The sequence below is a fragment of the Anastrepha obliqua genome, chromosome 1, assembly GCF_027943255.1.
Source record: "Anastrepha obliqua isolate idAnaObli1 chromosome 1, idAnaObli1_1.0, whole genome shotgun sequence".
Classification (NCBI taxonomy): domain Eukaryota; kingdom Metazoa; phylum Arthropoda; class Insecta; order Diptera; family Tephritidae; genus Anastrepha; species Anastrepha obliqua.
Window position 1 is genome coordinate 132,628,211 of NC_072892.1, and position 144,179 is coordinate 132,772,389.

The following is a 144,179-nucleotide window of genomic DNA, read 5'->3' on the forward strand; positions in this document are numbered from 1 at the left end:
TCGTCGAATAGCTCTTTATGGATATTCTGTACATCTGCCCCACACATCCAATACCGATTTTGACACTGGCCACTCAGGCGTGTCTAGATTTTCATCCTCATCGGAACTGGCTTCACTTTCAGGTCCTGAAGGTAAATCTTCATACAAACATTCTTCAATTTTCCTTTCCGTCAATGATCGTTGCATTATTGAAATAATTGCCTAAAATATTGTAAATACCAAAGAAAGTCCCACTCATAGTGACCGTATAAAAAAGCATATTCGTAAAATAATCGAAATTTAAGCAAGAAAGCACCCACTGTGTATCAAACACACCACTAGAACTAAATTTGCACAAAAATCAAACCATAAATTGCGTTATTGAATTTATTATGAATTTTTACTTCTAGCTTTCACAAAAACGCGCGGCCACGGATTTTTAATTTAAATTTTCTCAACACGTGGTGGGTGTATTTCTAGCTATTAGCGCCCTCTTCACTTAAAAGGAAGCAAGAATCAATATTCGTGCAAAATTAAAAACATATATGTCGCCAACCGTCGCAAAAAAAAATAAAAAATAGGTGGTTAGCAACGCTAACCACCGAGACGGAAAGAGTTAAAATACAACGGACGTTTTTCTCTATTCAGAAGCAACTTTCAATGGCGCATAGACCCCTGCCAAGTCTTTACTGCATATGGTAATAAAGCAACCCGTGGGGGAACTTGCAAAACTCCTTCTGAAAAAAAAAATCATGTTCAATAAGTGCCTGTAAGTAGACATAAAACTAGACGTACTCCTCCAAGCCGAAATCCTCACCCGCCTCCTAATGCGTCGCATGGGGTTTCGGCAACTAAAAATCATTTTTGTTGAAATTTTCTTCTAATATAATAAATAAAAGGTTTTTTTTGATACGTCAACCATACATTTTTTTTATATCCCTGTTCACTCGCTCGACAGCATAAGACCTCGATAAGACTCTTCCATCGTACACCTTTCTGGGCTGTTATTTTTGAGCCGTGCCATGTGATGTCGATATCTGCTAGCTCGCACACCATCGACCTACTCCAAGTGAACTTTGGCTTACCGCGATCTCTGCTGCCCTGCCGGTTCCAGTCCAGTGCCATTCTCATGATGCCTTCTGGTGGTTATCTAAGCATGTGTCCTATCCATTCCTATTTTCTGCGTTTGATTTACCATAGCATGGATCCTGTATCGTTGATCTCCACAGCGCATCGTTGCTGATCGTTTTTGGCCAGAATATTCTACAGGCATTTGTTGTCGAAAGATTGTAGCCTTTGTCGGTGTTAGGTTTGCCTTGAGATTTGTGAACTCGCCTTTCCCGTATGCATTCGCCCGCACGCCACCCGTGCTTTGTTTAGTCTGCAGTTGACATCTGCATCTGCTCCGCCGTCTGTCGTGGCAGTGCAGCCGAGGTAGCAGAAGATTTTGACAAATTTCACCGGGTATCAACCATTCTATGTCTTGGCTTATTGTGGTTGAATCTCATAGCCTTCCTCTGGGCAATGTTGACCTCCAATCTGAACAGTGCGTGCCAGCCTGACTAGTCTATCCACCTTCGCTTGCATGTCACTGAGAGAGGAGGTAGATGTCATCGGTCCAGTGAAGGCCAGACCCTCAAGGTGTTTGTGATACTCCATACGATGCATCTTTTGCGCATGGTCAATTTCCTCATAACCTCGTCTAGGACGCTGGTGAAGAGAAGGGGCGACAGGGGATAACCTTGATTTACGCCTGCGTTGGTGGTGGAGATCTCGATGAAACACCAAAATTAAAGAAAAACATTTTTGTAATAGCCTTCGCCCCTCGGCAGGCAATGGAAAACCTCCGAGTGTATTTCTGCCATGAAGAAGCTCCTGATAAAAAAAAATCTGCCGTTCGGAGTCGGCTTAAAACTGTAGTATATATATGGTGGATTGGATTGGATTGGATTGAATTGCCGTTGTGTATCACTGCCAGTTCGGTGTTCTCGTAGAGAGCTCTGATAAGGCGGATTATCTTAACTTGAACTTCCTTTCTACTTAACGCCAGCCACATCGAGTCTCGTTTGATTGTGTGGAATGCGTTCTCAAAGTCAACGCACAGCATGTAAAGCGGGAAGCGCCACTCAACTGATGTTCTACTACGAGGCAAAGAGTGTGGGCTTGGTCAACACAGATTCGGTGAGGGAGAAATCCGACTTGCTCGTTCCTTAAGGCGGGTTCGACACATTGGAGTCTGCTTTGTATGATCGTGGCTACAATTTTGTAGATGGGATTGAGCAGGGTTATTCCTCGCTAGTTGCCGTAGTCATGTAAATCACCTTCCCAAGGCAGTTGCACGAGGATGCCTTTTGTCTAGGACGCAGGCAGCTTTTCATTGTCCAATCGACTATATATATTTCGCAAATATTTTGCGAAATATGCAAATTTTGAAAGCTCAACCACTATGACTTCATTAAGTGTAACCTCAGAGAATAAATTTGATTTGGCATATCCAGAATAGCCCATAAACGATTTATTTGAAAATAAATAATCAAACTGCTTTAAGTGGTGCACAGATGATGCCAAAAATTATATTTGCTTGGAAGCACTTAATAAGTATTAGTAAACCCGCATTCATATAGGGCAACTTTTATTAGCTCAACTCGTTAATTATGCTGCTTGCACCTTGTCAACTTCCTTAGGTTAGGTTAGCCAAGTTGCTTGTCTAAGATAAGATACTCCGTGGTCCTTAGGCCCATTTTGAGGAGATTTCCATCTCCTGTGTTAGTTGCTTAAGCCACTAGGATTTTTTTAAGAAGGTAACTAGTCCCTCCTGTCTCTCTAAATTTTCCAAGTCTTCAAAGAAATAATCGCCAAGATATTTGGCAGGGCTTTTTGGAAGTGCAGGACATTCACAGAGGAGGTTTTGTACCGACCAGTTTCTTCTTCATCTTCACAACTCTTGCGGAAGTCATTGTGAGCTACATCCATTCTACTGGCTAGGCGACCAATAGTGCAGTGATCTTCGGAATCCTGCAGTTAGTTATCACCGATGATTATGCTCAATTCAACCGCAGTATATAATTTGTTCAGAGGAATGCTTGTGTCCTCTACCACTCGCTGACGGTCCAGTTCAGAGGCTTTCCTTGCACACTCATCCGCTATTTCATTTCCCTCCATTTGGCCGGTGGCCCAAGAAAGCTCAACTTCCTTTGTGCTCTCGTTATTCTCAATGTTGTTGTTGACTTTAGCCTAAAAACTAAAGCATTTGCAAGCGCTGGAGTCGCCGTGTGTGAACGCTTCTCGCAATACCAAAAACAATTCGCAAAGTTAATGCAACAAAAGTGGCACTATAAGAGCTCATTCTAAAGAAACTTACATAATAACAGAAATGAGAGTTAGTAGCAATGAAGACGATGAGTTGTACCAGTTTAATGAGGTAACTTTACTTTTGTTCTCATTTTTTCGTAAAGCACGCAAATCCCAATTGTAGCGAGCAGAAAGTGGTAAATCAAATACGCCTATAATAATTAGCTTGTGTTTGAAATAAAAACAACAATTCTAGGCATTTTTGTGTGCGAAAAGGTACTATTTTTCGTATAATTTGCACTGAAAGTTAGTTGTCATAGGTGAAATGGTTGAAGTGCCCGTCTGGCACTCCTCAAGTAGCATTAAAGTGTCGTTTTGATAAAACTTAAAAAAACATAAAACAACTAAAAAAATTATACTCAAGAACCGAATTTGCTCATAATAAAAAGCATCTTCTGCGTTCTTTTCTACCCCTCTTGTTTTCTCTTTATGGGATCGCAATGGACGATTCCGATTCTTTATCCAAGTGGGCGCTTACATGGCGAGCCCACCTAATCTATGATTTCACTAGTTTTATATCACAAAATTATTTTGCCGTTTTTATCTTTTTTCAAGCTTTTTTAAACAAATTTTCGAGTACTTTGCATTTTCAAAATATTAGGTTGAATAAAAACCTTCCAAGTATTTACAAAATTTTCTTCAAGTTTGTGGAAATGAGAAAAATCGTGTTTAGTTTTTCGAAATAAAAAAGTGTATAATACAAATTAATAGTAATTTTATACGAAAATGTTTTTCGATTGCGTCAAGGGATAATCTAGGTTAAGTTAGGTTAGCCTGGTTGACAACAAGTTATGCATATACCTTTTGGTCCCTAGCGATACCAGATGGAGACCGACCTCTACGAATACCAAAAGTAGACATCATGTAGGATGTCAGCGCTTTTGGCGAATCTAAGCAGAGCTCTGATATCGGCTTTTGAAACGTCGTCCAGACCCTCAAACAATGAGGCTCCCAGGCATTTTAAACGCGTTTTTCATAATGCCAGCCAAACGCACAGAATGTGTTCTGAAATTTCCTTAACATCCTCTCTGTATTTCCTGAATTTGTGAGCATGACCGGCCAACATATTATGACCTGTTAGCATACCTATAATAGTTCTGTTGCTGTTTTGCATGTGGTCAGATTAGTCCACCTAGCTTCCACTCGCCTTTTCATGGAGTCGTCCATTTCATTCAGTATTGTATTTAGCGGTTTTGGTATGCCGTTCTCTTGTTCAGATAGTAGTCTAACAGCACTCTTTGCTATCTCATCAACTATTTCATTCCCCATAATGCCTTTGTGACCAAGCACCCAATAGATATGCAGCCTACTGTTTGCGGCTATCCTTTCTATGGCCTCCCTGCTCCATCGAACATTTTTGGACTTAATACAATATGAGCTTATTGCTTTTATTGCTGCTTGACTGTCCACGTATATATTAATTGTTGAGTTCTTTCTTGTTCTATTGTAGGCTAGCTCCGCGGCTTTCCCCACAGCAAAAAGTTCCGCTTGGAAAATACTGCTGTGGTCTGGCAGCTTGATAGGCTGCCTTATCCCTAGTTTTGAGCAGTAAATACCCGCTCTCACTCCGTCTAAGGTTTTAGAGCCGTCTGTATAGATTTGAAAAGTTCTATGACCAGGCTTCATGCCTTTGTGCCATCCCTCCTCTTCAATTGTAGTGCGAAACCTTCTCTCTCAACTAAAGTAGGGAGCCATGTAGTCTGTGCTCCACTTTCCTATTGAGCTGTAACCGCAGATTCTGTAGGTGAATACTCCAGTAGCTAATAAATAAATAAATAATAAAGGTCAATAGGTGGCATGCTGAGTATCATTTCCAGCGCCGCCGTTAGAGTGGTTTTCATCGCTCCTGTTATGCACAGAGCAGCGAATCGTTGAATTCTTTCTAGTGGCATTAAGTATGTCAGTTTTCTTGTCGCAGTCCACCATACTAAGGCCCCATACAGCAGTATCGGTCTCACTACCGCCGTGTAGCACCAATGCATCAGAGAGGGTGATAGACCCCAAGTAACGCCCAGCCTTCTTTTACTTGCGTACAACGCATTACTGGCCTTTTTCATCCTTTCCTCAACATTGGGCTTCCACAGCAATTTACTTTCTAGTATTACTCCGAGGTATCTGATCTTTGAGAAGTAGTTCGTTGATGCCTGGCTTTGGGAGGTTCTACGACGGGACCTTTCACTTCCTGGTAAAAAGAACCATGTCTGTTAATCTAAATAATTTAAAATTTATCGGCGGAGCAAAAGTCTTCTGTCTCCGCATTTTTCTTTTTTACTCCCGTGAAGAAAAAACTCTGATGAATACTGCTACATTGGCATAGCGGCAAGTCTCACAACTGCACTTGCGTACTAGATACCTCTCCACTAAACACCTCCCAACTAATAACCACTGCTCCAGCAGATTTACCAAGAAGGTATTATTTTATTACTCAGTGTTGCCAACGCCAAAAAATCTGAGTTGCTAGGGCAAATATCAAAAGTCGCTAGAAAGTCGCTAACTCCATCAGGGGCGGATCCCAAATTTCATTCTGAGAGGTGCACACGAGGCCAGCTGCGGACTTAAAATTTTTAGATGAACAATAATTAAACCAGTAATACCAACTCTACTGAAATTTGAGATCAACGGAAGTTAGATTCAATCTCCTGAAATACTGTTTTTTTATTATGATTCGATAAATCTACTACATTTTTTTAACGCTTTGTTAATTTGTGTCTGAAAAACATTTGTATCTTTAAAATGTCATTGGAAAGCATGAGTGATTCAAGAAATGTTGAAAAAGTTATTTACGAAGTTGATCCAGTACTGGATTCAAATGGAAATTTGAAAATTCATAAAATTAATAATATTAACTATTACGCTTTTATAATAAAACCAGGCAAATCATGCAACAATAATATAGGATTGTTAATTGAAATCTTGAAATGGATTTATAAAATATATTTAAGCATAGTAAAGAAAAAGTGGCATAAAAAAGCTACGCTTTAAGGGGAAACACCACTGTGACAGCCAAAGAAAAAAGTGATTTTTTTTGGGGGAAAATGAAGGAATTTGTGAATCGTTTTTTTTTTTTATTTTATTAAGTGTCCATTAAAGACTGTCATCCTAAATTTTTATGGAAAAATATTAATTTATAAAAAAAGTTATAAACAATCTCGTGGAGCATTTCCTCCTCCGTGGTCGCATCGATTACTCAAAAACGGATCATTTGGAATTAAAAATTGAAATTGCTTGTTAATTTGTATAAATATAGTTATCGTTGTACGTACGGAATTTCGAAAATTTTCATTTGAAGAAAACGGCGACGGATTGAAAGGTAAAGGGCCCTCACGGGCAATCAAGTTGACAGAAAAGTATCTATTGCCTAAAACGGTTTTGATTTGCTCTCCAAAAGTCGCCAGATAAGTTGTTAAATCATTTTTGTCGTCAAAACTTTTTTTTTGTCGTCAAAACTCAAGCAAAAGTCGTCAATTCTTGCGACAAAGTCGATAAATTGGCAACACTGGTATTACTTCCCGGGTTGTCTGGCTCATTAGCGGCTCATGGTAATTTTTGGCGACTGGCATACCCCTATTCTTTTCCAATTGTCAACCGTCTGAAACATTTAACCCATAATGGGTAATTCGCTGGATCTGGAATCGTAGGGCTTCCAATTTATTTACTGCCGGCGCCAGCTGTTGGGAGCTATGTATACCGATTCTATTTAGGTATTGCCCAAGTAAATATTAAGAGTTAATAGTAGTGGTAAAGATTTTTACATTTCACATTTTTCAGTCGCATCAATGTGGGTAATCCGCTGCAAATTAATGTGACAATTCGAATTACTGGAATTAAAGTATGTTGGGGGTGCGAATTCTCATTAAAATTAAATATATTTAATTAGTTCATTTACAATATGACCCGTCTGTTTAGTGTAAAATATATCTACCCCTAAATGTACTCTTTACCCCTACACAAACTACTGATTTTACTCGATTTGCAAATGCAGCTACATTAGGGTGCCTCATCAAATAAAAAAGTGTCGGATTTTCCGGTGGAATAATAAATTATATTTATTACATTTTTTAGTTAATTTTAGTTTCTGGTATAGATATAAATACCATTCGCCACACAGACAATGCAACAATGATGGCATATAATTTGAGGGATCTCTAAAAAACTATTAACAAATTGGAAAGAGCACAGCAAAGACGTAGAACCCTATATGAATATTGCTAAAATCAAATTTATTATTATGAATAAAAATGGAATAGATTACTCAAATGCGAGACTAACCATAGGAAATAAAATAACAAAAAGGGTAGAAAACTTAAAATACCTAGGAGTACGGCTGAATGACCAATGGGTCCTGGATCATAAAATAAGCGATAGCAGCTGCTCGAGTGGCCTTCGTGAAGATTAATAAACTGTAGCCTCGCTAGGACATATCATTTTTATGATGCGTCGATACTTTTATTTATTTGCGTAGCCTAAACGTTGAAAACTGCAAGCAAACACCAATGAGAAGTCTTTAAAATGCTATAGGATCTCATCACATCCTAGCCAGCTGGACTAACAAAGTATCAAATGACATAGTGCTAAATAGGACGCAAACTTCAAGAAAGATGTTAAGGGGCATAAAAAGAAATAAAATTGCTTATTTTAGACATATTGCAATGGAGGCAACAAAGGCAATGTTTCACAACTGCTGATGGAAGGAAAATTTGCGAAACAAAAAGGAATTGGTAGAAGAAATGACTTGGCTTGACAACATAAGAAAATGGGCAGGTCTCAAAAGAATTGGCGCATGAATAGAGGCAGCGAGAAACAGACACAAATTAAATGAAATCATTAATAATACGACTTGGTAGCCATATGACTAAGCTCGAAATAGCGTTTGTATGTAATCGCGAGCATCCGGCAGGACAAGCGAAAAATTAAACGGGGAAATATTAATACATAAGTGAGGTGACCAATTCTAAATATATATATATCCAATAATCGACATTTTATAAATTAAATATAAAATTTGTTTTTAAGAAACAGTATTTTTTATTCCAAAGAGATTCCATTTGAGATGATTGAAAAGTTGAAACGTTAAACAACTGCATACACTTTTTTTCAGAAGAATTATATTAATATATATTTATGATTTTAATTTTTTTTACAACTCTTTGATTTTGTTTTAGTTTGATTTGTGTTTTTTTTTTAGTTTTTTTTTAATTTTTGTTTGTTATATATTCGTTTTCAAATTGATAAATGAAGAGATTTATATCTCTAATATCTTTTTTTTTTTTTTGTTTTTTTAACATCTTTTGATTTTCTAATTTTATTTGTTTGTTTTAACATCTTTGTGATTTTCGTTTAGTTTTATTTTTTTTTATTTATTTTTACCTTTTTTAACATCTTTTTGATTTTTTAAATTTATTCTTTTAATATATTTTTATTTTATTGTTTTGTATATTCGTTTTCAATTTGTGGCGATTGCGGGGTGGTTGGTGATGGATAGACCTAAATTGCGTCCAATGCTCCGATTTCTTGAATTTTGAGAGAATTTATTTTGCTTTCAAATCTTATTGGCCTGGATTTTCCTTCAACAAAGAACCACTTCAAATTGTTACAAAATGAATTGTTGAACTAAATTCAAGGTATTAACTGGTATTCTTTAAAATAAATAAATAAATACATAAATAAATAAATAAATAAACCACAAAAGGAAGTCCCCGCATAATAAATTTATATATAGTTCGCTGGAAATTCGGTATGGAGAGTGATGCACCCTAATGTGCATATGTATGTATGAGAGCATTCTAACAATATCAGCATTGGTACATTGTGAGTCCGGAACAGCTGTTGTACTGCCTGTATTGGTGAAACATTTTCGGTTTCATTATTAATCAATTAAATTGTTTAACACGTCATTACGTGCTTGAACAATTTGTGGCCAACAAACACAACCACGCAAGGCTGCGCACATACGTACACACACACACGCATCAAATCACCAAAAATTACCAAAGCGGCAAAAAACAATTACCAAAAAGTCTCTAAATAGTAATAAATAACCAAATACGCACACATGCACACCACACACACACACACATACCTGTGAGCGCAGAAGAGTTTGGTAAGTTAGGTGGCATTGGAGTGAAAGTCAAACAATTTACCTACCTGCACTTAAAATTACTGGTGCATTTCCGGTTGTGGCTTTAAAACGATAATCATTTTTGGGTTTGGGCAACAAAAAGAAACAACAAAACAAAAAAAGGATTTCCTGCGTTAGCTGGGTTAAATTTATATACAAACGTACAAAGGCAAGTGGGCTTATGCATGTAGGTGTGCATGTATATGTGTTTGAATGTACGTGAATATATGTGTGTGTGTATGTATGTGTATGCAACGACAAGCCAAAAATTTTACTAACTGCGTAAGTGTGGACGCACATAACTGCATATGCGCATACATACAAATGTATACATAACTGCACATATCTATACAATTGCGGTTGTGCCATTGTTGTTGCGTTGCCTGTCATGTGGAATTGCCAACATTGCCATTGTTGTTGTTCTCATTTTTGTTGCCGCCGGCCGCAAGTGCTTCGTATTAACTTTAGTTGCAGTCTTTATTTTCAATTTTTATTGTCATTACCTATACGAAGTTTTATTTTGTTGCGGTTTCTGTTGTTGCTTTATATACCATATGTATGTGTGTGTATCTCTTGCGTGTCATTAAAAATTTGTTGGTACCCAACTCGAAATTTAACTGACTACCATCAACTACTTTACCATTTTTTTCCTTATTTTAACGTTTTGTAATTGCCTATGGCACTTTTGCTTTGCATTCGTTTTGTTTTTGTTTGTGTTGTTGTAGTTGTTATTGCCGTTAGAGCAATTTTATTTTATAAATGTATATTTACTTTGTCAGTTTGCCAAAAATAGTTTCATGAAAATTTCATTAGCGGTCATACAAGCGACAACTGCCTCAAGCGCAAACTCACACACACACACACACACACACACAGTCACACTCACACACTCACATATATCAGCATACAGTTAAATCCATGCGAGTGCATTTTTGCATCAATAGTCTCTGGCGCATGTGCTTTTATTGAAATAATCGTGCACTCATACCAACACATATGCACGCTGCTCACATACACACATACATAACTTCATAATTCGTGCCATTGCACTCACCAACTCATTGACTTGTGAACTCAAACGACCCTGCAGCGAAAATAAAAATGAATTGCCAGACGAGGATTCACTTAGTGGCGGAAATTACAAAAGAAATATCTGTTTTTTACCAAAAGCGCCGGTTTCTAGTTAGTACGTAAGTTGGGCTGCCTAGGATTGCATGGAGATGCGAGCTGAAATTGGAGATGGGCATGTATAATATTTTATAAGACTAATTTCTAGTTATAATACCCTGGTATGACAGCCTGTTTCACCTAAGCTATATAATATTATATTAGCAAAATAAATAGCCTATAAAATCAGCAGTTGCGGGCATTTTCGGACTGCGGATTTAGTGCCCTGCACTTATATTTAGTTTTATTTTTAATGAATAATAATCTAAGAAATACGGCCGTTTGGTCATGCCTTTATTTTGCATGCTCTGAACAGTCCCAATCAAGAAATGGACTACTCTATTCCTGGACTCGCCTTCGACAGACTCTTCAGCCCTAACATCCCGTTAGGAAGAGACTGGCAAACATCAGGATCACGGAGAAGGGGTGTAATTACATTTCTATGCAGATGGTTCCGAAACTTGAAGAAGGGGTTGGCTGTGGAGTATTTTTGAAGAAATTAGGACTTAAAGTAAGCGTTCGACTACTAGCATGCTGTAGCGTCTACCAGGCAGAAGTTGTAGACATTAAAGAAAAGGCTACGTATCGCCTATACGCATGCCGTAATAAAAACTACTATAAATATCTTCTCGGATAGCCAGGGAGGCATTAAATCAATAAATGCGTCTATACTAAGATCAAAGCTTGCATAGAAATTCTGGACAGCTCTAAGTGATATTAGTGTCGTATTCAAGGTGAGCTTTATTTGGGTTCCCGAGCACATAGACATTGAGATGAATTGTAAAGCCGATCCCGGGCTAGCTGATCTACTACTTTAACTGCTCAATGATGGAAGTACCAGTGGGATACCTTTGGTCACGCACAAACTAATAATCACAAACAACATTATCCATGAGGCCAATAGGTAATAGAGAGACTTAGAGACATGCATAACAGCTGGGCTACTAACGTCGGAAATACATAAGAAAAAGGCAAAGGAACTGCTTAGCCTTTCAAGAGAAAAAATCTCGAAGGTCGTGGCTTGTTTAACCGGTCATTGACTGGCAGGCATTGGCAGGCATTCCTTGGGATTAGGAGTTCTTTTTTCTATGAATATTGCAGTAGTTGTAGAAATGAGAAAGAGTGAGAAACAGTTGATCACTTCTTTTGTAATTGTCCAGCCTTAAGGGGTTACATACGTCCAGCAGCGCCAATAATGCGCTAAAAGTAAATCTCTTTTTAGAAGGGATAATAATAGAAATAAATATAAAAAAATATTACACATTGTTTACTAGTACTTAAATTTTATAAAAAAAATTATTTTAATATTTATTTACAAAAATTAGTATATAAAAAATCACGTGACCTACAGTACAATGAAAAAAAAGTTGCTCCACGGTCTGCGTCATTTCGCCTGGAAATGTTGATGGATATGTAAAAAGTAAAACATTTTTTATAAAATAAAGTTGTAGTTATATGCTGTTGAATTTCGAAAAAAAATTGCAATTTATGACATTTAAAAAAAAGAATGCGTTTTACGTCATAAATGTCACACTTCACTTTTGTTTATAAAATTTTTGTAATTAGTAGTATTTGTAAATTTGTAGTATTAATAAAAATATCAAAAATCAAATCTATAGAGAAAACACTTTGGAATATTAGAAAAACGGCATCAAAAAGTATTAAAAACTGTATGAGTTATCATGCAGGCCGTGAAGGAAAAAGTAGTTTCGCGAAAAAGGAGTTTAAACTTTCAAGTGCATTTTGCTCGAGGTCAAACTCACGCATCAAATTCTCGTCGGGGAGTTACGTTTTCTACCATAACTTTGTATTTACGAGGGGTGCCTTTTATATTTCGGGATTTGGCAACCCTGGTGTTGCAATCTGGCAACTAACAGCTGTATCGCAAAGTTTGACATTTTTTGGCTTTTACGTACTCAGAACGTTTTGAAATACCAGCGCTATTTGTGTTGTTTACAGTAACTTAAAAGATTCATCTCGGTCCAAAAATGGAATTAAATCGTGAACATTTTCGTGCGATTATTTTTTACAACTTTCGACGTAGATTAACTCAGCAACATTGCATGGATGAACTTAATTCATTTTTTGGCGATAAAGCTCCATCAAGGACCAGTGTTTATCGATGGTGTGGTGGATTCAATCGTGGTCGTAGTTCACTCCAAGACGAATTTCGTGAAGGTCGTCCAAAATCAGTTGTTGTTCCGAAAACCATTGATGCTGTGCGCGAACTGATATTGCAAGATCGTCATGTGACCTATCGTGAGATTGACACAATCTTAGGCATTAGTGGGACCAGCATATTGCATAAACATTTGACTGTCAAAAAAATTTGTTCGCGTTGGATCCCACACAATTTGTCAATCGCTCAAAAAAAGGCTCGTGTCGATTGGTCGAAGAAAATGCTCAAAAGCTACTATCGCGGGGCTTCGAAACACGTCTATGACATCGTGACAGGTGATGAATCATGGATGCGTATGAGCCCGAAAGTAAACAGCAGTCGACTGTATGGGTGTTTCAAGATGAGCCAAATCCAACAAAAGTTGTTCGCGCACGAAGCACTTCCAAGCAAATGGTCGCCTGTTTTTTCGGAAAAACTGGACATGTCGCAACCGTACCACTAGAACAACGCAGAACAGTAAATTCTGAGTGGTACACAACCATTTGTTTGCCAGTTGTCTTCCACGAAATTAGGAAAACCAATCGCCAAAGACGGATCCCTCTTCACCAGGACAATGCGAGCTATCACACATCGGCTCAAACAACTGCATTTTTGAGCACCCAAAACATCGAATTAATGGGTCATCCGCCGTATAGTTCTGACTTGGCACCGAATGACTTCTTTTTATTCCCGTACGTAAAAAACAAACTGAGAGGTCAACGTTTTTCGACACCTGAAGAAGCGGTTGCGGCATTCAGAATGTATGTTTTGGAGGTACCTCATTCAGAGTGGCAAAAGTGCTTCGACAATTGGTTCAAACGCATGCAAAAGGGTATATATCTTCATGGAGAATATTTTGAAAAACAATAAAGTGATTTTCGATGATTAAAATTTGTTTTTGTTCTCTAATCCCGACATATAAAAGGCACCCCTCGTATAGGGAAATTTTACAATCGACTTGCACAGAAATACGCCTAAGACTAAAAAAAAATAATAATCTGTAAAAAAAATCGATTTCTTGAAAATTCTGGATGTACGTAACCCTTTAACTGTGGCGTACTGGCTAATTGAGAAAAAGTGGCGCGGCAACAGTATTGGAATTTGTAGTGATAATCAAGCTGCACTGAAAGCCCTTGCTAACCCACGCTGCTCTTCGAAGTTAGTCGGTGAATGTAAGACAAAATTGAACAGTGTTGCAAAAAGACCCTGAACCCTTTCTAGGTGTCAACTCTGCATCGATTCAACTATGGATTGACGGCTTCATGCGGTCTACCCACAGAGGTCGTTGGTCTGAGTTGAACTCGTGCAGAGTAGCCAAGTGCTTTGTGAAAGAACCAAACAGGAAAACAGCGACCTTTCTCCTAAAACTCAGCAGAAAGGACCTGAAAGTACATACTGGTGGGTGCAATCTCAGGGCACAACGTCTGTAGTCAGCATATGGCTACCTGTCCTGCATTTTCAAGAACCAGACTTAGGATATTGGGTTGCGATATACTGAGTATGGATAAAGTTCATACTTTTCCTCTTCCGGATCTCTTAAAATTCATCAATGAATCCAAGAGATTTGTGGAAGAGTGACCTCAAACTAATTTGTCCGTTTTACCATCCACTTTGTATATTTCCTATCTCTATTCTTTCTACTGATATCTATTCGGGTGTAGTACAATGGTCTACTGACTAAGTGTTTGGGCTTGTCCAACCCCCCAGGAATCTAATCTAATCTAATCCAACCCCTTAACTAAAATCAGAGCAAGTTTAAGAAGAAAATACTTTCGAATTCTCTTACGTACTGTCTTGGGACCAATCGAGTGCCTCATACGACGCAAAAAATGGTTTCAAGGAAGAGAAATAAATGAGATTTCCGTGTCGCAAAATCGTATCCCAATGAACCTATAAGGTTTAGAAAATATCGCGTTTAATATCTTCTCTAGAATTCTTCGCCTTTCGGAATTCTTTAAAGCTGCTTTTTCTATAAAGAAATAGTTATAGTGGCAACGCTTGCATATTTAATTAATTAATTGCAACTAATGAGAATTGACAGTTTGACGTAATTCTCAGATTTCAAGCGGCTTAGGCACATTGTCGATGGCAACATTGCCGAAAAGTTAGAGTTAATTTCTATTCTCAATGAAAAACAAATAAACCTTTAAAGAGAAGAACAAGGAAGACTGAAAATAATCATTGCAGTATTAAAATTCGAGACCAATATGATGAGCACAACAGGAGTAACAACAGGAGTACTTTTGCTATATTTTTAAGTCAAAAAGGCATTTGTCCAATTTTAGATGGTAAGCAAAAAAAAAAAAAGTTCCACCTAGTCGGAGAGGGATTTTTCGTTCTCTTTCTTGATATATTATGATTGCAATGGTAGTTTGTGGTAACACCTTCCAAATTACATTAATTGTTTCGATACTTCGGAGCAGTTTGAGAAATTGCAATTGAAGATTTGTTTTTAAATAAATATTTATTTCTCAGTATCAGGCCATATTTGTTGCTTGCGGTCCATTTTTTACTGGCAAAACTATCATCGATATTCTGCCTAACAACCCTGTGGTACACTACAATTTTAATCAGAATTAACCGCCGTCTGTCTAGGCTATTAGTCATCAATGCTTTACATTTTAGTTTCACGCAATAAAGTTCTAGTTAAATATTTGCGAACGTTTTTTTCTGCGCCACATCACTGGTGTTTTATTGTAGCTCATCTATTTCATACATATTTGCCCTAATTTTGAGACTGATCCACACTTAGAGACTTCCAAAGACTTCCTTAACCCATTCAAGCTCGGCAAACGGACCTAGCATCATCACGGCTCTCAAAGGTTTCAACGTACCAGCATCCCTTGCCCGCTTTATCAGCAGTTATCTGAGTGATCGCATTCTGCGATATGAAACTGAAAATGAGCAACAAACGTACAAAGCCTCCGGTGGTGTACCACAAGGTTCAGTGCTGGGACCAACTTTGTGGAACATCATGATCGCAATTCTGAAGGTGAAGCTTCCGAAAAATGCCGAAATCGTGGGATACGCCGATGATATTGGTAGTTGATAGGAAACTTGACTACTTAAAGGAAAAGTGCAACGATACTGCAGCGAGAGTGCAACGATGCCTTAACGAAGCTAAGTTGGATTTAGCCGGTCACAAAACCGAGGCAGTTCTAATAAGTGCTGGAGGGCGAAAGTCCTTTGAGCTGAACATACTATAGGTACTCACCGTATAGTCTCGAATAAGACGATCAAATATCTTGGGGTCAGGATCGACACAAGACTGTTTCAGGCAGCATTTAATAAATGTACGTTCCAAGGCGGCTTCTGTCAATGGTGCACTAACGCGACTTCTCCCTGATATAGGAGGGCCCCAGGAAAGTCGCAGACGACTACTCTCATTGGTTGCTGACTCTATAATTCTTTATGCCGCACCTATCTGGCCGGGGACCAAAAAGTCTAATCGACGGGAAGTCACCCAGGCATACAGGCAAGGCGCGCTGCGTTTAGCTTGTGCGTATAAAACGGTGTCTGATGATGCAATCTGCATAATAGCTAGAAAGGCAAGGAACACGACCTACACTAGTAGAACCAGTAGAAAAAGCAACTGAGCGACTGCTGACAATAGGCCGGTGGCAGCAGCGGTGGCATGAGTCACAAAGCGGACGTTGGACCTACAAACTCATACTACGTGTTGATGAGTGGTTAATGAGAAAACATGGAGATACCGGCTATCGCCTTTCGCTGTTGCTCAGCGGGCATGGCTGCTTTCAGAAATACCTGCACCGTTTTAAGCTGGCAGACTGCACTTTATGTCCAAACTGCCCGAATACTGACGAAAACGCAGAACACGTGATGTTTTGTTACGACCGCTTCAGATAAGAACGAGCTTTCCTGGACCATGCCCTGGACCAACCATCCCCCAGCACCCTCTGACGAGATATGTGCGCAACCAGCGATAAGTGGGAGGCAGAGCAAACGTTCGAAGGTAAGATCATGGTGCAACTTCGCCATATTTATTGGGAACGCAAATCGTTTCAGCAAAAGTTGCACCAATAGAGAAGGCGGACAGTTTCTGACGAGCCGACAACCAGCACACACGTTTGAGTGAAACACTCAATACAGCATCGTACAGAAGGCAAGACGGTAGTGAGTTAAGATAACAGTACTGCAAGTTTTCCGATGCTTCCGTCACTTTGTAACTGCCAATAAACACAGTGGGAGTAATGGGACTATGGACGGTGTATAGCCTTCAAATGTCTACAGTAGAGAAACCTGGACGCAGGTACCTGTTGTGTTTTTGGACATAAACGCAGCTCCACCCAGAAGTTATACTTTTGTGGTCCCAGGATAGAATTAGCCGAGGTGGAGGATTGTTATAGTATTAGTAGGAGCGTGCCCCACTTCTGAAATTTTGATTTCAACCTCCTTCCAAAAAAAAAAAAACCCATTCGAGCCTACTAATATGACATGCATAAAATGATCTCCACAGAACGATAGCAAATTCTAGCTACGAAGACACAAGAGAGGTATAGAAAAGATCTATAGTATAAGGATCAACAAAGTTTCAACTAAAAGTCGTGTAAAGTACAGGATATGACTTTGCAATGGTCCAGTATAAATTTCTTTGAAAAGAGAGTCTAGCGCCAAATACCATCAATAATTTTAGTTGAACTGGATAATTTAGAACCATGTGGTAGGAAGTACGTACATGAGAACGGAACTTAGAATAAAGACATAAAAGCACTTATATATATAGATATATATATGTAAAGGGTGGTTAAATTTCAAGGGCCGATGTTGAATGTGAACCACACCTAAACGTCAACGACACCGTTGGACTTCTTTCTTTGGGGTTATTTGAAAGAAAAGGTGTACGTCGATAAGCCAGCAACAATTCAAGAGCTAAAGGATGAGATAATTTGGCACATTAACGGCATAGAACCTCAATTATGCCTCAGCGTCATCAAAAATTTGGACCATCGGATGGAGATATGCCGCCGAGGCCGCGGCGGCCATTTGGCCGATATATTGTTCCATACGTAATTGAGCCATACCAATATTATCATAATAAAGAGAAATGACAATAATTTCCTAAAAAAATTGTAATATATTTGGTTGAAAATCAACACCGGCGCTAGAAACTTAACCACCCTTTATATATGTAACTGTTAAAGGGACTACCAAATGTTTAGTAAATTGAAGTGGACAAAGGATAAAACTTTTATTTTGGTTTTTGAATCTGCATTATTTTTTAGCTTCTCCACAAAATCACAATTAATTTCAATACAGTTGTTTAATCTATAGATCAAATCTTAAAAACAGTATTAAAAATCACATTTTTGCTGCTTCTTAAGGCCAGGTTACCCTTGATTTGTGTGCTTTTTTAAATAAACTTTATTCATAGTACAAAATATATTTATTAATCAATTTTTTACATGTGAAAAAACAAATATTAAATTGCTTAAAAAAATTTTTTTTTTTTTTTTTCAAATGGTGGCTTTCAAAATGGCTGCTAAATTTTAGCTGATTCGTAGTTGGATGCCATCATATCTCGAAAACGAATTATCTGAAAGTAAAAAATCAAACGGTTTCATCTTCTGTATTGAATTGGTTATGACCGCAAGCAGAATCAAATATTTTTAATAAAAAAAAACAAAATGGCGGACTTTTGAATTTTTTGCCACTATTTTTTCACTTTTAATTGTTTATAACTTTTTTAAATAACAATAAATGTTTGTGATTCTGCTTGCGGCTATAACCAATTCAATACAGAAGATGAAACCGTTTGATTTTTTACTTTCAGATAATTCGTTTTCGAGATATGATGGCATCCAACTACGAATCAGCTAAAATTTAGCAGCCATTTTGAAAGCCACCATTTGAAAAAAAAAAAAAAAAAAATTTTTTTTAAGCAATTTAATATTTGTTTTTTCACATGTAAAAAAATTGATTAATAAATATATTTTGTACTATGAATAAAGTTTATTTAAAAAAGCACACAAATCAAGGGTAACCTGGCCTTAAGTTCAAAATTACCCGCATTTATTATCTCTTTATTGCGACCAAAGACTAATCTTCTCAATTTTTTTTTAATTTTTTGGAAAAAACCAGAAATCGCACGGTGCGAGATCTGAAGAATATGGTGTTCGATGAATTTCTTTTATACCAGAAAACGCAATGAAGATATTTATCATTTCAGGAGTGTGAGCTGGCGCATTTTCGTGGTGTACGCTACGTGGAGTAGCGGCTTAGTTCCTCGCTTTTCTTTTTTCGAGTAATTAACACCTCTGGTAAGCAGTTTTCGGTACACAATTTGGCAGTTACTGTCTGAGAAAAATCAATTGGAATAGCAGCAACAATTTTTGCTTCTCTTGAAGTAAACCGATATCATCACTTTTGTTGCTGGCTTTTGTCGCCTGGCTTTCACAGGTGAATTTGCTCCTTTTGGGCTCCATGCTGCTCTTAGTTTTCCGGGTTGTGCTTAAAAAATCAGGCTTCGTCATCTATTAGGATCATATCAAAGTGGCTAAACTATCCGTTTCCAAATTTTCTAAAAACTATTGAGGAAAATTTCTCTTACTTTCTTTTTAACTTTCGTTCAAAATTCGTACAACCCATCCAGCAAATTGTTCGCTATACTGTCATGCATTTCCTGTATCATTCGTGAGTCTGCCAATTTTTCGCTTCACCAGCGCCATATTTATCTCGTCAGTCGACGACTTTGGCCGTTCTTCTCGAGGCTCGTCCCTAACAGAAAAATGTCTAGTCTGGAATCTGTGAAGCTACTTACAAATTATCTTAAGAGACGGACAGTGCTGTTTTGTATGCAGTTTGGGCTCACTGAAAATGTCCAAAGGCTTGAGTTGACATCGAAAGTTGTAAAGTATTGAGTAATCCTTTATTAGGTATTGGATCGAGCAGGACCCGAACATTCGTGAAAAGAGTTTCCAATATAGTAAATTTTAAGCACTACGATTTTGTCAATAGTTGAATATTACTTCCATATTAACCCCATTTCCTGCAGGGTGCTTTGTAAATCGCGTCACCAAGCAACCGATTATTAAATTTTAATTTTATGTTTATGCTTTTTGTGAAACTGCCAAAAACGCTTAACATGCACTTCTGCACTCTTCCACTAGTGTGCTACTTCATGTATCCCTCTCTGATATAGGCACATATGAGCATAGACACACATAAAAGTAGACCCATGTATGTAAGTGTCTGGAAACTGGTCCATAACAACCTTGGAAAAAGCGGTTATTAGTTTTTGGTTAATTTTTTGGCAATAATTAAACTTTAATACCCAGTAGGTTTCAATTAGTTGCGAGTATGCGAAATATATTTTTGAAGGAGAGATATAAAAAATTATTCTCATATAAAATGCACTTCAACTAGCTGTAACTACGGGTATACGTAACTCTAGAGCTGGGTTCTTTCTATAATGGAATAACGCACATCAGTAGCGTTTTTGAAACTTTGAATTTTTGTAATATTATTTAGTGCTCTGAATTTATTTCAATTGTTTATTTATTTATTAATTTAAAAGGGCTGTAATCGATTCAATGTCGTTCATAGGGATTGTGACACGAATTTCTTGCAAGAAAATCTCGCTCGAAATTCGTTTAAAATAAAGTAGGCGCATAAACTGCAGTTAATTATTTGATTAATAGGCATTTAATATTCTTCAGGTTTCCAGTACTTATTTGTATTTCCGGTTAATGACTTCACCTAGGACCGAAGTATCTCCTACTGGACCGCTATAAATACACAGAAACTCTAAGTCCCTAAGTCAAATATATGTAGGCTTTGAGTGGCTTCCATGTCGGGCCAAATTAGTTGGTCGTACTGGTTTCTTAGAACATATGACCACACACAGGATTACCGCGAAAGTCGGTACTCGATACTTAAATGCATTATGTTATATTTAGGTAGTTTCTGATTCATTTCGTTATATTACTCGATGTCCAAAACATAACCGTTTTCCAAATAATCGGCTTTAAAGATTATTTAAGGGGTTAGGGGTAGTCAGAGTCCCAAAAAAATTATGATTTTCAATAATTCTTTTTTGCTAGTTAATTATTTTATTTTATAAAAAATAAAAACAAAGCATTAATACATCATATAATATTTCGACTTGACTTTAGGAAAATTTCAAAAAAAAAAAATTAATATCTAATTGTAAAAGTTTGTGTGGAGCCCGTTTCTCCAGAAGTCCCTGGCGGCGATCATCACAAGTCCTTGAAAATTCATCTAAAATTAATCGGAAAAGAGAAATTAGTTTTATTAATAGAAAATCTTGTGCAAGATCGAAGCTTTCTTTCAAAGTTAACAATATGGCGGCTTCAGGAACTACTTTTCAGATTTTCGATGAAAAAACCGACAATTAATTATTAAAAAAAACGAAATTTTTGAGGAAAAATGTTTCCCTTAAGCAGTATAAATTTTATTGAAATCTACGAAGCGGTTTTTCAGTTACAGTTATCACCAGTTCAAAAAACACAGTTTTAAGAAAAACGCATTTAAAGTTTTGCTATCGATTCCGGAGCGCCCGAGCGTCCTTGGTTAATTGTTGAATAACTCGCAAAGCATTTCAAAAGAAATCATTTAAGTTTGATTTAAAACTACTCAGGGCTTATACCGGTTTCTGCTACATATATACAATGGAAAAAAGTGTTTTCCCATAGTGGTAGCCCTTCGAGAGCAATGGCAAAGCTCCAAGGGTATTTCTGCCACGAAGAAATTCTTCATAAAAAACCAGAGGAAGCTTGAAATTGTAGGTCCCTCCATTTGTGCAACAACAGCAAGTCACCTAACAGAAATGTACGTGCCAATAATAATTTTACTATGAAAATTTAGCTATCCGAAAGTTATTAGCTTACTAAATTGAAGTGGAAACCCATAGGCGTATTGCGTGCTCAAAGTGGAGAGTAGTTAGGTAGGCACAGTGGTTGTCGGTTGACACACCTAGGCCTGCTGTAGGCCCATTGTGATACCACCGGGGCTGTCCCCTCTCTCACTCTACATTGTCCTCATTGAACCAACATGTGGCTTCGATATATCTAACAAGACTTGTTATGTTTACATTGGCTACTTCTGCCAGGTTATTCAGGGTTATTAAACTTTTTCTATCCAGAGCCAAGCACCCGCATAGCAAGTGTTCTATAGTCTCTTCTTCTTCGATGTCGTTACAGCTTCTGCAATAGTCGTTACAGGACGCTCCCAGTCTGCTGGCATGCCTGCCAATCAGACAATGCCCTGCTTAGTTTCAACACTCGGGTAATCATGAAAGGACACTAACAGACTTTATGCAAAATGCCTTGAACGCAACATGGGAATAGTGTAAAAATGAGGAGCTGTCGATCAACCCTAACAAAACCACAATTATCCCCTTCGCAAGAAAAACAAAGTTGGAATTTCCTATATTGAAAATAAATGAAACAGTAATAGAACTAAAGGAAAAGGTTAAGTATCTAAGTTTAACCTTAGATAAAAAACTCACTTGGGAGTCACATATAAATAATATAACAAACAAAGCCACGAAATCTTTGTGGACAACCAAACAATTACTACGGAGATCCTGGGGCCTCAGGCCTAGTATCGATAACCAAAATAGGAAGAGTACAAGGGCTTGCTTGCCTATGCATCACAGGGGCTATGAGAACTACTACTGTGTGCAAAAAGTAAGGTGAATTTATTTGTCAAACTTCGCGGGATTAAAATTTCGCTCTAGTTATTTTTTTCATGAGTTGGCAGGACTGTTAGTAACATCTGGGCCAACCTTCAAGTGAATGTCATTATCAGTAATATATTTGCGCTTGTGTTTACCAAACGACCAAAAGTGCATTTTTCGATTTTTACAATGTCTGATTTGATTGAGCAGAGAAGTGCCATCAAATTTTGTTTGCGGAATGAAATCTCGGCTGCGGAAACATTAAGCATGTTGCAGAAGGCATTTGGTGATTCAACCATGTCGCAGAAAAATGTTTATAAGTGGCACAAAGACTTCAAAGAGGGTCGAGAACGTGTTGATGACTTGGAGCGCTCCGGACGACCATCGACGTCAACAGATGACCAACACGTCAATAAAGTGAAGGAAAATCGTCGGTTGACTGTTAAAGACCTTACTGATATGATTGGAATATCAGAAGGATCTGTGAAAACCATTTTGAAAGACCATTTGGGCCTACGAAAAGTCAAATCTCGTTTGGTACCGAAAACTCTCAATTTCTTGGAAAAAAGTCGTCGCGTTGATGTGTGTGAAACAATACTTTCAGACTATCAAATGCATCATTACGGGAGATGAGACTTGGATTTATGCTTACGAGCCTGAAACAACCGACCAATCAAGCGAATATCGTGCTAAAGGCGAGGCCAGACCGAAAAGAGCACGTCAAAGTCGTTCAAAAATAGAGGTCATGATGACAGTTTTTTTCGATCTTCGTGGTGTTGTGCACTATGAATTCCTTCCACCTGGCCAAACTGTTAATAAGGAATATTATTTGAGCGTTATGCGTCGTTTGCGTGAAGCAATTCGTCTAAAAAGACCAGAATTATGGGCCAACAACTCTTGGTTTTTACATCACAATAATGCACCGTCTCACACTGCACTCGTTCTTCGTGACCATTTCGCCAAAAATTCCACGTATATCGTTCCGCAACTACCCTGTGACTTCTGGCTATTCCCAAAACTCAAGAGACCACTCCCGGAACGCGTTTCGAGTCGATTGAGGAGATAAAAGCTGAATCGAAGAAGGTGCTGATGGCTATACCGGAAATGGACTATTTGGCATGTTGCGGGGATTGGAAAAATCGTTGGCATAAGTGTATTTCATCGAGAGGGGATTATTTTGAAGGGGATGAAATTGATTTACAAGAATAAATAAAGATTTTTCATTTTACAACCAAATTCACCTTACTACTTTTTGCCACAGTAGTACACCTTATGGTGTAGGAGTAGGAGTAGTAGGGCCCAGTATCCACAAATCATTCACTCTCTCAGGGACACCACCATCTTCCAAGCGGAATTATACGCAATAATGGAAGCAGAAAACATCATGCCACGTAGAAACCACAAGAGAGTAAAGATTAGAACACTCTCGGACAGCCAATCAGTTCTAAAAGCTTTAGATAGCTATACCTTCAACTCAAAAACTCTCTTAGAATGCCACAAGGCATTCAATAACCTGGCATCCAAAAACAATGTCTCATTAATTTGGGTACCAGGACATGAGGGATATGACGGCAACGAAAAGGAAGACTTTCAAGCCAAAAAAGGGGCAGATGTAAATTTCATCGGACCTAGTCCCATGTTTGGATTTAACAAAAATAGCCTAAAACAAAAAGTGAAATACTGGGCCAAACTCTAATAAATCAGCATTGGAATAACATAGAGGGTCTTAGACACTCCAAAAAGTTCTTAAGCATTCGCTTTCTCACAGGCGCCCTCACGGGTCACTTCACCTCCAACAAACACTTACATAAATTACGCATAACTAACATCAGCACCTGCAGACTTTGCTGCGAAGATGAGGAGTCTCGTATGTTCGGGGTTGACGCATAGAAGGAAAAAGTTTTTAAACAAGTTCATGCTTATAGATAAAGACCTACAATCACTCCCTCAAAAGGAGCTGGTACAATTCATAAGCATACTTAACAGTCAATAGACAGCATAGGGTGCACAATAGATCAATATGGTCGCAGTGCTAAAGGCCCATACTTTAACCCTTTACTACCATTAACTATTAACCATAGCAGAGTGTGTTTTACGAATGGATATGGAATGTAAATAAAATAATGTTATACTATATTATTAATAATTTTGTACAGTGTGATGTATTTCAAAACAATTAAGAAGGGTACAAGACGTTTCTTACATTCTCATACAATTTCAATGCGTTTTTTCTATTTCATTGGGGTCTTTGCTTACTTTGTGTAACAGGAATTTTTCTTGGGAAATGTCCCCACTGATTTTCCCGCAAACGCAATGGCGTGTTATCTATACAAGTGCTTCCGCGTAATGAGCCTTCAAGAATTTTAACATATTGTAAAATTTCTTCTGCAATGCGGCTAGCCATTTTCAAAATAAATATTCCTTGGAATTTGGAATTTTGCTTTTCGAAAAAAACAATATGCCTTTTAATAGTTAATTTAGCAGGCCTATATTGCATGTTATTGCCACTTTAGAGCAGATAACAAGTCAACGTGCATTGTACGTCTTTCCAGCGCAAGAGGTTAAGTATCTTGGGTAACCTTCTCGCCTAGGGTGACCCTAACGGACAAACTTTAAAATATAAACTATAAAAAATAGCCAAACACCATTATTGAGTCCGCAGAAAATTAAAATGTTACATACACTTCGCTTTAATTTCGACAAGTGTGAACTGTATTTAGTAGAACACCAGAAAGCTTATTTTTATTACAATAAATAAATACTAAGTTGTTCACGATATACTTGGTTGATCTCCCTTGGCACACATTTATTATTTTCTTGCTAGGAGATAGCAACACCTCACGTCTGCAATTGTCATACTTGATTGTGTTGTTATTTGATGTCACAGATTTAGTACTTTAGCTTATATTTACGTACATAATTTTATTAATTTGTAGCAACGATAGTCTGTTCAAAAAGCTAAGGCTAACATACAACTATTTAGTCTAGCGCGGGCCTTCAGCTAAGTTAGCTGATAAAATTAATTCCTATATCTGCATAGAAACTTTTATATAAATTTGTGCTTATTAATAGTTCATTTTTTTATTACTTAAGAAAGTAAGTGAGGCTGGAAACAAAAAATACATTTATCTTATTCTAAAGGGTCTTACAAAAGGGTCGCCTAGATGTCATTAGTGAATAATTCCTAGGTGGTATCTTTTTTTATAGCATCTACGACATTTGACAATTACGCGATAGAACAGATCGTTAAAGTTATTAAAAAATTATTATGAAAATGATCATTCTTTAAAAAAAATATGTTGCAAAAATGCGTGACATTTTTTTAGTGGGATTAATCGTCCAGTTTAAAGGTAGGTAAAAAAATTTCAAGAAACTGGTTTTGTCGATTGTAGAAAAAGGACTGGTAGACCAAAAACTAGACGATATGTTAAGAATATTAATGGTGTAACGCAAAATGTTGCTAAACTACCTTCAATATCGATATCTCGACGGTGTCAATAGTTAGGCATTCATGAATCGACTGGATTTTTCCTATAGACTTGCTCATGGTGGACACTGAAATGATGTAAGTTTTCACATATCAAATTAGTGAAACCTGATAGAATGCCAATTTTTAACTGGTTTTATACTGTTTTTTACTAATTACTTATTTAAAACAAAAAATCATTTTCCAAAGTATGCTTTCTTTAAATTTTTTATTTTTTTTTTATATTATATAATTTTTTCTTTTAATAATAAATGTTTTTTAAAAAACTATTTTGTTTTCAAAAAAGAGCTTTATTTCAATTATATAATTTTCAAAAACAGATTGTTTTTCTAATAAATGTTTTTTTATATAATTATTATTTTTATTTTTTTATAAAAAAAGAATTTTGTTTCCAAAAAAATTTTTTTTTAACATAATATTCTATATATATTATTTTCTCACAGAATTTATGGCAAGACTAAGTATGATTGTTAAGAGTCGTGTTTGAATAAAAATACTTAAACCGAAAATAATTCAAATTTCTACGTTAGCGTCTTACGAAATACCCTTTAATAAGTGTATCTGATATATAAAATTCCTGATAAACATTAACTAGTTTTAAGGATTAAATGGTTTTGTAATACTTAGTATCAGAAAAACATAACCACTTAGCTGCATATTAACATTAACCAACTAACATTAAAGGTCTAATATTAACATCCTTCACATCTGCCGATATTAGCATTCTGTTATTCATCGCGCAACTAACATGTGTACTCTGATGTAAATAACAGAATAGCAGCAAGTATAATGTAATGGGAAGCATTACTTATTCCAGTAAAACACAACCACTGCACTGCATATTAACATTAACTTACTAGCGCTAACATTTTAATAATAATAACATAACCTAATCACTCACAACTGCCTATAGTAGCATGCTGTTATTCATGCTGCGACCAGAGAAAGCGACTAACCTGTGCACTGTAACGCGAATAACAGAACAACAGCTATCATAATGTAATGGAAGGAAGCTAACATTTACAAATGATTAAAGATGTACATCAAAAACAGGGATGTGATATACTCAACACAAAGCGACAAGAGAGCAATTAACTGTAGGAGACAAATCAGCGAGTTCAAATGCTCTGTTTATGTTTTACACAGAGCTCAAACACGGCGAAAAAATTTGCTCAGAGCGCACCAACATGCAATACATACATATACGCACATTCGCAACAGCGCAGCATCCAATTGCCGGGCAAGAACCCGAATACAGCATCAGCTGAGCTTGAAAAGTTGATAAAAACCTCACAGGCGAGGAATCGCGAATGAATGCATGACATGAAACGAATGCCGAGATAAGACGAAGGCCAACTTCGTTGGCCGCTAACTAAATAGGATGCTCAATCAGGACAGCTGGAGCAGCAACTCAGCACATTTGACACTTCAGTCAGTTCATAAACTTGAAACAGTGTAGTAAATGAAGACGGAGACTGTGTGTGCACGCCAGCAAAAGGGCGAAATAGAAGTGAAATAACAAAAAGGAAAAAAAAAACAAATATGGGAACTGAAATGAAGTAAAAAATTTGCTCGCAAGTGAAAAATCGAATTCTTGTTTCTTTGCACCAATGCGCTGCCATAGAAAAGCAAATAATTAATGAGTCGTGGACAACGTGTAAATAATATACGGAATCGAAGCGTTTTGCCGCTGTGAACGCGAACATGTGCATGTGTGGGTGGGTGCGTGCTTTAAGTCGTAACAGCCAATAAATCATCAAATGTCAAAGGTCAATTAAAGGCGAATAATTTATCGATGTACTATCAGTTGCGGAAAATACAGTTCGCTAGGTAAATAACGGGAATATGAAAAAAGTGAATTATTGTTAGCACTGCAAACGCCTCAAAGTAGGCAATCTAACAGAGATGAACTTAAGCAGGCAAATCGAGTAGTGTTTTTTCGGTGCTTGTGCCAATTTTCTTTACATGCAAATGCTGTGTTGGTGTATGTAAACGCATGCGAAGCCCTTTTTATCACGGAATGTGCGTGATGCTATAAGAAAGGCTGGAGAAGGAGATAGTGCGTAATCTGAATGGTTGATGTACTTATATCTGTATATCTAATACTGCCAAACAATAAATGCTACTCTTATTGTTGTAATTGTGAAAAAGTGTATTTTGATATATTCTAGTTGCAAAAGTAAGTGTAGCCTTGTGTGTTATAGTGCAGCATTTCAGTTTTGCTGCACCATAGACGCTAACCACACTGACGCTGAGAAAATTTACAATAACAAAAAACAAAAAGAATACAATAACAAAAAAACTTAGACAATAACAAAGAGAAATGTCACATTAGCAATAGCACTACAACACTAAGCGCCAACAAAACTATTTGTATATATATTTTTTTTAAGTCATATGACTGCCACAGCGGTGGGTTTTTGCAGCTAATCCCTCAATGTCCAACTATGTATTTTCATGCTAGAGAAAGAGAGAGAATTACGAGTACTAACATTAGTCCAATGAAGAAAAAAGGATAATTAGTTTAAAAGCCTTTTTTTTAGTGAGTGAGCTTGAAACACAAACTGCGAAGTGGAAGTTAGAAAGCATAAAAAAGTGTGTAAAGCAAAGCTTACATAAAGCAGAAATATTTTTTAGCAGTATGCAGAATAGAAATAAGAATAAAGGTATTGTTTGTTTGTTACAGAAAACGAAATGAACATGAAAGAGATTACACATGGGCAGTTACAGAAATAACTTATAAAGGAAGAGCAAATTTAATGTTATAAAACTTACTATTTCGAAATGTATTAGATTGTCAATAGAAAAAAATTGAATTAATATTAATTATTTTTTTCTTTTTCATATTTTTTTCCTTTCCTTTCATAAAAAATTACACCAGCCGTTAGGCAATAAATAATTTAACTTAAAAGAGAATCCAAGTGTAGTACAATGGACTTAATTGTGTCTGAGTGCTGCACTTGCTAGTTGTCTCGCCAAAAAAAAGGGGAAAAAATTGAACTCACAACGAGATGGAATGAGAGGGATATTGTTCATTTAGAATCGAGTAACTAACAAACAATAACAAATACGATTAGTTAGTTTTTTCTTTTATTTTTATAGTAAACTCTATTTTGTATTCCGTCTTTACTTATAATTCCGAAGAGATTTTACAAATATTTGATTACATTGAAAAATGACTTTGATTGTATTGTTACAGGTATATTTCCTGTGACATATCCTTTCTAGTAAAGAAATTCAATATTTCATAGGTAGCTCTTTTACGAGCTGGATCGTTGCTTTTTCTTTTTCAACCTCAAAAAGACACATCATGGCAACTTGAGCGTATAGGCCAGTTTATTTGAGTGCGGTTGAAGTCGATTTCGGTATTCGCTGGTTAAATTTTGTATTTCCTCTTTTATTGAAGAGAAGTTTAAGTTCCGATGATTTGGGACATTTGCCACGTACCATGGAGCGTTGACTAGGACTAGGCTGCAGAACTTCCAAGTTTTAATTTGATGCTCTGCTCCACAGTTGCACTCCATAAGTCCAAACTGATTTTATCACAGATTTGTAAAGGATAAGCCTGTTGTCCATTGAAAGGCTGAATTTACGGTTTGACAGCCAGTACACATTCCGAATTATTAATCCTTGAGCTTTTCTTTTGTCCAAAATATACGTTTTTCACGTAAGCCCTTTATCCAAATAAATTCAAATGTTATTTAGCGGTTTCAAATTCCGGGATCGCGATAGGGTTTAAGTGGGCAAGTGGTTTTTTCTTGTGGGAAAGGTTACGCATAGAGATCTGTTTTCGCTCACTTTCAGTGGCCAGCTCCGTAGCCATTTGAAGGTTGTATTTATGCTTATTTGGAGCGTAGACTAGGTTTCGGCAGGATCCGCTGCTGTTTTCCAAATTGCAGTGTCATCAGCAAAAGTACCGGTTAGTCTGCCATTTGTAGTTGGCAGATCGTATGTAAAATTTAGTTACCGGATTTGCCCTAATAAACTGCTTTGCAAGGCCCCAGCTTGAATTTGTTGGATATTGGAGATTGCATTTTCGTAACTTGCGTAGAACCCTCGTTGGTTTAGATATAATTTGGAGAGCAAAGAGGCATTTATTGGTAGTTTCTTTCTTAATTTAAAGAATAGACCTTGGTGCCACACTTGATCGAAAGCTTTTATATGTCCAGGAAAACTGCGAAACAGATTTATTTGCTTTTCAACAAGTTTATGGCCCCATTCAATTGTCGAATGCTCTTTGTTCAAACCAAATTGATGTTTCGGAATTATTTGTTTGCGTTCCATGAAAACCATTAAATATTTCAGAACGACATTTTCAAAAACTTTTGACAGTTGGTGTGGACGGTACTGATGGGGTGATAAGAATTCACTTCATCTTCCATCTTCCATCTTGAGCACCATTTTAATTTTTGCCACTTTGTACTGTTGTACTGGCAAATGTTTCTGGTCAAGCAAGCATTCAAAAAATGAGTTGACAATTAACTACATAAATTTTGCAAGACCCCTAATTTATTCATTTCTGAGTTTGATAGAAAGTGCTTGAACTAAACCTTTTTACCATGGCGAAAGGCAGAAGTGAATTAAAGAGAGCGTTTATAAAAGTAGAAGAAATAATACGAAATACTGGGCTCAGAATTCATATAGAGAAAAGAAAGCTTACGGCCCGATCCAGCTCTGGTTCAAAGCTGTTGTTGACCTGCTAATCGTAGACCATGTATTTGAGAGTGTACAATAATTTACTTATCTGGGTACTAAAATATCAGTCAAAAAGTGTATCCTTTTTGACAACAAATTACAGAGTGTTAGCAGTCTTACTTTTCTTATTTCAAGCAAGTCTAAATTATTACCTCGTGACCAAAAGTTAAGGATATGTCCTGTGCTTGCCTGTGGTTGCGAACTATGGACGCTACAAATTATTGACTTTAATCAGAGTACAGACAGGACATCAGAGTATTTGAATAAAAAATATTGCGACAAATATATGGACCAATCTTACAGGTTACGTGACAGTACCTATTGAATTAAATATAATCTTGAGCTAGACCTTTAGGAAACAACGAAACTGAGATAAGATTTATTAAACCTCAAGGGATAAGATACCTCGGACACGTGCTTAGAATGCCAAAGGTGAGAACAACTCAAAAGGTAGTTGGATTACGCCCTGTTGGAGGCCAAATAAGAGGACGCCCCAGAAGGAGATGCTTCGAAAACGTGGAAGTTGACCTTAATAAGCTAAACATGCGACGATGGAAGGAGGTAACCTTAGATAGAGGCGGATATCGCAAGGTTGTGAATAAAGCAATGGTTCACCAAGAACTGTGATGTTAAGAAGAAGAAGAAGATTGTTTCTAGAAAGAGTAATTTCCAACCACCTCTGGGTGCATTTCTGTCATGAAAATGCCATCCACAACAACCCATCTACCATGTAGAGGCAGCATATGTCAGTAGGTCCAATAGCGGTCGGCCCTCGGCAGATAATGGCAAGCCTCAATATGTATTTCTGCCATGAAAAATCTACCCGTAAAAACCGTTTGCCGTTCGGAGTATGCTTAGAACTTTGAGTCTCTCCATTAGTGGCACAGAATCAAGACGCACACTACAAATAGGCGGAGAAGCCCGTCCAACCCTTAACAAAAGTGTATGCGCCAATTATAATAATTATTTATTTGTTTGAACGTAGATCGCTTGAAATGGGGAACTAAATCAAAACGCAAGCGAAAAATACGGAGCAAAAGTTCAGAAAAAAAATTTCCAGAAAAAATTATTGAAGCTACACTAACTAAACATTCTATCCTCCTGTATTATTCTTTGGCGATACTGTTATTAAGTGTTTCATCGAAATATGATTTATATATTAAATGTATAAATTTGAAACAGGCCAACAATGTGATATCGTATTCACCGACTTTTGGAAAGTGTTCGATAGAGTTGGCCATAGTATCCCACTTAAAAAGCTGGGTTCAATTGGTCTTGATCTTAGCTTACTTAAGTGGCTTGCATCTAATCTCAAAGGTCAAACTCAATTTGTTCATATAAGCAATATGAAATCCGATGCCCTTAAAGTTACCTCAGGTGTACCTCAAGGCAGTCATCTCGGCCCACTGTTGTTCATAAACTTTATTAATGATATTCCACACGTTTTTGTCACGTCGCGTTGTCTGATGTATGCAGATGACTTGAAGATTCACAGTCGTATAGGGGACGTAAATGACTGCATAAGACTTCAAGAGGATTTAACAAGATTAGAAGCTTGGTGTGGTGATAACTCCTTAGCTCTTAATGCTGGTAAATGACAGCACTTGATTCCAATTGCAAGTTGGGCACTGCCATCATCAGAAAAATGTATTAAAAGAAAGACTTGAGAGTCATAGTTACATCGAGAATGGTTTCTTCTAAATATACAGACTTTATGATTGCTTTTCATAGCTGTGACAACTACAGCCGCCATGTCTGTTGCTAGTTTATAGACGCTTATCAACTTCAATAAAAAATAGGCGCCCATATATAAAAATGTTCAACATATTACTGCCCTCAAAGACAAGATTCATCCGAAGAGCCGCAATATTAAAGCATCTTCTACAGTGGTAGAGCCTTACAGTGGTAGATAGATCGAAAAAATTTCGTATACGCCATGCAGACCGCTGGCCTTTGTGGCTTCAGCTAACCCAATAATTTAAAAGTTGTTGTTACCCATATTAAGTTTTTCTTCTCAATGCCTCACGTCAAATGCGCCCAGCGTACAACACTGCTACTCATTGGTTTTCCTTGTTGAAATGCTACACTTTTGCGCGCTATTAATTTGTTGTTTCGTGTGTAGTGTGGTGCGCTTGTCAACTCTTTTGTCTGCTTACTATGATGTATGTTCATTATTATGTTTATTCGCCTGTATGCTTGTCACTTGCCACATTTATGATGAATATGTCTCTTTCGTATAAATTCATATCCGTGGTGCATAATCACGGGAATCCTTCAAGGAAATGGTTGACGGTTCATGACGGCTTTATCCATACGCGAGCATGGCAGAGTTTGCTAAGGAGCGGAATTATCAATTGCAATTATTTTATTAATTTACCTCGAGTGATATAAAGGGTGGTTAAATTTCAAGGGCCGATGTTGAATGTGAACCACACCTAAACGTCAACGACTTCTTTCTTTGAGGTTATTTGAAAGAAAATGTGTACGTCGATAAGCCGGCAACAATTCAAGAGCTAAAGGATGAGATAATTCGGCCCATTAACGGCATAGAACCGCAATTATGCCTCAGCGTCATCGAAAATTTGGACCATCGGATGGATGTGTGCCGCCAAGGCTGCGGCGGCCACTTGGCCGATATTTTATTTTATGCGTAATTGAGCCATACCAGTATTATCATAATAAAGAGAAATGATAATAATTTCCTTAAAAAATTGCATTTTATTCAAAATCAACACCGGCCCTTGAAACTTAACCACCCTTTACTATTCAATCTGCTTGTGTAGAGGAATACTTTTTATATTATATTTATGCGGCTCACATTGATTAGTGTCGCTCTATTTAATGATCAAAAAACGTATATTGATCGCCTAAAACATCCGCTATCCTTTTCTTGATGCTAGGTGGAGGCCAAATAACGCGAAGACGACGAGAGGTAGTTTTTATTGATGCCAGAATGAATGCACTGAAGTTGTGCGTAAGGCAATTACGATGAGCAAAGTGATAATTGCGAAAACTACAAGTGAGCGATAGGCAAACTATGCGATAAGAAAAAATTTAAGCAATGAACAAGGCAGGGAGGAGCCTCGAACTGATGACGACGATATGAAAGGGAATAGGGTGAGAACCCAGAACGTGGGTTAGTCACCTCTCAGACTAAACCCACACATATTTATTTTTCTATGCTTGCCCTAATGTGCACTTGTGAGACCAGATATTTTTAAAAATATTTTATTCATAGGTAAATTTTTTTCGGTATCCATCCCAGTGAATAGGTTTTACTTTACATACTTGCCGCAACCTCTGTCATTTTTTTTCTTTTTTAATCTTCAAAAGTAGGAAAAACAATTTACCGTGAAGAGGAACGAAATTTTGTAGTAGAAAATGGATTTATTTAGATAATTTTTTTCATATGTACTTTTCCTTGCCGATGTGTGCTTTAGTATTTACTTTTGAAACCAGATATTCTTGACAGAATTTTTTTATAATTTGTATCAATGAACATCTAGTGCTTAGTTTTCACTTAACCTTTTCCATTTTTTTTTTTAAATCTTAGATAAAGATCTTCAAAATCAAATACTTAAAAAAATATATATATGTTTTACTTCCCATACGCATTTAAGACATTGTAATATAGAGGGTGTTTTTTTTAGAGGTTAGGTTTACAAGATGAAATAAAACGTATATAATTTAATGTTATGGCCAAGAATTTAGCTTTATTAGAAAGATAAGGGTTTGCCATTATGTTTTAAAAATGATTTCGGGCAAGTGGCCGCCGCGGCTGGCTCAAATAAATTGCAGCCGAGAGGCCCAATTTTCGACCACTTTTTGCAGCAATTGGGGCCGTATGTCAGCAATAACGCGCCGAATATTCTCTTCCAAGACGTCAATCGTCTCGGGCTTATCTGCGTAGACAAGCGACTTCACATAGCCCCACAAGAAATAGTCCAGCGGTGTTATATCGCACGAGCACGCAGAGCGAAATGTAACCTTGACAACCAGCCTCAACTTTCATTTGTTTTATCTATACTTTACGAGATATCGATCACTACAGTCATCCACCGAGCAAACAAAGGAGTTCTTTTTCCACAAACTAATTTTGTAAATGAATGGGCCTACTTTCAAAAAACAACCAAAAACAGCCAAGCTTAAAAATTAAATCTGTGTATAAAACTGTAAAGTGTAACTAATAAAGATGTTTAAGAATCGAGATAGATATGACGTAAAATCGATATTTGTATATCGTTATCATCTTTAAAATTAAACCTTTATATTTCAAGGCATCAGCGATATACCAAACAAGACATCCCTATCCCATCTTCATTTAAATAAAGCTTTCTCAAATATTCGTATCGGATTATTTTCAAAATTGAGCAACTTCCTAAAAAATGGGTTAAGTTTCCTAATTTGTTCAAGTTCCAAAGAGTACTATTTAAATTTCTGTGCCATCCAAGAAGTACAACGCCACACTTTGCTTTCAAAATTGACATTACGTTATAATATCATTATCATTTAAATAGTTTCTACCGATATGGTCATATAATTCTTACTCGTATGCGTAGATAGGTGGGCAGATGTAATGGTTGAAGTACCAGTCTGGCACTCCCCAAGTAGCACTAAAGCACCGTTTTGATACCATTTTGAGACCACCAGCAGGCGGGACGCATCGAAGAAAATTTTGTTCAGCGATGAAGCTCACTTTTGGTTGAATGGGTATGTCAATAAGCAAAATTGTCGCATTTGGAGTGAACATAATCCACAAGCCATTGCTGAGACGCCGTTACATCCTCAAAAAGTCACTGTTTGGTGTGCTCTATGGGCAGAGGGAATCATTGGTCCATATTTCTTTAAAAATGAAGCCGGCCATAATGAAAGATATCTACAGCCAACCAGAGCTGCTGATGTAATGTAGAAAATTAATGGGACTTAGGTCGGCGCACTGCCCCAGGCTGTTGAAGAAAGGGACACCCAGTTACCTTAATCGCTTAGCTGCCAGACCCGGACATTCGCAGGGAAAGTGCCCAACAGTCTCCTTTGCTGAAAAGTCCCCACAATTTCTGCAATGGAGATTAAATGATAAGCCTAGCTTTTCCGCATGTATGCCGATATTCCAATGACCGGTAAACGCAGCTACGATTATGGAAATTCAATGGTGTGGAGTTTCCAAAACTTTCTGAATCCTCGTTCTATTATACTGCTACCATAGCATTTTCGAAATAACAAACGAGGTTCCATCTTTTATACGCTTTCCTAAGAAATAATTTGTACAGTTCCCCTTTAACAACTGTCAGGGGGATGCCGATGGCCGGGTAGCAGGTCGCTGAGGCCCATTCAGTCTTCAGTCTGGCAAGCTCATCAGCAATTTAATTTCCCTCTATGTTTCTCTGTTCTGCAATACAGATCAAAGAAATGTTACCTGTACACCCTTGCAGGAGCTGACGAGTTTGGATCTGCCCCACGGCGTCATCAGAGCCTTAATCGCGGCTTGTTTTTATTGTTGCTGTTGAAGTTGTTGAGCATTTCTCTAATTAGCGACTTGCACTATTTTACTACTATTGAGCTCGTGTGATTGCTTTTTGTTGTTGGTTTTTTGTTTGTTTTGGTTTAGATAAGATTCATTTCGAAGCTTCGTAGCGATCCATCGCGGTAAAATGTTAATATCTCCCTTGCTCCCTCATTCCCTAAGCATGTTTCATGCCTGCAGGCTCGCAATGGCTTCTGCCTGAAAAAATATTAGAGGTAATCGGCATTTTTAAGGAAATAGAAAAATTGGCTAATTTAGAGAAAAGCCCTACTCCGACTACCGATTCCATCTTGGAGCCGTCAGTGAACACAGAGGTTTATATAAAAAGGGATATCGAAGCGTATTTTGGCTCCAAGAACAACAAATTTTTTGAGCAGGGAATTAAAAATTTGTCTAAACGATGGGAAGACTTTGTTAATAATGAAGGAAAATATATTACTGATTAATAAATACTTTAAACATCTTTTTTATTAATTTTAAAACCACCTTTAAAAAACGCACGAACTTATGGAGTGACCTGATATAGTACCTACATAAACCTTTAAGACTTCTTCCCATACTGTACGTTTACTCGTATTTTTTTATCCAAATTTCCTAAATGTATATTTTCGTTCCGATTCCCCTTAATTGGAATTTCAAAGCTCCACTCAATGTTCAGGTTTCTCTATAAACTTTTAACTGTTTTCAACCAAAAGATATTTCTTTCTACGATAACTTTCGAATGTTTGTGTGGCAGTCTTGTAGTGTCATAATCAATGAAAGTTTTACAAATTGCATAACTTGCAACAGCATGCGAAAATCACTAAACTTGCAATATAAACATACATACATCTTTAAGGAAACACACACCAACACACATTTGAAAAATCTTAAAATCGAAAAAAACAACCACTAATCTGTGCACAATGCCATGTAATCCTATGTAAATTAATAATTTACATACGAAGCTGACGACTGAATGAGATAAACTTTTTGCGGCGGAAGCGTCTAATGACAGATGCAAAGCATAAAGAGGACTTACACACACACATGCATACATAAAATTTAATATACGAAGCAAATATGTGCAAGAAAACGTTTTTGCAAGCTCGCATATGGCGAAAAAATGGAGAACCCACGCTCCACATGCGGATATAAATAGATCCATAAGCCGAAAAGCAGTAATCGTTCTGCGCCGCTGCGGAAAGCATGGCTTACACACACAGCCAAATACGAAAGTAGGCGCCTAACAGCTGTTACCTTTGCACGCGTACTTTCACACTACAAACACATACACACATGCAAACTATACTTATACAAAATTGAAATCATATCCGCCAAATGACAAGCACAAACACACACGCACGCATACACACACGCATGCTGTGAGGCAGATAAAGCAAGCGCTTAAAAAATTTATTGATTCATTCACATCAACAATGGCCAGGTTGGTCTTTCGCTAAGCGTGCTGCGGTGGAGCTGCGTTGGTATGGGCAGGCAATTATTAATTTTCAAAGCATATTTGAGTAGGTTGCACTTTAACTCTTTGATTGAAGCTGATACAAATTGTGAACAACAAACATATTTCTGATGCATTAATTGGCGTTGGCATACAATTTAAACCGGCAATATTTTAATTTCTCATTTATCGTTTAACGAAGATCCAAAATGGAAACAAAAATTTGATTGAAAAGGATTAATGACTACAAAATTTTATTTACTTTTATTAATTTTTTAATTATTTTTAATAGAAATATCGAAAAAATTTAATAAAATGATTTCATTTTTGGCCTTCTGTGCTTCCTGAATAAAAATTTCTTGCACTGCCAAGAGTGCCTAAAGATCAATTTTAATTAAAGTCGAAATTCAAGCACGTTCTGGATTTAGTCGGTCTACAATGCGCGAGCCAACTGTAGATGGACTTGACCACACAGCCAGCTTTTGAGATATTTAGGCAGGTCTTTGCCTGGAAGGAATGAGCACAGAACTGAGTTCCTCATTATTCTGAACCAGCCTTCAATTAGCACAGTGGTTCGTATTCTGGAATTTATAAGCTTTGAAAACTACCTAACGCGTCGCAATATTTTAGTTTTTCTTAACTTAATCGGAAGCCGCAAATCATGTTTTTCTTACCGCAAATTAGAATTAGTTCAGTCACAACGCACTGAAAATATTTACATTCAAAAATATCAAAAAAAATGACCCCAAGCATGTTTTTTGTTATACAGTCAGAAAATGGAATTCTCCAGCAACTTCAATTAATCGTTTAAGTTCAACTCAATAGTTCAAAACGACAGTTGCCAGCCCACTTTCTGTTATCCATGCTTTTCAAGCTTCCTTGCTGTCTTTTATTCCTTAAAAAAATAAAAAAATAAATAATTGGCGCTCTTGATGTTGTTTCACAAATGGAGGCATCTACAATTTTAAGCCGACTCCAAACGGCAAATGGTTTTTATGAGGAGCCTTTTCATGGCAGAAACACACTCGCAGGTTTGTCATTGCCCGGAGATGTGATAGCCGATTCGATTGGTAATCACGCACCAGTCCATTCGGCTACGGCGGCCGCATCTCCAATCCTTTAGATAGTCTTATTTTGTACCATAATCATAATTTGTTAATGCAGAAAAACTTGTATATATTTCTAAACTCATATTATGGAATTACCTTAGGCTTAAAAATTGCTATTAAAGTTTAGATATTTCAAACCAAAATAAGGCCCCTAAAATGTAGCGAACATATCCTTTTTTTGTTTTGTCTTTTTCGATAGGAAAATAGCCTAAACACTAACTTACATGTATTTTTTATTGAAAATGTTGGTCAGAGAGCGTTGTCGTCAACTGACAAATCTAACCTATGTACATATGAGCTTAGCGATTTATAATAGATAACGTGAATGCAAGTGAATGCAATACCAAAACGTGTCCCTTAATCCCTCCGGTTGAAAAATAGTTAAATTCAGAAAACATATTCTCGAAATAAAATTATCACCGGGTGATTCAATTCTACGTACAAATCCATGGATATGCGATTTCATTGATGTGCAGAGCACACAATCGAAGGTCTTGTTAGCCATACTTCAGAGCTTTTGCTTCAAATTCATCAACCAGCTCATTCTTTATTCTGCCCTTGCTCCCAGGTACTCGAACTATAGCTGTATAAATCAGAGCACCCGAAGTACTCGTTTATGACAGGTTTGGAGAAAGCCTTCCGCACATCTTGTTAAACACTGCGGACGGCTGTGGTATATCTAAAACCTCTCGACTACCCATCTGTTCTCGCTGATATATCTCACAGTCCTGCGTATGCAAACATTGTCGCTCAACGAGTTCAGAGTTATGCTCTGACTTCCAAAATACTCTAAAGTATCGCTGACATGCTACGGATGGCACAAGCGGTTGGTTTCTTTTTGATATTACGACTTCGAAAATTCTTGGGAATTTATAACTCAGTATGCAAGAATTCGAAGCTTAGTAGTTGTATAATCTTTGGATGAGGCAATATATGCCTATTTTCATACCATTGACTCGAGGCTTTCAGCCGCAAAGAGATTTTGAAGAGTCACCAAAAAGTAATGAATCTGTAGGTGGTAACTGATAGCCAAATTGATAGAAAAACTAAAGGAAGAATTCACCGAAAACTGGATTTCACAGACTTTGGGCTTATGACATCGGTTATTGAATCGTTATTTTTTACGAACTTATTAATAAGAACAGGAACAACTGATTGGAAACGTATGAATCTGTATGAAATCATGGGCACAATTTTGCTATTGAATCGCTTATGAAGTTACAGCTAAAGGTTACTCTCACAATTTTGCTTCGGATGACCAAATCCTGTAATCTACCCTTCTTCGAATGGATGTATACTGCAGTGATCAGGGGTTCAATTTTCGTTCTGTGTAAACGTTAAGTGTTGCTCAGACGGCAACAAAGTGGCATAAGCTATAGCGACTTTATTTCTTTCTTATGTCCCCAATCAATCTCAGTTTGTTCGTAAGCAAACTGCGGTCATGACCCCGGCTACCTCAGCCACTCAGCTGATTCCTTCAAAATCGTTGAGAACCAGTTACCGTCTGATGTTTGCTTCATCACTTGATTTCTCTTCGCCGTGCAACCAACTCAGAAGAAAGCTTTCATTTACTACTAAACTTACTAGAAAATGTCGTACATTTTTATGCTTATTAGCTTGCTGTTTATATGTACTAGCAGAGGAGATGTTAGATTAGATTAGATTCGATTTTTGGCGATTGGACAGTTTGAAGCATTCAGTCAGGAAGAATAAAGCACTACACCCGGATAGATTACAATGGAAGAAATAGAGACACGGGATAGATTTTATATGGATGGTAAGACTGAAAAATTGGTTTGCGGTCAGTCTTCTGCGAATCTTTTGGATTCATTGATGAATCTTAATAGGTCTGGAAGAGGAAGAATATGAATTTTAACCCAGTGGAGATGTTACAATGGCATTACTTTTCTCACCAATTATTTTGGTTGGCCATCTATTTTTGTACTAATTATAGTAATTTTTTTCAAATGCCTATTTAGGTTTGGCATTTTCCATTTTCATCAAAATGTGCTGCCATCAACTGGAATAAGTAATCGAAGTGGATAATGCGTAAAAGTGCAAAAGTAGTAGGGAAAATGAAGCGGCAATATCTTTTCCAATTTCTGAATAAATATTATAAAAATGGATTCTAAAATATATAAAACTTTTAAAATAAATATTTAAATTCCCAACCGAAAATCCGGTTAAAACCACTAGTGGTCAACGTTACTAAAAAACTTAAGAAATTAATATTATAAAATTAAAAAATAGAAATCCAAACATTGCATCCAATACAACCTCAAAAAATGTGCTACAAATTTGAAAACTAAAAATAGCCTACTGAACAAATTTCCAACTGAAAACACATTTAAGCTAACGGCAATAAAATTGCAAGAAAAATACAATCGAATATAAAATCACCAGTGGATACCCAAAAAGAGCCGTCTCCCCAGCAGCCGTCATCAGCGTCGCCAAGCAGCTGCAGCAAAGGACAAATCTGCCTTGAAGAGAAAAAAATTCCCTTATCAACAAAAATTTGATATCAAATTCCCTACCGCGCTCTTCTCCGTTGTCTGCACAATTCGTCACAGCCGCAAACAACATGGATTTTGAGCTCTTGCTCTGCTTTATTCTGCTAATCGCGGGTAAGTTACAGCTTGTGTGTACTTGTATTTCTTGTTTTTGTTGCTATTGTCATTTTTAATTAAAAACAAATGTAATGCCTTCATATTTGAATTTTTGGCATTCTCATTTTATTGCCCTTTTCAATCCCACTTTTATACTTTCATTCATACATTCATACTGATTGTTTTTTCTAATTTTATTCTTTTTGTTGTTATTTATTTGTTTTTATTTCGGTAACTTGGTTTGCTGTTGAAATTCTTATGACTTGGATTTATGTAGCAATGTCCTTGGGATTTCAAATGATATTTTATGGGGTTTTAGCGAGATTTGTGCGCGCATACACACGCACACCCATACACACACAAATACTCTTCCATACTCAGCTGTACATTTCAACAAGAAATTCTGCATGGAAATGAGCAGACATTTTTGTAATCTTAGTCGTAAAAACATGAAAAAAAAAAATCAAAATGAAAATGAATTCAGAAGAGGGCAGTAAAATGAAAATAATCAGCAAAACAATACGATTCCTTGTTTCAACACACACACAAACGTACTACTTTTGCTGAAATGATGACACTCAAGATTAGGATAAAAAGTATAAAAGTAATCAAATCCATAAGCCATAGCCGTGAACTGGAATGGGACGCATTTCATAAGTACATATTTATTTTCCCGTTACGACCAATGTTGATTTGTAAATTAACATTTTTGTTGAGCCTGGAAATTTTATGCATTTTAAATTGAGTTCTTTTTTGAATGTTGTTGTTTGTTTTTGTACAAGCGTGGATTAAATTTATTAGCAGTTTAGAGCTGTAGTTTGAGAAATTTTTATATCAGACCCCAACAGCTTCAGGAATATATTAACAATTTGCTTTTTAATTAATTTTTATACGTCAGTCAAATATATAAAGGGTTTTCCAATAAGAGCTGTTATTTTCATATTCAAAGAAAAATGCTATGTTTTAACATAAATGATCAAATGTTTATTTCATTATAAACAGAAAGGTATGTCCGTAATAGTGGAAATAACATCAGGCAAATGACCACTACGACCACGCTTACAGGACAATATCCTTTTCATGAAACTTTCCATAACCGAATTGCAAACTGGCTGCCCTATGTCCTCGATAGCCTCACGAATTCCTTCTTTGAGGTCTTGAATCGACCCTGGGCTGTTGGCGTAGAGCTTCTCTTTCACGTGACTTCAAAGATAAAAGTCTCAAGGTGTTAAATCACAAGATCTCGGTGGCCAATTGAGATCACCTCTTCGTGAGATAACACGGTCCGGAAACTTTCCCGTAAAAGATCAATGGTTTCGTTGCTTGTGTGGCACGTAGCGCCGTCTTGTTGAAAATAAACGTTGTCCAGATCAATACCATCCTATTCCGGCCATAAAAAATCGTTAGTCATCTCTCAATAGCGCAATCCGTTCACCTGTAACACCTGTTATTGGAAAACTTTTTACTTAGTCTTGCCATAAATTCTGTGACAAATTTTTCAGTGCATACGACGAGAACAAATTCGCAGGAAAAAGTTCTGTTATTTTTCCTTTTATTCGTTTGCATTGTCTACTCATAAATTATGCGTAGTTTCATGGCAAATATCGCTAGTTAAGATGGAGTGGGGAGCTAAGAAAAATCGCATTGCAGTGATTGCATTATGGAAGTGTGGAAAAAGTGCAAGTGAGATTAACGATTTGCTGAAAAAACGTAATATTTCGAGAATGTTTGTTTACCGCACAATCAATCGTTCTTCCCAAACGTCTAAAGTGACAGACAGAAAAAGAAGTGATTGCTCTCACGTGGTTCGAACCAATGCAACCATAAAAGCCGTTCGAGAAAGAGTTCGCAGAAATCCCCTTAGAAAGCAGAAAATCATGTCCAGAGAAATTAATGTATCGACCAGATCCATGACAAGGGTAACTAGAGATGATCTCCACATGAAAGCCTCTGTCGCTTACGTGGTCATATTTACAATACGCGCTTGAAGAAAATTAGATTCGACAGATGCAAGCAGCTTCTTCGGTGGCACAACGGCCATAAAAATATCCTTTTCACAGATGCGACAATTTTCACTGTTAAATAAATTTTTAATAAGGAAAAGAACAAAATCTATGTTAAAACTTCTAAGGACGCAAAAAATGTTGCTCTAATGGCCAAATGTTCTTCAGCGTGGCCGCCATCCAGCCTCCGTAATGGTTTGGTGGGGAATGTTTTGTGAAGGAGTTGAAAGGGTTAAGACCGGGGACAAATTGTGCAGGCATCCTCATAGTCTTAGAAGCCGTGGTGAAGCAGTTGAGCGGTATTCTCTTCAATGGAGAGTGTTGAGTCTTTCAGCAACATTGCGCTCCAGCTCATAAAGCAAAAACCACGCAGCGGTGGATAAAAAAATATTTCTGGGTTCATAGCCGCAGAAGATTGGCCATATGGAAGTCTAGATCTGAATCCATTGGGGTACAGTTTGTGGTCAGAGGTGTAGAACATGACCTCTCGAAGGCCACTCACAAATTTGGAGAGTCTCTTTGATTCGAGCAACGACGTCAGTATCCATGGAAACCGCGCGTGCTGTAATAGCTGAATGGTCCAATCGTTTGAAGGCTTGTGTAATAGCAAATGGTGACCATTTCGAATGAAAATATTATATAATTTTTTTTAATACTTACATCAATAAATATAATGAAAATCATTAAAAAAGTATTTTTATTTCATATCTATAACGGACTTAACTTGTAACAGAACTTATGGCACCCTCATTTCAACAAGGGAGGAGTGGACGGGGGGCAACACTTGGAGACAGGGCCTAGTTAACCTGTTCACGGATGGCTCGAAGCAGGACGGTAGGGTTGGAGGAGGAGTATTCTGCAAAAAGCTCCCCATCAAACTCAAATTGAGGTTACCGGATCACTACAGTGTGTTCCAAGCAGAGGTGGCCGCAATTAGAGAAGCAGCTGACTGGCTACTTACTTGCGTAATAAATGTTAAGAAAGTAAATATTTACTTCGATAGCCAAGCGGAAATTAGGGCCCTAGGCACTATTATGATGCATTCGAAACTGATCAGGGAATGCCTAGTCTGTCTCTCTCGATCGCATCAGAATTCTTCGATATAAAGATAATTTGGGTACCAGGTCACAGTGACATTACTGGAAACTGCGAAGCCGCCGAGCTGGCCAGACAAGGGACCTGTGAGGTAGTGTGACCGCGAAAGAAGAGGATCCGGATCCCCTTGACAGCCTGTGCTCTACTCCTGAAAGGATGTATTTTTAGAAGAGTTCTGAGTACGCAGGATTATAGCTCAATAAACTTGAAATTTAAATAAAGTGTAAGTTTCTAGTGGCTCAAAATTTGCATTGATTTTTTAAAAGCTTGGATTCCCCGATGCAGATACATGTCTGGGAATTGTAGTGCTGAAGATCTGCCAAATATGAAAACTTACATATTATGCTTTTAAACAAACTCAGTCCATAACGAGGGCGCTTCTCTTCATTGAATTACCAAATAGCTAATTATACAGGAAACTCAAATGATGGTTGACGAGATAGATCTGAACAAGGCTCAATGAAAAAATGTTTAAAATATCGAATCCTATTCATGCCTTCATGAGCTCAGACGAATGTATTATATTACAAAAATTTTACCAAATTGGACGCGGAAGGCGGATGGGCTACTTCTAGAAAGTTAAAGATATGAGGAAAGCATAGCACGGTCTCTTTTCAATAAATTGGGGTATCACCATCTAAAAAGCTGTTGCTTAAGATAAATAGCGGCTTAAGAAGCAATAGGCAATCTGGATTTTCACACTTACTGAATGTTGTTGCAAATTTTGATATACAATTTTTAAAGTAATCTTCGATTTTTTTAACATTTAGAAAAATGTTTTTTTCTAAATAAAATAACTGTTTACAGCCGAAAAAGTTCACTCAAAGTGTGCAAGGGTGCGAAAAGCCGAGTTTTTAATCATTAGTTAAAATTTTGGGAATGTTTGGCAAAATAACATCACCTCCCAGGTATTTCTGCTTAATTTTTGTTTTATGTTATTTTAGTGTCTTTTTTTTAATCAACAATAATTAATCCATTAAATATTATTCATATGCAAATAAAGCAACATTTAATCTCTTGCATTAGCTTTTACACGAACTTCCGTATTTGCAGGTTAAAAGGTTGCCAAATTTTAATGTATTTTTAATTAGGGCAGCAAAAACTTTCTGGGTCAGATTTATCTGGTGCATTTATAATTGAGTTGGGGCTTTAGATTCAAATATGTGGAAAAGATAGTTAAAAGGTGTATCGCAAAGGTATTACATATATGTAGATTAAAGGCTTACGAAATTCAAGTAAATACCAATGAAGCGTAAAGGGCTTATAGTTTATTTTTATAATTTTTTTAGTAATTTTTTGATAGATTGTATTTTAATCAGAAGGCTAAGTGGTTTTCCAATAATTCTTAGATTAATATTAGCGTATGTCATTACAGTTGTGTGTTATATGTAAATATCCTGTAGGGAAAAAATGCTACCTTCACTTTTCAGTTCAACCAGTTGGTTAATCGGTTAAAGTGGTGATTCTTCCAGTATCCAACTAGCGCTTCCGCACCATTTTGTTGCCACATCCTCATTACCAACTTGTTTAACAGTTATTTACAGCAAGACTATATCCAGTCTGTGCGGTTTAAGAACCTTATTAGGGTGTTGTCGTCTAGGCCAGACAGTCTTTCGACACTCTCGAACAACGGTAGCGTAAACATTATGTACTTCCATAAGACAATGCGTTCAGGTTGGTTACAACTGTGACGGTATGTGTTGTGAGGGATACCCATTTTGGTTGCTTGTTCTCCAATAGATCAAAAACCAGTTATGACTGCCGTTAGTCTCCAGGCATCCCGTCGTTTCCTGCTTATTAATGTCGACGATTGATTGGGGTTGTGGATAAACCATAACGTTGTGCTAATTTTGCATTTCGCCTGGTAGATGTAGATGGAAAGTACAATCCGCCATTCGAAGGTATTTTAGGGAAATTGTATTCTTGACTGCACCTAATGGTGTGAATACCGATTCTGCAAGAGCGTTATTCATGGCAGTTCATCTGCCTTTTTGTTACGTTCACTGTTCCGATGTCCCGGCACCCAGACGAAGGTAAATTTATGGTTTTCACCAGTTTCAACCAGTTAACGCTCTAGTTTTTTTCAATGTTGCAAAGTGATATGTCCTCAGCATGAAAGGGCAATGTCCTAAGCATCAGTAAAATACCAGTTGATTCTAAAATAATCAGTTTTAGACCAGTTGGAATATAAAAAAAGAGTTAATTTCCATTCAAACGTTTGAAAATATTGCATTTCACATTAAAAGTGTACACAGAATTGCTTTTCTGTAAAACTAAGTGAATCTTCATTCAGGTACAGCAGTTGGTTCAATCTTATTCTATATGTAAGGCCGGCTTTAGATAAGAAATATATCAAAAATACTATGGAATATGTAGAATGGATGGCCATCCTTTGCATCTGCGGGGCCCTTAGAACTGCAACTACAGAAGCACTAAATATTCTGAGCAACCAAGTACCAATAGAACAATTCGGCAAGCAATCAGCTGTCGAGTCAGCTCTCAGATTAAGAGAAATCGGTCTACTCAGAACAAGAGGGCACTCGTCAATTTTAGAGAAATTCTCCTGTATTCCAGCCACCTCAGCGGCTCGGCCAAACTCCCAAAAGGAGTGTACTCGGCAATTATATATACATACACTAGTTAGAAGAAGTTTGCGTACAGGCAGACTGGGCATTAAACTATTTAAAAAGTAGATGGAAAATAATGTATTTCGTTCAGAAAATCAGGTTAAATTTACATATTGAAAATAAAGTTTTGAATCCAATAACACAAAAACAAGAACAAAAATAACGAAAGTCTATGACCAGCAGAAAACACTTCAGAAAAAGTTTGCGTACAAAGAAATGAACGAGTTTTCTATATTAATACCACAAAATTGACGAAACCTATGGTTAATAGCTTGTCGGGTATCCTTTACGTTTTAGAACTTTTGCTAATCGCTTCGGCATCTATTTGACTAATCTTGTTGTCTCTTCTGAGGTAATTTTATTCCATTCTTCGGGAATGACTCTCTTCCACTCGGGTTTGGATGAAATGTTGTGTTCCTGAATCCTGAGCTCCAACAAGTCCCACAAGTGCTCAATAGGATTGAGATCTGGGGATTGTGGTAGTATTCGCAATTGTTTTGGCACATTATACAATAGTCATAGCTTGATTATTTCTGCGGTGTGTTTGGGACGATTATCCTGTTGAAAGTGAAACACATTTTCCAAACCAAGTTTTTGAACACTTTGCTTTAAATTCGCCTTAAGAATGTCGAGATACAATCTTTTGTTAATGATTGTGTCACTGAATTCGAGGTTGCCCACACTACCACTAGCCATACACCCCCACACCATAACACCACCACCACCGTGCTTAACTGTAGGTACTAACTTTTCTTTATTTAAGCCTGTACCTTGTTTCCTCCAAAGCAATTTACGTCCTTTGATTCCAAATATGCAAAATTTGCTCTCATCAGAAAATATCACCTTTTCTCAAAACTCTGTTGGCTTAGCAATTCGCTTCTGCCTATTTACAAGTGATATGTACGGTTTCTTTCGAGCAACTCGACTATGGTATTCACTTTTTTTGAGGACTTTGCATACAGTATCACTACAAATAAACTTATTAAACCTTTATTGAACATCTTTTGCTATTTGGGAAGATTTGAGTCGGGGATTTTTTTGAACTTCTTTTCTCGGTTACTCAGCTTAGAAGACGTCCAGAACGATGCTTAGCAACGGTAGAACCTCTTGACTTGTAATTAGAAACTACTCTTTGAATAGAAAAGTGAGTTCTTCTTACGGTATTCCCGATTTCATGTAATATTTTGCCTTCTTTCCAAAGCTTAACGAGTATGTCCCTTTCACCGGAACTAGTCACTTTCCTTTTACCAGTCATTTATCTAAACTTCGAACTTATGGAACAATTATAGCAAAAATGCCAACTACGCACAAATAAACACTTTTTTCCACTATTTCGCTTGAACTAGTGATGTGGGAATCCCCTTTTCAGATTTTGTACGCAAACTTTTTCTATGTCACAGATGGCGAATTTTGAACAATTAATCGGAAACACATTATTTCCAGACGATAATGGGTTAAATACAGCTCTTAAACATTACGTTTAAAATTATAAACAAAAAAACACATAATGGATAAATTTTATTATGAGCAATGAACATTGCAAGTACATAGCCGACTGTGTACGCAAACTTTTTCTGACTAGTATATGTATTTATATATATTCCTAGTGCAACGGATTTCTTTCTTTGGAAAGGGGAATGCGATAACGGATTCATTGTTAATGAAAATGACATAACTAATATACTTATACAGATGGCTCAGTACTAGATAACAAAGTAAGTTGAGGAGTCTATTCGGCTAAACTTGAGGTCAACCAATCATCCTGATCATTGCAGAGTATCTCAAGCGGAAGTCACGCCTATAAAAGAGGGAGGATAAAAACAAGAGTATTATCCGCAAATGAGGACTTCATTGACTTACGCAGTCAAGCAAGTATAAAAGCGCTAGTATCCAAAACGCACTTATCAAAAACAATCTTAGAATGTTCTTTCTTCTAAGTGACGTATCTCAGTACTACAAATTAAACCTTATCTGTGTACCAGGCCACAGGAGCAGAGCAGGAAACTGCAAAGCAGATGAACTTACTCGAATAGGTGCAACTTTCGATGTCCAATTGGATAAAACTTTGATACCTCTACCCATAATCACTTGAAAATCAATAATAGAAAGGGAAACCATCAACGGGGTAAATTTAATTTGGCAAAACCTGACTACATGCGAACTAAATAAACAGACATGGCCGATATGTACCAGCAGTCGCTCAAAAAGCCTGTTGAGATTCAAAAGAGAAGAAACATGACAGGTGTATTAATTGGTCATTGTTTAATAGGTAGCCATGTCCGAAGGTTGTGTGTTCTATACTACTATTTTTGTAGAAGCTGCCTCCATATGGAAGAGGAGGAAACCATCCGACACCTCCTATATGAGTGTGAAGGCTTAGCCAGAAGGAGATTTCACACTTTTGCTATATCATTCTTAACAGATGTAGTGATTGTAACGCATCTAAAACTAGCGAAGCTTTCCTCGTTTATAAAAGCCGCAGGATGGTTTGATAGTGTAAGAAAAAATTTCAGTGGTATCACAATGGATTTTCGAATGGTCTGAGTGTGTCATTGAAACAGTCACCCTACCTACACTATAAGTAAATCCTCAAAGTGTTAAAATAAATTCTTAAAAAAACTAGTAAAGAAATAAAATTCAAAATATTCACCTTACGAACATTAATGAAATTTGTGTCATTGAAATTTTGGATTCATATTTTATGTGTTTGTGGAATTTTTCTGCGATGGCCATTTTTTTGGAAAATGTAATTTTTATTCAATTTCAGTGCTTTTCTTTATTGCACTTCAGGTTCTTCGGCGCTGGTGAATCTTGTTAGAGGTTCTGAAACCAAACACATTATTTAAAGTTAAAATTTACCGTTATCTTGATATGATATTATGAAAAATGTCATTACACAAAAACACCGCAGAGAAAGTTATATTACTTGGACTCCTTTTTGTGTAGGTTCAGTCAATGTTTTACTCCACTGTTATATGGATATAAAAAGGTTTCTAAGATTTTAGCTGCCAATATTTGAGTCTGGCGGTGCACGAGGACGAAACGAAGATAAGAGGCGTCAAACAAACAATCGGTGCATTTGCGTATCGACACCCACGTCACTGTTGACAGTTTTGATTTCTAGGCTTTAAAATACTTCGTTTATTTAGGAACCAGCATTAACACCTACAACAATGTCAGCTATGAAACCCAACGTAGAATCTCTCTTGCCAACAAGTGCTACTTTGGACTAAGTAGGCAATTGAGTAGTAAAGTCAGCTCTCGACGAACAAAACTAACACTCTACAAGCCTCTCATGATGCCCGTCCTAACGCATGGCGTAGAACCTTGGATGATTATAATATCCGATGAGGCGTGACTTGGAGTTTTTGAGAGAAAGATTCTGCGACAGCGAATATCGCGGGCGATGAAACAATGAGCTTTACGACGAAATAGACATAGTGTTGCAAATAAAGATCCAGCGGCTATGCTGGCTGGGTCAGATTGACCGAATGGATACAAACGCTCCGGCTCTGAAAGTATTCGATGCGGTACCAGCTGGTGGTAGCAGAGGAAGAGGTAGGCCTCCTTCACGTTGGAAAGATCAGGTGGAGAAGGACTTGGCTTCAATCAGTGTTGCGACGATTGGTGCGCTTTGTTCAGCTCGGGCAGCATAGCGTGAGCGGTTATCGCGCCAATCAAGAAGAAGAAGACAGTTCTTGGTCGGATATAAATGCGGGTCATTCTCATATCGTGGTATCGACTGTTGTATGAACCTAGACTGGTGTGAGACGAGTGAAGAACTGTAATCTTAATGTTGAAGAGCGGCATAATGACTGAAGACACAAATTTACAAAGATTCTGAATTCGAGGCACTACATACAGAAGACTCATTACAAGAAACTGACATTAAGTGCAGCCGAGAACTGAAAGAACAATGTACATAGAATCAATGGACATATGACAGAGTTATTATTCAAGATGTTAACGCATGATTTTGCGTGGCAAAAACTTTGAAGGCATACTTAGAATATTGTAACACCTTATCTCATCAGCCTGCTTATAGTCCAGATGTTCTTCCTCCCGCCTAACATTTATTTCGATCTTTGGCACGTGGTCTAGCTGATCACTTTTTTCACTTTTATGAAGAGGTAATAGAAAATTTGTACACTTAAAGAATATATAAAAATATCGACTTTTCAGATGAACACAAGGCATGGCCATCTTTTCTTATCTCACAGAGAGAGAGACGCAATCGGACTGTGAATACTTTTGAAATAAAATCCTGCTGAAGAACGAACGCAAAATTTAAAGTAATTGTGGCCAAACTGCCTATTCAATTTATGCCGCGCTAAATCCTAGAAATAAGCGCCCGCGCAAAGTTTGCCGTAATGAAATGGCAGCTGATTTTTATGAAAAGTTTCTTGATGTCAAAAATTAACGCCAAGCTGCGACAGCGAAAAAAATTTGGAAAAGGTTTAGGAAAGCTAATTTTACGGTGATAAAAATTATTTTATTATTTTTATTTGATATTTATGAAGTTCAATGTTTTTCATCCATTTATACACTCCGTCTAGCTGTAAGCCTGTTAGTAATTTCTAATGAGTTACTTCAAAAAAAAGGATTTCTTTTACGGAAATAATCAACTTCGGACCGCTGAGCGAACTCACGCTCGATAATGCACTGCTAATGGATTAGCAATACAAATTTGCGTAATTGCAAATATATAAATAATAAAGCAGCAGAAAGTTGAAAACTTCAAGCAAAGAAAGTCGAAGCCAACGCATTGGAAAGGAACACGACAAGAAAATCGATAGAGGAAAAAACTTCAGTCAGCATCAGTTTGAAACTGCTTAAATCGATATTGAAAAAGTTTCTGAATTACAGTTACTATAAATTTAATGCAACTCAATTTTTTGCAGCTCATACAGCTGCTGTTCCATCTACCAGTGCACACAATCCCGCTTCGATATTTTCCTTAAGTAGAGTTTAAAGTTAAATTGCATTTAAAACGATCGTAATTAGGAATGCTGCCAACGGCGTTGACGGCAGCAACTGGCAGTTGCGAAAAAAAAACCTATAAAACTGCGCAGTAACTGTACAACTGCGACTAGCGCAGATAATAACACAAAAAAGTGCACCAGCAGCAGCAGCAGCAGCAAAAGTAGTAGGAGTAGTCGAAGTTGCAGCATTGGAAATGACTTTAAACGCTACACTCCTCCGTCACTAGACTTGTACGGGCACTCATACCACAGGCAACACCAAACCCTTCCGCAACTTGCACTCTACTTCTTGGCCACTGCGCTGGTGCAGCAAACGAAAGCGAAGAAACTCAACCATTCAGTCAGTTAGTCTGGCAATGAGGCTGCCAAGCAACAGCCAAGAACACATAGAACTATGCAAAATGGCATAATGACTTTGGAAAAAGTTTGCCTTCACAACTACACGCGCGCTGGGAAGTACACTGATATGCGAGGGGGGTTCAAAAATTAAGATGACTTATTATTTTTCTCAAAAAATCTGATCGAAAAGCGATGAGCTGCTCCAACGATGCGTACTTTTTCGCCACAATTGTGGCAAATTTTCGACTTTTCATAGGTTTTTTTCTGTTTTGGAAGCCAGAAAAACTCGCAAGAGGCCAAGTCAGGTGCGAATAATGGTTGTCAAACGATTATGGTGCTATTTTTGACCACAAAATTCAGAGTTTAATATCAATTTTTTCCGATAGCAGAAAAGCGCCTAGCACATGAAAATTCATCTTGCCCTCATGTCTGTCAAAGGCAAATATATAACAAACATAAATCCGATATAGTTGAAACTTTAAACATTTGCTTTGATGCGAGCATTAACACAACAAAATAAGAAAATCGAATGCAAGTTACGAAATTCAAAAATTCACCTTACTTTTTGTGCACACCTCGCATGCATGGAAATATAATAATTTTTCGTTTTTGTGAAGAAAAAAGGATGGAATGCAAACTCTATGGTATTTTACTGCTAAAGAATAAGTTTATGTCTGAAAAAGAGTATAAAATAATTCCAAGCAACTGTAGAGAAAAACATACATACTTACAATTATACTAAACAAATACTTCCATATAACGAAAAATCTTCAAAGTGAAAGCTATGAGAAAAATGAATAAATTTCGTAATTTAAATTATGCACCGAATGTCAACTGCACGCAGACATCAATTTCCAGAGTTTAATTTCATGCACACTTAGGTGTGTGTATGCCCAAAAACTTATGTGCGATGCAGAAATATTCCAAACTCTAACTTATAATTTCTAAAAAAAAAAATTATTATTCTTAAAACGTTAAGTAAATCCTACTGAAGCGAAACTTCCGCCTGCATAAGGCGTACACGAACAGTTCTTTGTTTCCAGAAATTTCGCTATGCAGGGACAAAAAAATACAGAATCACTTGAACAATAACTTTTATTTACTAAACAAAAAATTAACTAAAAACCTTAAATAAAATAAACTAACAAAAAATTATCATATATAAATTTTCTAAACAAACACTAAAAAAAGCAAATAGATAAAGAACTAAAACTTGATAATATAATACAAAAAATAAAACGAACTTTGGTTATTTCCTAACAAAAAATTAAATTCAGAAATGAACAAAAAAAACAAAAAAAAAATACATACATTTTCTGAGCACAAATAACATTAAAAAATCTAAAGTACAGCTAAACCTTAAACAAAAATATTTTCTAATTAAAAAAGTAAAACTCTAAAATCAAACAACAACAGAAAACTAAAAGAAAAACAAAAAAGTGTATTATAAGCAAAAATCAATTTAATAATTAAACTTACACTGAAACTAAGAACTACCCAAAAAATATAATTCCATAATTCAACCAAACCAACTAAAACTCAATCAAAAAAATTCTCGCAAAAAAATAAAAGAAAACTAAACAAAATAAAAAACATATTTTATAAATAAAAAGAAAACTGAAAATTACGTCTAAAAACAAATTAAAAAATACATATATAAAGAGTCTTAAGAAAATCTAATATTCAAAATTTAAAAAAGAAGGGAAACTTAATAAGAAAATAATTTGCTAAGTAAAAAAGTGAAAACCAAATTACCAATTAAACAAAAAGTAGAAGCAAAAGAAAACAAACAAAACTTTGCAAATTTTCTAAGCAAAAAATGAAACTCAAACAATAAAAAAAGTTATTTTCTAAACAAAAAATTAAACTCCAAAAAACACTAAAAAAATTTATAAAATATATTTAAATTTTCTTAGCAAGAGCTAAAATTCAAAAATTAAACAGAATTAAAACTCAAAGCAAAACAATATGTTCAAAGGAAAAAACTGAAAATAAAAAGATTTATTTTTTCTTACCAAAAATTAAATTCACAAATTAAACAGAGTCTAAAACTCAAGAAAAAAACAAATATTTTTTAAGTAAGAAATAAAACTAAAAAAATTACCTAAAACTAAAAAACAATTCCAAATAAAAACTTAAAAGGGTTTTCCAATAACAGGGGTTACCGGTGAATGGATTGTGCTATCGAGAGATGATTAACGATTTTTTATGGCCGGAATTGGAACCTTTATTTTCAACAAGATGGCGCTACGTGCAACAAAACCATTGATCCTTTACGGGAAAAGTTTTCGAACCGTGTTATCTCTCGAAGAGGCCACCGAGATATTGTGATTTAACACTTTGAGACTTTTTTTTTTTGTGGCCACGTAAAAGAGAAGGTCTACGCCAACGGCCCAGGGTCGATTCAAGACCTCAAAGATGGAATTCGTGAGGCTATCGAGGACATAGGGCAGCCACTTTGCAATTCGGTTATGAAAAATTTCTTGAAAAGGATATTGTCCTGTAAGCGTGGTCGTGGTGATCATTCGCCTGATGTTATTTTCCACTATTAACGGCATATCTTCCTCTTTATAATGAAATAAACATCCGATAATTTATATTAAAAAATAGCCTTTTTCTTTGAATATAAAAATAACACTTCTTATTAAAAACCCTTTAGTATTAGAAAACTCGCCTATGAAAACTTAACTTGTTAAAAAAAAAATTGTCTAAGCTAAAAAGTGAATCTCCGAAATGAAACAAAGTATAAGACTCAAAAAAAACTCGAAGAATTAATAAGGCACTAAGATTCAATAGAAAACCAAAAATAGTGAAACTCCAAAGCTTGAGAAAAACTAAAACAAAAAAAAAAATATTTTCTAAACAAAAATTGAAATTGAACAGTTTTCCAGGATAAAAGTACCATTGGAATACCTATGGCCACGAGTAAACTAATAATAAAAAAAACATTACCCAAGAGGCCAATAGGTCATGGAGAAATGAAGATACGTGTCTCACAGCATGGCTACTATGGCCGCAAATAAACAACAAAACGACAAACGAATTGCTTAGTCTCTCAAGAGAAGATATCTCGAAGGTCGTGGGTTGTGTCACCGGCCACTGGCTATTTGGCAGGAATTCCTTGAGACTAGGAGTATTCCCCTATGAATATTGTAGAAGTTGTAGAGGTGAGGAAGAGGAAGAAACAGTTGAACACGTCCTTTGCAATTGTCCAGCCTTAGGTAAAATCAGAGGAGGCTGTCTAGGTAAACACTTTTTAAATTCTCTTACAGAGCTGTCTGGCGCGAGGATAAGACCAAACCTGCGCTTCATAAGAACCTCAAGATGGTTTCATAAAAATAAATAAACAAGGTTCCCGTGTTGCACAGTGGTATCACAACGGACCTGTAAGATCTAAGCGAGTTGGTCATACGAACCGACTACCACCATAACCCAACCTAACTACGAAAACAATATTTTTAAGCAAAAAATTATGCAAAAAAAAATTTAACAGGAACTCAAAAAAGTATATACAAAATCATATATATAAATTTTCTTAAGAAAAATTAGTATTAAAAAAGAACTAGAACTCAATACAAAAACCGATTTCTAAGTAAAAAAGTTTAAGTCCAAAATTAAACAAAACAAAAATTAAAGTGAAAAAAGATATATTTTCTAAAAAATCAATAAATAAAAGGGAAAGAAAAGAAGAAGAAAAAAAATAATTCAAAAAATACGTAATGAGTTTTCTTAGTAAGAACTAAAATACAAAGATTAAAAATAAAATATTTTCTAAGTAACAAGTGAAACTTCAATCTGAAACAAGAAATAACAAAAAAAAAATATTTTCTGAAAAAATATAAAATATACATAAATTTTCTAAAACAAAAAAAAAATATTTTCTAAGTAAGAAGTGTAACAAGAAATAGTACAAAAAAAAATTTTTAAAACAAACACTGAAATTAAACAGAAACTAAAACCCCAAAAAAAAATTTTTAAGCAAAAAAATCTACTAAGAAAATTAACAGAAACTCAAAAAATACACAAAAATATAAATATACATTTTTTTAGGAAAAATTGGAATTAAAAATATACTAAAACTCAATAACAAAACCGATTTCTAATTAAAAAAGCTTAAGTCCAAAATTAAACTGCAAAAATTATTGTGAAAAAAATTTTTTTTCTAAGAAATAAATAAACCGCAAAACAAAAATTTTCGAAGCAAACCATAAAACTCAAAATAAAAAAATATTTTTTCAACAAAAAATTGAACTCGAAAAATACAATACAAAAATAACTAAAAATATATATAAATTTTCTTAGCAAAAACTAAAGTTCAAAAAGTAAAAATGAACTCAAATCCCAATAAAAAAAAAACATTTTTTCTAAGTAAAAAAGTAAAACTCCTGAATTAAATAAAAACTGAAACTCCAAAATTAATGAAGATAATAAGAATTTAATTATTTTCAAAATCAAAACTGAGTACAAAATTAAACAAAACCTAAAGCCGAAAAGACCAACAATCATTTTCTAAGGAAAAATTAATTGAAAAATTTAACTAAAATCAAAATTAAAAAAATTATTATTCTCTAAGCCAAAAGTAAAATAAAACAAAGGATTATTAAAAAATTCAACAATAAAAACTCAAACAAAATAATTGATTTCTCAGTAAAACATGAAATTCAAAAATAAGTGAAACCTAATATAAATCTAAACAAAAAAAATAATATTGTCTAAAAAAATTAATTTCAAATTCAAGCTCAAAAAATTGTTTTTTCTATATAAAACAAAAAATCAACAAATTAACAAACAAAAATTATTTCCAAGCAGAAGCTAAAGCACAAAAGTTCAACCAAAACTAAAACTCAAACAATAAAAGAACTAAGCAAAAAATGCATATCTCAGCAAAAAATAAAACTCAAAAATTACACTAAAAAACTTATAAATTTAGTTAGCAAAAACCTAAATAAAAAAATTAAAAGGAGCTCAATAAAAAAATCATTTTCTGAATGAAAAATTAAGCTCAATAATTTAACATAAACTAAAATTCAAAAAGTAAACAAAAAATTTAATCGAAAATTAGACCAACATTAAAAATAGAGTTATTTTCTAAGTAAATTTTTGTTTTTAAATTCAACAAAAAAAAATCTCAAACGAAACAACTTATTTTCGAGCAAAATATAAATCTCAAAAATCAATAAAACCTAAATCATAAAAAATGTTGTCTTAAAATAAAAATAAAATACTTTCTAAATAAAAAATACAATTCAAAACGTAAAACAAATAATTTTCTAACAAAAAATTTAACACAATAAAATATTATATAGGGTTTTTCAGTTGGCGCGGGGCGATCTTGGCGCCCTGTGACAGCCATTTTGTTTTGGTGACAGCTGTCAAATCTTTTGCTTATTATTTAGTTGTTTATGCCAAATCATCATGGCAAGTTACACGATTGAACTGCACGTTCAAATGATAAAACTTTATTATCAAAATGAGTGTTCAGTAACGCAAACGTTGCGCGCATTGCGCCCATTTTTCGGTAGACGTGGTGTCCCTTCCAATTTCTTATGGCCCATATTGAACCATATGGACCTAGACGACATGTTTCAGCAGGACGGCGCTACGTGCCACACAGAAAAAACGTCTACAGCCATCCAGTGCTGTAGATGTAGTAGAGGAGAGAAAAGGGATCTAGGCTGGAGAATTTCTTCAAGCCATCCCCAAAGGGCACGCTAAGGAATCTCAAGCGCCTAGCCGCCAGAGCCGGACATTTGCAGAGAAAGTGTTCCACACCCTCTTTCCCTGCAGAATCCCCACAGCTTCTGCAATAGGAGTTGTTTCCTGCACGTTCGAGACGTTTGAGATCCTCCTTACTGGAGTTCACCAGAAGAGAGCTGCAATACGGCGATGACAGGGCCTTGATCGCAGCTTGGCTATCGGAGAAAATATTAATGTCTCCCTCCCAACAATGATCCCGAAGCATTTTGCATGCCTGCATGATCGCGAAGACCTCTGCTTGAAAAACGCTGCTTGTTTCCGGCAGTTTAAAGGAGACGGAAATGCTGGATGATTGAGAGTAAACGCCCGCTCCCACTCCAGACTCCATCTTGGATCTGTCAGTGAAGGCAGAGGTATCTATGTCCGTACCCACTCTCCCTTCGTTCCAATCTTGCCTGCTCGGAAAGATAGCCCTAGCACAACGGATGGAGAGGTCAGTGCGAAGAACAGAGAAGGAGGAGGAGATTTGCTTCAAGATGCTATATAAAACGTTCTCGTAATTCAACCCTCGAAACACAAGCATATATATGCCGAGTGATGAAGATGAATTTAATTTCCTAATTATACTCGCAACCAAACTAAAAACAATTAAAGAAAGTATGAATAGAAAGCTTAGAAAATGATTCACTGTCACAAATTTGAAATTTGATATACTTTTATATATAGTGGGCTAAACAATTTTAGCCTCACACACCTTCTTCGAAAAAGTCGAAATAAAATAAAGATTTTGTTCTACTGGTCGAGCTAAAATCGACCAGGTGTTCTCGATAATGTCAGATGATTTCGAAAGCCAATTGGCAAAACCTAAAAAATTTCATTCTGTAAGAAACTCTTAGCGGTAATAGTACAATGTACGTATACTGTATTTGCGTATAAAAATTACTTCTCAACTAAATGCTTGTTAGGTGCTTTAGTTTCATATGTATTTCCGGTATTTATATACAGAGTTTATGGCGAAGGTTTTGAGCCACTGGCGTCATATGCCTTACGTATACTAAATAATATATATACATATGTGTAGGTATGACAGAAGTGATTTGTTCCAGTTATGACTTTAAATGAACCACTTACAATTTTTCGAAATATTTTGAGGAATTTTTGAAAAATTTTAGATTTTTCCAAATTTTTTCTTAATACGAGTAAAATCAATGCTCATTAGCCCTTGCTGGTTTTGTAATGGGATCACCATAATTCACGAGTTATTTTCAAATACGTATGGAAAATCAATGCAAAGTACGGCTTTGATCGATTTGAAAACGTGCAAAACGAGTGCGTAAACTAAAATTTCGTTAATGCAGTATTTTCTACTTGCCAGAGTTACTGAGAAAAATCTTTGCTATTAATAAAAATAGTAAGAAAAAAAAGATTTTAAGGTTTTATTCTATAATAATTTTTGTAAAAATTTTGAATAAAAAACTATGTTTTTAACCTTCCTATACTCGCGCATTGGTCTCTGAGTCCGACGCAACACATTTTCGTAATTATTTTTATGCACGAAAATCTGGAGAAACCGAACTCTATGCTAGCTATCGGATTTGTAGCTTACTTCGTTTTAGTGTACGCTGTGCATTGGTCCGAAGTGTTGTAGCATTTGGCGCCAATCGTTCCGTGAGACCGACGCCAGTATAAGTGCAAGTTTTAGTGTAAGTATTAATGTCATATATTTGTTGAATTTATATAAAGGGTGGTTAAATTTCAAAGGCCGATGTTGAATGTGAATCACACCTAAACGTCAGCGATACCGTTGGACATCTTTCTTTGGGGTTATTTGAAAGAAAAGGTGTACGTCGATAAGCAAGCAACAATTCAAGAGCTAAAGGATGAGATAATTCGGCACATTAACGGCATAGAACCTCAATTGTGTCTCAGCGTCATCAAAAATTTGGACCATCGGATGGAGGTGTGCCGCCGAGACCGCGACAGCTATTTGGCCGATATTTTGTTCCATACGTAATTGAGCCATACCAATATTATCATAATAAAGAGAAAGAGAAATGGCAACAATTTCCTAAAAAAAATTGTATTTTATTCAAAATCAGCACCTGCCCTTAAAACTGTACCACTCTATGTCATATCAAAACGGACGATGACCAAATCAGATTGTTGCTGGAGGAGGAATTAAGTTCTGGCTCTAGCTAGGAAGACGAAAATGATAGTGAGGTAGAAGACCATGTGGAGGTACAAGAAGAGACATACATTGCTGAACAAGACGACGACAGTGACGAGATAGCTGAGGTAGAAGTTAGTGGAAGTTCCCGCGATTTTTACTTAAGTAAAGATGAACAGACTAGGTGATATAAATCTCCTGCTTACACCCAACTAGACGACGTGCTAGAAACATAGTTATTCAACTTCCTGGCGCTAGTGGAGCAGCCAGAAATTTGAAGGAACTTGGTGATCTATGAAAGCTTTTTTTCTCGGAGAGCACTATCAACCTAATAGTAAAGTAAACTAATGAACGAACTAATCGATTGAAACATACTTTCTTAAGAGAATGGGACTGTGCCGCTACAAACAACTTGGAAATTTAAGCTCTTTTGGGCCTTTTACTGTTAGCCGGAGTCAGAAAAAACGGTCGACTGAAGGCCAAAGATATATTCAAAAATGATGGTTAATCCCCGGGAATATTTAAACTAAATATGAACTTTAGACCTGGAAAGTCTACTATCGACCAGTTTCTACTATTCGAAAGTTTACAATACGCCAAATCTTGGAAAATACCCACGAAAGGATAGTCAACACGCACCATCTTTTCGTCGACTTCAAAGCTGCATTCGACAGTACGGAAAGTAGTTTCCTGTATGCCGCGATGTCTGAATTTGGTATCCCCGCAAAACTAATAGGGGTTTGCAAGATAACGTTGCTCAACACCAGCAGCGCCGTCAGAATTGGGAAGGACCTCTCCGAGCCGTTTGATACCAAACGAGGTTTCAGACAGGGTGACACGCTGTCGTGTGACTTCTTTAACCTGATGTTGGAGAGCATCGTACGAGCCGCAGAACTTAATCGCTCCGGCACAATATTTTGTAAGAGCGTACAATTGTTGGCGTATGCCGATGATATCGACATCATCGGCCTTAACCAAACCGTTAGTTCTGCCTTCTCCAAACTGAATAACGAGGCAAAGCAAATGGGGTGGTGAACGAGGACAAAACTTCCTTCGCAGTACCTCCTGTCTTCAAACAAACAGTCGGCGTACTCGCGTATCGGCACCCACGTCACTGGAGATAGTTATAATTTCGAGGTTGTAAAAGACTTCGTTTATTTAGGAACCAGCATTAACACCGATAACAATATGAGCCTTGAAATCCAACGTAGAATCCCTCTTGCCAACAATTGCTACTTTGGACTAAGTAGGCAACTGAGCAGTTAGGTCCTGTCTCGACGAACAAAACTAACACTCTACAAGGCTCTCATCATGCCCGTCCTTACGTATGGCGCAGAAGCTTTGACGATGACAACATCCGATGAAGCGACGCTTGGAGTGTTTGAGAGAAAGACTCTGCGTAAGATTTTTGTACCTTTGCACGTTGGCAATGGTGAATATCGCAGGCAATGGAAGGATGAGCTGTATGAGCTTTACGACGACATAGACATAGTGGAGCGAATAAAGATCCAGCGGCTACGTTGGCTGGATCATGTCGTCCGAATGGATACAAACGCTCCGGCTTTGAAAGTATTCGATGCGGTACCAGCTGGTGGTAGCAGAGGAAGAGTAAGGCCTCCTCTGCGTTGGAAATATCCAGTGGAGAAAGACTTGGCTTCACTTGGTGTGTCCAATTGGCGCCGGTTAGAAGAAGAAGAAGAAGATGATGAGCTTTAGCAGGTTCTATCTATTAATATGATGTCTTAGATTTGACAACAAAGATACGCGAGATGAGAGAATTAATCTAGATAAACTGGCACCTATTAGAGAGTTGTGCGATGAAGTTGTGGGAGCGTTCAAAAAATATTACAGAGTATCTCAGCATGTCCCAATTGATGAAAAACTAGAAGCTTTTAGAGGACGTTGCGGCTTTCGCCAGTACATTCCATCAAAACCCAACAAATGGAATTAAAATGTATGCGTTGACAGATGCCAAAATCTTGTATACCCATACTATGGAAGTTTACGTTGGACGACAACGAGAAGGTCCATAACAAGTTCACAACTCTGTTTTGGCTTTAGTTTTGCCATTGAGTGAAAATATGTATAATACTGGGCGTAATATCACATGTGATAACTTCGCCACTAGTATTCCATTGATAGAAAAGCTTGAGTCTCAATACAAACTAACAGTTATTGGGTGGATTCGCAAAAACAAAAGGGAATTGCCTAACAATTCACGGAAATACGAGGAAGAGCCGAAAAATCCTGTATATTCGGGCACCGAGGCAATTGCACTCTGGTATCCTGATGTACCGAAAAAAGGCAAAAATGTCTTTCTCGTATCCAACATTTACGAAGATACTCAAATCAATGAAGATACCGGTAAACTGGAAATTATAATGGACTACAATAGAACCAAAGGTGGAGTTGATACCGTGGACAAAATGTGTGAAATAGATGTTACAATAATTGGCGCGATTCAAAAGAGCCGAAGATATGACTTTGAAAATTTTACACTACAATTTTCAACTTTTAAAATTTTTTCAAAATCTTTTCAGTGTACTTTTACTATAACCGTTTAAGCCTAGGTTAAGTACTGCTGGCTGATCTGTAAAAAGCTCTCACTTAGGCCTCTAGCGTCCATTGTGTTCTGCTCAAAATCTAGTTTTATGTAATTCTAATGCGCGTCTTCGCAAGTTTTAACCAGCCCTTCAGCGTTTTGTCGGCAGTAGCCTCCTAGTATGAAAAATATGTTGATCCTATTCATATTTGTCAAGTCATGCTAAGAGCAGTGCAGTGGAAAAGTGGCAAAGTAGGTTTTCCAAAGTACCCCAAGCATTCGCTTCGTCGCATGTGTTACACGCATCGCTCTGGACTAATCCCGTTTTGGTTGCGCGGGACAGAGTCGCGACAGTACTCCAACCAAGATTTTGCAGTATTTTTTAGACAGAGATAAAATAAAGTTTGCAGTTTTCGTATTCCAAGTCCTTAGTATAAATTTGGCAATTTTCTACGAGGCTGAGTATTTCCATATCGACTGCGTTTCGAAAGTAAGTGCCTCATTCAGTTTCGTTTTCAGAAATATCACTCTCATTTATATATTTCTAATGAGCTCAAACTCGGCAAGCGAATGCCTACCTGCCTTAGCGAGCTCAGCGGTTCTCTTATTTCTTTTTATTCCTTTGTGGCCTGGTATCTAGTAAATAGAGATTTACCCATTCCCGCAAAGTTCATCCATTTTGGATCAGCACTGTTCAACGCATTCCGAGTTTGTGCAAGGAACCGTAATTGCTTTATTAGCCGCTGGCTATCAATGGAAATTTTTGTGCGAGAGGAGTTGATTCCAAAGCTAATTCAGCTGCTTTGGTTACAGCATAGATCTCAGCTTGAAATATGCTGGAGTAATTAGGGATTCTCAAATACTTTTAGAGATCAAATTGCAAACAAGAGACAGCGCTCCTATTTTTTTATTTTTTTTCTCCTTGTTCACTCCACTCGGGAGCATAGGGCCTCGACAAGACTCAGTATTGCGTTGCTTTCGTTAATATATTTTGTTTTCTGGCACGACAGGTGATTAGTCTGCCGCTACCAGTCCTAAGTGCTGGAAATGTTTAGAGCGCTATCTGTGTTTCACAGTTTTCTGCCACAGATGGTTGAGAACTTCGCTAAATTTGGAGTGGCTGCGCTATTACTGCGATTGCTCACATCCTCTTGCTGGCGCCGCTGATACAACGAGTAACTGTGTGTTTTTCTTTGTTTTTGCTTGTTTTAGCAGCCACAATGCAAGTAATGCACTGTCTTTTGTGAGTAAGGATTAGAAGGATAAAGTTTATGGGTTTGAGGAATGAATGTTTTTTTAGGAAACTAGGAATGTAGGTAAGTTTAGAAAAGTGCGTGGGTGGCTAGTGCACATACGCTAGACTACCGAGGCTTCTATACCTTCCGCCATTCTTTGAAGGATTTGTATGCATGAATTCTTATTAATTTTGCCCTATAATGACACTAGGATTTTTGCCAAATTTAACGTGGAGAATGCTGTAGTCTAACCTTCCGTTTGAATCCAAAATGTTGCTGTAACCTAAAAGCCTATGTGAGAACTATGCTGACATTTTCAGTCTTAGAGCAGATATTTTTTGGCCGAGTTTTTTACTACTAATTTGACTTAATGCTAGTTGAGAATCCTTTCTATTGCTGCTATTGAAGTTGTGCTCATAGCGCCGGTTGCATATATTCCTGCAATCCATTTCGCACTCTTTAATCTTTTAACGAGTGTCGTTTAATCACACCCCGTTCACCATACTAGCGAACCATAAAGCTTTATAGGTCTAATAGCCGCCATGTATATCCAATTGGTGAATCGAGGTGATAAGCCTCAAGTCTTACTGAGCACTCTTCTGCATGCGTATAAGTCATTAGAGGCTTCGAGTCGATGTTTGTGGTGTCCACTCAACTCCTACCAGCCTCGCAAGGGAACAGTTTGGAATCTTTCTTGTAAAGAGTACTAAGTCCATCTTGCCTGGCGTTATGGTCCGTCCACTTCTAGATCACTCGAAGCGTCCTTATGAGTATTTCACGCAGCCTTTGTAGACACCTACCTGAGTTGATAAGAGCCAAGTCGTTCGCATATGCCGTAAGTTTCGATCCGCTATTCCCAAGCTTGATGAGAATCTAATTTATTAAGTGACTTCCGTAGAATTAGTCCTCCCTGTGCAGCTACGTTGTTTGCCTTTTTCAGAATTTTGGCCTAAAAATAAGCCAAAATTGATAAGAATAATTGACAATGTCCCTGGAACTGAATTACAGGCAGCAAGTGAGACGAGTTTCTTCAGAACTGTAATTTCAGTAACACAAAAATATTTGCCACATTTTTAACATATCTACATACATAAGTTTCTATTTGGCATTTCACATCTATTACACAAACGTGTAAATATTTAATATAATATTTACACTGAATTTTTATATTTCAAACGAAATTCACTCAGGCCACGTTTTGTCTATCTATGAAACACATTAGTACACACACATTTGCGCGTCAGGTAGTAAGAACTCAATTTTCCATCAATGTAGGAGACAACCACTAACAGAAGAAAGCAAAAAATTTTAAAACAAAAAAATTGTAAATTCAATAAACCAGAATAGCAATGACAGAACTAAAACATATGTCAGCAATTTGAATGTTATATCAAAAGTAACCAAAGCAAAGCAAAAGAAGGATAATTGAAAGTGCAAATAGAAAAAAAGGAAAATGTATAAATATTTTGTATAACAAAAAGTACAAATTGGGGGAAAAAATTAAATGTTAAAAATGTCAAAATTTCTTATTAGTAATGAAAATTCTAAAATATTCTTGACGAAATATTGATAAAATTTTATAACTGAGTATAAGCACGTTCATATGTATATACAGGGGGAAGAACAGACCCAATAAACCTTTTTGTTTGATATCAACTGGAGCTGAATTTGATATGAAATTTCTTTCTTAAATTTCCAAAGTTCATTCTCAGCAGCATCTCAGCAAACTGAGTTCTCAACTTAAAAGGATTTTCTTTACATGGAGATTTTCTTAGTTATCAAATTGAGAAACCATTAATGCTCCTTTTGACCTCAAAATTATTTCTCCGGCGGTTATCATTTCATTTATATTTAATCTCAATCTCAAACTATGACATAAAAATCTAACGGATTAGGTCAATTTTATTAATTTCGTCAAAAGGAGTCGGGAATAGGCTAAAATGAAAGGAAATTAAAAATTAGTGGAAAACGGCACTTAAACGCTTGAAAATCTCTATCGAAAAAAATTTCGTCCAAAGAGTCGAGAATAGACTAAAATGAAAGGAAATTAAAAATTAATTATATTTGATATTTAGCCCAAGCATCAAATGATTTTAGCTTTGATTTCAAAGCGGATCTTGAATAGGAATATTCAATGTCAATTTCAATACCCCTTTGAGATGTAATTTTACAATTTTAACTAATTTCTTACTTTACTCAAAATTTTCATAAGTGTTAGGGTAAGGCTAAAGTCTTTATGCGCTGCGACCAAATTGATCTATCATGCGCCCGTAATTACTTATTTATAATTATTTAGTATACCGAGGAATCGAACCAGCTCCTTAGGAGGGAGCAATTGTAGGTCTTCCTCCTCTAGTAGGTACGATCCCAGGGTTTTGTGTCTCCTGTGGTCTAATGCCTCACAGTTGGTGATTAAGTGATCCATAGACTCCTCTTCATCCCAGCAAAACCTGCATGATCTTGGACTAGATAACCCTATTGAGTTAAAATGTGAATTACACGCAAAGTGACCTGTAAATGGTCCACAAAGTAATCTGAATTTGGGTCGAACTTGAATGATTGTATGGGGAACCCCCCAGGGGAGTTCCAGGGTGTGTGCCACTGGCATGGGTGGATCGGCCGTCCAAAGTTAGTCGGAGTCGGTCATACATTTGGACTCGATTGGAGCACTCTAAATGGGTCAAAGTGGGATTTTTCGTTCGACCCAAATTGGGGGACAGCAGAATTCGTTCTAGAGGTATGGTTCCTTCGGTAAAGTTTCTTATTTCGATGCCTAGAATACAATTTTCACAGAACATTCAGCGATTTTTAAATCGACCCGCCCTAGTTGGCAGATATCTACAGCCAGCGCGTACTGATGATATGATGGAAAAAATTGAAGGCACTGCCCCAAGCTGTCGAAGAAAGAAGTACCCAGCGACTTTAACTGTCTGGCATCGAAATCTGGACATTTACAGAAAAAGTGCTCAATAGCCTCCTGCCATGAAAAGTTCCCACAGCTGATGTTATGGTGGATAAACTATAAAACTGCATACCAAAATTGTTTCTGGAAAATGAAATTCAAACCTTTGCAGAATTTATGGACATTTTTTTATTTTTTGTATAAAGTTAAAATTATAAATATTCAAAAAAAGGCCTTATACCAAAAACAAACAAGCGTAAAAATTAAAATGTTGGAAAATCAAGTTTTATCAAGCTAAATTAATTTTGAAAGTTTATTGCTCACGTAAAAGAGCTAATTTGGTTTCTGATATAAAAATTTATTTGTGCGCGGTAATCTGGGTGCATCCAAAGCTACGTGAACGTAGTATGTGAAAATTTGGAAGACTCGCATCTTCAAAAGGCGTACAATATTATCAGTACTGTAAGTAGTGTGAAATACTTCTTCTTCTTCTTAATTGGAGCGATAACCACTTACGCGATTTTGGTCGAGTTTAACAAAGCACGTCCTCGTGCTAACCGGCGCCAATTGGACATACCAAGTGAAGCCAAGTCCTTCTCCCCCTGATCTTTCCATCGTACCGTATCGAATATTTTCAAAGCCGGAGCGTTTGTATCCATTCGGATGGCATGACCCAGCCAACGTAGCCGCTGGATCTTTATTCGCTGCGCTATGTCTATGTCGTCGTAAAGCTCATACAGCTCATCGCTTCATCGTCTGCGATATTCGCCGCTGCCAACGTGCAAAGGTCCAAAAATCTTGCGCAGAATCTTTCTCTCGAACACTCCAAGCGTCGCTTCATCGGATGTTGTCATCGTCCAAGCTTCTGCGCCATACGTTAGGACGGGGATGATGAGAGTCTTGTAGAGTGTTAGTTTTGTTCGCCGAGAGACAACTTTACTGCTCAGTTGCCTACTTAGTCCAAGGTAGCACTTGTTGGCAAGAGAGATTCTACGTCGGGTTTAAAGGCTCATATTGTTATCGGTGTTAGTGCTGGTTCCTAAATAAACGAAATCTTTCCCAACCTCGAAATTATAACTATCTACAGTGACGTGGGTGCCGATACGCGAGTGCGCCGACTGTTTGTTTGATGACTGGAGGTACTTCGTTTTGTCCTCGATCTATTCGCTTTGCCCTTTATCCAGTTTGGAAATGGCAGCACTAACAGCGCGGTTGTTAAGGACGATGATGTCAATATCATCGGCATACGCCAACGATTGTACGCTCTTATAAAATATTGTGCCTGAGCGATTAAGTTCTGCGGCTCGTACGATCCTCTCCAACATCAGGTTAAAGAGTCACCCTGTCTGAAACCTCGTTTGGTATCAAACGGCTCGGGGAGGTCCTTCCCAATTCTGACGGCGCTGCTGAGCAACGTCATCCTGCAAAGCCGTATTAGTTTTGTGCGGATACCCAATTCAGACATCGCTGCATACAGATAACTCCTTTTCGTACTGTCGAACGCAGCTTTGAAGTCGACGAAAAGATGGTGTGTGTCGATTCTCCTTTCGTGGGTCTTTTCCAAGATTTGGCGTATTGTTAAGATATGATCGATGGCAGACTTTCCAGGTCTAAAGCCACACTGATAAGGTCCAATCAGTTGGTTGACGGTGGGCTTCCGCTTTTCACACAATACGCTCGCTAGAACCTTATAGGCCATATTTAGAAGACTAATCCCGCGGTAATTGGCACAGATTGCAGGATCGCCCTTCTTATGGATTGGGCAAAGCACACTTAAATTCCAATCGGCAGGCATGATTTCATCCGACCATATTTTGCATAGGAGCTGATCCATGCACCTTACCACCTCCTCGTCGCCATGTTTGATTAGCTCAGCCAGCAGTCCGACGGCGCCCGCGGCTTTGTTGTTCTTTAGCCGCGTTATCGCTATTCTAACCTCAGCATGGCCGTGTAGCGGTATGACAATTCCGTCGTCAACGATTAGAGTAGCGGAACGTCAATTGCGTTGTCGTCGATCGGGGTATCGGGGTCTTCACATTCTCTGTGACATGCGTGGATTGCTCTGTACGTCAGTCACCAGTTCGCCGTCTATGTTCTTACAGGAAAACGCCCCGGTCTTAAAACCTTCTGTAAGCCGCCGAACTTTCTGGTATAATTTTCGGGCGTTGTTCCTATTGGCCAGCATCTCAAATTCTTCGCGCTCACGTACTTCGGCTTCTCGTTTCTTCTTTCTTATAATACGTCTCTCTTCCTTTTTCAGCTCTCTGTAGCGATCCCACATGGCTCGCGTTGCGCCCGATCGCAGCGTGGCTCTATAGGCGGCATCCTTTCTTTCTGCGGCAGCATGACATTCCTCGTTGTACCAATTGTTTTTTCGGCCTCGCCGGAATCCAATTTCTTCTTCGGCGGCGGTACGTAGGGAACGAGAAATGTTCCTCCATTGCTAGTGCATGCCGGTTTGTTGGGCAGTGCTCTCTGACAGCAGGAGTGAGAGTCGAGTGGCGAATCTTATGGCGTGATTTCGATGTCGAACATTCTTTGCGTAGGTAGATGTACGTTTTTTGCTGCACAGAGGCGTGTGCGCAGTTTGGCTGCAGCAAGGTAGTGATCCGAGTCGATGTTGGGTCCTCGGATCGTACGTACATCTAATACACTAGAAGCGTGCCTTCCATCTATCACAACATGATCGATCTGGTTTCGCGTTTTTCGATCAGGGGACAGCCACGTTGCTTGGTGTATCTTCTTATGCTGGAATCTGGGGCTGCAGACTACCATGTTTCGGGCCCCGGCGAAGTCGATCAGCCTCTGTCCGTTACCGGATGTTTCGTTGTGCATGCTGAATTTTCCGACTGTGGGACCCAAAATTCCCTCCTTGCCCATCCTGGCGTAGAAGTCGCCAAGCACTGCGAGACGCTCGTCCACTGGAGTGAACGACAGTACTTGGCGGCGGAGTCTCTCTCCCACAGCAAATCCGCCACCGAATTTGCGCTCCTTTACATGGCAGCTGTAGTAGACGTCGCAGGGTCCTATGCTTTTCTTGCCTTGCCCCGTCCATCGCATCTCTTGGATGGCAGTGATGTCAGCCTTTACATCAACCAGCCGGGCAGAGGCACCTTCCCCATTAAAGGACCGGACATTCCAGGTGCATACCCTCAAATCGTATTCCTTATTTCGTTTGAAGGGGTCGTCATCCGTGTTGGAAGTTCTCATCCGAGGCTTTCTTGCTGTTTTCATTGGGGGGGCTTTTTAAGTGGCGGGTCCCAAACCCAGCGCACAACCAGCTGTCCTGGAATGCTTCGCTTTCTCACGTTAGCTCACTCCCGAACTGGGTGAAATACTAGTAAAACATAAAATGTATAAAATTTAAGCAATACATTCCTTAGCCAAATTTTCTAGCATACGTACCATTTAAAGCGAGTCTGGATTTTTTACTGGGCTGTGTTGTATTTGTACTTGCACGTCCACATATGTCCAGTGTTGTATGTGTGCTCATTTGCTTGTTGCTTATCACTTCTGCTCTCTCTCTCTCTCTCATGCCACTCTCGTTTTTTTCTGCACTTATTTGGCCAGGCCAGTCTTATCTATGCAAATGTATATAAATATGGTGACCCAAAATACACTACATTCTATCTAAAATAACAGCAATTTATTGCTTTTACATGCTTTGTCAGTGTGTTAGTGCGTTCTTTGCTTTACAGCTGCATTTTGTTGTTAGTGCCCTACTGCTTATTCGAAGCATTTCATCACTTCCTGACATACGTGTCGCACTCACGTGCATTTGCATGTGCCTGTGTAGTAGTGTTGGTTCTTAGTAAAATGCGTGTGTGTGTGTGTGTGCTTACATTAATATGTATGCATGTGTGCGTGTCAGTGTTGATACAATTTCCGTATTTTCAGCTGTATTGTAATTTCTGGTATTTGGAAATGTTCAAAGAATTTATTTCTACTGCTTATCTCTTTCAATCTTTCGACTTCTCATATTTCTGCTGCTGCACGTTTCACGTTCATGTGATTTCATTACTAACATATTTTTGTTTGAATTTTTTATTTATTTTTTTTTATTCACTAGTTTTTCTTCGTTATTGATTTTTTCTTCTCTAATGCTTTTTATTTGCATTTTATATTTGATTTCGTGTGCACTCTTGAAAATTTTGGGATTCTGTTACTTGAAGCACGTTTCCAGGGTCACGCCAGCTTACGACGTGCAAATTGGAAATTACTAGCAACTGCATATGTAAGCTTGGTTAAAAATTACTATTATAGTGGAAGTTTACGCAAAAAAAATTCCGAGATATATTTCTTATAGTGATAGCGGTTGTGCTATGGCAGGAAAACTAAATTCGGCAGGTTATTCAGGTTGGTTGTTTATTGACTAGAATGAGTAAATTCGTAGCACCGCGTTCGAAACAGGTATTTGGGAATACAAATGGGAGCCAGTCTAAAAGTGGCTAGAGTGTGAGACTGTTTTTTGATTGGTGCGATAACTGCTTGAGCGGTTTTGATCGAGTTTAACAAAGCGCGACAGTAGATTCTTTCTCGTGCTATCCGATACCAGTTGGAAGCACCAAGATGCCATAGTTTGCATAGAAGCTGATGTATGCAGGTTTTAAGCTCCTCGCCGCCATGTTTGAGTAGCTCAGCCGGCAGTCTGTCGGCTCCCGCGGCTTACTTGTTCTTAAGCAGCGTGATCGCTATACTCAACTCGTAATGGTCGGGTAGAGGAAAGACAGTCCCGTTGTCACCGGTTGAGTTATCGGGATCTTCACATTATCTGTGACATGCACAGTTGTCACAATTTAGCAGGATTGAGAAGTATTGCCTGCATAATCCAAGCACCTCTTGGTGTCAGTCACCAGCGTGACTCTATAGGCAGCATTCTTTTCTTCCGCAGCAGCATGACATATCTCGGTACCATTGTTGTTTCGGGCTCGCCGAAATCCGATTTCTTCTTCGGCGGCCGCACGTATAGATTAAGAAATTTTGCTCCATTGCTAGTGCCTGTGGGAATGTTGGGTAGTACTCTCCAAGAGCAGGAGTGAGAGTCGAGTGGCGAATCTTCTGGCTGTCTGTGGTGACTGTAAACTCCCGATGTCGTACGTTCTTTGTGTAGTTAGATGTACGTTTACTGTTGCACAGAGGCGTGTGCATATTTTGAGAAGTCAATGTTAGCTGCTCGGATCGTTTCTCGATCAGAGGACAACCACGTAGCTTGGTGTATCTTCTTATGCTGGAATCTGGGGCTGCAGACTACCAGGCCTCTAGGTCCCCAGCAAAGTCGATCAGCCTCTGTGCATTACCGTATGTTTCGTTGTGCAGGCTGAATTTTCCGACTGTGGGACCAAAAATTCCCTCCTTACCCAACTTGGCATAGAAATTATGAAGCCCAATTTTTATTAGTAGAAGGTATTTCGCCATAGATGGGTAAAAAAAACGCCAAGCCCTTTGAGAAAGATTGAAGCAAATTGTTCGCTCTATTTTATTATTTCAACTACTCTAATAATCCATTATGCCTATTCAAGAAGTACTTTCTATGTAATTTAAGCAAACGTTGGGTGCGAGTTACTGCTATAATGTCCTTACTCCCATAGAGGGCATCAAAACTTACTGTAAGTTACCGAATTCGCTGACATTTCCCATTCTTTCAGTTCATTGCAAATTCTATTATGAAATAGTTTCAAAAATATTTGTAGCAAATGACTCGTATGACTTCCGGGACTAGGAGATACTTAAATAGTATCTAGCGACATTTTAATGCTACAATCATTTGTTGCTACTTGAATTTCCAGTAGCGCTATTTCCAATAACCCATTCGCTAAGTCTAGAAAAAGAAGTAGATTACGAAAAGCTCGCAATTCTGATAAGCCTGGAAAATTGCAAAGATACTGCGCAGGAGTTTCGTTCTCTCCTATTCTCTACAACTGCGACAAATATTGTCGTGTGGTATACTTAACCTCCGAGTATTATTATTGAAAAAGCTCCTCATAAAAATCATTTGTAGTTCGGCATCGCCTTAAAACTGTAGGGGTCCCTTCATTAGTTGAACAATATCAAGTCGCACGCCTCAAATAGGAGAAAAAGCTCAGCCAAACACTCACCGCGTGTTCCCTTACTTGGCAGTGTCCTGTGAGAATCGCGTCTAGTTTTGAGATGTTGGGTCGAATGTGTTCAAGCAATTCTTTAGCTTATACGTGATAGTCAGGATATGTCGTTTTGGGTATTGTGCAGGTTGGTACTCTCTTTCATCACCTAATTGCAATGCTGTAACATTGTGATTGAAATTTCGGCTTAATCCGGCTGTATGGAACCTTTACTGGAGAAATATTACTCCACCATATTTATCCTTCCATTGTTGTTCAAGTGTTAAACTTATTATTGTGTTTGGTGTTGTTCTAGGGTCATCTACAATCCGTCTCATTCGATTAGAGCCAATACGTTTTATGGAAGAAAATGGTTTTCCGATAACTCAAGTGAAGACTGTTCGAAAATAAACTTGCATCAAAATATTATTTTACCTAATGGTGTTGCGCAGCAGTAAAACTTCAGCAGTTGTAATATTTATTATGCTTAAATAGAGGCACTAACCAAATAAGGCAAAATAATAAATATAGAAAATTATGTTTTTTTTTCAATTATTTTTTCCAGCTTAATAGCCCAATGAAATCTCAAACCAGGCTATTTTAATGATTCAGATTAAGATTCTTATCAACTTTATTATCAAGCCATTCTTATCGATTTTCAATAATGCTCAGATCTGGAGAACACGGTGGCCATGCTAAAGTTTCAACGTTGTGGAACACGATCCAAGTTCTGACCACACTTGAAGTATTTACAGGCGTATTATTCTGTTGAAAGATCCAATTAGTAAATCCAAATGTTTCACAAATCTCGGGAAATGATGATTCCAACAGAGTTTTATAGTTGTTTCCCGCTATTTTGTAGTCTAGAATTTTCATTTCGAATGCGCCATAATACGATATGGCTCCCCATACCATAACACCACCTTGGCATCTGTGATGCCGACTCAAGCACCTTTCCTCCTTTCTTAAGTCATGGAAATAGTCATTGGCCCATCTGGGTTGAACTTATTTTCGTCACTAAATACTACTTTTTCCCATCTATGTGGTCCCTTGCAAAATGAAGGTGGTGTCCTTTGCATAATTTTTTCAAGGATGGGTTTGTTTTGTAATTTTGTGTGCTTCAGATGTGGCGCTTTTAGAATAACCGCTCGAACGGTTGATTTGCTGGCTGCACAATTTTCCATTTCTTTAATTTTTGCTGATGGAAGGGAGGAATTTGATGCAATCTTAAGGATTTTGCGGGCTTCGTTCGGTGTTAAAGCCACCGCAGTCCTGCTTTTGTAGTTCTTACCTGAGGAGATACCTTGCTTCACGTAAAGATCCCCAACGTTTGTACTTCGACCAGTCAATTTGGTGGTTTAAAAGTCACTCTGAGGTCAAGATATCTTTTGTTCTTTTTCGCGATCTGTTAAACCTTTCTGCTTTCCCATTTTATTGTAATTAAGGAATTTTCGACCAAACACAATGAGTGGCTAACAAAAAAACGATGGCTCTTCACAGCTACGGAGTCTATTTTATAACATAAAGGACTGAATGGGGTCTCTAAGGTCCCCCACACAAAACATAACTTCATATCTAAGACATAGAAGGCAACGACCACGTTTTATTCCATCCTTTGTTATGAACTTTTTACATTTTTTTCAACTTCAGCTGCAACACCACAAGCCGACAAAGCGCATCGTAAGGTTGGATCGGTTTTAGCTTCTTTTAGCAAACGTTGTCCCATGTTTGTTTCAGCTAATTTTTGTCCAAGATTTAATTGAAGACCGTTCTTTGTGATGAGTTTGCATATTTCCATGCAGGGTTCTTCTGCGTGAAGATTATAAAAGCATTTAGTGCAGCTATGTCTACCATATTCATAAATATTCTGTTCATCTGCCACATGAGGGTTCTCTTATAAATTTTTCACAATTGTGCACTGCTCCTGCTCATTTCGTTCGAGTATAGTGCATAATTATAATTGGCTTGAAACGAAATTCATTATAAACAGAATTGTCTGCATGTTGGGAAGACAAAAGATGTACCAACCGGTTCTTTTTAGGAATATATGATACCAAAGATATGGTCTTTGTGAATGCACATAAATATCGAAGAATACTCCTTCCGATTTTTTTATTAATCTCAATTCTTGGATGCGGCCGTTTTGTTTTTTCTGGCAGTACCTAAGAGCGTCATATTTTTTGTAAGAAGGAACTCTGCCAAATCATAACTTGTAAAAAAAGTATCAGCCCATGTCAGATCCAAACAAAGGCTCAGCGAGTTCTTTAATAGCCCGTGCACCTTGATTTTTTCTACATTTCCACCAGGAAGTTTTCCCGTATACACCTTCAGATTGTACAAATATGACGTTTTTACATCTGCGGCAGGCGAAATTTTTATACCATATCTTCCAGGTTTTGATTTTATGTATTGTCGAAATGGACATTTTCCACGAAATGGCACCAATTGTTCGTCAATAGTTATCACGCCAAAAGGATTGAATGACTTTCGGCAATTGTCTACAAAAGAATCCCAGATTTTCCTTATGACAGCTAACTTGTCAGTCTCTTTTCGAGCTTTGTGGTAGTATTATCATCAAATCTTATATACCTAGACAATGCAATTAATCTATCACGGGGCAAGGATGCAGTAAATACATATATTTCTCCGATTAGATTCGTCAGCACTCCACATTTCTTTCACATTTTCTCCTCAACAATGTAGCGCTCCAGCTGTTATAAGTACTCTGAGAAAGGCATCCAGTTCATCTTCAGTTATTACTTTCTAGTTTTTGTTTTGTCTCTGGGGATATTTTTCATTGTACTTATCAACTACTCTTTTGGCTTCTGTGTTAGTATGAAGATCGAGTTTCTTTTTAATGATTGGGTCCTCAATCATTCTAATGGTGGTCATATGATGACCCCATGGGTTGTGTCCTGTAATACCGACCTTCTAAGTGTTAGTAGAAAGTTTGACAGTTTTCTATTCGAGCTTGTCACAAAACGGAACTGATTCCGATTATTGGCTCTGTCCCTTGAGGAGGCACCGCTGATCCACAGTTGGCCAATTTGTCGGGAATTTCGTTTCCTTGAACACCGGAGTGTCCTGGAACCCATATAAGTACAAGCCTGTTTTGTCTTGCGACAGAATTGAGCTTCTTCTTACATTCTTGAACAATCTTTGAAGTTTGCGTCGCGTTCTCCAGGTCCTTCAGTGCAGTCTGACTATCATTAAAAACTCCAATCTGTTTCCCGCTCTCGATTATCCACTCGGCTACTTTCAAGATGGCAAAAACTTCTGTTTGGAAAACAGTTGCCATAAACATACACTTCTTTGTAGCCTGTATAGTTCCCGGATTGTGGACTTAACCATGCTCCGTCGCCACCAGAGCACAGAAGTGTAAGTGATGATTGGTCTGATAAGTGCTGTGTATATCCATACTACCACAGCAGGTTTCAGACCAAAGGCTCTACGGCATTGCTGAAAAATCCTCAATGCGCGATTCACTTTCAGTGAATCACAAGGATCCTCCTCACTGTCACTTCTGTCGTAGTCTTCTAACTGTTGCTGGGAGATACATTTTTTTCTGGCTTTCCATTTTTGGCCCTAAAACAATAAAGATTGAATTAATTCGAAAAAGAGTTTTTTCGTTCGAAAAAACATAATCCGTTTACCCCAGGCTCTTCAAACCTCAACTCTACTAGATCTCCGTACTTTTAGTAAAAAAAGTTTTACAAACTTCCAAGCCCTTCAAACACGCCACTTTAAATACCAATTTACTAGGCTGCAACAAAAAAGCAAAGCGCCAACAAGGCTTGTTTTTCTCGATCAATGTGTGAATTTAAATACGAGTAAGAAGCTGTAAAAAGCCTCAAAAAACCTTTGTTTACGCTTGGTTACTAAAAATATGTTCACTCAAAATACCACTCAAAAGTTTTTAAATATATTTGCATGCCTTCTGCAATGACAAATACAAATATTTCACTCACTAAAGGATTTACATCATAAATAAAGAAACTGGTCAACTTAAAAAAATACAGGTGTGCGACACTAAAGTACAATCACGAATACATACGCACATACGTATGTAATGTGCTCACGTGCGCTCGCATGTTAACACATGAAATGCACTTTATTTTATATAAAAAATGCAAATTGATTTTACTTCGGTTATATGCTTTCGCACAACTTTGCAATATCTACCATAGATGTACTTTTGCAAATACAATAGGCATACGTGATAGGGCTTTTATGCGTATGCATTTTGTACTTATCATACTATATACCTACATAAGTAAGAATGTGCGTGCGAGTAGTTTGCTTAAAAAGTTCACGTACAACTTTTATTTGTGTAACGAACGTTTGACTACAGCAACCTTGTCAGGCAGGGAAATACATTTCTTATATTTATATTTAGTATTTTACAAACTCATACATGCGAATGCAGTATGAACAGCCCTCCATAAAATACACGACAAAAATATAGCATATTTTGAGGAGTTTGTAAGACCAGGTCAGTGCAGCCTCAAGCACTCGGGCCACTCGGGCATAGGTGTTCAGTGCGGTGGAGATTTACAAGAAGAAGTTTGGATGGGCGAATCGATATATTGAGGAGGACGGTATACTGGGTCAACTTCTCGTCAATTTTCCCTGACTCCTTAATAAATCGATAACTCCACTTTAGAGGACAATAAAGAGATTTCTTTGTACTTTTTTTATAACTGTAAAGTTATTCAAAAATATAACATAAATGTTTTACTAAACATGTTTTGAAGTGTAAAAACCAAAATTCTTTAAATCGACTACTCTCTGACGAAAGCTGTGCTTGACCAAACCTACTGCCAATAACCGCAAGTTATATTTCAGTGTTATACATTAGAGGTATTACAAAATAATGCACAAAAAATTTAAAACTGATACAATTTGAACTTAACATCTAAAATTTATTACCCTAAAATTAAATTACATAATTCATGAAGGGTAAGATTTGAAGAAAGGAAAGAGTAATACAAGAATTTAGCGACGTAGAGTTGAGTCAAATACTCTTTGCGCTCTAAGTCCCTGTGTAGGCTATGTATGCCAAGGTTAAATGAGTGAAAAGGGCAGCCCAAGTGCAATTGAACATCACCAGCGTATATCTGCATTTTACTATGCTTAAGCAGCTTAGGCAGGTCGCTAATATACATACATACAAAAAAAACAGTAGGCGTCCAAGAATCGACCCATGAAGAACTCCTCTAGGTATGGAGAAAAAGTAAGACATTATGTTGTCTCTCCTGACTGCTTGCGATTAATCAAAAATATATGAGCTGATTAGGTTTACCGCTGGAGATAAAATATTACATAGATTATTTCTAAATAAGCTGGTTGTATGTTATGATATCCAAAATTCCATCGTTTTCGATATATTCGAGTTAACATTTTTTTAAATTTTCTCTTTTTTTTTACTTGTGCATTCGCTTTTTTTGTGTTAATTCAAATATTCAATGTGTTTCAGTTTTTAATTAAAGGGCATGTCTACTAATTAATTATCAGGTCAGTCCATAAGTTCGTGCGCATTTTACCCATAATTTCACTTTTGTACGATTTTTGCATACAAAAAATTATTCGCTGAATATAGCAGAACTATTTATATTTTCTCTGATATATTGAGCAGTCAACAAGTGATTTTAATCGCGGATAGAAGCACGTGTTGTTAAAAAATAAAATGGAATCTTCGAACGCGTATAAGAGGCATATTTTGTTTTATTTTAATAAAAGTGGTAAAAATGCAACAACTGCTGCTGCAGAAATAAACACTGATCACGGAGAGAATACCGTGAGTGTAAGGACTGCGCAAAAGTGGTTTTCAAAATTCTGAGGGTGGTAACTGCGACGTAGAGGATGCCCCGCGCGCTGGTCGTCCTGAAGTCTTTAACTCCGACCCCTTGCTCGAACTCGTGGAAGCTGAGCCAAATTTGACAGTCGATATGATAGCTCAGAGGTTAAAATCATCGCATGGAACAGTTCACAGGCACCTGGTTCAGTTGGAGAAGGTTTCAAAGCTGGGAAAATGGGTTCCGCATTGACTTTCCGTCGCCAACCATCAGCAGAGCGTGAATGTGTGTTCTCAGCTGCTGCAACGGCTTGAAAATGAAAGTTTCTTGAACCGTATCGTTACTGGTGATGAAAAATTGGTCCTTTACAATAGTCCTCTTCGCAAACGACAATGGTTGGATAAAATTGAAACACCAGAGACGACCCCTAGAGATGGCCTTCACGCCAAGAAGATTCTCCTGTCTATTTGGTGGGATATGGCCGGTATTGTTTATTACGAACTTCTGGAACCAAACCAGAAGATAACAGCTGATTATTATTCCCATCAGCTATCAAACCTGAATGAAGCGCTTAACAAAAATCGACCGTCTTTAGTGAATAGACGCAAAGTTTTGTTTCACCGCGACAACGCAAGACCTCATCCGCAAGGCAAGCTGAACGGGCTCGGATGGGAGCTAATGCCGCATCCGCCATACTCTCCGAATTTTGCACCTTGTGATTATCACCTTTTCCATGGACTTCAATCCCATGTCAGTAAGAAGAACTACTCCTCAAAAGAAGCTATGAAAAGGGATATCGAAGTGTATTTTGGCTCCAAGGACAACACATTGTTTGAGCAGGGAATTAAAAATTTGCGTAAACGTTGGGAAGATATTGCAAATAATGAAGGAAAATATATTATTGATTAATAAATACTTTAAACATCGTTTTTATTAATTTTAAAACCACCTTTAAAAAACGCACGAACTTATGGACTGACCTGGTATTATTTTATTATATAGTTTTTCTTAATGCTAGAATAAGCAATTATCGAATTTTGTTATATTTCATTTTTATTTGGAATAAATACGACCACTACTATACAAATTCGACAAACTTTCATCAAAAATTCAAAGTTTTTAATAGATTCCACGGCACATTGATTAGTATCGGTTGCTTTTTTAGCTGCAAGAGAACCATTGAGAACTATGGTTTGATAGACGAGAATGGCAAACTGTGTTCACATTTCTGTGCAGTAAGGTGGCCGCCGTAGTCGAATGGGTTGGTGCGTGACTACCACTCGGAATTCACAGAGAGAACGTAGGTTCGAATCTCGGTGAAGCACCAAAATTAAGAAAAATATTTTTCTAATAGCGGTCGCCCCTCGGCAGGCAACGGCAAACCTCCGAGGATATTTTTGCCATGAAAAAGCTCCTCATAAAAAATATCTGCCGTTCGGAGTCCGCTTGAAACTGTAGGACCCTCCATTTCTGGAACAACAATACGCACACCACAAATAAGAGGAGGAGCTCGGCCAAACACCCAAAAAGGGTGTACGCGCCAATTATATATAGGTATATATAAAGTTTGGCAAGTCATCATGAATGCTAGAACTAACGAAGAATCAAGCCTGAACAGCGTTTCCAAATTGGGGAAATTTACTGTTAAAAAAAATTTGTTAGGGAAGCTCACAGAGAAGAATCCGATCTGGCTGAAAATTTTGGCCCATAAAATACAGCTTATGCAAGAATTGAAGCCAAGTGACAATCGTTTGCGTCGCATTTTTGCTGATGCGCTCATGTAAATTTATTATTTAGATTTATTGGATAGAGTAGTAAAAAATTAGACTGATCAAATATAGCATCAAGCTCGTTGCTGTGATGGTCATAGGCCAGATATCACATTTAAAAAAACAAATCCTGGGAAATTTTCTAACTGATTAAAAAAAAAATAATTCTAACAATATTTCTATTTTGTATTGTCATTTCACTTAAAAAAAAACACTCGATATAATAAAAGCAAATTGGAAGTACCCGCGAATTCTTTTTGATTATCGACACTTTTTTCTGCTGATGTGGCTTCATGTTTTTTCCATATCAAAAGAAATTTCGTGGTGTGAAGGGGAAAAATATAAAAAATCAACGCGATTTTCTGAAAGCTTCAAACTTACACCTTAGTGTAAGAAATTTGATGAAGCATGAAATTGTACACCTAGTCTTCTTTTACTAAAAGGTTTGAAATTTTGATGAAAATTGGCCCAATTTTTTAATTTTTTATGTAAGGCTATTAATTTAAATTTGCATGGTTGTTTGAGTTACACTTTTACAAGAAAAAAAATACCATAATCATTTCGTTTATCTCCCATTGAAGCCTAGGTACTCAATAAAGCATTTCGACCTGGTCCTGTTTTTGGCTAGCAATTTTAGTGCGTTTCACCGATTTCCCGCATTAATCAACGTCGTTTTGGAGGGCTCTTGTCCATCTAGTTTTAGTCGGTCACTCTTGCGGCTTCCTGCGTGAGTTCAGAGATTGTCCACAGTTTTCCATTGCAGCTTTTCCCAGTGTGTGGCGTTATAAAAAAAATATTATATCGACACAAAAAAACAGCAAAATAGTCACATTTTTTCAAAATCTTAATTGTCCTTATATTTTTTTCGCCTACTGTTTATATTTTACTCATCTGCCAGTATCCATATGAATATGCCTGTCCATGTGAAATTGTTTTATTTTATTTCGCTTAATATTCGTTTTATCATTATCTGTCTTTCAGATTTCCACCGCATTTCCTGCCTTTTTGTGACTGACATCAACGTACCGGAAATTGTTGATTTTCGCGATAATGTTACGTTATCATGCAGTTATGATATGAGTGGACACACATTGAACTCAGTGAAATGGTATAAGGATAAAATGGAATTTTTCAGGTAAGTCACAGTACACACGTACGAATGTATTTAGAAAAGCATAAGCATTTAATTCGTATATTGAGAAGGCCCAACATAAAAGTGCATTCAGTGCAGCACAAATCGCATTAAATGCTTATATAAAGCGGTATACCATTTTTAGCTACGCATAAGCGATACGACCAGCCAGGCCATGTCGTATACGTAACGTGAATTGTCTGTTCGGTAACCTGACCTATGGACGAGTAATACGAAAATACCAGCATAGACGTAAAAGTTGTTGTGCGAATGCACGCTTAGCCACCTGAATGATTAAATATACAAACAAACATGCACACACGCATGCATGCACACACATTCGCATGTATGCATACACACACACTCACATATCTAGATAGATATGCTGCAATTTTCAGTCTTTTGTACAGAAATTCGTTTGCGCCAAAATTGCAAATCCTGTTGGCCGCTTGAATGTACAATAATTCCTCGAACAGTCGCTTAATGTGAAATGTTAAATTGAATGAAAAAACCAATTGGGGCATAAATACTGGAAAATTGCTGTAGCGAACAAACAGAAGCAGCAACAGCAGCCAAACAACAAAAAAGAATAAACTATCACACTCATATCATATCACAGCGGCATGTGTGAGGTACTTACGAGAAAGAGGCACCACCTGAGAGTTTGGTAGTTCGTATGCTATTGCATATTGCATATTGCCGGACTAACAGTGCGTCTGTTGCTGTTTCTGCATTTGCAGTTGCAGCGTAAAGCAAAATTCCAATTATGATTTTGTTAACAATTTTGACATGAGTGACGCCCTGCAGCTGCTCCATTTTGCATATCGCGTTGTGTACTTAACTGTGCACACGCAAATACATCCACACGCACAAGCTCAACGTATGCACTACCGGTGGCCGCTTTTGCGCTGCCATGCCAGTATTTTCCACTACTTCTGTTTTAAGCAGCAGCAATAGCGATTGAATGAATGGGCGCCCACCTTCCTTTGCCACCTCACTGCGCGACAAGGTCCAGCTCACTACGCAAAATGAGAGAGTTCGTGTACTTGTGCCTACACTCGTTTGCTTTGCATAGTAAATTTAATGCCTGTGCTGACTGTCAAATAGATCAGTAATTTACACTGTTAACAGTGGCAAATAAACTCGAGTAGTTGCAAAAATTGCTTGGGCTTAAAATCCATAGGGCGAGCAGTCTTTAACTGTGATTGGCACCACATTTTTATTTCATCTAAAACCTGGCGTGCTTTGTTATAAAATAGGCCAAAATTGCTGTGTGCATTTGAAGTTTGCCCTCCTTCACTTTTTCTGTCAATAACTGAAGAAAATCTGACAAAATATTAGTAAAGAGTATTTCTAAAGTGACGCCTAGATGTTAGTGGTGAATAATTGAAGTGACTATGGAATTTCTTCTACTAATATTAGCAAATGAATACATGGAGTATCTAAATCTAGTGTTCTCGTATACGCCTCACAACTGCCATGTTTGCAGGATTTTTTTCGAATTCATACCGCTAGCTTAGAGTGCAAAGGTACCAACTGCACTTTTTGAAATTTTACAGGAGAGACAAACAACTGTCTTAAGAAATTAATATTGAATTTTGTAATTTTTGTTGAATGCAATTTTATTTCCTTGGTTGTTGCCTAAATGTACTAAAAAGCATCTTTGCTTTAGAAGAGCTTTTGTCATTTAGCACCTTTTCTGCTGTTATTTTTGTTTTTTACACATCACTTAGCACCTTTTCTATAAAAAAAATATTCTGCACATTTTTTTATTTAACTCAACCCCTTCCCGCCGGAGTTTTATTTTCGCTACCGGAATACTTCTTGCACGCATACTCAAAAAAGACGAAAAATATAATAGAAAAAATATGCTCTGCATACTTAAAAATTCCTTAATTCCTTGCATTATCCTGGACATATTGTCCCAATAAGGACAATTTAATAAACCGTCGAATTTAGTTTTAACCCTTCTGCTATGTTAGGAAAAAATTACACATATAGTGTTTTGGGTCAATTTGACCCACTTATAAAAATGTCCACTAATAACACTATTTTATTGAAAGAATTCATATTTTTTTTATTTGAATCAAGTTAAGCGTATGTTAATTGTAGAAAATAGTTGAGATAAGTATGTTTCAACGGCAATTTTCACAAACTAAGCTGCTACGTTCCTTGCAAACAAATTTTTGGTACGTACTGCAAACCGCTGAATATTTGTTCGAATTTTTTGTATGATGACAGAAGAAACATCGCTGTCGTTTTTTGGTGGATTCATTTCTGGCAGAAATATTAGAAGTAGACGCTTCTTCTGCAGATTTGGAGTTTTCTTGAATATTTTTTACTATATTCTTAGCAGCGATTCCTCGCGACAGTCTCTCTCTGCGGACAATATTTGGTTCGATCCTTTGCTTTCCCAGCTCTTCAAGAAAAAGTCTTCGCTTATAAAGCTTGTTGGAGTTCCATGAGGGATTTATCTCTGTCCATATTACGTATGCGTTATATGCCAAAATATCTAACATATTCGAAAAGAGCGCAACTGGCCAACGTTTGGTCTGACGTTTACATGTATAGTTAGCAACCTGCTGATCAAGCGCATCCACACCAGCTTTTGTTTCATTATAGTGAAGTATTATTTCAGGTTTTTTTCTGTCACCCTCATCAACAAGTGGAGAATGGTGATGGGAGCTCAATGCTACAACAAATTTATATTTTTTTGGGACGTACGATACAATAGTTACATTATCCGTGAATAAAAATTGGCTTTCTAAAACGTTCTTTTTCTTCATGTCGACAATTTCTCGTGGCAAAAAAAGCTTATTTTTCGTCACTGTACCGACTAAAGTAATGTTCCTGCGAAGTAGCTGAACGGCGATATTGTACGTCGTAAAAAAGTTATCGCAAGTAATAGTGTGACCTCTGGGAAGGGGTTCTGATAGGGTTAGAACAACACGTTCACCTAAAAATATTTGTATAGAGACGGTTTATCTATACTGTACATAGGTTTGATACATACAAAAATCTAATTTATAAATGCATTACCTTGGTTCCTTTCCGGTTGCGTATTTCTTTCCCGTCCTAAATAAACTTCCATGTTCCAGGCATACTTGCTTTTTGCATCACATAGAGCCCATATTTTTAAGCCGTATTTAGCGGGCTTCGATGGAATGTATTGCCTGAAGATGCAACGACCACGAAAAGGTACTAACTGCTCATCTATTGTTACATTTTCATGTAAATGTTTCTTATTGGTGCTAATTTATCATGCTGTCTTCTCTCATCCCTGTCTGCAGCGGAGTCAAAACAAAGGCATGTTGATATGTTCATAAACCTTTCCAAGCTCATTGTGGCCCGAAAAATTGGTCTGCCATTATTTTCATCCCACAAATGAATTATGCGATTGTGCGATTTGTATACTCTTGCTAAGATTTGCAATCCTATGTATGCTTCCAATTCTATAAGGTCTATAATTTTCCAATTGTCTCCAAAAAACTGCAATCCTTTGATGTTGCTCATTTCTACCACTATGTTTTTTATACCTGAGGGCAAGAAAATATCAAAAGAGGATTTTACCTATATCTGTGACCATAGAAATAGCACGCTTTGATGGGCCAGGACTTTGACAGAAAATTTGATTTCGAGGAATTTTGCCTCTTGAAATTGGAAGTGGCTGATCATGCCATATTATGCTCTTATCTTTCGATAAAATATTTGGCAAATTGACTTCTTCTGTCGCATTGCTACCTTTAAAAACGACATCTACTTCACTTTCACTGGATGAAGTATTTGAATCGTCCGTTTCATTTTCTGCGATAGGTACAAAGTCTTCATCGCTATCACTTTGGTGTATTTCTTTAATACTTAGTTTATTTTCAAAAATAAAATTATAAAAATGTGTAACAGCAACATAAACATAGTAAATTAAATAACTTGACTTACTCTCTTCCTTTGAGACATTGTAAAATATATATTTAGCAATCACTTTCTTTATAAAAACTTTGATAAGCTCCTTACTGCGCGAAAATAAATTACTAACTAAGCAAACAATCGACACTTACTCTTTGCACAGGTGCATAAAACGGGAGTTCCCCTTTTTCGAAAAGGCTATAAATTTATCGAGAATATACATATAAACATAGAGCTGAGCAAAATATACTCGATCTCCGATAACTAGCTTTCTTTGTCTGCGTTTTTGATCGAGTGATGTAATAATAAACGGCAAATGTTTCAAAATACTAGGTGGGTCAAATTGACCCAACATTACGTGTAATGAAATTACATATGGCATCCTCCAGCAACATAAAAAACAGATGTTATATTAATTTTCATATTTATCTATTCCTTTTACTGCAGTTAACAAATAGAAGAAGAATCAATACACTACGACTAGACTAACAGGCGAATTTCGATGAGTTTTACTGAAAATTGGGTCAAATTGACCCAAACATAGTAGACAGGTTAAAAAATGTATTTGAAAAATTTAGTATTTTTGTGTTTTAGTACAGAAAAATTATTTACTTATGGTACGAGGCAAAACATTTGAAACAAAATGCATTGTTGCATCCAGAGCAAACGTAATTTGTTCTCGTTTCTTTTTGCAGGGAAGTGCATCGTACGCAACGGCGTCGAGAACTACCTTTTAATGGTAAATGATCACCTATATTCAAGAGCTCGGTACGTGGGCGTTTAGATGGTCTTCCACCAGTTCGCCGAGTTTTTAACTCCTTGTGCTTTATTCCTTCGGCAATAAGGGACTCTGCTAATGGGACTATGAAATGTATCAGTGTTAATTTCTTACGGTTTAGGTCGTTATGCACAATCCAAGCATTAACAGTTGAAAGCATCAGATTCTTGAAAAAAAAACCTTTTTCCACCACTTTTGGGATTTCCGGTTGACATCGTATACCGCTGCTTTCTGATCAGCTAGATCTACGCCCCCCATCAAACGATTATAGTCCACAATAGCTAAGGGGCAGGCAACTTTTTTCTTCTTACCGTCCTTTTGCTTCCTATCTACTTCTCCTATGCTCGGCTTGTGACAGTTGGAGACAACAAGTACTTCTTTCGAGTCCATCCAACGAGTAGCTAGTAGACCATCGCAGTTTATTTGGAACTGGCTTTGCCCACGTTCTAGTCGCGACCCGAACTCCGGTGTTTCTTTTCGATTTCTCATATATAATATTTTCTCACCAATAGCAGGAAATGGAATGGATTTCATCAATGTTATTAATGTGAAAAATCGATCGAATGCAACAGCCACATCATTATCACGGATAGTACCTGCTAATTTCAAAACCACTCTTTCTCCAAGAGTTCCAGAAAGAGTAGTGGTGACATCTTTACTAGTGTATACATTCAAATCGTATGTAGGTATATCCTGTTTTTGCATCACATCGCAACCAAATTTTAACACCGCGTTTGATTGGTTTCATAGGCATGTACTGCTTTAGACTGGACCTACCTTTGAATTTTCCCATACATTCATCTATTGATTAAAAAGGACTATCACTTCGTATTCGCATGAATTTTTCTTTCATACATCAAACGACTTCGGAAATATAGTAATCTTTTAAGGCATTATCAGGTTTGTCACAATCATTTAAATATAGTTTCGAAGAAAGTAGAGTGAACCGATCGCGAGAAATACTTTGCTTTATCATTTCGTTTCCCATTGATGCGTGTTTGCTCCAATAATCATGTACTGATGGCAAATGGTTGTAGTGCATAATCATAGCCACGCCTAAAAACACCATTATTTCATGTTCATCGGTTAATGCTCTATTAGTTTTCTTCTCTTTATTAAGTTTTTTTAGTTGCTGATGTGTGCACTGTGCAATAAAAACACACAAACTTTTTGGAAAAAATTCTCTAAATAAACGGAACTTGGTAGACCCTCTGGGAAGATCTACGAGAACTTGAGAATCTCTTTCTAATGGTATTCGAAATTTGGTTCGAAACCTCCATCTTCTATGCTGTTAGTCCAGGTGGCAATGGCAGGTGCTTCACTCACCTCATTCTCACATAATTCTTCTTCCTCATCCACACTCGAATTTATGTCATCGGCAGCATATTCTTCGTCTGATTCGGAATAGAAAGCATCACTCTCACCTTCATAAGTATTATCTCCATCTGCTTTGCTGTTCCCATAGTTTGACGATGGTTTGTAGCTACTCTCAGATGGGCTAAAATCTTCCTCTTCAGAGCTTTCATATAAAATATCTGCAACCTCTTCCACAGTGTACTTTTTCTTCGACACCTGGGAAAAACCATATTGGTACAAATAAGTCCCATGTAAAATGCAAACTGGGACAATAGATCCCAAGACATACAAAATTATATGCTACTCACTTTTAGTGATATTCTAAGAATGTATAAATGCAATATTTTTTACTAAATCGACGCTAACGCAATGACGATCGCGGAACATATGTTTTTGACATCGTTTGTCTTGCCATATCGTCAAAATTTCTCAACACGTGCTTGTTAACTGGATCAGTGGTGCCACGTATATTATAATTACGAATTTTTTTGGGACTTTTTTTATAAATGAAACCAAGAACTTTTATTGGGACAGTTAAGATGGAAGTTTTATTGAATAACAAAACTAATAAATAACTTTGTACGAGGCTGGGACATATTGTCCCAGTAGGCGCGAAAGGGTTAAATAATATGACTTAATTTATGTTTTTTAATGCCGATAGCATTTAATATTTATTTAAAATAAGATTTGCATTTTATACAGTCTTACTTCGTTGCTGTAACTTAAAATTAATTATAAGAAATGAAACCTAAGAAAACATTTCTATCACATGAAATGCATTTTGCAGTCTTACTCCGTGGTTGCTTATATAAAATAATATAAAAAAATATGGACATCCACAATTCATATGGTAGATATAAGTATACTATTCGTGAGGTAATTCGTCATAAAACTTGTGGTGATCCTTTGGCAAGGTCATTTTTAAGTATTGCAAATCGTCATATTTTCTAGTTGTAATTTTTTTTTTCTCACTGTGGAGTTGCGGCAAATCAGGCCAACCTAATGGAGAAATGCGGATGATGTTGCCATGAATTTGGGAATCTCAATTTGTAAAACATTTCCTTTTCTGCTGTATATTTTATCGCATGAATATCAGTGACTTTGGCATCACCTTTTCCCCGACCAGGACGAATGCTTTTTACAAATTGAAGGTCTCTAAATGTTTTGAAAAAAGTGTGATCCAAATATTCCACTTCGTATGATTCTGGGGCCTTTCGAGCACATTTACAAACATCAATATATTCTGCAGGTATAATACATCTATAGTCCTATGCTTTAAAACACGCTCGATGAGTAAGTGCACGCTGTCAGCCTCCATTTGCGTGTGTCCAATTTCTAAAACTTTTTGTTCAATTTTATTTGATGTTTAACAGCTGCATTCAGTAAAGCATTACTCATAGTCACATTTCTGTTTGGGTATGAGCATCCGTCGCTGTAAAATATAATTTTTGTCGGGACTTCATTGAGATAAGGAAGAATTTTATGTTCAACAAAATATACCCAAATGCTCGCGAACTCTTCCACCGTACGCCACCTTCAACCTCATTTCAAATAAAGAAGTAATCTGTATGGTTTATCAAATTATAGAAAACTAAGTTGTGCACTTGCAATTTTGTACGATAGTATAGGCTGCTTACTTCCGATTTTAGAGCCAATAAAACCGCTTGCAAATCTACAGTTAGCACGATACGCTCTTCAGCTGTGTCCTTTTGTTTTTCATTTCGGGCTTCTTCTTTTTATCCTGGTGAAGAGCGCTATCAACAGAATGGTGCATACAAATTTCGCAGTGACGTGAAAATATTGAATAATTTTTTATTTCAAATGCTTCATAAAATACTGAAATTGAAGTGGCTTTATTTCATATTTCGGACACCAATCTTTTACGTAAAAATTGTAAATCATTCGTTTGGAATTCCAGTCCGGTAAAAGATATTTTCTTTGTATTGCTGCACGACAATAGTGCGACTCCATGACTGGCAAAGACTCCAAAAAAGAATTTAAGCATTTTCGCTGACTTACAAACTTTGTCATAGGTATTGTATTTGGTTTTCTGTTACTGTTTACAGATTGCTTCACCCAATTCAACTTTGAATGCCTGCCAATGTCTAATGTGTTAAAAAAAAACGTTCTGCACACACGCATATTTTTATTATCTATTTTGGGGTAGTATTTCAAAGCTCCACACCTTTTTGGTGGTTCGTTTTCTTTACGTTTTGCACGTCTAACAGGTGGTGCACTTTGCATCAAGGAATTTATATAAATTCGTTTTTTATTTTATATCCATACTCCAAAATTGTTTCAATAATCTATCTCTCTCGTCGTCAGTAATTTGATCGCATTGCTTGGTTGATTTGGCAGTTTTGCTTATACATTTACATCGCTGCTTCATCGCTCTTGAATATTTTTTTTTTTATAACACCAAACGTGATTTTCTTTCTCTTTTTCTTCGATATTTGTTTTGACTGCTCATCCAATCTGCGTGCTTAACTTGCACTCTCTTCTTGCGCTTTTCCGATTTTACGGGTATGTCCATGGGATAATCCGAATCGCTGTGGAAACCATAAGGCACGAGCCCTAAAACACCATCGTCTACCTCATTGCCAAAGTGGTCAATGTTGTTACTGTTTGAATTGTTTGCAAAGTAGTGTTATTCCTTTTGTTCTTTGCCATAAAGGCCTTTTAATAAATGTAGCAATAATTTAGTTAATATGTAGGTATTTATTGTTTACAAACAAGAATATGGTACCTTTTGCGACTAAGATAAATATTAAGAACGGCAATAAATTAATTTTTACGCAGCGCGAACGTACAGCCAGTACACTTTATCAACAGTCACATATCTTTAAAGAGCATAGCGCGCGAAATATGTGTGTCCTTAAGGAGCACATTAAAAAAAATACGAATAGGGTTTTTGTCCCAATCTTTATTTTGTAAAATCCAAAACGACAATCAACTATATTATTTTAGAGTACTTATATTTATAGTTACTTATTGCTGATGCATAATTATTTGTCGCTAACGTTCTCATATATCGGAATGCTTATCACTAAGTGTCGTTGCACTCATTTCTTTACAAGCTAATTGTGCCGCTTGCGAAATGCGTTAATGCAGTGGCACTTATTTGGTTGGTGTTCAGAATTCGTCCAGTCTGGCACCACCTTAAGATGTTCATCAGTTCGTCCAGTCTGGCACCACCTCAATTTATAGAATTATTGGTATTATTTCTTCGAATTCATCTATGCACAGTTAGCTTTAAACAGTTATTGAAAAATGAGACGCTCAATAAATTTAGTACTTGTACAGCATCGGAGTAATCAAGTCTTTGTCTTTTGCTTAAACATTTTGGTGCCTCCTGTGAGGACAAATAATTAAATTGAGTGAAATTATACAAAGTTGTACCAATCGTTTGGAATATTAAAGCTTATTCAAATAAATGCGTTCGGTGTGTGAAATCAAAGTACATTCATTGATAGTTTTACGTGCAATACAGCCACGTAAGGAGTGATTCGAATTTTATACACAAGCAATCAAGTGCATAAATAGCAGTTAAAGTGCATCCCACAGCTGTGTGATTTTAATTCTGCGAGCTAATGGCAGAATTAAATTTGCGCGCCTCGGCAATAAAGGCCATTAAACGCATACACGATCGGGTGAGTGGATTCCAGCAGGGTGCATTTGATGAATTTCATCTTCAGCAAGAGTTGAAATCATTGTCAGCACATTATGCACGTTTCGTGACCAACCATGACCTGTTGGTGGGCAATGCAGCAAACGCCGAGTTGGAGGCCCACGAGAAGTTATGGGAAGAGGTTGAAGGTATTTACAACAATGCATGTACCCACTTGAACCGTGCAATCATGGGTGCAAAACCGAGTCAGTCTGCTGTGATGCCTGTGCGAGAATGTGAGGTTAAGTTAGAACCGCTTGCAATTCCAACGTTCGATGGAACTATGCAGAATTGGCTGGCGTTTAAGGACGTTTTTGAATTGCTTGTCCATAATACAGACTATCCTGAGGCCTACAAGTTAGGCAAGTTGCGGCAGGCAGTAAGCGCAAGTGCTGTACCGCTCGTCGGGAGTGTATATTCTGGGGGATACGCTGATTTAGGGAAGGCGCTTAAAGAACGTTTTGACAATAGAAGGCAACTGGCTGAGACTCATGTGTCACGCTTCCTCAATATCAAGCCGACAACTGAGGACACACCAACTGCGTTACTGTTTATCGTCGACACAGTACATGAATCACTACGAGCTTTACATGTCATGGGTCTACCAGTGGCCGAATGGGATGCTGTGGTCGTACCGATAATAGTTTCGAAACTTCCGATAACTACACAGCGCGAGTGGAACATGAGCTGTTCACCCACCGAAATTCCGAGCCTCGATGAGCTGCTTACGTTTTTGGGTCAGCGGGCTCATAGCCTCAGCACAACAGTTGTCACATGGACCAATGGGGTTGAATTTACGTCCAAGAGTAATCAACGCGCTGGTGGTCCGTCAAGAGCTGTTAAATCACACGTCGTATCTGCAGAGGAGGGTAAATGCACATACTGCCAAGGTGCACATCGTATTATGAAATGCGCACGCTTTCTTGGGATGAAATACGAAGACAGAATTACTGCTGCAAAGACTGCAAAGCTTTGTTTTAACTGCCTAAAGCAAGGTCATTCAGCAAGACAATGTCCGTCGGGAAACTGCCGTCACTGTGGTCGGAAGCACAACTCATTACTTTGCCGCGAATCGTTATCTCAGAATCCATCAGAGTCAGTGTCAACGTGTCCGGAAGGAGCCGTCACTGCTATTGCATCCAGAAATTCGAATCTCTGACTAGAGCCTGCTGTGGTAGGTTGCCTTGCCAACGCGAGTTCAACAGTGCTATTGGCAACTGCGCGTGTATACGCATGCGGCAACTCTACCGATGGACGTCTGGCGCGGGTGCTCTGTGATCCCGGATCACAGGTCAGTTTTATAACAGATAAATTAACTAACTCTTTGTCTCTCCATAGGAGCAAATGCGAAGTTTCGGTGGAAGGAATCGGAGCTTACTCCTACGCACGTACACGTGGGCGTGTCACACTCACGTTAAAATCGCTCTATTCCAGTTTCAGTTTGGAAATCGTTGCACTTGTCATGCAGTCAATTACTAAGGTCATCCCAACAGTGCATATTGACATGACACGGTGGCAGCATTTGAATGGTCTAGAATTGGCCGATACGCAGTTCGGCATTCCTAGCAATATCGACATTCTTATTGGTGCGGATGTATGGGGAAAAGCAGTCGAAGGGGACATAAGACTCGGTGGCCTCAATGAGCCACACGCCCAGCGAACCCGCTTCGGCTGGGTTGTCTTCGGTCCAGTGCCAGCAGCGCAGCCAGCAACGCCGCCAACTCTTTCCTTCAGCACCCAGCAAGGCGAAGAGGACGCACGCTTGGAGGAACTCGTAAGAAGCTTTTGGAAATTAGAGGAAGTGCCTTCACAAGATTGTAACGGCGAAGATGAATGTGAGAAAATCTTTTTGACCACACACTCCCGCACAAGGGAAGGGCGCTACATGGTTCATATACCATTTCATCCTGACGCACCGGCTTTGGGCAACTCATACGCCCATGCTTTACGACAATTTCACCTTCTTGAACGACGACTAGCAGCGAATTGTGAGCTCAAGAAAAAATACATTGCCTTCATGCGCGAATACGCGGACCTCGGCCATATGGAACCCGTGAGTCACATTGGAGATAGGGGGGTCAACTACTACATCCCTCACCACGCGGTTCTGGAAAAGTTCCGCATTGTGTTCAATGCTTCAGCGCGGACCACGAGCGGCCTCTCATTGAACGACGTCCAGTTGGTGGGAGCCACGATTCAAGAACCACTTGTGAATATCATCTTTCGTTTTCGGTGTTTTCGCGTAGCATTAACAGCAGACATCGAGAAAATGTTCCGTCAAATTCTGATAACTCCCGAACATAGGGATTTCCAACGCATTATTTGGAGAGAATCACCAGACACTGACCTAGCAGTATACAGTTTAACTACAGTGACGTATGGGATGGCTTGTAGCCCGTACAACGCAGTTCGCGCACTCAATCAATGCAGTTATGATAACTACAACGTAGTCGCAGATGGCCATCAGTCGATTGTTGCGCGCGATGCGATTCTGTCATCATTTTATGTAGATGATTTTCTCATCAGTTGTGACACTGAGGATAAAGCCTTCGAACTCGCTGTCAATGTGAGTGCGATTTTGTCGGCCGGACAGTTCCGTTTACGAAAATGGAATTCTAATAGTGGTGAGGTTGTAAAGCGTTTAATTAGTAACAATTCCTCAATCGTAGAGTTAGCAAGTGAACCATCGACGGCAACTGTGCTTGGTCTAAGTTGGGACCCAACAACAGATGAGATCTTTTTCAAAGCGAATCTAAACCAGAACATCGGATGTCTCACAAAACGTCGGGTTTTAAGTGAGGTCGCCAAACTATTTGATCCTACTGGCATGCTTGCTCCAATTGTTATTGCCGGGAAGATATTTATTCAGAAGTTTTGTCTGCTGGCTTAGAATGGGATGCACCACTCCCAGATGCACTTCAAAATACGTGGGTCTTATTTTACAGAGAACTTGACGTGATAAACCGTATCCGTGTACCACGATGGTTAGGTTTGGCTGAGGGTAAGACTACTATGCTACTTGGGTTTTGTGATGCAAGTCCACTTGCCTATGCGGCTGTCCTCTATACTAGGACAACAGACGGCGAAGGTCGGTCAACTGTATCATTGCTAACAGCTCGCACCAAAGTGGCGCCACTCAAGGGTGCAACGATTCCTCGCCTAGAACTTTGTGCGGCACATTTACTCGCATCCACACTTGACAGTGTGCGGACTGCTTTACGTCTAACGGACACTTCTTATCATTTATGGTCCGACTCGCGAATCGTCTTATGTTGGTTACGTAAACCTCCAACAACTCTCAAGCCGTACATTTCCAATCGTGTTCGTCACATTCAAGAGCTGACATCACCAGATCGTTGGCATTATGTACGGTCTGCACAAAATCCGGCAGACTGTGCCAGTAGAGGTATCCGAGCATCAGAGCTGGTTGAACATCAGTTGTGGTGGCAAGGGCCAAAATGGCTTATGGACAAACAGCTACCAATTTCCTTTGGGATCGAATTAAAAGATGACGAGCTTGACATTGTACGTGGTGAACAGAGAGTGTCATCATTTGTAACAACGACGGCCCACGCGAGCATTCTTACAACTTGACGTCTAGACGGCCAAATAATTCCATTAAGCGAACGCTTTAGTTCATTGCAAAAGCTTCTTCGTACCGTGGCAATCGTACTTCGGTGGCTACCAGTTCGCCGACATTTGCGAAGACTGATCGTCAATCCTACAGATATGGACGATGCTCTTAACGTGCTAATCCGAAACGAGCAATATACCTTTGCGACTGATATGTCTCTGATTCGGAAGGGATCGGAAATATCCAGCTCCAGCAAACTAAGGTCATTGAATCCTTACATAGATTGTAACGACATATTGCGAGTCAGAGGTCGTATTGGTCACGCTGACCTTCCAGAAGATCGACGTTTTCCGATAATTTTACCGAAGCATGGGAGTTTGGTACACTTACTCATCCGACACGCACATGAAACCACGCTTCATGGTGGGGCGCAAATCACTCTTCAAGCTCTTCGCGCACGGTACTGGATATTGAACGGAAGGCAAGCAGTCCGAAGCTTCGTGCAGACTTGTGTTATTTGCCGACGACATCGAGGCGTAACGTTATCTCAGCAGATGGCATCCTTACCCAGGCATCGCATTACTGCAGCACGGCCATTTATATCTTCAGGCGTCGACTATTGCGGGCCTTTTACAGTGCTGTTTTTGTTTGCATGGCGACCAAGGCCGTGCATAATGAAGTTGTTGATGATCTTTCATCACCTGCATTCTTAGATGCATTTACGCGATTTACAAGTAGACGAGGTCCATGTCGAGATCTCTATAGTGGCAACGGTACTACGTTCACAGGTGCTAACCGTTTGCTTAAAGAAGACTTGGCTGCTTGGCAGAACGACAACAACCAACAAAGTTTGGCGAATCTCGGTACTCATTGGCACTTTATCGCTCCCAGCGCTCCTCATCAAGGTGGTCTCTGGGAGGCTGCGGTAAAATCTGCCAAATATCATTTGGTGCGCCTCGTTGGAGCGCAGTCATTATGGTATAGCCAACTTCAGACTTTGGCGACACGTATTGAAGCATGCCTAATTTCTCGTCCGCTAACACCTATATACGATGATCCCAATGATAAGTTAGCTTTGACCCCTGCCGACTTTCTGGTTGGCGCTCCACTGGTTGCAGTCCCTGAAGCCGACATCAGAACAATTCCGTCCAACCGTATTAAGCACTGGCTCTGGCTGCGTCCGATACATCAACAATTTTGGCAACGATGGGGCGAGGAATATTTATCTACCCTTCAAACTCGAAACAAGTGGCAGACGAAATCAAGAGACGTAAAGATCGGAGACATAGTCATCGTAAGACATGAGAACTTACCACCAACCTATTGGCGCTTAGGGCGCGTAACTGCGGTTCATCCGGGCAGCAATGGTTTAATACGTAATGTCACGCTTCAGACGGCGAACGGTATGATGACGCGTGCGGTACAGAAATTGTGCCGGCTTCTGGACGCAGAGCATTTTGAGGCCAACGCCTCAACCGGGCAGGATGTTCAGAATTCGTCCAGTCTGGCACCACCTTAAGATGTTCATCAATTCGTCCAGTCTGGCACCACCTCAATTTATAGAATTATTGGTATTATTTCTTCGAATTAATCTATGCACAGTTAGCTTTAAACAGTTATTGAAAAATGAGACGCTCAATAAATTTAGTACTTGTACAGCATCGGAGTAATCAAGTCTTTGTCTTTTGCTTAAACAGTTGGGTATCGAGTTACGATGACCAGTCCACTTCAACTGTATTTTCTTTTGGAGTAGAATGGTTGAGTGACGTAACTCGCGCTTTATGAATTTCGATATCAATTGGCCGACTCGGATCTGTGATTTAAGCCCGTTGGATTATTTTTTGTAGAGAGCCGTTAAGGACAAATGCTATGCGAACCATCCAGAGATAATTGATGCTTTAATCCACGAAATCGAAGTGCCATTCATGAAATTGGAGCCCAAACAATCGAAAATGTGCTTAAAAATTGGGTGGATCGAATGGCCGATTCGAAAAGCAAATTTTACATGGCCCACCCTATACATATGCACACGGCACTTTTGCCAACTGTTTTTGACAACTATGTAGATGACACTTTTGCGGATCAGCACAAAACAACACGAAAAACGAGGTCACCAAATTTTTTTTTTTTAAATAATGCATTTTTTAATTCTTTGGTTCTACATTAAAAAGTAATTTTTGTGAAAAATTGCATTTGGCATCTTTGCACTCTAACCTAGCGATATATAAAACAAGCGCTTCGTTGGCAGTAAATGACCTTTAGAATGAAATTATCCACTCGTAGTTATTTTTGTTTTCTTTAATTACAATAAAGTTTTTCATGTTCAGAACCATTTTCCCTTTTTGATTTAATTTATTCAGTGCATTTAAGCTATTACTATCATTAGAACAAAATAAAAAAATAACTGGCGCTCACAACTCTGTTAAATGTTTGGCCGAGCTACTCTTCCTACTTGTATTGTGCGTCTTGATGTTGTTCCACAAATGGAGCGACCTAAAATTTTAAATTTTTAAGCTGACTCCCAACAGCAACATGGTTTTTATGAGGAGCTTCTTCAACGCAGAAATGCACTCGAAGGTTTACCATTGCCTGCCGAGGGGCGACCGCTATTAGAAAAATATTTTTTTTCATTTTGGTGTTTTCTCCGAGATTCAAACCAACGTTCTCTCTGTGAATTCCGAATGGTAGTCATGCACCAACACATCCGGCTACGGTGGCCACCCACCTTATTAGACAATGCTCCGTTTTAAATCAGTGTGCTAAGACTTTGCTTATTTCCGCTCGTCAGGGATTGTGTGCGTTTAGCATTGAGAGTCGGCCACAATTGTCGAGTGATATTGCAGGTAGGTTCATTGCGCCATTTTTTATTCGATGCTCTTACAATTTTCTCCAAAATAAATAGCCTGCAACTTGGTCTCAAGTCTCTCTAATTAATGGGCCTTGCAGTTAAATTCCTTGTCACAATGGGCCCCAGCCCATGCTATCTTTTGACGAAATGACTCAGCCATCTCGGTGAGATGTGAAAGATGTGTCGACTGATATGTGTAGTATTTTATCGCCACCTGGGTATCACTGTAGATATCATCTCTTACTATCGCATCACATTGTACCAGTGTCACAACTTTCATTATTGCCATCAGTTCATACTTAAAGACACCACAGTAGTCGAAGACTTGATAACTAAACGAGATCTCCAGATGTTCGGAATATATTGTACAATACTAGAAATACTCCCACCCAACCTGGAGTCTTGAGCCATCTCTGTATATAAGTACATGGATGAGCTCGAACTGTCTGGCAATTCTTCGCTTAATAGGGGAGTTAGAAGGTCGTGAACATTATGGTGACGGGTGTAGGCGGGAGTGTATAGTCCACCAAGCTAGGAAGCTTAAGAATAGCAGTTAGGAAAAAGGGGGCAAAAACTCTGTGAATTTATTTTGACATCGCTTAAGAATTTTTATTATTTGATTAATTTCTACATCTGCTTGAGAATTCTGAAAAGCCTGCATAACAAACCCTCTAAACCTTTTTTGCTATAATAGATTAGTTCATTCAAGAGTCATTCACATCCAGTTTTTTAAGTACTACTGTGAACATGGATGTTGGGTAGAGACTAGAGATGGCAACTTATGCTGTGAGCAGTCCGAGCTCGTATTGCACGCGGTCGTCGAAAGGACCAAAGCCTAAATCTCTGCTTCTGCCCAAGCGTCACATACTGGAAAACCATGTCGATTCATGGGCTAAACCTGGTGAAGGGTATCTGTTCTTCAGCACCACAACTTATTTGTGTTATTGGGAGAAATTGTATGATTTATAGAGCCGAACTCTGCAAAAAAGATTGGAGTGCATCGATAAAAAAGCCAATTTTGTAATCTTCAAAAAATGCGGCCAATCTAAATACTGGAGCCTTTTTGGCAGCCAAAGAACCCACAGATATGCGATATGCTTCTAGGTTAGAAGCGACCTTAAAACAGTACAGCCGATCCGCAGACCTAAGTTGGCAGCTCCAGCAGTAGACTCGGATGCCTGGCTTAATCAGCTGCCCATCTAAAAGTTACTGAATACTAAAACCACTACAATACAAAGAAATCGATCGGAATCTTCGATGACTGCAACTTGGAACGTGAGCACTCTTTTGGGAACCTCTTTTGAGGTCCTAGGGTGCACTATAGAGTGGAAGGCATAAATATATACTTTGAATACTCAAGATAATTTAATTTGAATTTTATTCCAATACATACAAGCGGCCGCCGTAGCCGAATGGGTTGGTGCGTGATTACCATACGGAATTCACAGAGAGAACGTCGGTTCGAATCTCGCTGAAAACACGAAAATTAAGAAAAACATTTTTCTAATAGCGGCAGGCAATGGTAAACCTCCAAGTGTATTTCTGCCATGAGAAACTCCTCATAAAAATATCTGGCGTTCGGAGTCGGCTTGAAACTGTAGGTCCCTCCATTTGTGAAACAACATCAAGACGCATACCACAAATAGGAGGAGGAGCTCGGCCAAACACCCAATAAAGGGTGTACGCGCCAATTATATATATATATATACAAAATCGTTCACATATTTACATAGATAAAACGGCTGAATAGAATTCTTATCATCCTTATTTCTATTAAGGAATCCACTCCGCTATCCAGTATGCCCACTGCCCAAGGACCTTACCTACCGTTCACGTGTATGTCCATAGTAGTTCTGGCCGTGAGTCATCGATTTGTGTGGCTACATTGTTTGGCGCCCCCGCGGTGAATGCGCCAGTATCATGTGAATGTGATTAGCCATCGTCGAGGATAATATGGAGCATTTGTTGGTTATGCTCGACAGCATCAAAGAAGAACCAATTCATTCGCGGAACCAGATATGGTATTTCTCATTAGCAATTAGAGAAACCCCATTGGCTTAAGGGCTTTTGCAGCATACAATCACACACACACACATACATAACTACTTATCTGCTTGTATGTTTAAAAGCAAGTTCAACAAATCGAAATGCAATACCTGAATGAGCAATGTCTGTGTGCATGTGTGAGAGTATGAATGTGGAATTCGAGTATGCCATATTAGACTAACTAACTCCAGTCAATGCGTAATAAGCATCGTTATATACGGCCATATATGTATGTGAGCACGCACATACGCATATACATGCATAAAAGTATGTTAAGAGATCAATTTAATGGAATATCAACAGAAATCATCTGTTGCCTGGTGCATTACTATGAAAATATGGTATGAGTGGCTTACGTATTTGCAAATTTCTTGCTTTTTCCCTATTTATGGACATCCTATATTTATACTAAAATACATTTTAATGAATATCTCATTTGCTAGAGTACGACTTGCCCTTGTTTTTATTTTTAATTAACAGAAAAAGTAATTCGTCTCCTTCAATTAAAGAGTTTTGTCTGCAAATGCACTTGGCATTAGTAATGCATTTATAAATCATTCTTACCGACGATTTATGCAAAAATGCGCTTCTTTAATGTCAGAGCTTGAAAGGCTTTGAAGAGTTTTCGTAATTTTATTTTGTGAGTTCAAGGCACAGCGAAAATTTTCTGAGAATTACTTATAATTGAGGAATAAATAGAAAAGAGCTATGACTTACCTTGTTTTATATTGTTAAACCCACCTGGAATTGAATTGCAAGGACGCTGGCTTTCATCAGCCATTTGTCAAGTCAAGCAAAATGTGATCAATTTAGAGGAATCGGATTTTAAATTGAAATAGAAGAATGAAACTTTAAATTGATAGAGCAATTTGTACTATTTTTGTGTAGAACCTTTCAATTTCAAATGACTCGCTGGAGTACTTCGGTCGATGTCTCGTGAGTAACTTTCGAAATGTCGGCTTTCAATGCTTCAATCGCAGATGGCTTATCCATAAATCAGTCAGATTTTACACACCGTCAGATAGACTACAGTGGAAAGACTTATCTGTCTCTCGTCCCTGCTTGGCTGCAGGGAAATTAATGCGGTCGCAAGAGGGCCTAAAGTCACTAGATTCGTTCACAGGGGAACGCCGCAGGGAGGTGTTCTTTCGCCCCTTCTTTGGCTAGTTGTAATTGACGAAGTTCTGATAATGCTAAATAAGGGTGGGGTTAAGGTAGTAGCATACGCCGATGACTTGGTCCTGATAATATCGGGACCGTTTCCTTCAGTCACGGCTGAGATTTTGGAAAGGTCACTGACTGGCTGTACTCAGTCTGGGCTGCCACTTGTGGCCTCCGAGTCAACTCTGATAAAACGAAGCTGGTGCTATTTACCAGAAAATACTAACCTACATCCTTTCGACATCCCAAATTAAACAACCACGTTCTCTCGTTCTCATCGGAAGTTAGGTATCATGGAGTGATACATGACTCCAAACTCCATTGGAAGCTACACATTGAAAATCGAGAAAAGAAGGTATAGCCAGTATAGCCTTCTACTCCTGCAAATCTATGTTCGGTAAAAAATGGGGACTCAAGCCACAAGTCGTACTGCATGCATTGGCATCACCGGAGCATGTAAAGCTTGCCGCAGTGCTGCCCTCAATGTCCTTTTGCACTTGCTTCCCATCGACTTTTCCGTCATTTCCATCGCAGCTCAAAGTGCAATCAGGATAAAGGAGATTGGCCTCTGAAAGCAATCTCTCAAGGGGCATGGTAGCATTTTTGGGCAGTTAACACCGTATTTCTCCAAACTTTGAACAGATCTCTCTATCGGCAAACTAGAGTTTGAGGGTGGTGCTAGAGCAATCTTTCCAAATAGGCAGGATTGGATCGAGGGGAAAATCGGCACCGAAGCTTGCACCTCTGCCTTCACTGACGGTTCAAAGATGGAATCGGGAGTCAGAGCAGGGGTTTTCTCTAAATCAGCCTATTTATTTATCTCGTTAAACTGTCGAATACTGCTCGTGTTTTTCAAGCAGAAGACTTTGTGATCTTGCAGGCATGCAAAATGTTTATGGAACGTGGGAGCGAGGGAGATGTTAACATTTTCTCCGATAGTCAACCCACGATTAAGGGTCTGACAACGCCATTGTGTAGAACGAAATTAGTAAACTCCTGTAGGGAGAAGATCAAATCTGTTGGGTGTGCAGGTAACATTTCTTTGATCTGGGTTCCAAGACATAGGAACATAGAGAGAAATGAAATTGCTGCTGAGCTTGCCGGGAAGGAGACTGAATTGGCCTCAGATACCTCCTACCCGGTCATCGGCATCCTCTTGACAGTTGTTAAAGGGGAACTGCACAAATTATTTCTCAGGAAAGCGCAGAAAAGATGGAGCTACATTTCTTCATGCACTATTTCGAAAGCCCTTTGGCCCCAATACGATATCCGAATTTCCAAACTCGTAGCTGTGTTTACCGGTCACTGGACGATCGGCACACACGCGGAAAAGCTAGGTTTATCACTTACAGAAGCTGTGGGGACCTTAAAGAGAAGGAGTCTGTAGAGCAGTTTCTCTGTAAATGTCCGGGCTTGGCAGCTAGAAGACTGAGGTCACTAGGAACTCCTTTCTTCGACAGCGTGGGGCAGTGTGCCAACCTAAATCCAGTAAATCTTCTCCTTTATATCAACAGCTCTGGTTAGCTGCAGATATCTGCCTGTTGGAGGTCTCAATATGGTATCAAAACGGCGCTTTAGTGCTACTAAAGGAGTGCCAGGTGCACTTCAACCATTTCAGCTACCTACCTACCTTACACACCCCAACAATTAAAAGTCCAGAGCTGTGATATCACACGATCTTCGTGACCAATCCACTGGGTTGAGACGAGAGCACAATTGCTCATCGAATCGACGGTGCAGTAAATCCATTGATTCACGGGCTGTATAGAAAGTAGCGCCGTCGTGTTGGAACCAAATGTTTCACAGAGCGTCCTTATTCGTAATACAACTCTACAATTTCTAAACGTTATTGAGGCGTTAGTCTTTCCATGTGTATTTAGTTTGACAGTAGTCACGCGTAAGTTGTCAAAAAACCCTCTTTCCAATAGGAGTATCTCTAATCTGATACCCTTTACTTATATACTTGTATGTGTTTGTAGCACAGTTTCATTCTTCTTCTGTGTAATGTTGCTAACAGCATGCATTTGGCTTGCGATGAAATGTTGCTAGCAACATTGATTGTCAAATGAGAAGAAACATCAAATTTGTGAGGAATGCCCTAGAAGGCATGGGCAAATTTTGATAAGAAAAGTGTTTTTAAACAAATTACTGACTCAAAACTATGTATACAAAAAAGATTTACTTTCACTCTTTGCGAAGACTTTTCGCTTAAAAATGTCAATCTTTGGGGTATTCGAACTCAGGCACTTCAGTTGCTGGTATGTTGCGTGGTATTATCGCGACGTGAGCTGAGTACTAATGTCCTATGGATATATTGAAAGCATTTCAAGTGAAACGTGAGCTTAGTCCTATGCTTTAGGAGTACGAAAGTTATGAGCTCCTATTACTGCTTATGGGTGTAGAAGAAATGTACATTTCATAAAACCATTTCATATGGAGATTTTAAAAATTAATAAATATCTGCTATTTAAGACTTTTATGTGACAGCGAACAAATAGCCTTGCGTTAGATTAATTTTGTCCTATAAATAGTAATTTTTCTTATAAACTTTATTTCTGAATTTTACCTCTGCCAATCTACGCTACTTGCTTACCAAATAATATTAACAATTCTACTTGTACTATTTCACCGCAGATACTCGCCAATGATGCATCCGGTGTACATGAAATTCCCCGTCACTGGCATTCAAGTGCAAGATGGCAAATACTTCTGCAACGAATCGACGTGTCGCATTGAATTGAGTTTACTCGGCGCCAAATCCACTGGAGCATACAAGTGCGAGGTTTCTGGTGATGCGCCACTTTTCAAATTGGCAGATAAGGCGGACAATATGACTGTAGCAGGTAAGCATACAAGCAACTCCACAAAACACACACACACACAGCGCGAAATGCATCAGCATCCAACGATAAAAAATAAGTAGCAAAATTAGAGCGAAAAATCACGCAGCAACTTGATGGCTTAAGCGTGGAAAACACTACTATGATGTCTTAGATGCACTTGCGCGACATCCACTTCTGCACGCACTGCTACTCAATGCAATGCTACGTAAAATTTGTCCAACTATTCACCGGTTTTCCTTTTGTATGCATTTCCAGCGCTACCTCAAAGTGACCCGTTGATCGAGAGTTTCAATTCAATGTATCGCATGGAGGAATTGCTCAGCGCCACTTGCACCTCGGACTATTCAAGTTTGCCGACGCGCCTGACCTGGTACATCAATGGTGAGCAGGTGAGTGCGGAGGAGCGAAGAAAATGGAGTAGTGGTGTGTAGATTATTCCAAAAGATGAGGGGTATTCAAGTTGAGAAATGATTAAAAAAATTAAGTTGTTGAATGCGTAGTGCTGTTGTGTTGATTGTTGTGGCGCGCAATTCAATGCAATGGATTTTACGTTTTTGACAATAAAGTATTTGTCAGTTCCTTAACAGGGAGGAGGAAATATTATGTTCCCATTTTTACACACAATAAAGTTTATTTTTATTTTGCAATTTGCTTTCGTCTTTTTCTCTCTGTCCTTTGAAGGCTTCTCTGGGTGAGCTGCAGCCCAGCATCGACACTAGCATTCCAGCGCACGATTATATCCTGCGTCGCCAAAAGCTTCAGGTGCGCTTCTACTTGAGCGGCCCACGCTTCTATCATGCAGGAAAAATTCTCGAGCTGAAGTGTGTGGCGGAAATTGAAAATTTTCCGGAACTGAAGCGCGAAACATCACTGAATGCTGCGCTCATCCACTATGACAACTTGAACAATCAGATGCTGATACATGCGGGCAGCGGAGCGAGTGGCAGTGCGAGTGGTAAGTAGCTTAAAAATGCGCGTACATGCACATATGAAAGTGATGTTTGAGGATTGCGAGATGAACAAAAAAAAAAAAAACAGAAAAAATAAAAAATAAAAAAGTACTATCAAAACAATTACCAACAGCAATAAAATAATAAGGAAAAAATGCATTTGACATAAGGATTCGAAAAAATATTGTCGCTATTGTTTTTATTTATTGCTTTTTTCTTTTTTAAACAGTATTGCAGAACAAGAACTTCAGAATTGTAGAGTTAGTCTAGGTAGGTAGGTAGGTAGAAGTGGCAGTCGGCCTTTAAACAACTCATTTATAGCATTGCCAAGCCATTGTTCAGTTCACCTGCTACTCTCCGTTTAACACTTTTGTTTTAAGTGCATTGATCTAGCTGGCTGTTATATCCCTAAGTTCATCGGTGTCAATCAAGAAAGATGCGCCAAGGTATCTGAACTAAGTGCATTGATCTGGCTGGCGGTTATATCCCTAAGTTCATCGGTGTTAATCAAGAAAGATGCGACCAAGTATCTGAACTTAGTGGCATGTCACGCGACACAGTAAAAGAGAATTCGTCTGACGGACTCTTCCTCCTCCTCCCTCTTGCTGCTTCTGCAATAGTCGAAATGAGGAACATTCACTTTTAGAGCTTGTCGACATATGAGATAATAGGCAATGATCAAATCAATGACCATTGAGCAGTTTGTTTTTTTTGTCCGATTAAGTAGCGCCTTTGGTCGCCTGACATCCCATTTTGAACCAATTAGTTTTGTAGTTTTACATGTCAGACCATCAACCCATCTGGTGTTGGCTGAAGTGACAATTGCGAGAGATATACCTACAATCTCCAGGCAGTTTCCCGCGAAAGCAAAGGTTTAGGAGGACTCCCTTGACAACCTGGACTCCCTCTACTCCTGGAACGATGGGCTTCACGTCAACTCAGCGAGCGATGGGCAAGCACGCTTGTAAGCTCGCGAAATCCTTCTGGCCTCGTATGGATTGTAGGCGTTCGAGGGATCTTCTGAGGATGACAACAGCTCAGCTTTCAAATTTCGTGGGTGTCCTCATAAGTCACTATCCGTGAGTCCTTTTGAGTCCTTTTTGCGTCAGCTGTATGGAGAATAAGGTGTATTCACTTCAGCACTTTCCCCTTTGCTACTTTGCTCTCGCGCGACTAAAACTTAGTTGCCTTGGTTCTCCCTTCTTCCTACGGCTACTTATGTATAGCGTTTTTCAATAGGTGCGCTTCAACTTTTTTCCGATAGGGAGGGCGAACGACGCAATATTTTTTATTTTTCCCTTGTCATTTGTAAACTTCATTAGTATACATTTCATCATGGAACGCTACACACTTGAGCAACGATTGCAAATCGTGCAAATTTTTTATGAAAATAATCGTTCTGTTGCTGATACTTTAAGAGCAAATTTTCCAAAAAATCATCTTCAGTGATGAAGCTCACTTTTGGCTCAATGGCTTTGTCAACAAGCAAAATATGCGTTACTGGGCAGAAAACAATCCACACGTGATTCATGAGGCACCGTTGCATCCCGAAAAAATCACTGTTTGGTGCGGTTTACATGCCGGCGGCGTAATTGGCCCCTATTTTTTCGTTGACGAGAACGATCGCCACGTTACTGTGAATGGAAATCGATACCGCGACATGATAAACGATTATTTTTGGCCGCAATTGAATGGTATGGACTTAGACGACATGTGGTTTCAACAGGACGGGGCCACAAGCCACACAGCACACGCTACAATTGATTTGTTGATGAGTAAGTTCGATGAGCGCATTATTTCCGGAAATGGACCGGTCGAATGGCCGCCGCGCTCGTGTGATTTGACGCCTCTAGACTATTTTCTTTGGGGTTATGTGAAGTCATTTCGGCCGATTTATGCAAAAGAGTGGTCGAAAATTGGGTTCAACGATTGGACTTCGTAAAACGTGCACGCGGTGGCCATGCAAAAGAAATCGAATTTCATACTTAAATGTATATGTTCAAACTCGATAATAAAAAAAAATTAGTTAAAAAAGTTAAACCGTTTGCGTTTTATTCAAAAAAGTTCAGAAGTTGAAGCGCTCTTACTGAAAAACACTTTATATAGCAGGTCTTTATATCAAAAATCTGATGAACTTTATCAGCAGCATAAGGCGGTTAACACAACCGCATATTAGGCACCGTTCGTAGTCCACAAATACTCAACCACCCTCCTTCATACCCTCCTCTGTATTCTCTTTCCTCTTTCTCCTTTCATCTATCGGTTTCCTTCACCTTATTTTTTTTTGCAATGGTATCACAATGGACGAACTTGATTTCTTGTAATCATACCAAGAGGAAGGCGAGTGATAGTGCACTCCTTCGTTAATTTATCGGCTTTACAACTCCCTGATATGTCACTATGCCGTAGCGCCCATGCCAAGTGGATGTGGAAATATTCGGCCATAGAGCTTGTCTAAGATACTCTTAATATAGTTACACATGGAAGGCTATATATAGAATTAATTAAGAGTAGTCTTCATACGCAAAGCAGAAACGGTGACCACAAGTTCTGAGCAAAAAGTTCAGCTCAAAAACACTTTCCTTGAGGTGATGAAGAGGCGCATGAGTCTATAAGTCACACATTCGATTATAAAGGGTGAGCATATTGGAGGTACTTTTTCTAAAGTGGTTTTTGTGACAGATCGCACGTGACTACTCTCAAACTGGATACATAATTTTTTTCAATATTCATTGACATTTCATCATGGAAAGACTTACGTCTCAACAACGTTTACAAATCGTTCAAATGTATTACGAAAATTTACGCTTTGTGAAGAGTGGTATCGCGTGCTCAGGCCAACTTAGGAATGTTCGGCGATGACGCGCATTTTTGGTTTAAGGCTACGTCAATAAGCAAAATTGCTGTGCTTGGGCTGAAGTGCCGAAAACATCCAAGGGCAGCCATTACATCAATTGAAAGCAACCGTTTGGTGTGGCCTATGGATTGGAGGAACCATCGCCGAATTTTTCTTCAAATACGAGGTTGGTGTCAATGTAACAGTCACTGGCGAACGCTATCGCGCCATCATAAACGACTTTTTGATGCCCAAAATTGAAGCACGGTTTCGGTGAGCAATTCATCTCTTGTGTCGGACTAGTGGATTGGCCACCAAGATCGTGGGATATCACACCCTTGGACTTTTATTTGTGGGGGTATGTAAAGTCTGAATGCTTTGTGGATAAACTGGCTTCGATTGTGGCATTAGAAGCCGACATTTCTAAAGTTATTAACTTTAAAAAATATATTTCATGAATGATTCTACACAAGAATAATAAAGATTGCCCAATCAATTTGAATTTTCGTTGTTTTATTTCAACTTAAAACCCGATACCCCTAAATTGTTCACCCTTTACATACAATTGGAAGCCTTTACACCTATTTAAAGATCATTGTGTTATTATTATGATTATTATTAGACTACTGTGCTCTGTGAATAAAAGAGAACTATTGTGCAAAGCCTAGTGAAGTACCCAATACTTTAATGCTTTCTAAAAATGTTAGCTCATTCTGGGGTCTACTGTGCCATAATTTACATGGAGGCACGGCAATACCAACATTCTGTTGTAGCCGTTTTCTGACTAGTGCAGGCCATTTACAAAAATGGATATTCAGTATCCATTTCGCAGAAATGGCAGATGATGGTCTCAAAGAGACCAATTTTGTTTAAGTGGTATCTCAGGCTACAGTGACGTGTAAAGTAACCATTTACAAGTCTTAAATCTACTCTTCTGATTGAAAGTTGCTTATCAACTTCGCTCTGACTCCTCCCACCTTCTGAGAAGTTCGTTGGTGTGACCCTTTGTAAGTCCACAGAAAGGCTTAGAATCAATTAGGGACACGTTTGAACGCTTTTCAGCTAAGTGGTCCGCTATTTCATTTCACTCATGTCCTTCGTATCCAGGAACCCAACCTAATAATAATCTGACCATATATTCGGAGTAAGGGAGCTTAAAGCAAAGTCACTGCCTTCGGTTGCCTTAGACTAATTATATTTTTGTTATATTTAAATTTGAATCTAAAAATCCTTTTAAAGTGCTCCATTCCCTTCAAACTGGTAAAAATGCCAATTTTTTCATCTTTGAAATTATTTAAAAAATTCTAATAAATCAACAGAACCCAATAGCGTTTAATGTTGCCAAAACTCTTCTATAAAAATATGAGCCAAGTTAAAAATTAGTACACCCTTATGCGATCATTTTGCAATTATTTTTTTCGATGGGTCATATTGGTCCCAGAGTCGTTAGAGGGTTGGGAATTTTTTATACCTAAAGGTTTGACTCTTTTGAGACTTGCAAACAGGTTCCCACTCGTTCATGTTTGCATTTATTTAAAGAAATATAATAAATTATTAATGTGGACTTTCCGGATTTATGGAACTTTCACAGAACTGTTTGTCGCGGTAAAAAGTACTAAACCTTGACTCGATCAAGTTATGATTATTTTTGTAGGTGGTACATTATGTTTCAGAGCCGTTAAGGGGTAAATGGAACATGTGATTAGGAAGGAAGTGCCAAAAACTGCCTATGCATAGTTAGGAATTTTAAATAAATCGCTTTAAACATTTAATTTTCCTAAAACAATAGGAGTTTGTGTTTGAGTGGAATGCAAAAATTATTTCAGAAATGGAGAGGATTAAATAGTGGTTACAGTACTGAAGAATAGAGTAGAAAAATGACGCCATTTCCGCAATAATTTTTATTGAAATTATAATTTGCATTTCCTAAGCTTCAAAACGAGATAAAAAGAGGAATTTGGAAAAACATGAATAATCGCGAATTTCGAACAATGTTGTTCCCTTCCATTTTTCAAAATAAAAAAAATTATTTGAATAAAAACCAAAAATGTATTGGGTATTACAAACGAAGTTATATTTACCTTCTGCTCAAATATGAACGAGACTGATTTAATAAAATACAAACGGTTAATTATTGTTCAATTTTAATATTGGAAGTTATAAGTAATTGACTGCATAGCACTAATGCCAATAAACTTTTGGATTCTATACTTCAGTGTGAAAGATATGAAGTGTTACCAACTTCACACTGCTTGTATCTGTAAAACAGCTTATGACATAAACGTCAAAATTGTTCTAATGACAGGTCAATATATAGTTTATAAGCCATCAAAAGCATTTTCATCTCAGTTTTGTTGAATTTCTTTTTCTGTAATGGAATTCAAACGTAATAGTGTGATTGCGCTATATTTTGCCATTGTTCGTGAGCTCAGTCACCTCAAAGTGAATAAAATGTTTGTGTATCGTACCATAAAACGTTACAGTGATACTGGTAACATTGCAAAACGCTATGGAGGTGGACAAAAAAAACCGCAACAACGCCAGAAATGGTTCGGAAAATGAAGGCTCGACTTGAACGAAATCCATGTCGAATTGGACGAAAAATGGCAAAAGAACTGAAAATATTGCAAGACAGCATCCGACGAATATTGAAAAATGAGCTCAAGGTCAAGGCTTACAAGTTCCAAAAAGCACACGATCTTTCACCCCAGCAAACAAAGTTCGGTGCGAAAGAGCAAAGGAGTTGTTGCGCTTGCACGAACGTGGCGAATTTCCTAACATTGTGTTTTCTGATGAAAAAAATTTCCCAATTGAGCAGTTCATAAACACTCAAAACGATCGTGTTTACTTGACCGAACGCCCATACGATAATTTGAGCCTACGCATGCCCACTCGAAGCAATTTCCCATCGCAAGTAATGGTTTGGGCCGCAGTGACCGCTGATGGACGCTCTCCAATCGTTTTTATCGAGCCTGAATGGGATTCATTATCGGGAAAATATTTTAGAAGCTGCTTTAGAGCCGTGGACACGCAAACATTTCGGTCGTAGACCATGGACGTTCCAACAGGACTCGGCACCGTCTCATAAAGCTCGTGTGAACCAAGAATGGTTAAAAAATCATATTCCACACTTCATTTCGTCCACACAATGGCTTTCGAATTCGCCAGACGCAAATCCAATGGACTATTTCATCTGGTCCATTTTGGAGAGCAAGGTGAGGACTAAAAAATATGCCAGTATGGATGCGCTGAAAAAAGCGGTTATATGAGAATGGGCCAAAATACCTCGAGATCACATTCATGCAGCATGCAACTAATTTTTTGACCGTTTGAAGGCTATAGTCAAGGCAAAAGGCGGTCATATCGAGCTAAAGTGAATATATTTTAAAATTGTAATCATTTTTGAACAATTTTGTCTTTGAAATCAATAAAAACTAATTTCACACAAAAAAGTTATGGTGTTTTGAACTTCATATCGTTCACCCTGTACATATACAATATATATGTATATATATCGCATATCAATGTATTTTAAATATATAAAAATCAGCACTTTAAAAAATTATCTCACACAACTTTATACTTCTCTTTTCGCACCTCCGTCCGCATTCGCAGCTTTCACGCATCGCAGCTCCCGTAAAAGTATTCCTCTTTTATTTGTGATATATTTACTTCTCTCCAGCGTGTTGCCTTTCTTATGATCTGCCTGCTATGCACACGCAATCAACCAGAAACAACAATGCAACAGGCGACAGAAAATGCAATTGGCAGAGCCAGCAACAGCTGTGGCAGTGTGGCAATTGAGCCAAGCATCCATGACGGTGGCCACAGCTGCGTCTACTATATCACATTAGTTAGTTAGATTTAACGAATTATGATGTAAATAAAAATATGAAGCAGAGTAAGTAATAAAGAACAAATTATGGAAAATAAAAAAAAAAAAACAGTAAAAATAAGGAAGAAAAAAATTAAATTAATTAAAAAAAAAAAACTAATTTAAAAGTCATAAAATCAGCAGTAATGCATGCATAAATACAGCTAAGTAATTAAATTATCACTGTACATTGAGGTGTGTGAGAAATGCAAATTTCAAAGGCACTGCAAAGCCATTTGCTTTCCTGTGTAAAAATCAGAATTGCATTGCACTTTTGGAAGCATAAAAAGTCCAGAATGGAAAACTTGCTTTCATTACAGCTGCAACTTAGAACGTGAATTGAGTTTAACTTGAAAATTTGTTGTGACTAATTTGAAATGTAAAAAAAAACTAATAAATTTAAGCATAGTTCAAGGCGCTTAGTTACTCATACGCAGGTACGCACTCAAAGTGCGCTGGCGTTAGGCAAGTGCTTTACAACTAATTGTAATTTTTGAATGTATGTACATATGTATGCCTATTTTTTCATAATATTTTACAAGTCAAGTTTGCTATTGAGTTGGGTTCGAGTCTTTTATAAATTTTTCACAAAACAAAAAAAAACCAAAAAACAATTACAAAATATATTCAGGTAAGCCACCACTACAACGTATTGATTAATAATATAATTTTAATCGTCACATATACCCATATAACTACTCACTAAACTTTAATTGCAAACACGTAAACATAATTATGTATATATAAAATATATTTTTCTAAAAGCAATAAATGTTGTTGATGATTCAGCACCTACACATACGACACTCGGGGTGCACAAGCAACGAAACGATTTATTATGAACTTGAAATAATCAGAGTTTTTGTTAATACTAATTTTTTTTTTTCTTCGAAAATGCAACTAATTTAGTGAGTTAAAGATAAATATTAGGTGCGCAACTAAGTTCTCGCTGTTTTTTTTTTGAAGAAAATAGAACTTTATTCTGAAAAAATGGTTACAAGTGAATCATTGAAAGTATTGCCCATCTCTGACTACTACTTTTCCCCATCTTTCTGGTAGATCTCGTGTATCGTCTTGGTAAAACTGTTCATTTATTGAAGCTATCCACGGATCAAGCCATTTTCTGATGTCTTCATATGAATAGAACTGCTGGTCAGCTAGACCATGTGCCATTGATCGGAACAGGTGATAATCGGACGGCGCAATATCTTGAGAATGTTTCGGGTGAGGTAGGAATTCCCATTTCAGTGCTTCCAGGTAGGCTTTAACGGGTTTGGCAACGTGAGGCCGAGCGTTGTCATGCTGTAGAATCAATTTTTTATGCCTCTCCGCGTATAGCGGCCGCTTCTCGCGCAGTCCTCGGCTCAATCGTGTCAATTGAAGTCGGTATTGGATACCGATCCCCAGTGATGGTTTCGCTTGGTGTTAAGAGTTCATAATAAATAACACCAACTTGGTCCCACCAATTACATAGCATAACCTTCGCAGCGTGAATATTCGGCCGAGGCGATGACGTAGAGGCATTATCGGGCAGTCCTCATGACTTGCTTTTCTTTGGATTGCTGTAATGAATTCATTTTGCATCACCCGTCACGGTGCGATAAAGAAAACCCTTCCTTTTTTGCCGCTTGAGCAGTTGTTCACAGACGAAAATAAGACCATCAACACACTTAACTTAACTCATAAGGAACCCCAGTCCCCTGTTTCTAAATCATTCCCAAAGCATGCAATCGCTTGAAAATGAATTGGCGGGTAACTCCTAATAAACGTAAACAAGCTCGTCCTGCATTTGACATGGATCCTCATTGAGCAATGCTTCCAATTCAGCGTCTTCGAAGGTTTTTGGCCTTCCTTCACGCGGACGGTCGTCAACAATAAAATCACCGTCTTTGAAGCGACGGAACCAATCTCGGCACGTTGTTTCACGTAAAACAGCATTTCCATAAACTTTTTGTAGTTCTCGATGCGCTTCAGCCGCCGTTTTTTTCGAATGAAAGAGGAAAGTCAACACTTCTCGCAAATGACGATTATTCGGCACAAAACCACACATTTTCACAAAACGAAAAGTATTTGATACCAAAACAAAATCACTAATGTGTCGAAGCAGTTTGTTTACCATATCTTTAAGATTGGTTTATTATGTTTAGCTTATGTTAGAATCGACTAGCACACACTGCTGGCGGCATCTATTCACAAACAGCGGGAACTTAGTTGCGCACCTTATATTTTCTCACAATTCGCTGTACGACTGTTTTTATGCATGGCTTTATTTCGCTTACATTTCAAATATGCGACATTCAACGCACTCACTATTGAAGGCTATTGACGGCATTCTGAGCGTGAGACAACTGGCTGAAATAAGAAATATTTATGAATGTTTTATCCCATCATTTGATCCCATCATATTCACATATCATATGATTGTATCACATGATCTAATCCCATGATTTCATCACATGACCTCCTCATCGTCATAAGGGTTTTTAGTCCAGGATGATAGATTAACAGCTTTAGACTTGCGAAGAAAGATTGTGAGAGTAACGTCGTTACCATACACTCGCTGGAAGAATTCTGCTCGTTCATTTCACAGATATTCCTACACATTGGACGAGTCATCCAATCATAACAAGAGAATTAAGTATCTAAGTATCGCTACAAAAAAGAAAGTGCTTTTCGTCGGTTTCCACTAATTTTCTCGGTGTTTGCATAGATGGCACACAAACAGGTGCATTACGAATGGAACGCTTTATAAAAATTTTCCAGCGCCTTGTGAAAGCTGAGAATACTTCTTCCTATTCTTTTAGCGCAACGCAGTTTTCAAGCAATGTCTCATTTAGTCAAGCGTTCATTTGCGTAAATTGGCATGTTGGAGTCAAAGCCTGTACGCCTTAAGCACAATTTGTCGGTGTTGCGATTAAAAGAAGCAATCGATTTAAGAAATGTTCCCTTCTCCTTAGTAGAGCTGAACTTGACAATAACCGGAGCGTCAGTTTTTGTGTTGGTAGATTATCGCACTCGAAAAATGCTCTCGAAATAGTGTAGGATTAGGCTACAGATATGGCTCAGCAGGCAACTTAAAGCTCAAAGTAGAGCTGCCATACCATTACGCCATATCCTTAACCATAGTATTAACCATAGCAATACTTATATCATTAATTATTGGTGCTATAGCCATAAGCAGTTGATACTTATATGTACTATCACATTTGTGCAGTTCGAAGTGCAGAAACTAGAGACAAGATAACAACAAGTATTCCACAATGCAGCAAATCATAATGCAATACAACGCAACACAATGCAACTAGTTATGGTTATGGCCTCAATGGTTGTGGTTATGACTATGAAATTATGGCATGTCACCTCTAATCGGTTACAGTGTTGCCCATATGTTGGTTCGATCAGCAAATCTAAGGCGTTATAGTTATTAAACCTCTACTTGGGGCCTAAGCCTTTTCCCTTTTCTGCTGGTATGCCGTGTAAACATGCATCAGCGGCGATTTCAGCTCTTTCAAAGCGATCAAGCTGGCTTCGTACGAGCAGACTTGCACGCTAAGAGAATCACTTGTGTATATTTCCGTTTTGAGAGCCCAAATGGCATTGCGTAACTTCTCTAATTCAGCACAGTTACTCGTACACAGTTGCACAGTTTCACTGTACCCACTCTTTCTTCAGGAGATTTTACGCTTTGCTTTAGGCGTGTAAGCAGAGATGTATGCTCTCCCATGAGTAGCAGTATGCATACACTTGATTCCCTTGATGAGTCCTTCACTGCACTCACGAGTTTTACCTTCAGTTGCGCGACCCACGCAGTACTAGGGGAACTCTCTTCTTTGCTCAAATTTTGCTGAGCTGTTGGACTCAAATCCACAATAAGAGTTATGAAACGATTTGAATTGGTGTGAGCGTAATTTTTAGGTGAAAAATTAAAACAAAAAGAGTGAGACAATGAATAATCAACTTAATGGCAGCAAGAGCGAAATAAAGCATAGCAGCGGTAGAGCAGTAGCAGGATTAAAGGGAGAATGGAAAAACGGAAAAACGAAATGAGATTTTCATCTACGCGATTTTTTACTAATTTTTTCATTTTTTGTATATAAATAACTCAAAGAGATTTTGAAGAGCTAGATATAATTCTCAAGCAAAATAGAGTTTCTCGCCAGGAAGGACCGCGAATATTGAAATCTCTTTGTGGAGTGAGAAGAAAGATGTATGTGCTCTCAAAAAGTAGAATTGCTTTTTTCCGCGATGCCATCTTAGCGCCTTTCTCTGCTATCTGTTTTTTTGGGTCCAAAAAATTTGTTTTGGATCCTTATGCCTAGATGCCTTAGAACCTTTTTTGTGGTTAGCGTATTAGAGCAAGTTTGCATGCTAACTTCTAGTGGGATGTGCTTATTGAAAGCACCATCTGACGCTATTGAAAGCCTTCTTTACATTTAAAGTGGGAGGAAACTATGCTTCTTTATTGAATACTGCCTTGTGGTGCTGCTTCTATGCTGTTTATGCCAGTTTCGATTGCCCCTATTGTATACTTTCAGCGTCTAAAGCCGTGCCAACTTGTGGATAGTCCTCCAGCGTTAAATATGACACCGGCCAGTCGAAGCTTGATTAATTTTTCAAAGAGCTTTTCTGCTCTATCGAGCATGCATAATGACCGATATGCTGATGGCAGGTTCTTGTTGCCCTTTCCCTTGCTTATGAGCACGAGATGTTGCTTTTTCTAGGCTTCCATTAATACCCCATCTCTGAGATCGCATTTTTAAGGTCATTTTGAGGATTTCTGCAGTTGTTCCATCCAGTTCTGGTGCTTTGCTGTTTTTGAGTTTACTCGCAGCTGACTGGAGCTCTTCGCCGGTGAATAGTTAATGCTGTCTTGTTATGTTTATTTGACACTCAATGCCTTCTCTGATTTCGTGGCTTCGAAAAAGTTATTTTACAATAGAAGCCATTGAGCTCGAATTAAGATCCTGTATAGCTATCCTCGCTCTCAGCTTCTTCAGCACAATTTTGTGCCCAAGTCTCCATTGATCCTTGTTTAGGTCTACTAGGAGTTGCTCCGATCTTTCTTTCTCGCAGATAAAGAAAAGACAACTAATTAGCATCACTGTTGTAAAAAATAATTTATTTAATTTTTTTCTATATTAAGCTTCGAAGTCCAAGCAAACTACGCTCGAACGATTGCTTCAATTAACGGAATTAATTCGCACATTAAATATTCTTACATTTTTTTCCAATTTTCTTATCTGACAAACAGTTTTACAGCTTAAGTATTGTGCTTAGAATTGTTAACCAAGAACTTGTAAAGAAATTCCAATTTAGGAAGCCAATAAATCGTTTCGTAGGTACCCAAAATCACCCCTTTAAACTTAAACTTATATATGCATCATTTATTCTGCACCAAAATAATTGCAAAATATTTCTAAAAATTAAATCAAACTCACAACTGAAACGTGTTCTCGCTCACACCAACACACATTTACCATATTAGTGTAAAATATATATATATATACACATACATATAAAAAAAATTATAGACATAGGAAACTCATTTTGCACCAGAAATTTAAAATTTCAATAGTTTAGAAAATTAAAAATTTGTGAAAAGAAAAAAAAATGGAATTGGTAGAAATATCTAGAATTCAAAATTCTTGTCAGTCAAAATTTTGGAAAATGTTTTTAAATGGCAAAATTTATTTTATGGCTAAATTTGTTGCTATAGGTACAAGAATGACAGAGGCAAGATTGTGCCCATCAGAGAGTGCGTGACGTCACATTGCTGCAGTTGGGCAGTGTTGCCAATCCTTTGCGCTTCGTCTTTTAAATTTAGTGTTTTTTATATCAAAAATGGGAAAATGTTGCAGTTTCATGTTTGTTTCATTTTTGTTTTTTTAATTTAATGCTACAAATCTGTAAGTAAAAAAAAGTTATAGTTAAAAAAATCATATTGTACAAAAGGCTATTCTTGCATTTAAAACTTGGGCTGGGAAGATTTCAGTGCAATTGAAAATTTGTTGATTCTTACAAAATTTGATATTTCGAAAGCACAAATCTCATATTTTGCTCTTCTCCAGGTTATGCCAGAATATTGGATCTTCTTCTCACAACTTTTCTTAACACTTAAAACCTTTTTATAAACCTTTAGAATTTAGTATTTAGAAAAAAATAACAAGAAAAAAAAAGATAATACTGAAGAAACCATAACAAGCTTTTTGAAAAATAATTACCTTCTGTTATTACATAACCTCAAATAGAGCAACAAAGTGTTTTTAAAGAAATTCTTAACTTAAGTTTTAAACGCAAGGATGAACTTTTAATCTGTGCTTTTTCTTTTCATACAGTCTACTGTACATAATTTATTTTAAAAAACAGACACAGTAAAGACAATTTGTCACGCATACAAAGTTCTTAAAGTAATTCAATAATAAATTTGCTATTTTTCTTTGTTTAAATAGGCATTTTAGTGTTTTTTTATAACCGAAATTAGGCAGCACTGCAGTTGCGAGAGAGAGAGCTGCTGAAAGGAGAAAAAGAAGAACAAACTTAAAAAAAATTTTGAGAAAGCGAAAAAATGTGGCAGACAAATAAAGCAGGCCACAGACGGGATTCAAAACAATCGGTTGAAACTCATTTCGCCATACACGTGTGGATTTGTTGACGATTTTAGTTTCACGGAGGAAAAATAGTTAGTCGATTTGGGTGCAGGACTAGTTCAAAAGGCAAAAGGAATGAATGAATAAATTTGGCAATTAAATATATTTGTTTTTCACCCTCTCTATATTTCAAAAGAAATTCCAAAGTGTTGACATAAGCGGACAAATGGCAACATCAAGCAAAACATTTAATGAGGAACTTATAGATTTTTTCAAAAGCCGCACTTCATTGTGGAAAAATAAGAGCGACATCAAAATCATCAAAAAATCCACACATATGTGGCGAAATGAGTTTCAAGCGATTGTTTCGATTTGTTTCCCGTCGGTGGCCCACTTAACATACACACAAATAGCACACAAAAAATCACCAACCCAGCAATAACCGCAAACGCCGACTAGGTGACCAGATGAAGAGTGAATTATGCAACTGATTTAAAAAAATTTATATTTTACGCTAAAAATATCAGGAAGAAGAAACTAAAACTCCGAGGGAAGAGAACAAAAAAAATGCTAATTAAGTTACAAAAACGGTAATCTGGTCACACTGAACACCATTTGCACCAGTGTGACGTCACGAGAATCAGCTGATATTGGGTGTACCTCAGAATGACTTCTGCAGGAATTGTCAAGATGAAGAAGAAATGAGTCGGTACAACCCTTCCTCTGTGAATGTCCTGCACTTCAAAGAAGCCGTGCCAAAAAGCTTGGCTATTATTTCTTTGAAGACAATTTGAGAATTTGGGAAATTTGCAAAATGTTTCACTGAAGTGGCTATTTACCTTTATAAAAAGATCTAAGTGATTTAAGCAACAACAAAAATGGGCCTTAGAGCCTCCTGGCTAACCTAACCTAACCTAAGGTAGCGGTAGCGCTACTGTTAGAGCGTTTGGGCCGCTAATATTTGGGCATTCATTTTTAATATAGAAATTTGAGCTACAGCAAAAAAAAATTTAAAAATTAAAACAAAATTTGAATTTTCCAATTTTTTGACCTAAGAAATTTAAACCCAAAACCAGAGCAAAGAAAAAAAATATATGTATATATGATAAAATGTAAAGTTAACTACCTAACTTATGCAAAAAAACAAAAAAATCAAGTTTCAAAAACAAAAAAAAAACAAAACACACGAAGGCATCTTGAAAAATTCGCCATGCAATTATTGTAAATATAAAATTTTAAAATGTCGACTTAGAAATATTTATGTTAGCGTAAGTGAAAAATCTATGAAAATTATTTCGAAAAGCAAAAATAACAACAACAACAAGACACACTCTACTAATGTTAACTGATGGAAATTTGAAACAAATTTTAGGCAACACAAAACTGAAAGTAAAATTAAGACATTGATCAGTTGGTGCAATTACGTACTTTGGATAAGCGTAGATATATACATTTAAGAAATCAATTATAAAAACGGTAAAATTAAAAAAATAACTAGATAAATAAGAAAAAAAATTAATGAAAAAATCATAACAAAGCAGAAATTGAACAAAACTCACAAAGAATCATATTTGTTGCAACAAAGAGGAACTAAAACAGAAATAATAATAAAAAAATTAAAAAAAATATATATATAATACACATTTAAAACTCCAAGTGGCCGAAGGAGACAGTGAGATATAAATAGAATAGACCAAACACGTAGAATAATTAAAAATTAAAAATAAAATTTATGCCAAATGAAATCATAAAAATCATAAAAATCTCAAAAAGCAAGTGATTTGAACCCAATGAAATGCGCAATAAAACTGCCTAACTTATTAGCTGCCGTTATGCGGTAACGGTTATTGGGCATTTATGATCACAAACTTACCTACATACTAACTAACACATACACAGAAAATAAAATAAATAAATTTAAGCGCTAGAATATTGTTAAATGTTATTTTAATTTTAATACATTTTTTTCTCATTACTTTGTTCATATTTTTTTCCAGTGTAATATAAAAATTAAAGAACAATTAAGCAAAAAAAAAAATTTCATTTACTACTCGCCATATAAGTAAGTATGGGCTATGCGGGCGAATATTTAAAAAAAAATTTTGGGGTTTGAAAACTTTACTTCTTTACATAAAAAGTTCCGTACACTTTGTTAGTTCAACGTTCCCCAAGTTCACGAGTATAGGAACATCGGAAAAACTGACTGGATAGCATAACACAACAATTGGACGAATTGATAAATCAGTGAACGAAAGCCGTGGATAGTTCTTCAGAAACTGGGTGTCCGGTTGTAACCTCATTACGAAAATCCAACAGGACTAACTTAGCCAAGACAACGAGAAGGTCCAAAGACTAGTTAGCCTACGAAGACTCAAAAATCTTCAAACAGTTAGAACTGCGCAACGCGAGTCCTGCCAAAACTACTGCAATGGAATTGAGGAAAGTACAGAAGCGGCCAGATTGAGATGAATTCTTGGAAAGACACCATGTAGCTAGGCTACCTCAAGGGTTCCGGGATATACATGAACCACGTCAAGTAAGGAATCTTTAGGTCTCCTCCTGGTCGCACACTTCCCGAGAAACAAGCCGATAGAGCATAATGACTGTGCTAAGAACTGGCGGCTACCAAATCTAGGAAATCAAATGCCCTCAAATGAGAAAATTGAATGGGCTATTAGCTCTTTTGAATTGGTACAATCATGGACTATAATCTCTCCGTACATTACGGTAATTGTTAGAAGCTGTTTGAATAGCTTCTACATTAAGCTAAATTGGAGAGAGACGAAAGTCTCCTTCATACCCAAGGTAGGCAGGTCCTGACACACTAATCCTAAAGATCTATCGTCTTACGTCTTTCCTTCTCAAAATTCTAGAAAGGGTTTTCGATGAGTATCTGCGGGGCATCATACCAATCAGAAGGTTCTTCCCGGCACAACACGGCAAATCTATAGAAATTGTTTTTCACTCGCTTCAAGGGTTTGTGGAAAAGCGCCTGGCAGAAAAAGAGTTTGCTTTGGTAGATTTCGTAGACTTTTAAGGGCCTTTAATAACATTAACACAAGCGTCATAACGGGGCACTATGGAAGACCCGGCGGTTCAGACACACTTCTATCCTACATACTATGAATAGTTATAACCAACAAATCTACTACTCTTTCTCGAAACCCACTTTCAACAGGCTTTTCCAGATCAACATGCCGTCAAGAAGAGAGTGGCAAACACAAAGACCATGAAGAAGAGGGAAAATAAATTTCTACACCGATACTCGTAGATCTAAGCTAGAAAAAAAAGTAGGCTATGGAGTTTTTTCAAAAGAATTAGGACTAGAAGTACCGTCCGACTTCCGGACTACTTTAGAGTTGGTTGGTTGGTTGGTTTGAGTGGTGATTCATCCAGAATCCAACTAGCGCTTCCGCACCATTTTGTTGCCACATCCTCGTTACCAAATTGTTTAACAGTTGTTTGCAGCAGGGCTATATCCAGTCCATGTGGTTTAGGAACCTTATTAGGTTGTTGACGTCTAAGCCAGACAGTTGCTCGAGACTCTCGAACAGCGGTTCGCCCAGGGCTAACATTCTGTCCTTCCATAGGGCAGGGCATTCACAGAGGAAATGGAAGATTGTTTCTTTTTTCTCCGGTTGTTTACAACTATGACAGTATGTGTTGTGAGGGATGCCCATTTTGGCGGCTTGTTCTCCGATAGACCAGAAGCCAGTTATGACTGCCGTAACTCTACAGGTGTCCCGTCGTTTCATGTTTATTAATGTCAACGATTGCTTGAGGTTGTAGGTGGGCCATAACGTTCTGCTGATTTTGCATTTCGTGTGGTCTCTCCATCTACAATCCGCAATTCGAAGGTATTTTAGGGAGATTGCATTCTTGACCGCACCTAGTGGAGTGAATACTGGTACTGCAACAGCGCTATTCATGGCAGATCCCCCTCTTGCCAGTTCATCAGCTTTTTCGTTACCTTCTATGTTCCGGTGTCCCGGGACCCAAATTAAGGTTACTCTATGGTTTGCGCTCAAGTTGGTGAAGCTATTCCTACTTTGCTTCAACACTTAAGAGGTTGTTATAGTCGCGTCCAGCGGATTGCGGCTTGGCTATCCGAAAGAATAGAGATATTGCCCTCAAAAGAGAAATCTGCGATTAGTAACCTACAGGCTTCCCCAATTGCTAGTACTTCCACTTGGAAGACGTTGCTGGTATTAGGGAGATGCACAGATTTTTCAATTCCAAGTCTATGAGAATATATACCAGCTCCAACACCGAATCCATTTTACTGCCATCTGTATAGACTGTGGTATCGAAGTTATTTAGAGAGAATCCCTTATTCCATTCAGATTATATTAGGCAGAAGTCTTAGCTATAAAGGAAGTAACTGTCTACCTTAACACAAACGCCGTAAGAAGAACTACCATAAATACTTTCTCGGACAGCCAGACGGCCATCAATGGACCACAGGTTGCTGAGGAATACCAGGTAGCTCTAAATGATATTCGCACTGGCTTCAAGGTCAGCCTTATATGCATTCCGGGACATAGAGATATTGAAGGAAATTGCAGGGCCAATGAGCTATCCAGAAAGGGTACTAATCTTTCACTTCTAGAAAACAGAGGCAACATTGGAATCCTTATGGCAACTTGCAAAATAAGGATAAAAAATAATATCCTCCAGGAGGCCAATAGGCCATGGCGAGGAGAAAATGCGTGTGTTACAACCAAGCTAATTCGGCCGCAAATAGATAAGAGAAGATAAGGAGAGTTGCTTAACCTCTCGAGGGAGAACATCTCGAAGGTTGCAGCTTGGGTCGCCGTTCATTGGCTGTTAGATAGGCTCTCGTTTAGGCTAGGAATATTTTCGCATGAATACTGCAGCAGTTGTAGAGACGAGTAAGAGGAAAAAACAGTAGCTTCGTAAGAAAGTCTAATTGGCTCCATAAAAATTAACAGTAAGGTTTTCATGTGACACAACACAAAAACCTAACCTAGGCTAGTACAACGTTCAACTGCTGCATACGAAAAAAAAAACCAAAACTAACAAAATAGAGCAAAAGTAAGTAATTGTAAAATATACCCGGTTTCAGGTGTTTCTTGCAGGCCGAATGTAAAAAAATATCGCAAATAGTAATGCAAATAGTAATGCAAATCGAAAACTGATGAAAGCTTGAATTGATCAATAACAGCAAACTAACCATCAGATATGTGGCAGAGGATTTGAATATTGCTTAGGGATCCCTTCAGGTAATTGTGGCTAATGATTTTTTTTTATGCGCTCTGTTGCTGCAAAGTTAGTCCTAAAGAACCTGATTTTCAAGCAAAAATGGGGCCGCCTTGAAATCGCCAAAGATATGATTTTCAAGGCTGAATCGGACCCAACCAATGGGAACGGTACTGGGTTTATGAGTACGAGATGCAATCCAGACATAAGACATCGGACGAGTGAGCGGAGAGCCCCGATTGAACAAAGACCGAAAAAACCACTTTATTTTTTTACAGTTATTAAGGACTATTATTTGAGCGTTATGAGACGTTTACGAGAAGGAATTTGCCAAAGAAGAAAGATTTGAGGAAAATAACTCGTGGATTTTGCTCCATGATAACCAACCATCCCATAATGTAATCATTATCCGAGAATTTTATCCATGAAAAACGAAACTAATACCATCTAATAGCCATCTTATTCACTTGGTATGACTCTCTGCAATTTTTTTCGTTTGAACGGGTCAAAAACCCTCTACGAGAAACGCGTTTTAACTTGAGGAAATGGCGAAATCAAAGACGGCTCTGATGGATATACCGAAAATAGACTTCCAGAAATGTTTCGAGAGCTGGATAAAATGCTGGCATAAGTGCGTTGCTATTGATGGGGTGTACTTTGAAGGCGATAATATCACTTTTGGAAAATAAACTTATAATTTGAATTTTCTGAATATATTTGGGGAACTTTCTGATCAAGATGGTATGCGCACACTCTCTGTCATAACAGGTATATAAGCATCTTAAGCATAACAATGGCAACGTTGGTCATAGCATTGTTTATTCAGAATGTACTTTGCCAAAACGAAGTTGGTGCTATTTAGTAGAAAATATAAACCTCCACACTTTCCAAATTCAGCCACCACGTTCTCCCGCTTTCATCGGATGTTAGGTATCATGTACTGATACTTGACTCCAAGCTCCATTGACTCAAACTCCATTGAAGCTCTTCGGAAGGGCTATAATATCACTAAACTAGGGTGGGTGCAAAGGCTTGCATGCATTGGCATCACCGGAGCATGTAAAACTTACCCCAGTGCTCACTTTTGTGCCATTTTGCACTCCCTCGACTTGTACGTCTTTTCCATCGCTGCTCAAAGTACAATCAGGTTAAAGGAGGTTGGACTACGGAGGTAATCTCTCAAGGGACGTGGCACCATTTTTGGACAATTAACATTGCATTTCTCTGAACTTCCGACAGACCAGGCCAATCTTTCCAAGAAGGCAGGATTCGAACGAGACGAAAATCTGCACCGATGTTGGTAAGTCTGTCTTCATTGACGGCTCCGGAATCGCGAGCCGGAGCAGGGGTTTTCTCTAAACCTGCCAATTTATCTATTTGCTTAAAAATGCCGATTGCTTCTAATATTTTTTCAGGCAGAAGCCATTGCGAGCCTGCTGGCATAATATATGTTTAGGGAACGAGGGAGCAAGGGAGAGATTAACATTTTGCCGCGATGGATCGCTACGAAGCCATCAAATTGGACTTATTTAAAACCAAAACAAACAAAAAACCAACAACAAAAAGCAATCACACGAGCACAATAGTAGTAAAATAGTGCAAGTCGCTAATTAGAGAAATGCTCAACAACTTCAACAGCAACAATAAAAACAAGCCGCGATTAAGGCTCTGATGACTCGTCAACTCCTGCAAGGAGGATATCAAATCACCTGTGTGTGCAGGTAACATTTCTTTGATCTGGGTTCCAGGACAAAGGAACAAAGACGAAAGTAACATTTCTGATGAGCTTACAGGGAAGGGGTCTCATGACATTCTACCCAAATCGCCTAACTTATTTCTCAGAAAAACGCGGAAAAGTTGGAGCATCCCTTCTCCATGCACGATTAAGGCCACTTAGTGATCCTTTTTGGACAGCCTAGAGTAGTGCTAAAACCTATATACCATCAACTTTGTTCACCACTGCTGCCCGTTGGAGGTCACATGATGATATCAAAACGGCGCTTTAGTGATACTTGAAGAGCACCGGAGTGGTATTTTAAATATGATTTGTCACTGCCTTCCGACTGCTATTAGAAAAAACTTTTTGTTTTCTCGTGCTCGGACAGGGTTTCGAACCATCCCACTTGGCTTACTGTGGCCATAGCCGACGCAAAAGGTGATCAAATCGAGTTGAAAGAAATTTGAATTTTTATTTTGTCAATATATTAAAAATCACAAGGGTATAATTTATCCAAAAATTTTACTACTGAATTATTTTTTATCGTATAAAAGAGAATTGATTGGTATAAGTGGAGAAAGAAAAACCTAAGCTGAAGAGAGAATAAGAAGCTCATAGCCAAAACCGCAGTATACAAGACGTATTGTTACAGCCTGCAAAGAATTAAAATTTATATTCTGTGATTAATTTCAGCGCCAAAGATTTTTAAAAGTTGGCGTCCAGCTCAAACGCCCTAGAAATATCGGTCAATTTTACTTTTATCTTGCTTACGGAGGTTTATCCGGAATATTTTTGATGTCGAAGTCTTACTTTTGTGCTTCCGATTACGCTGTTTATTGAAAAACAAAAGTGTTCAACTGAAACTAAACGGTCTTTAAAAACTTACGTCTAGATGTCAGTAGTGAATAACTCCTAGACTGCATTTTTTTTTTTTCATCTTTAAACTTTCCCAACTAGACAGATGTACAGTTTTGCATGATAGAACAGCGCCTTAAAATTATTGGAATTTATCATGAAAATGGTCGATCATCAAGAACAACATCCGAATGAGTTGGCAATTCAAAGGCGGGTGAACAAATTTCAAGAAACTGGTTCGGATGAGAGTAGAAAATGGACCGGCAAACCAAAAACTGGAAGTTGTGGTAATAATATGACTGCTGTGGCGGAAAGTTCGGCCGCCGTTACATCTCCAAAATGTTTGTTTTATTTGGTGTGGTTGTTGGGCTGGTGGAATAATAGGCTCGTTTTACTTCAGAGATGAAAATGAAAGATCTGTTATTGTCAATTGACAGCGCCATAGTCTACTGATTAAACGTTTTTTGTAGTCTGAGCTTGATGGTATAGCCATAGATGATCTTTTGTTCATCCAGGTAATGGTGACTTGAAATTGAAATTTGAATAGGTCGATCCAAGAAGAACCAAGAGATTTGGTGGTTCCTAAAACACTTAGGCTAAAAAGTCCATTGTATTTATTCGCTCTGGAAAGAAGGTAGATAGTCGAGGAGGAAAGGGATGGAGGGATGGAGTTTGGCCTAAAGCTTGAAGAAAATATAACTGCTACGGACTGGCAAGATCGCTGTACCCAGCTTTTATCAAACATTAAACTTCGAAATTTAAACACGGCAAAACAAAACGTACTATCAAGCACCACACGGATATATAAACACTTAGATCACTCAAAAGGAGAATCATACTTTAAAGAAGATATACGGTTAGCTGACATATCAACAATATTTAAAGCAAGATGTGGTTTGTTAAAACTGAATGCAATAGCTTATGGAAACGCGGTAAAAATTTGCACACTATGCAACTCAAACGAAGAAGAAGACATGTATCACTTCTTAGGAAGGTGCCCTGTACTGAAGGAAATCAGACAAAGATACTTAAATGCAGAGAAGCTAAACGACGCTGAAGTAATATATAGGGTGGGCCATGTAAAATTTGCTTTTTGAATCGGCTATAAAAAAAACTAATTAATATTTTTTCAAACTTTTTTTTTTAATTTTGAAGATTCAACATTGTCATTTATGAATAAAAAAAAATATCGTTCAAATGACTGCCACGACTGGCTTTACAGTAGGCCATTCGATCAACCCAATTTTTAAGCACATTTTCGATTGTTTGGGCTCCAATTTCATGAATGGCAACTTCGATTTCATGTTTTAAAGCATCAATCGTCTCTGGATGGTTCGCATAGCATTTGTCCTTAACGGCTTCCCACAAAAAATAGTCCAACGGCCTTAAATCACAGCTCCGAGGCGGCCAATTGATATCGGAATTTCGGTTTTCAAAAACGGTAGCCAAAAGTTCGAGTGTAACTTTGGCCGTGTGACAAGTTGCAACGTCCTGTTGAAACCAAATGTCGTCCATGTCATCCTCTTCAATTTTTGGAAACAATTCGTTGAGCATGTCCCGGTAACGCTCGCCATTTACTGTAACCGCGGCTCCTCGCTCATTTTCGAAAAAAAAGGCCCGATGATGCCGCCAGAATGCTTAGTTAGCCGCCCCACTAATAGGCATAATTAAAAAAATAAACTTTTGTTTGGTTTCACATTAAAAGTTACGATTATGCTAATTTTTCATATAAATTTGAAATTATCGTTAATGCAATATGAAATTAGTACGTAACATAATCTAACTTCTCACCAAATATACCCACTTCTCCTGCAAATATATTAAATTAAAAACAAAATCTACTCATTACCAATGCAAAACTCGTGCAAACTTCACAGACGTCCGCTATCGCACATCGCTGGCGAAATGGTAAAATTATTGAAAAAAAAAATTGGAATACCCTTGTGCCAAAGCGCACGTGTAGAGTAAATACAAATTGGCATGAAATATGTGCCACAGCGGAGCCATACTCGCATAACCGAAAAGTAGGAAAGCAAAAAAAACTAAAATAAAATGATAATTATGAAAAAAGATTACAGGTATTACAAAATGTTAAGTCGGCCAAAATATGCCCAACATTAATTTATTTAATTAACCGAATATGTACAATTAATTATGCTAAGCACACTTTTCCACCCATCAAAGGGCATCTTTACATCTTGCGAAAGGATTACATAATTAATTTACTGTACAACGAGCCTTAATGCTCGGCCATGATACGATGAGACGATGAGACGACGACGCCGTACGCCGTACGCCGTACGCGCTCGAAACCGCCATAACGGCTTGGCGTTTAATTTTGCATGAATCCATTAGTGGCTGGTCCCCTCGTCGCGTCTGTCAAACTGAATCATGTCAAGCCATCACTTCAGCCAACAAATACTCGAAGGCTGGCAGAGGGCAGTGTGAAACAAGTGACTTGACAGACGCTTTTGAAAGTTGTAAAGTCAAAAGTAAGAAATGGCAAGTTTGGCAGCATAGCGCAGAAGTGTGAGAAGTGCAAGCTGAGACAAAGTTGAAGAGTTTAAAAACCTGAAAGTATGAAAGCACAAAAATCGAAGAAACAAGCGGAAAAGGCGTGATGCTAAAAAAGGGTTACTGGCGATTGCGCGGGTACAAGAAGAAAAAGTTTCCTTTTTTCATATCTCATGAGAATATACATTTTTAATGGAAATGATTTTGGGATGGTGCACAGTGGTATGTTGGTGCAAAAAATTCGATTCTTCATGCATTGGACTTTAAAAACCGGATTATACAGTTTTCATTTTATTTCACTTCACTTCATTTATAATATTTATTAAGGGGTTATATACGTCCAGAATTTTTAAAAATCGATTTTTTTCACAGATTATTATATTTTTTTTTATTTTTATAGTTTTAGTACTTTTCCCTGTTTCTAAATAAAAAAAGTCTCATTCCTCAAACCAAAACACTTCTCCTTTCTCTGCTTTCCATCCTTGCTCCCGCACAATAGTCAGCGCATTATTAGCATTGTGGCTGCTAAAACAAGCAACAACAAAGAAAAACACACAGTTACTCGTTGCATCAGTGGTGCTAGCAAGAGGAAGCGGGCAACCGCGGTAATAGCGCAGACACACCAAATTTAACGAAGTTCTCAACCATCTGTGCGATCCTTCTGTGGTAGAAAAATGTGAAACACAGATGGCGCTCCACGTGATAAGAAGACGTTGTTCCTAAGCAACGACAGGTGGGCATTCCCAGTACTTAGAACTGGTAGCGGCAGGTTCATCACATACCCTGTCAGAAATGAAAATCGATTAACGAAACTAACGCAAGACTGAGCCTTGTCGAGGCCCTGTGCTTCCGAGAGCAGTGAACAAGGAAAAAAAAATTTTTTTGAATTTATTTTTAATTTTTTTGTATTTCTATTTTGCATGCAAGGGTTTTTAGATATATATACCTCTCTTCTTTTTTGTTCACTATCCTCAAACTCATCTCCATTATAGGGTGCAGAGATCCGCTTGTCTTAAATTATATCCGAATCATTATCATTGTAGGCTGGACAACCCAGTTTGGGTCCTCGCACGCTGCGGCAAATGCCTTCAATTGTCTTGCTTTTGTACCCGCGCCCTTCAAAAAACCTGCTTGTTCCTCTACAACGCCAATCCATCTCGGCGACGGGCGGCCCGCTCTTCTATGCCTGTGAGACTTTCCAAAGCGTATTTGTTGAGGTGGGTAATCAGTATTAACCCGTTATATGTGACCTGTTCATCTCAATCTATTGATCATTGTTACTCAAATTTGACGTTATAGGCACGTAGAGTTTTTTAGTTCATAAGTTCGAGCTCAGTTTTTCGCAGAACTCTCCTTTCAAAGATCAACAGCTATTGTTTGTCCACATCTCTGAGTGACCAGGTTTCACTACCGTATAGCAAGGTGAGATTAATAATTTATTAGTACAGTGAAAAGCCCCTCTCTAATAGGCGGTTCTTTAGTCCATCGCACAAAGAGAAATAGCAACAGTTCGCCATAAGTATTCTGTGAGTAATCTCTGCCGGAATTTTATTAATGGTCATGATTAATGGTTAACTCTGGGTACTTAGATTCCTTCACTACTTGGAAACCATAATCACCGATTTTGATTATTGAACCCACATTTTGTCTGACGTAGTCCGAAGAAGTATCACAAATTATGGGGTCAGTTCATATTGTTATCAAAAATTGTTCAAAAACTTACCTAAAATACATTAAATTCCTGTCTTTATAAAAAACTTGCTAACTACAATCGGATTTTCGGCTGGGGTTATTATTTGTGACATGAAGAGATTTGATCCAAAAAGTTAATAAATAACGTTGTATGTAATATAAGTATATTATGCAAGCTGCCAGCGCTGAAATCTCCCACAAATAGAAAAACATGTGTTGCTGCTCCTTTGGTTGAGTATTGAGATACATTTCATCCCTTTCCATTGTGTCCACATCGTCCCTCGTTTTGTTGTAATATCGAATAATTTCAGGCTTTTGGTTTGTACCGGAAACAACTGAATGGACAGAAGGAACACTAGAGCTTTCCTTTTGCTGGGACATAGGAATTTATGGTCGCACTTGACCTAAATCCAAATTCGCTTGAAACACTCCTGGATTTTGCAGGCTTTGATCTTTTTGGGAATAATGGAAACGAAATATTCTGTTGTGTACATTGAAACGTACCTAAAGTAATGATGAACAGTCAATTAAGGGGACGCGATGGTCTAGAAATTTCCAAAATTCTATTTTTCGGTTTTTCGATATTTCGAAGGTATAGTACCCTAAGAATGCACTCTGAAATTTTCATACGGAAATTCACAATAGTATCGCTTCTACAGCCCATTAACTATGTAGAGAGCATTCAGTGTGCTCCTGTACCTCAAACTTTAAACTCATTTATCTCGAAGAGACTTTTTTTGGCCTAGTGTTGTCAAAAAAAACAAAAACTATTCGACCGAATCGTCTGAAATTTTAATATGTTGTTCACAACATCAATGGCTTATTGCCCGTAGTAGAATTATATTATTATTTCAATTATTTAATTTTTTTTTCCAAAAAACTGAAAAACAAATAGATTTTTAGATTGGGAAATTCAAATCCGCGACATTTTGTAAATTTTTTTTATTCTAGTACGAGACATAGTTAGAGTTATATTGATGAATAATTTTTTTTTATTTCAGATAAACAGAAGAGCCAAAATGGACAAAAATTAAAACAAAACTTTATTTTTCATATCATAAATCGAACTTTATTGTAGCTTCCCAAAAAATGTTTTGTAAAAATCAAATTTGTTTTTACTGAGATTTTATTTGATTTACGAACTGTTTTCCGTGTGCACTTCTCTATAATGAGCAAAGGTAATACTGCAATAACAGCTCATAGGTAATTTGTCTTACAACAACAGCAAAATGCAGAAAATGTCTAAGAGAGTGCTAAGAGTCGAAATTCTGTGGGTCTGGCTGTTTTAGTAGACACTGAGTTGATTGCTTGGGACGCAATCAAAATGGTTATAGAAGGCTTTCTAGGTAAAAATAGATCAGATACCTACAAATCTGATACGAAATTTATGTTGGATGCATTCGAAAAGTTTCAAGTCAACATCTCTTTCAAAATTCATTTCATGCATTTTCCTTTGAATAAATTTAGTAGACCACTCGCCACCAAATCCGACGAGCATGGAGAGCGATATCATCAGGTATCTTTGCCATTTAATAAAAGGTGACTTTAAAACACGACACAATTTTATAGCAATTCTTTTCTTATTGAACTCTTTTTACTAGATACAAGGAAAGCCCCGGATGCAGTGTTAGCTGGAATTTGTTGGTGGTCAAAATCTGTACTCGAAGATGTGGTGTTAGCCAGCGATAGCGATTCGGAAATATGTCCTCCGAAAAAACAGCGAGTTCTACCCTGCCTCTCAGCTTAAATTCAGCATCACTAGTTAAATGAATCAAGCGAATCTTTTTCCACCAAAAACATCTCAGAGTTTTATTTCATATAGAAAACATGAAATACGTGCATTCGTTTTTGTTACATTTTTTTCAGGTACGTTTAACCCATAGGTGCTCAATGTGACCCGGTAGACCAAAACACAGTTGGGGATTTACTATTCTACATGACTACTATCATTTGCAATTGGTTTGGTTTGAGCAACTCAATTTAAATTTTTTACAAAATTATACCTAGACAAAGTGAAATCGAGTCTTAAGGTTTTCCCCATAAAAAGGGTAAAAATTGCGACTTCTGCTGTGGGACTTCTTTGTGGAACATTAACGCTTATTCTTTTAAGTAGAGCAGGACAGTCGACGATGCCATTAACAACATTGTAAATAAACGAAAGTGAAAGCTCTAATCGTTATGCAAGTAGATACACGGATCAGAAAATTCAGATGCTTTGCAACGAATGAAGCCCTGAACAGAGTATGATTTTGAAAGAATAGAATTAATCTGACTAGTGAAGGAAAATTTCGTATCCCTTTTTCGATTCTTTATATTATTAGAAATGGTGTAGAATGTGTTAACTAAAGGGTGGTTAAATTTCAAGGGCCGATGTTGAATGTAAACCACTCCTAAACGTCAAATCCTTTTTTGCATTTCATTTGACCTTTTGAATCTCAGACTAATTCAATTTGAACCATGGAAAGATACACAATCGAGCAACGCGTTAAAGTTATTCAGGCTTATTATGAAAACGGGCGTTCAAATCAAAATGCATATCGCGCACTTCGTGAAGAAAATCATTTTCAGTGATGAGGCACATTTTCACCTCGGTGGATTCGTCAATAAACAGAATTTCCGCATTTGGGCGAATGATAATCCAAGAGTGGTTGCCGAAAAACCAATGCACCCACAAAGAGTGACTGTTCGGTGCGGTTTATGAGCCGGCGGCATCATTGGGCCATATTTTTGTCAAAATAAGGCCGGTCAGGCAGTTACTGCGAATAGTGTTCGCTATCGTGAGATGATAACGAACTTTTTATGGACCGAAGTGGAAGATATGGATGTGTACGATATGTGGTTTCAACAGGACGGTGCCACTTGTCACACAGCTAACGAAACAATGGCTCTTTCGCGCGAAAAATTTGATGGCCGAATAATCTCACGTCGCGGCGATGTCAATTGGCCGCCAAGATCATATGATTTAACACCGTTGGACTTCTTATATAATAATTTTCTAAAGAAATTGTATTTTATTCAAAATCAACACCGGCCTTTGAGTTCTCGACTACTTCGAATCTTTATTCCCACGGAAAAAGTCACGAATTTTGCGATATGTTGATTTTAAATATCGACCCTTTTCATGATAAGTTTCAATAACTTAGCCCTTGCCTCGTGTAAGTACCCATGCTGAAAACTATACGTTTGTATACTTGACAAATGTCAAAGATGAGATAAAAAAGGTACCGTCTAGGAATTATGCACCACTGATATCTAGGCGTTACTTTTGAAAAAGCCTTTAGTTTGTATACGAGAAACATTATTTAATGAGTAATTAGTCTGGTATCTCGATTTGAAATGGAGAACTTTTAGACTTGGGAATAGCCATTATGACCCAAACACATAAATATGCCATACTCGAAAAGGTTTTTGTTTTTGAGCCAGAATTTTGACAACGAGTATGCTGTTCTTTCTTCTTATTAGACTTTTGTTGTTCTTATTAATTTTAAAAACTTCTTCATGCGTTTCAATTGAATCATCGCCTTCCGTTTTATTATCAAATTTCAATCGAAGTAACTGTGCTTGATGTTGCTCGTAATCCATTATCTGCATGATCAAACAGTTTTTTTTTTTTTTGTGTCGGGACAACTAGCAGGTGCAGCACTCAGACATTAATTAAATCCATTGTACTACACTTGGATTCCCTTTTAATTTTCTTTAAATCTACCTGATCTCCGAAGAAATCTGAGTAGATCTTGTGGTGCCAAGGGGCCAAGGTGGTTGCTTCTTAACACATCAGTGCCAAAGACCTCAAACCTGATTCGAGCGAAGGCGGGGCAGACGCACAGGAAGTGGTCCGCCGTCCCATCTCTTCTCTTCACAAGCTGGACAGAGTACACTGCTTGAGATGCCCAACCTTTTCATGTGCTTCGCCTACAGAAAGTGGCCCGTCATCAGTCCAACCAGTCGTCTGCACTCCCATCTGTTTAATAACAGAAGGGTTTGCGACAGTCGATCGGACATGAGAGGTAGCATCAGTTTAGTCTATCTGCAGCCTCTCTCAGCCTGCCAAGCTCGCTTGTGGGTGGTAGTTACCCAGTTGCTAACCATAGCTGTGATGGCCGCAAAAGGGAGTGGCAAAATGGGCTCTTAGGCCAACTTCTTTGGCCCATCTTAGCTAAGGAGTCAGAGGTCTCGTTACTCGCGATACCCACGTGTTCCGGGACCCATGTTAGTATCAGGCTATTATGTCTACCGACATGAAACACAGATGCATGCTCAGAGCCGGAGCTATGCTCGGTCCTGGAGCCATCCGTAAAAATGCGAAAACAGTGTTAGCCGGACTCATTTTCTGAGTTTGACCACAACTGAGCCTCTGGCAGCACTAAACTGTATCTCTTTTCAAGTACGACTCCTGATGGCAAGGAGTCAAGGGGCATGGAGAGAATAGTTGGATCGACGTCAATAATAATGAAGAATTACTAGCACTCGTATCAAACACTAAAAGTAACCAATATATAATATATATATATATAATTGGCCCCTACACCCTTTTTGGGTGTTTGGCCGAGCTCCTCCTCCTATTTGTGGTGTGCGTCTTGATGTTGTTCCACAAATGGAGGGACCTACAGTTTCCAGCCGACTCCGAACGGCAGATATTTTTTATGAGGAGCTTTTTCATGGCAGAAATACACTCGGAGGTTTGCCATTGCCTGCCGAGGGGCGACCGCTATTAGAAAAAACTTTTTCTTAATTTCTTGATCTTTCACCGAGATCGGTACCGAGGTTCATTCTCTGAATTCCGAATGGTAGTCACGCATCAACCCATTCGGCCACGGCGGCCGCCGAAAAGTAACTAAAGCGTGATTTTTTAAGAGCTATAAGAAAGTTTTTCAAATAAACACACGCAAACTTCAGAAAAATGCAAGAAATTTTTATTTAAATCGATAGTACAGTCCATATAATTTAATGTTTGAAGATTATTTGATGCAAATGTTGAGCGCGACTGCGCTTCAAATGGTCCATCCGCTTAGTCCAATTTTGGCATACTCTTTCCAATGTTTCGGCCGGTATCTCACATAGGTATAAATGCTTTAATGTTGCCTTCCAATGCGTTAATTGAAGCAGGCTTGTCTGAATAGACATGAGCTTTAACATAGCCCCACAAACAAGTCAGCCTATTGCATTTTGGCCAAAAAAAAGTTGGATATCATTTCAAGGTAGCGCTCACCATTCACAGTTACGTTACGATTCGCAGCATCTTTGAAGAAGTACAGTCCAATGATACCTCCAGCCCATAAACCGCACCAAATTGTGACCTTTTCTGGTAGCTCTTGCAATTCTTCTGGCTGATCTTCACTCCAAAATCGACAATTCTGCTTATTTACGTACCCATTGATTCAAAAATGAGCCTCGTCGCTGAACACAATTTTTCGATAAAAAGAGGATCTTCGGCCAACTTTCCTAGAGCCCATTCACCACAAATTCTGCGTTGCGGTAGGTCGTTCGACTTCAATTCTTGCACCAGCTGTATTGTGAAAGGCTTCACACCTAAATTCTTTCGTAAAATCTTCCACGTTGTTGAGTAACAGAGGCCCAATGCTGCGAACGGCGACGAATCGATAATTCATGGTCATCATTAACACTGGCCGATACAGCTACGATATTTCCTTCAGTTCGCACTCTACGTAAGCGTGTTGGTGATTTGATGTAATGTAAATTCGTTTCTAAATTTAGTCACAATAGCTCGAATAGTCGCCTCAGTGGACGAATTAAACTGACCATATAAAGGAAGAAGCGCGCGATTAACTTTCTTAACAGAACACGCATTTTTATAATAAAATACAATGATTTGCAAGCATTGCTCGTTTGTAAGACGATTCATGGTTAAATTATAGACCAAATTGAAGATGTTTGACAGTGAAATAAAACAAGAAACGTGCGTCAGCTGTTTAAACCAACTGTTTGAAAGATAATAGCTAAGAAATCACCCCTTATATTCAACTAAAGTTATAAATTCCAAAAATATCACTCTTTCACTAGCATGCCTGAGAAAGGCATAAAACGCAAGTAGCAACGATCTATTCACATGTGCAGTAACAAAAGCACTAATCCACAGAAACGTATACAAAAACCGAAAGTTCTAAAAGCTCAACTCTGCCATGCGGAAAGTTCTAAGAAAGGGCTCGCCTGTGAGACCTAAGGTTAAACTAACCATGCGTACAAAATTTCTATTAACTATCCTGCTATTTTGCCAGAAAATTAAAGAAGTCAAACCACTGTGCAGTGTTGGCGTTGAATCGATGAAATTTCTCAAGCTAATCAAATGGGTAAGTGAAGAAGATTGAAGGGAGGTGCGGCGGGGAAATGGCGAAAGCTTCACGGCTGTGAGGCGTTTGCGTCAGCATTACATCTATGAATTTTGTTTATGCATATTTATGCAACATACAATCACCAGCTTATGCGAGTGCCTAAGTGTAATTAGTTCAACAGCCAAGGCGTTTTTATTGCCGAGTGTTCGTTGAAGTCTTTGACAAATTTATGGCTAAAAATACTCTAATTTGCCCACTTTTTGTTACCAGTGCAAGTAGGTTATGGTGTCGTGCCACAAAAAATATAATATAACAGATAACTATGACTGAGTGATGTAGGAATAATTTTCTGATAAATTTTGGCAATTCACGTTCGGGGTAAAACACGTCAAGTAAACCCGCCTAAAAACTTCTTCACTTCGATTTTGATGACATTTAGGCTGTTCTGTATAGTAGCATGAATTGGGCAAAAGGGTGAGGGAAATATTGAGGTGTTGCAGAGACAAAGGGGCGCAAAATTTTAAGTATTTTTTTTTTCTTTGAGAAAATCCTAATATCTGTAAATCTCAAACAATTCTCAGCCTAACAGTAAACAAAATGCAAATTTAAATTTTAACAATTCTTTGCTTTGGATTTTATTCGAATTTCGATACATTATAAGGTGCGTTTCATGATCATAAGACACCCCTAATTTTTTAAAGTATTTCAATGTAGAAAAAATCGATTAAAGTAACAAAAGTTATCTGTTTCATTACAGAATTTAGAGCTTCTTTATTGCATAAAGAAAATTTTTAGAAAAAACGTATTGCTAGACGTTTCAAAATGATAAGGCACTGTTTAATTAAAGTTATCCTTTAACAAAAGTATACCTTTTTCGACTTATACCTTTCGAAAATATAACCTTTTTAAAAAATATGATGAAATTGGGCAACCTGTTCGTGTGTAGACGTGATTTTTACTGCGCTCCGCGTTTTTAAGTTTTCTCACTCTACGATGGTAATTTAATTTATCAATTTTTATATTTTAACGTGCTAGAGATAGTGACTCTTTGAACTGATAATTATTCAAAATACCTTACACTTGCATTTATGTACAAAAATCCTTGTGTGTGCGGATTAAAGGTTGAACGCAACCAAGCTAACGTACAGAGCGAAAAATGTAATGAACTTTTTCTTTTGGATTGTGTTGGTGTTTTGCCAGCTGATTTGGAATTCCTACTCAGCTCGGGCAATAAGGTTTTTTGTAAACTGTGCGGCCGCTCGCCGAAAATCTATCCGCTCCCCTACTGCTTCCGTTGGTGGAGAGGCATCAAAAGTCATAATATCTACTGACTGACCAACTGCCGCTAATGTTGATGAGAGTTGCAGTGTTCCGTCGGTACAACTAATGCCTAATGAGCCTCAACGGCTAAGTGATAAAGAAATGGAAAGTATTTCACCAATTTCCCAACTAACCGTCCCTAATGAGATTGCTTCTCTTAAAACTGAGTATGCCCGGGCAATGACTCTTATTAGCGCTCGTCGATCAGACAAACAGCTTTTGATCGAAAAAACTGAAGCACTGCACTTAGAATTAAGAGACATGCATAATAATAGCATCGAAGGTGGTGACACCTCTGCTCTTGCCTTGCTTACTACCGAGGTTAACGAACTCCGTGGTTGTATGCATGCATGCGATTGCCAGGTGAAGAAAGCTAAAAGGGCCAAAATTAAAACAAAACATCAAACTAACTCTCCTACATCTGCTGTAAATGCGAATGCTATCCCGCCCTCTCACGGAACTAGTGGATTAAATGACACTAATACTCATGCTGCTGCTGCTATGTTAAGAGAGGCCAAGATACCGGCAGAACCATTAAGAGGATCGTCAGCCACTGTTAGTGTATTGACCCCGACTTCTGCACCCACTGCTTCGCTCAGTTATGCTGCTGGTGCCGCTGCTAATATCAACATTTCAGCTCCGCCTACTCTCTCTCTGCTTCTTCAACTAATGCTGATGCTGCTGCTGCTCACATCAACATGTCGACTGCGGGAGCCAAACAAAGCACTGTTCCCGTACTTAGCGAACAAATGCATACTCAAACTTCGTGGACAACTATTCAAGGCCGAAGGCGTAAAAATAATAAAAGCTCTCGGGATGTAGTTATTGGTCTTAATTCAAGTACTGAGCTTGATGTAGTAGCTACGAATAAGTGGTTATATCTTGCATCCTTTAAACCTTCTGTAACTGAGGATAATATAATTTCTTGTGTTGCTAAAAATATTGATAAAAATCAGATTCTATGTTTTAAGCTGATAAAAAATGATACTGATATCCAAAGTTTAAAAAAAATTAATTTTAAGCTAGGGCTTCCGCCATCACTGTTTGACCAAGATCTAAAAAGATGGGGTCCTTTTCTTATTTTTGATAATTCTAAATATTGAACCCCTCGGCATTTTAGGCAATTGAATAAAATTATAATTAAAGTCATCTAAAACAACAATCTGCACCTTCTATCTCTTCAGAAGCTCATTTTCGACTAGTGTCTTATCATTACGAAACGCCGAAAAGACTAGCAAAAGATCAGTTTCTTGGAAAAAGATAACGGTTCTACAAAAAAAGGTGAGCTTTCGCACCAGAAACAATTGATGGAAGCCTTAAGTCTATAACCGTTAAAATGACGCCAAGTAAAAGCTACTCCGGGAAGTAAAAGCGAGCTTATGGTAGTTCAAAAATTGTATATCTACCAAAGGTGTCTTATGATTATGAAACGCACCTTATTTGATGCTCCAACAAAATTAAAAAAAAAACAATTTTTTACTAGTATTCAATTTTGTTCTATTTTTTCAATTTCATTAAAATTTTGAAGGTATAATGTTTAGCAAGACACTCAGTGGCCCATTGTGATGTCTACATTTGATTTACATTCCCTAACTAGTCCCTCCAGCGAGGCTTTTTGCAAATTTCTCAGATCTTCGAGAAAATAATCGCCTAGATGTTTGGCACGGCTTTTTTGAAGTGCTGGACATTCACAGAGGAGGTATTGTACCGACTAATTTCTTCTTCCCTGCAGACCCTGCAGTTACTGGTCAGACACCACCTTTTGGTTTGGCTAAATAGGTCGGCGTATCATTAATGCATAACTGGAGGAGTTCCTCAAGGCCGGCACTGTGGAATATCATGTATGATGGAGTGCTACGCGTTGAACAGCACGAACAAGCCACCATTGTTGTGACCTAGAAAAACGCTAAAAGAGGTCTCACGAAGGGTAGAGGGCACCATCAATAAAATGAAGCAATGCTTACAATCGTCTGGGCTAAAACTAGCAGACGATAAGACCGAACGGGTCCCCATAAGTTCTAGGCGAAAAGTTGAAAACATTCAAATAAAGATTGGTGGTCACAATGTAACAGCAACAGATACCATAAAATATTTTGGTGTAATGATCGACAGAAGGCTCAATTTTAAAAAGCATCTGGAATACCCAAGCTCTAAGGCTGTAAAATCTAGCGCGTCTTTATCGCGACTGATCCCCAATGTGGGTAGACCACGGCAACAAATGAGAGCATTGTTAGCAAGCGTCTGCAACTCGGTCCTGTTTTACGCTGTGGAAGTGTGGGGCGACGTAGTGAAATATCCCAGCTATTTGAGATAGGCTAAAAGAGTGTACAGATTAAGCAATCTGAGAATCCTTAGAGGCTATAGGACCATACCTGACGAAGCAGCAGGGGTAATAGCAGGCAGAATCCCCCTCAATATAAAGGTAAAATGCATGAAACAAAAATACCAGCATTCAAAAAACGCGTGGGTATCTGGTGACAAAGCCTCACTGAGGGATGCCCGACAGAGAATCGAAGATACCGCTCTGCAAAACTGACAGACCAAATGGAACGATAGTGGGAAGGGAAGAACCACTTTCACTATGATCTCCGACAAACAGAAATGGATCCGGAGAACATATGGAAACGTTACCTTCACGCTGACACAGTTTTTAACTGGGCATAGCTGTTTCAGGCAGTATTTGTACAAATACAATCACACAGACTCCCCATTCTGCCTATACTGCCAAGAAACACATGAAACGCCTGACCATGCCCTGTTGGACTACTCTAGATTTGATGGGGAACGAAGCATGTGGCGTTCAAATATCGGCAAGAGCATGACAGCTGCTAGCCTAGTACAATATATGCTAGAATCTGAAGATACGTGGAACTATGGTTGTAACATAGCCTCAACAATTATGCGAAGGCTGAGACATGATGATAATGAACGCAGACAAATGAGTGAATAAACACATCCTGCCCCCTCGAAGGGATAGGTATCTTAACTGGTAATACCGAAGGGAAAAAGGTGAACAACGAGGCGATGGGGTGGTTTAGTCCGTAGGCTCTACGAAACTTACTTCAAAAGATCCGGGAATATCGCATGTGAATCGGGCATACGTATGAGTCGGCTCATGCGTATCTTTAGAAGATTCCACCTCCAAGGTTCGCATACCAAAAAAAAATTCATAAATTTCATAACGCGATAGACAGTACTCTTTGGCTCCATTTTTCCAACCACTGATAGCAATCGTTGCGAGCTGGATAGCTGAACACAAAACTCATATACGAGTACAAGTATTAAAATTTGCACACATACATACACACACACACACTAAGCTCTTACAACAGTTATATCATTTGTCAGTTTAAATTTGCTTTTCATTGGAATTTTTAATTAACCAGCGATTTTTATAAAGTTCTTTTGTAAAAGGTACAACAAGCTAAACTTTGTGTTACCAACAACAAGTAACCTCAAAAGCGAGCAGCAGCAATTGACATCAAAAACAACAACAAGAAAATCAGCTAGTCGTAGACGACAAATTCGTTAAAAATAAAAATAATATCGATAATGCAACGCCACTGACAGTGTTGATGGCGGCTGAAGAGCGTAAATGCCAAAAGTTTTGAGGCACCGTTCTCCGATATCTGCTCCTCCTCAAAAGCGACACGCCGCTCCCGTAGCTTCCATCGCCCATGGTTTCAGCCAGCAACGCCTTGTCACATTGAAATGCTGGAAATCAAATTAAAAGTTTTCATTACGCGCGAAATCGTTCTGTATTTGATGCGTTGCCAATTGCGATTGGTGCTTTTTAATTTTTTCTTTTCCTACAGAAAAATTTATATTCCACGCTTTGCCCGCATTACTTTCAAGTGAAGGGTAGTAAAATCAACACCCAGCTGTTAATGGCCACAACGCTCTTAGACACTTGTATATGTATATGTGTGTATGTATGTATGTGCATACGCTTAGATAAAAACTTTGGAATTTGGGAGACATTTCATAGTAGAGCAAAATTTCAGAAATCTGAAGAATTGCCTTGCGTGTATATTCGCATGCAAACAGAACTCGTGCTTTTTACCACAAGATACGAAGTAGCTAGTCTTACCCTCTCTTTTTCTTAATTGGCGCGATAACCACTTACGCGATTTTGGCCGAGTTTAACAAAGCTCGCCAGTCGTTTCTTTCTCGTGCTAACCGGCGCCAATTGGACACACCAAGTGAAGCCAAGTCCTTCTCCACCTGATCTTTCCAACGCGAAGACGACCTTCCTCTTCCTTTGCTACCACCAGCTGGTACCGCATCGAATACTTTCAGAGCCAGAGCGTAATAGACAAATTCTCTTAATTTAACCCAGTGCAAAGTACTTAGGGATAATCTTGAGCTCCACTGTGAAATAAGCATTGGAGAACAGGTAAGGAAAGCTGAAATTGCTTTGTATGCCTGCAAGATGATTTGGAAATCGTTTTTTGGGTCACTCCCAACTGTTCTGCCATTATTTCTTGCGTTTGACCATCATCTTCATCCAATAATGCTTGCACTTCGGCGTCCTCAAAGTTTTTCGGTGGCCGTCCAAGGTTTATAAGCATTTGATGAGCTTGAGAAGCGTTTTTGTTCAATTGATAACAGAAAATCAACGATGTCCGCAAATCGTAGTTTGAAGGCACGAAATTCTACATTTTAAGAGCGACAAAAATGCAATGTCGTATGAAACGTAACAAACAATGAACTGAATATTGTTGACAGATGACAGATGAAAAAAACAAGATATTTGGGAAGATTTAAAAATACTCCTAGCGACATCTATGGACTAATAGCTGAAAGTCTCATTTCATAGGTATCTACCTGGTATTTACGGAAAATGATTTCATTCATTTGAGAGCTTTGGCTGGATTCGTACTAGCCAATTAACCCACTTTTCAAAACCTTTCTAGCGGATTCTGTGTCTATCTCAGAAACGGTTTGTTCGATATTCGCATTAAGAGCCTGAATCGTTAACAGATTCTTGGCATCACGTTGTTCCTTTATGGCATTCCACAAAAAAGTGTAAATCGCAGTTTCGAATTGGACAATTGACATCGCCCAGACGGTTGATAACACGGTTACTGAACTTGGGGCGCAGATAATCGATGGAATTTTACATGCGAGCACTTCAGTGTACTGATTTACCTATGCATGGAGAATATGCGAAAAGTTTCCATCATTATACCCCCCGAATGGCAAGACGATACCAAGAGAAATGAAGTGATCGATGATAGGAGATTAGGAGAGGTTTATGGAACGCTTGAAGGAGAGCAACCTCCAGCCAAAAACTAAAAAAAAATCTTATTTTTAATTTTGAAAACCAGGATTTTAAATTTTACTTCAAGTGAAGTCTTAGATATTTTTATAAAGTAATCTGTTACACCATGAAAAAAAAACAAATATCGGCCACAAATTTTTTCTACACCCTTTTTCCATCTTAGGGATTGAAAATGAAGTAATAAATGTCAAAAAGAGTGCACTTCATAATTAAAAGCTCATTTTATCGATCAGAGTAACTTTTCCCATCCCGGACAAAACCTCGAACCAACCTAAATCACTATCAAGTGTTGTACTTTTATATTCTTTCAAATTTGCACTTTGCTTTTCACTGTCTTCTCTTCTGCATTCTTTTTGCACCCACTATGCATTTACGCGTTCGATCAGCATTCACTAATTTTAATTGTAATTTTTTTTTCTTTCTTTTGTTTAAGCCATCCTTTGCCATTCTTCGTCGTTTTATGTATTTGGCAAATTACTTTTTAATTTCAGCGCTTAATAAAATTTCCTTTTCTTTCTCTTCGTTCTACGTTTTTTTTTGCAGCAGCAGCTTTCCAAACTTTTATAGCACACTTAGGGGCGCTTCAGAGCTGCAGACAGCGTCATGTCAACACAAAGTTCTATACTTTGAATTTGTGCAATGTTTGCAATTATTTGCGTTAATTTGAATTTGATTCATTTTCCTTAATCGTTCTCTTCTACTTAACACTGTCAGCAGTGATTTACATGACAGAAAGTTCGAGTACAAGTACGAGTTTAATAAAAAGGGTTGTAAAAGAAGAAAACGTATAAATTAAGTATTTGCGCTAAAACCACTCAAAAGATAATTTTCTTCGTTTTTCATTCTATCACTTCTTTTCCCTGCAATTTGCATTTGCTTGCTTTTAGCTGATAAATTGTTAATAAAAAGTAAAGATCGATTGGCAGGGAAAATTGGAGCGAATTAAAAGAGGAAAGAGCTGCTGCTGATAATCCATTACAAAACATTTTTTAGCTTTGAGGGTATTAACAAGACATAAACAGATATTTTTTGCATTTCCCTCTTTTCCCAATACAAAGCGAAAGCAGAGTATGACAACAAAGTATCTGTGTATGTGTGTATGTTTGTGCGTGCATATTGAAGTTAAGTGAAATGAATAATTGCATCTGCATTAATTGGCAGCTGGATGGGTAGCTTTTGCACTTCGATGAGATGCGCATATGTAACAGAGTATGA

At 37.9% G+C, this 144,179-nt stretch overlaps 1 protein-coding gene across 1 annotated transcript; it reads left to right on the forward strand.

The window, feature by feature from the left end:
* The first annotated feature begins 40,972 nt into the window (after nucleotides 1–40,972).
* LOC129250559 (uncharacterized) lies at nucleotides 40,973–111,375 on the forward strand. The gene is made up of 6 exons (XM_054890180.1): nucleotides 40,973–41,305; nucleotides 81,499–81,652; nucleotides 103,617–103,825; nucleotides 104,081–104,214; nucleotides 104,507–104,780; nucleotides 111,227–111,375. Exons 1-6 carry the CDS (start codon nucleotides 41,263–41,265, stop codon nucleotides 111,310–111,312), a joined length of 900 nt encoding a protein of 299 aa, XP_054746155.1. The 5' UTR covers nucleotides 40,973–41,262; the 3' UTR covers nucleotides 111,313–111,375.
* Nucleotides 111,376–144,179: the final 32,804 nt, after the last annotated feature.

Coding starts and splice junctions, on each gene's coding strand:
- LOC129250559 (XM_054890180.1), top strand. CDS start 41,263: ATGGATTTTGAGCTCTTGCTCTGCTTTATTCTGCTAATCGCGG. Junction 81,653..103,616: donor GATAAAATGGAATTTTTCAG/GTAAGTCACAGT, acceptor ATTTCACCGCAG/ATACTCGCCAATGATGCATC. Junction 104,215..104,506: donor GGTACATCAATGGTGAGCAG/GTGAGTGCGGAG, acceptor TGTCCTTTGAAG/GCTTCTCTGGGTGAGCTGCA.